The 135,437-nt window shown below is 39.1% G+C and overlaps 10 protein-coding genes across 37 annotated transcripts; 7 read left to right on the forward strand and 3 right to left on the reverse strand.

Moving 5' to 3' along the window:
* The first annotated feature begins 1,464 nt into the window (after positions 1 to 1,464).
* On the forward strand, positions 1,465 to 8,797 carry LOC124864097 (tenascin-like). The gene is made up of 15 exons (XM_047358731.1): positions 1,465 to 1,565; positions 2,666 to 3,957; positions 4,044 to 4,175; positions 4,249 to 5,187; positions 5,304 to 5,426; positions 5,547 to 5,690; positions 5,780 to 5,899; positions 5,988 to 6,143; positions 6,229 to 6,338; positions 6,436 to 6,568; positions 6,658 to 6,809; positions 6,894 to 6,990; positions 7,094 to 7,255; positions 8,118 to 8,278; positions 8,368 to 8,797. The coding sequence occupies exons 2-15, from the start codon at positions 2,787 to 2,789 to the stop codon at positions 8,464 to 8,466; spliced, it is 3,699 nt and encodes a 1,232-aa protein (XP_047214687.1). The 5' UTR covers positions 1,465 to 1,565; positions 2,666 to 2,786; the 3' UTR covers positions 8,467 to 8,797.
* A 339-nt stretch (positions 8,798 to 9,136) lies between these two features.
* On the forward strand, positions 9,137 to 17,585 carry LOC124865981 (steroid 21-hydroxylase). The gene is made up of 12 exons (XM_047361528.1): positions 9,137 to 9,275; positions 9,382 to 9,573; positions 9,652 to 9,741; positions 12,720 to 12,874; positions 12,974 to 13,069; positions 13,302 to 13,412; positions 13,496 to 13,582; positions 15,369 to 15,452; positions 15,588 to 15,701; positions 15,793 to 15,959; positions 16,522 to 16,625; positions 16,707 to 17,585. The coding sequence occupies exons 1-12, from the start codon at positions 9,161 to 9,163 to the stop codon at positions 16,946 to 16,948; spliced, it is 1,557 nt and encodes a 518-aa protein (XP_047217484.1). The 5' UTR covers positions 9,137 to 9,160; the 3' UTR covers positions 16,949 to 17,585.
* Positions 17,586 to 19,716: 2,131 nt separating this feature from the next.
* On the forward strand, positions 19,717 to 26,703 carry LOC124865282. Of its 8 annotated transcripts, XM_047360257.1 has the most exons (13): positions 19,717 to 20,176; positions 20,964 to 21,242; positions 21,336 to 21,617; positions 21,693 to 21,974; positions 22,060 to 22,320; positions 22,403 to 22,510; positions 22,758 to 24,100; positions 24,888 to 25,166; positions 25,260 to 25,541; positions 25,617 to 25,898; positions 25,984 to 26,244; positions 26,327 to 26,434; positions 26,682 to 26,703. In XM_047360257.1, the coding sequence occupies exons 7-13, from the start codon at positions 24,025 to 24,027 to the stop codon at positions 26,687 to 26,689; spliced, it is 1,296 nt and encodes a 431-aa protein (XP_047216213.1). In that variant the 5' UTR covers positions 19,717 to 20,176; positions 20,964 to 21,242; positions 21,336 to 21,617; positions 21,693 to 21,974; positions 22,060 to 22,320; positions 22,403 to 22,510; positions 22,758 to 24,024; the 3' UTR covers positions 26,690 to 26,703. The 8 variants fall into 8 exon arrangements, with proteins under 8 accessions (XP_047216213.1, XP_047216209.1, XP_047216208.1 ...); XM_047360253.1 differs by lacking the exon at positions 26,682 to 26,703 and having other exon boundaries at positions 20,418 to 21,242; positions 26,327 to 26,597; XM_047360252.1 differs by lacking the exon at positions 26,682 to 26,703 and having other exon boundaries at positions 21,320 to 21,617; positions 26,327 to 26,597.
* Positions 26,704 to 27,035: 332 nt separating this feature from the next.
* Positions 27,036 to 30,691, forward strand: LOC124866280. Of its 3 annotated transcripts, none has more exons than XR_007037770.1 (8): positions 27,036 to 28,023; positions 28,811 to 29,089; positions 29,167 to 29,464; positions 29,540 to 29,821; positions 29,907 to 30,167; positions 30,247 to 30,351; positions 30,444 to 30,469; positions 30,550 to 30,691. XR_007037770.1 is itself a non-coding variant. In XM_047361992.1 (8 exons), exons 1-8 carry the CDS (start codon positions 27,948 to 27,950, stop codon positions 30,661 to 30,663), a joined length of 1,398 nt encoding a protein of 465 aa, XP_047217948.1. In that variant the 5' UTR covers positions 27,038 to 27,947; the 3' UTR covers positions 30,664 to 30,691. The 3 variants fall into 3 exon arrangements, 2 of the variants coding, with proteins under 2 accessions (XP_047217948.1, XP_047217947.1); XM_047361992.1 differs by having other exon boundaries at positions 27,038 to 28,023; positions 28,838 to 29,089; positions 29,183 to 29,464; XM_047361991.1 differs by having other exon boundaries at positions 27,042 to 28,023; positions 29,183 to 29,464.
* Positions 30,674 to 34,881, reverse strand: LOC124866281. Its single transcript, XM_047361994.1, has 9 exons — positions 34,778 to 34,881; positions 33,474 to 34,623; positions 32,914 to 33,225; positions 32,557 to 32,832; positions 32,408 to 32,464; positions 32,165 to 32,314; positions 31,999 to 32,055; positions 31,802 to 31,861; positions 30,674 to 31,720 (listed from the first exon to the last, which is right to left on the reverse strand). Exons 2-9 carry the CDS (start codon positions 33,538 to 33,540, stop codon positions 31,707 to 31,709), a joined length of 993 nt encoding a protein of 330 aa, XP_047217950.1. The 5' UTR covers positions 33,541 to 34,623; positions 34,778 to 34,881; the 3' UTR covers positions 30,674 to 31,706.
* Positions 34,882 to 35,082: 201 nt separating this feature from the next.
* On the forward strand, positions 35,083 to 36,850 carry LOC124866283 (allograft inflammatory factor 1-like). Its single transcript, XM_047361996.1, has 6 exons — positions 35,083 to 35,226; positions 35,391 to 35,452; positions 35,550 to 35,616; positions 35,704 to 35,745; positions 35,891 to 36,056; positions 36,432 to 36,850. The coding sequence occupies exons 1-6, from the start codon at positions 35,208 to 35,210 to the stop codon at positions 36,517 to 36,519; spliced, it is 444 nt and encodes a 147-aa protein (XP_047217952.1). The 5' UTR covers positions 35,083 to 35,207; the 3' UTR covers positions 36,520 to 36,850.
* A 33-nt stretch (positions 36,851 to 36,883) lies between these two features.
* On the forward strand, positions 36,884 to 40,450 carry LOC124866282 (casein kinase II subunit beta-like). The gene is made up of 7 exons (XM_047361995.1): positions 36,884 to 37,025; positions 37,321 to 37,396; positions 39,409 to 39,511; positions 39,595 to 39,710; positions 39,796 to 39,871; positions 39,969 to 40,158; positions 40,259 to 40,450. The coding sequence occupies exons 2-7, from the start codon at positions 37,325 to 37,327 to the stop codon at positions 40,347 to 40,349; spliced, it is 648 nt and encodes a 215-aa protein (XP_047217951.1). The 5' UTR covers positions 36,884 to 37,025; positions 37,321 to 37,324; the 3' UTR covers positions 40,350 to 40,450.
* A 2,401-nt stretch (positions 40,451 to 42,851) lies between these two features.
* LOC124865762 (protein 4.1-like) lies at positions 42,852 to 91,412 on the reverse strand. Of its 19 annotated transcripts, none has more exons than XM_047361148.1 (32): positions 91,280 to 91,412; positions 73,762 to 75,080; positions 73,113 to 73,394; positions 72,891 to 72,995; positions 72,671 to 72,789; positions 70,578 to 70,796; positions 70,321 to 70,408; positions 69,822 to 69,974; positions 69,354 to 69,451; positions 68,784 to 68,956; positions 67,758 to 67,979; positions 66,334 to 66,462; positions 65,479 to 66,207; positions 64,997 to 65,170; positions 64,735 to 64,866; positions 64,414 to 64,614; positions 64,125 to 64,322; positions 62,182 to 62,409; positions 61,914 to 62,087; positions 61,341 to 61,508; positions 60,282 to 60,479; positions 59,942 to 60,133; positions 59,222 to 59,427; positions 58,090 to 58,158; positions 57,927 to 57,977; positions 57,278 to 57,340; positions 54,776 to 54,955; positions 49,130 to 49,519; positions 48,530 to 48,652; positions 48,220 to 48,336; positions 48,054 to 48,134; positions 42,852 to 45,805 (listed from the first exon to the last, which is right to left on the reverse strand). In XM_047361148.1, the coding sequence occupies exons 2-32, from the start codon at positions 75,070 to 75,072 to the stop codon at positions 45,776 to 45,778; spliced, it is 6,603 nt and encodes a 2,200-aa protein (XP_047217104.1). In that variant the 5' UTR covers positions 75,073 to 75,080; positions 91,280 to 91,412; the 3' UTR covers positions 42,852 to 45,775. The 19 variants fall into 19 exon arrangements, with proteins under 19 accessions (XP_047217104.1, XP_047217105.1, XP_047217102.1 ...); XM_047361149.1 differs by lacking the exon at positions 91,280 to 91,412 and adding an exon at positions 90,667 to 91,246; XM_047361146.1 differs by lacking the exon at positions 91,280 to 91,412 and adding an exon at positions 85,097 to 85,567.
* A 6,444-nt stretch (positions 91,413 to 97,856) lies between these two features.
* LOC124865789 (potassium channel subfamily K member 5-like) lies at positions 97,857 to 101,593 on the forward strand. The gene is made up of 5 exons (XM_047361211.1): positions 97,857 to 98,157; positions 98,660 to 98,771; positions 99,114 to 99,280; positions 100,366 to 100,534; positions 100,622 to 101,593. Exons 1-5 carry the CDS (start codon positions 97,975 to 97,977, stop codon positions 101,341 to 101,343), a joined length of 1,353 nt encoding a protein of 450 aa, XP_047217167.1. The 5' UTR covers positions 97,857 to 97,974; the 3' UTR covers positions 101,344 to 101,593.
* A 19,277-nt stretch (positions 101,594 to 120,870) lies between these two features.
* On the reverse strand, positions 120,871 to 131,596 carry LOC124865905 (serum paraoxonase/arylesterase 2-like). Its single transcript, XM_047361415.1, has 9 exons — positions 131,491 to 131,596; positions 131,179 to 131,246; positions 130,926 to 130,981; positions 130,501 to 130,669; positions 127,813 to 127,936; positions 127,517 to 127,717; positions 122,944 to 123,025; positions 122,561 to 122,689; positions 120,871 to 122,469 (listed from the first exon to the last, which is right to left on the reverse strand). The coding sequence occupies exons 1-9, from the start codon at positions 131,571 to 131,573 to the stop codon at positions 122,308 to 122,310; spliced, it is 1,074 nt and encodes a 357-aa protein (XP_047217371.1). The 5' UTR covers positions 131,574 to 131,596; the 3' UTR covers positions 120,871 to 122,307.
* Positions 131,597 to 135,437: the final 3,841 nt, after the last annotated feature.

Genomic DNA, 135,437 nt, shown 5'->3' on the forward strand with positions numbered 1-135,437 from the left:
CAAATAGTTTGTGATGCTATCCACTGTCATTAAAATTTCCAGGGCTTTTGGAAGCAAAACAGGCCCACAGCATCACAGATCCTCCACCATCACCAACAGTGGACATGAGGAACATTTTCATGTTTCATTGTCTCATCCCTTACTTGTTTGTTTGCTGTCCAGAAGCTCAGTTTTAGTTTCATTTGGCTAAAGCACAATGGGTGCACTGTCAAAGTTCTAGCAGTGTTTAGCAAATTTCCTGCATTTACATTTGTAATACAACAGAAAAGACTTTTACCTGGTACAAATTCCAAACAACCATTTGGCATTTATGAAAGGCCTAATAGATAGGATCTAATGGTTGCTGCACTTTTGGGTCTTTTTTCACCTCCCTTTCCATCCTGTTTGCAGGTGTGGTGCCAATGGGGGGTCCTCACCCTGTGTTGATCGTCATAGTTCCTGTTTAATTTATCGCTCCGACTGTAGATATGGACATAAAGGAAATGAGTAGCCTTTGTTGAAAAGATAATAATTTCCTAATCTAAGACCACTGACCCCACCCCCACAGAAAAAAGATAAATCTACTTCAATTGAAATTTGGATTTTTGTACATTTTTAAGTGTAAGAAAATGCTACTGGAATAAAAATGTATTTACCAGGGTTACCAAAAAGTGCAATAAGAGGGCTCTTTATATCCTATACAACACACAAATGGAAAATGCTTTGTGTTTACATAGTGATCTTACAGCACAAATAGTACAAAACACATAATTATATGAATGCTGGTAAAAATGCAGCACTTTTTAATATGCAGTTAAAGGTGTAATGATCTCAGCTGCTGTTTCTGGCCTCCTGTTAACGCATAAGAATGTCACATATAGTCCTTGTTTGCTCTGAACTCTTTATATAGGTTAATTCATGTGGTTTACAAAAGGTGGAATAGTGGGTGGCCATTGGGTTAGCGATGCAATACCTGCACAGAGGATCCCTAACATCCTGTAGATAGTCGGTTTCTTGCATAACTCACACGCAGTTACATCTCATTACCTCTAACAAACAGCCGATTCAAATAGCCAGGGGGTTTCTGTATCCTAGAGTCAGCGGTGGATACTCACAGTGTTGGGCTTTGTATTCCAGGTGAATCATGGATTTACAGTGTGTACTGATGGCAACTTCAGCTAAAATAAGTCAAGATACTTGCAGAAAATATTCAAACCAAATAAGCCTAACCGCTTTGCTATGTTCTTTGTCTTTGTGTAATAACTGATATATATTGTACCAGAAATTTAAAAAATCTGTATTGTAAACTGTATAGAAATGGAAACTGTCACATTTGTTGTACAAATCAGGGTAAAAATATCACAAGGCCAAAACAAATATTTTCGTGGTGGTCAGGCAAGAGGGACCAGTAGGCATGGCAGAGGTGTGTGTTTGCAATAAAAACGTGTAGGAGGTGTCAATAGGGCCTGACTTTATATTGGGGTCCTTTTTCAACTCTTTCTTCTCAGGTCAGATCCAGTCTGCAAGGGTTGCTTTTGCTCAGATGGCAGGACAGACATAAAGAAAACAACTCATTCATCAGTCTGGTAGGTTTTCTTTTCTGTAATTATTTCAAAGAGATATCAGGAATCATTTGAAGTAATAATAGCACTTGCTCCAAAGGTAAGCTTAGCAATGCTCACGTACTATGTTGCAATGCAGTACCCATGGGGATTTCTCTTGTTTTGTGCGAATTTCAAATTTTTTGTACATTTAGTTCAATGCGTCTGATGATGGAATGACTACAAAGTAAAATGAATGTACTCTATTGCAACAAGTTTGGATTATAGTACTGACATTTATTAAGGCACATATTAATGTGTCTGCAATTTGCTTCTTCATTTATTTCTAACAGAGACTGGATATATGTGTTTTTTAGAGTTTTGGGTTTTGTGGTTTGTGAAGCTTTCTATACCATGAAAGGTATAGTCTCACAGTTCTGTACAGTGATGCTTTGTTACTGCTCTGTGTAGTCTCACTGGTTGGCTCTCTGGATATTCCACTCAAGTCTTGCCTCTTCCTGCTAATTTAGAAATTTGGTTTGCCAAGCTTCTTACATAAACTGTTTATTTTTTCAGGTTTGTGTTTGTGATATCTGTGTTAGTAATTGTTGTTGGAATTATAGACATATGCATGGTTATTGCATGAAAATGCATAACCTATTTGTTAAGAGGACTTTTCATGTCAAAATTACAGCATTGCATAGGTTTTATTTGGTGCAATTTTAACATAAAATATATAGATCAACATAGGAGTACAAGCTGAAAGATGCATTATTCAACCTCTGTCCAATGATATATTCTATTCTGCTTATTAAACGTGGTCCAACTTGTAGCCCGTTTGAAAAAAAGTAGTAAAGACTTGCAAAGGAAATCTCTAAACTAGTTTTCAAAACAGCTGCAGAATTGCAGTGCAGCATTTCTTGGCAAAATACTACCCTACATATGAACTATTCATAAAAATGACTGATGCAAGAGTAGCTTCTGAGTAGTCACTTTATCTGAAGACTGTGAATGGGAACTCTGTGAGCATGAAGCAGACAAGTACTGAATAAGGCCCTTATGCTCAAGAAAAGCCTGCAAACAATTGAAACACATAAAAAATGTATAAACTTTTGATATTAATGATCTTCCATTTTTGTCTCTAGGAAAGTCCCTTCTAACAGCTTCTCACTGGAAGTAAAGAGGAAGGAGAATATATTTTTCTGGCTGCATAACTAACAGACTTCCAAAAGTTATACAACATTCACACAAAGCAGTCATTGCAATATGTTGTTTACTCTAGGACTTCTTTTCCTTTTAACCCCATTTCCCTCCTTTCAAACCACGCTCAATGAGAAGAGAGATGCCAAAGAAAGTAATGTGACCAAAGCCAATGCTGTTTTCACCCTCTCAAAACCAAAAACCCCTTCCAAACAGAGTGTGCACCCCACCCTAAATCCAAACACAGTAACTGTGACAATTTTGCCCTCTGCAGCCTCCAACCAAAAATCTACAACTGCCAACCCTACAACAACCACCAAAAGCAAGCTTAGTTTTGCAGGACTTCAAACCACTCCACCAACAGCAGGAAAGGCTCCTAAAGCCACTGGCAACAACACCAACAGAGACAAACACAAAGTCAACCAGACTGTTTCAGGTAAGCTGCTATCACTTAGTGAAGAAAAGGCTAGCAAACACAAGCCTGGACCTACTGGAGCTCCAAAAGACCAGTCAACACTCACAAAGCTTTCCTCAGGCAGCACTTTAAAAACCACCAAAAACAAACCTCAACACTTTGACAATCAAACTACATCAGCAATGTCTCCTTCCACCAGTGACGAGAAGAATCCTAACGACAAGCCTCATCAAAATCCTCAGTTTATACCTTCCAGTGCCAGTAAAATCACCAAAGACAAGGTTTCGGCTTCTGGTATCCAGACCGTTCCTGATATTCACCTCACCAGCAGTAATGAGAACTCAAAAGACAAGTCTACTCCAAATGTTCTGTCTTTACCTCCCAGCAGGAGTAAAACTGCCAAAGATAAAGCTACAATATCTACAAATCAGACAGTTTCTGATACCTCCCTTCCTAGTGGTGATGAAATGTCTGAAGACAAGTCTGATCCAAAGAATGTTAACAAACGTGAAAGAGCTGGTGATACCATTACAGATAAAGAAATGGGCACCTCTGCTAAAACTCATACTCCTTCAATCCATGCAACCTGCAAAGACAATGTTGCTCCTTCACAGCCCATTAAACTGATCATTAGGAACGATTGTGAGTCGAGTCACACAAAAGACCTTGAGCTGACATTGAAGCCTGGTGCTCCACTCGTGATGACACATAAGATCAACCTGCTACCTGGTGGGTGTACCGGGGGATGTGAAGCTGAGATGACTGCTCTGAAAGAACGTCTGACCCGACTGGAAACAGACATGTCTTCTCTAAAACAAAAATGTAGCTATGCATTACCTGTATATTACATCTAACATCACACATTGCAGACTGTATTTAATATTCATACTTCTTCTCATGTTACTCAGGTCCATGTTCTGCAAATTGCCCTAATGACTGTAGTGGCAATGGGAAATGTGAGAAGGGAAAATGTATTTGTCATAAAGGATACATTGGTCTTGACTGCAGCAAGTGTGCAAAAGATGCCAAGTGTAGTAAAGGTAAGCATGAATTTGTTGTTACAAACAAATATTTCATTTTACCTCTAACTGACTCTCAAATTCTACTGTTTAGAAGAAGACAAGAAGAGTGGTTCTGAAGAGACGGACTCTACACCAAAAGTAATATTTAATACAACCAAGGGATCTGTGCATCCAAAAGAAGACTATGTACAACTCACTTTTATTCCCCCCACAATCATTTCCCCAACTAAAGCCAATTTTCCTTCAAACACTGACAAAAACAAAGATTTCACAAATATTTCTCCAACACCTGATCCAAAAATTAAAAAGGGAGTAACTACCAGGACATCATCTTTTCCACACCCCCATTTAAAAGATGATCCTCAAGCAAATGTAACACAGAGTGTTGTGCAGAAAACCAACGGCACAAGTAAAAGCGGAGATGGAGGAGTAAAGCAGTCCAATCCAAAAAGCAATATTCCAAAACAAGAAAAGACAGATAAAACTGAAAATGAAAAGAAAAAGGATCTCTCCAATGAAAACAAAACAACTCAAACAACTCCATCAACAAAGGACATCACCAATGTTCTTATGAACAAAACAGGCGTTTATTTCTGTGGGACGAGCAACAAGTTTGGAGGTTTAGGGTCAGTGAAGACTGTGAATATCTCCTCCTCTAGCTTCACCATCACATGGTTAGCTCCACAAAATATGTTCAAGAATTTCACTGTAATCAAAAGACAGTTCCAGACAGACTGTGACAAGGATGAGAATGAGGGGCTCGGAGAGGAAACTATTGAAAGACAATCAATGTCTGGCACTAGGGGCTCAACTGAAGTCCAAAGAAAGAGCACCAACACAGCTGTCTCATCTGGTAAAAGTGTTGAATCAAGATGTAAAACTGAAACCAAGAGGATCTCAAGAGTGGTGCCTGGCAGTGCACGATCGGTTGAATTTAGTCATCTCAAGCCAAACACGCGTTATGTCGTGCACGTTTTTGGCACTAAAGCAGACAGAAGATCCAAGATTCATAGAGTTACAGCAACCACAGGTTATTATTGAAGAAACATATTTACAAATGCTTTCAACACTCTCAAAACAGCAATCACTAAAAAACTGAACAGTAAAATTGTTGTAAATAAAACAACTAATTGTTTCTCTTTCCAGGTCCTGAGCCCCCAACAGGACTGGTTTTCAGTAATGTAACAGAGTCCTCTTTGACTGTTTCCTGGACCAAACCAAGCACCATATTTACAGGCTTCAAAGTAACATACATCAACACAGCAACGGGTTAGTCAAACTAACTTTATTATATGACAATGATATTGATACAAACATAAGAACAAAGTCAGTAAACGTGGATGTGAACAAGATGTAAATGTAACATTATGCTTGTGTTCATATTGTCAGGGAAGAGCCAGTTTGTGACTTTGGACCCTAAGCAGTCAAATGTTGTTCTGTCCACCTTGTCTGCTGGATCATCCTACATCATCAGTGTAGCTACAACCAAAGGAATGGCTCACAGTGATAAACTCACTTCAAATATCACTACAGGTATTGTCAATGAACCACAACCATTTTGATTTATTACTTGGCAACCAAGAAAGGCAATTAATATGTGATGGATGGTATCTTGATTGTAGTACCTGCCCCTCCAACACATCTTCAAGTTATCAATGTAACAGATAACAGAGCAATGCTTCGATGGACACCCAGCCTGGGGAAAGTAGACCGTTTCATTGTTACCTATGAATCCTCCAAGAGTGAGTTTGGAACTGACAGTAATAACAAGAATAAAAATGCAGCTGATTGATTTAAGCATTTGTTTGTTTGTTTGTTTTTTGAGTGCAGCTCCCAATGTGACAGTAACAGTGATGTTGTCGGGAAATTCAGTGCAGTACCAGCTGAAAGGCCTACAGAGAGGTACTCTGTATAAGGTCAAAGTGCGGACCCAAAAGAACAATCTCCAGAGTATGCGAATCTCAGCTACATTTACTACTGCAAATGGTGGGTAGACCGGGAATGACTGAAGGATCCTGAATAGTGCTTACCTTAGTAAACCTAAACTTTGTGGACTTCTCCTGTTTCTCAGTGGTTAAGGCCAGTGAGGTTGGTGCTCGCTCGGCAGTGATTGCTTGGAGAACTTCCACTGTTTATCACAGCTACAGAGTGATCTATCAGGTGGCCAAAGAGGAGGCAAAGGTGGGTGATGATTTTCCTTTACTTGCATCCAATAGTCCAAACAGAGGTCCTACAGTTTTCGGGGTACAACTGGTAACTCTCAGCATTTCTGTGTTAGGAAGTAATCCTGGAGCCAACCATCACTGAGTATAAACTCACCAGCCTGATGCCTTCATCATCTTATTTTGTTGTTGTACAAGGCGAGAAAAATGGAAAGTATACATCACTTGTCACCTCACAGTTCACCACTGGTAATTATTTTTTTTTAACAATTTAGATTATATTACTTAGACTCACCTATTCGTGATACTTTAAGAAACATTTTGTTTTTGTCTTCTAGGAAAATTGCGTTTCCCTTTTCCTACTGAATGCTCACAGGAATTACTAAACGGAGCTCTGGAGTCAGGTGAAGTGAGCATCTACCCTCAAGGAAAACAGGGGCGAGCAGTGAGAGTCTACTGTGACATGGAAACAGATGGAGGCGGATGGACGGTAGAATAAACTGCTGCTATGACTTAGATATTTAACAAGCCAGTTGGTTAAACAGGATGCAAAATTAGTTTCTGTGTTTTGTAGGTTTTCCAGAGAAGGATTAACGGAAAAACAGATTTCTACAGAACCTGGAGTGAATACAAAGCTGGCTTTGGAAACTTAAGTGAAGAGTTCTGGCTGGGTATTGTTGGACAATATTGCTCATATTATCATCCCTATCCAAATCCAAATTGTATCCACCCATGTAACTTAATTACAATTTTGTTTCTCTTTTCTGCGGCCAGGAAATGAGCTCTTACACATCCTGACCAGTATAGGCCCTGTGAGTTTGAGAGTGGATTTGCAATCTGGAAATGACACAGTCTACGCTCGCTACACCAATTTCTCCGTTGCTTCAGAAGAGAGGAACTATACTCTTACTGTATCCGGATACACAGGAACAGCAGGTGCATTTTCAAAAGACAAGAAACAAGCTTTGCAAACAAGTCTATGAAATAAAAGTAGCTAAACTTATCAGTTTTGCTGAATTTAAAATACTTTACAACCATCAAAACTCATGCTAAACATGCTAATGCTAAAAACTTTAAAATGATAAGAACAGGCTTACATGCAAATGCTAAGAAGGAGTCCAAGTTTATAGATTATTTTGAGATTTTCCCTCCTGTGGTGTTGTATATTTTGTTGAAGATTAAGAAATTATTAGGCAAAATAAAAAATGTTGTGATGTCTCCAAAATCCTAATAAAAATAGATGATACAGCTCTTTGGCTAGCCTATCTGGAAACCATTGAAATGTTATTTAGTAGCTAAAACAAATAAAGGTTGATATTTTTCACCTAAAACCTGGTTATTACTCCTCAACAGACTGAGTTGTGACACTTAATAATGTAAACAATGTAGGAATTCATGTGTGTCACCCAACAATGCTGCAGTCGCGTGTTTGTGGGCTTTATCATATATTCCATGTTTGCCTCAAGTTACAGATTAGTATCTAGTGTCATTGTGAGTTATTGCGAATTTCAGAAACCTTACTTTTGATAAACTTTGAGACTTTTAGCCTAATCATATCAAGAAATGTAAATATTTTGAATTTTTTTCCCAGCTGTAGCGTAAAATCCCTAGCTAATCATTTGTTCATCTTACTGTGACCCATTAAAATTTTTATAGGATTCATACTTTCCCATTCATAAAATGTTTCTACCTTTTAAATCTACAGGGATTTCTGAGCACATTATTGATAATAACAATTTGGTGTTTCTTTTTAATTAAACATCCAGCAGATCCTCATTTGGATGCTTTTCTTTGTCAGGTGACGCAATGAGATACCATAATGGACGTCCATTCTCAACCCGAGACAGGGAACCGGACCTTGGACCCCACTGTGCCAAGACTTACTTGGGGGGCTGGTGGTACAAAAACTGCTATAAAGTCAACCTCAATGGCCTTTACGGCATGAACAGCAAAAATCAGGTAGGGACCTATCTCAAAATTTTTCTACTACTCTGGGACTTCAAATGGACCACATTACAATGATTTCTTGTGTTTGTTTTCTGTCTTAGGGAATAGTCTGGATAGACTGGAAAGGCAAAGACTCATCCATTCCCTTCTCTGAGATGAAGTTCAGACCTTCCCAGTTCTCCCCTCCAACTCATGGCTAAAGATGCTTCAAGCTCCAAGATTTGTACATATCTGTCTCTGCTTGCCTTTACCCAGATTAAATTCCATGAGAGGATTTTTTTAAGATACTACTGGCGCGATCAGTGTATTTGGTTAAGTGTGAAAGATGTTTTTCTGAGCTGTTCTCATGGTAAATAAAACAACAAAGTGGATAAATGGTTCATTGTATCTTTTCTATGCTAATCAAACATTTTGCTCAGATGAGACATGATCTGTTTTAACTCTAGACAATGTATATGCACCACACACATTAATCCCACTGTTACTGTATTATTATGCACTGCCAAGTGGAATAAATTTAGCTAAAGTGGGTCTCAGGTGTTTTGTTTTGTTTTGTTTTGTTTTGTTTTGGGTTTTTCTTTGCATTTTTTTCATAGAAACTGAAACAGTTTTGCAGAAAAAGTGTTTGGCATGCAGATAAACACCAGGATGACTAATTGACATGTACAGAGAGGAGTATTTGTATACCCTTCAAGGCGTTCTGAATGAGTTTATCAGGTTATCTCTTGTTACGTGTGCCAGACTCATCACATCATTAGATATGTTGACCTAAAAAATATTTAGCTATCCTTGATGAGTGCAAATGCCGACAGCTTATCAAACTGAGAACTATAAAGGTGTAGAGCAGCATGCTAACATGTTTTTTGAAGTGGAGGATGAGTGAGAGGAGACAAAATGGCAGTAGAGATAGCAATGGTAAGCATTGGAGCAATATTCCTGCTTGTATTGCTCTTGTTGGTGCTGATCACTAGTCAAAGAGACACTCTTATTCAAGGAAAGGATGAAAAAGGTAAGTCTGGAGGTAAATCTCTATTTACTGTGTTGATATTTCCCACATATGTTCATGTTGGTCCAATGTTTCAGCCTCACCTTTATTTTTTTCAAAATCTTTGAAGGAGTTAAATCTGGACTTCTGCAGCATCTATATCAGTATCTTCACAGTTCTTCAAAACTGTCCCTCCCTGGCCCCCCCAGTCACTTCCTTATTGGCAACATGATGGAGCTAACAAACGATCACATACCGATTCACCTGACCAATCTGGCACAACGCTATGGAAGCATTTACCGCCTCAAATGTGGAAAAACAAGTAATCATCCGCAAATGGGTCACACAGTCTTTCTTTGTGTAATCGACATGTATTTTCATCTCTACTCTGTTCTTTAAGCCATGGTGGTGCTTAACAGCTGTGAAGTCATCAAAGAAGCATTGGTGAAGAAATGGTCTGACTTTGCGGGGCGACCGATTTCCTACACAGGTTCGACATCTTTCAGTCTGTTTTGATGCCCTGATTAAAATATCTGAATAAATTAGAAAGTCATTGAAAAGTTTATATATGTCAGTAATTCAGTTCAAAAAGTGAAACTAATGTAGTATGTACAGGTCCTTCTCAAAATATTAGCATATTGTGATAAAGTTCATTATTTTCCATAATGTCATGATGAAAATTTAACATTCATATATTTTAGATTCATTGCACACTAACTGAAATATTTCAGGTCTTTTATTGTCTTAATACGGATGATTTTGGCATACAGCTCATGAAAACCCAAAATTCCTATCTCACAAAATTAGCATATTTCATCCGACCAATAAAAGAAAAGTGTTTTTGATACAAAAAACGTCAACCTTCAAATAATCATGTACAGTTATGCACTCAACACTTGGTCGGGAATCCTTTGGCAGAAATGACTGCTTCAATGCGGCGTGGCATGGAGGCAATCAGCCTGTGGCACTGCTGAGGTCTTATGGAGGCCCAGGATGCTTCGATAGCGGCCTTTAGCTCATCCAGAGTGTCGGGTCTTGAGTCTCTCAACGTTCTCTTCACAATATCCCACAGATTCTCTATGGGGTTCAGGTCAGGAGAGTTGGCAGGCCAATTGAGCACAGTGATACCATGGTCAGTAAACCATTTACCAGTGGTTTTGGCACTGTGAGCAGGTGCCAGGTCGTGCTGAAAAATGAAATCTTCATCTCCATAAAGCTTTTAAGCAGATGGAAGCATGAAGTGCTCCAAAATCTCCTCATAGCTAGCTGCATTGACCCTGCCCTTGATAAAACACAGTGGACCAACACCAGCAGCTGACACGGTACCCCAGACCATCACTGACTGTGGGTACTTGACACTGGACTTCTGGCATTTTGGCATTTTCTTCTCCCCAGTCTTCCTCCAGACTCTAGCACCTTGATTTCCGAATGACATGCAGAATTTGCTTTCATCCGAAAAAACTACTTTGAACCACTGAGCAACAGTCCAGTGCTGCTTCTCTGTAGCCCAGGTCAGGCGCTTCTGCTGCTGTTTCTGGTTCAAAAGTGGCTTGACCTGGGGAATGCGGCACCTGTAGCCCATTTCCTGCACACGCCTGTGCACGGTGGCTCTGGATGTTTCTACTCCAGACTCAGTCCACTGCTTCCGCAGGTCCCCCAAGGTCTGGAATCGGCCCTTCTCCACAATCTTCCTCAGGGTCCGGTCACCTCTTCTCGTTGTGCAGCGTTTTCCGCCCCACTTTTTCCTTCCCACAGACTTCCCACTGAGGTGCCTTGATACAGCACTCTGGGAACAGCCTATTTGTTCAGAAATTTCTTTCTGTGTCTTACCCTCTTGCTTGAGGGTGTCAATAGTGGCCTTCTGGACAGCAGTCAGGTCGGCAGTCTTACCCATGATTGGGGTTTTGAGTGATGAACCAGGCTGGGAGTTTTAAAGGCCTCAGGAATCTTTTGCAGGTGTTTAGAGTTAACTTGTTGATTCAGATGATTAGGTTCATAGCTCGTTTAGAGACCCTTTTAATGATATGCTAATTTTGTGAGATAGGAATTTTGGGTTTTCATGAGCTGTATGCCAAAATCATCCGTATTAAGACAATAAAAGACCTGAAATATTTCAGTTAGTGTGCAATGAATCTAAAATATATAAATGTTAAATTTTCATCATGACATTATGGAAAATAATGAACTTTATCACAATATGCTAATATTTTGAGAAGGACCTGTAGATTTGGCACACATAGGATCACATATTTCAATTCAATTTTGATGATTATGGCTTACAGATGATGAAAAGCCAAAAGAAAAAAAAACATTTCAATATTACATTAGAGCAATGAAAAAGGTATTTTATTAAAGGTTGATCGGCCTCCAGAAAAATATGTAAACTGTACATACTTAACACAGCCTTTAGAACATCTGCATTGTTGGGTCTGTTGTCTCTCATCTTCCTCTTGATAACACTCCATACATTTGTGGGGTATAGGTCAGGCCAGTTAGCTGGAAGATTAAGTACAGGTATTTTTGGCAGTGTGGGCAAAATCAGCAGAGGGAAGTATGAAGAGCGTTAAAATGTCCTGGAAGACGGTTGGGTTGAAGAACACCAGCAAATGACATGTATTTTAAAGCCATCGCTGACTGTGGAAGCTTCCCTCTGGAACTCAAGCAAACTTGAACCGGACTCTCTGCCTCTCCACCCTTCCCCAAAGCACAGAGACCTTGAATTCTAATGATAATTTGATATAAAATGTACTTTCATCTGAAAAGACAAGGTTTAGGCTTTTTACTCTTAGCCCAGTTAAGATGCATCTGATGTTGTCCTGGGTTTAGGAGTGGATTAACTCAAGGAACGCAACAGTTGTAGCCCAAGTCCTGTATACATCTGTGTGTGGTGGCTCTTAAAGCACTGACTCCAGCTGCAGTCCACAACTTGTGAATCTCCAAGCTCTTTATTAAAAAGGCTTTTGTGGTACTAGAGGCCTTTATTCATTAGTAACTAGACAGGAAGATGGATAGAGAGAAGGGGAAGACCTCCAGCAAATGGGCATGGGCTGGAAATCAAACTGCGCTGAGGACTGTATCCTCTGCACATGGTGCGCCAGCTCCACCACAGACCTATGTGCACCCAAAATCTCCAAACTCCTGAATGGGCTTTGCTTCCCAATCCTCTCAATCGTCTCTGTGGTTGTCCTTGTCGCTTGTGCAGGTTTTTGTTTTCCTTAAAATTATATTCTTGGATACAGCACTCTAAATAGCCATCTTCTTCATCTATGACCTTATGTGGCTTACCCCCTTTTATCGTTTATTTATTTGCTTTTTATCTTTATGTAAAACTTTAGTTAGTTGTAAGCCATACTCATCAACATTTTCAAAAATAAATGTTCAAAATTCAACGCTTTGTGTCTCGCATTAAATATCATTTCTCTACGGTTGTTGCTATGTATCATGACAGTGATTCTACACTTGAAACAGGTAATATTGTATCTGGAGGAGGACGCAACATCTCTCTGGGAGATTATACTGAGGAGTGGAGGGCACACCGGCGTCTCGTCCATAGTGCCCTACAGCGCTGCTGCCAGCAGTCTTTACATGGGGTCATTGAGAGACAGGCCCTGCATCTGAGAAAGGTACAGAAAACAAGAACAGTTCCAGTAAGACCAAACCAAATGCTGGGGTATTTCCAATGTCATCACGCAATCTGATAAAATGGTTTGTTTATCTCTCAGGTACTGATGGACTATCAAGAGAGTGCTGTTGACCTCTCAGAAGATTTTACTGTGGCTGCCAGTAACGTCATCACCACTTTAACTTTTGGAAAAGAAGTAGGTCTCTTTTCTCCAGCTGTTTATTTTGAACTCTTGAGTACTTAAGACAGTGTATAAAATGTGCATCAATGAACAGCTGTGATTGTGCCAGACCAGAGGTAGGTTGCTTGTTTGTTTTGGGGAGAGGGCAAAGTCGCTGTTTAAATTGCTGTTTTTAGGAACATGTGTTGCATAAAGATGGTCACATAGTCCATTTAGCTTTGAACAGTGTGTATCATTTTTTTTCTAGTATGATAAGACCACATCAGAGCTGCAGGAGCTGCACAGCTGTCTAAATGACATTGTTGCCCTGTGGGGCTCCTCCTGGATTTCAGCCCTGGATTCCTTTCCACTGCTGAGAGTCAGTAACATCATGACTGACAGTCATTTGGTTGTAAAAGTATATTTCATTCATGATTTCATGTTCTATTTCCTCTGTTAAAGAAAATGCCAAATCCTGTGTTTGCTCGTCTTCTCAAAGAGGTGGCCAGGAGGGATGCAATCATAAAACAGCATCTTAACAATTACAAGGTTGGTTTGTTTTAAACTAGATTAAAAATGTCTCTGTTTCGTAACTGACACCCTTCCACCAGTTCCATTTCATACCATTTTGTCTCAACCTTCTTTCAGTTGCACATCAGTTTATTTTTTTTTGTAGTTCAGTTTTTTGAAAAACAAAATGGACATAAAAAGTCATAGAAGTGCCCGAATCTCACATATATATGTTGAAAATTGTATATTGTACAAAAGGGGTGGTTATTGTGGAGGACCCAAATGCAGGCAAAAGTGAGGCAGAGGTGGAGCAAAATAAAAAATGCAATGTAATAATAGTTATAAAGGAAATGTACAAAAACAAAGTCCAAGGTCAAAAAATCTAAAAATGTGAACTAAAGATAATAAAAAAATGAAATAAATCTAAAAACAAACCAGGAATATGGAGGGAAGCTGGTGAAGGGCAGAATGACATGGGGCAGACTAGAGCAGGATTGGCCAGATGAACCAGCAGTGACTAAACAACCAAAGAAGAATATATAGTGAGGAGAATTGATAATAATAAGAAACAGATGAGACTAATGAGCAGAGTTGAAGCGTGTGCAATCAGAGAACAGAGGCAGAGGAATCAAATAAAACAAAAGGCAGATCAGGAACAAATACAAACCACAAGCTGATAACCAGCTGACAAACAGAATACAATTAGATATAATAAAGACTCAAAACCAACAGGAGACTGGGAAACTGAGAAACAGTAAGGAAACAGGAAGGAAAGAGAGCACAGAACGGAAAGGGTCAGACTAACCACAATAAAACAGGAAGCTACATAAGAAACCAAAGACAGCTGTAAAAGCAAGAAACTTAACTACCTAAACATATAAAAGTTTATACATAACACCATTAAAATATTTTTTGTTGGGGATACATGTGATAAACCATAACAAAGTGCATTGTTTTGAGGTAATAGGAAGAATTATTCAAATGGCTTTAACTGTAGCCTCTGTAATTTTTGCACATCTAGACACTGCATTTGTGTTCCCATTCTTCTTTGCAAAGGAAATCAAGCTATGTCAGACTGACCAGAGTGCATCTGTGAACAATAGTTATCAATTACTGCTAAAACATCTCAATGCAATTTAGGTTTAGGCTATTCTTATACACGTTTATGCTTTGAATTAGGCCATTCTAATATAGCTCTGGCTCTGTGTTTAGGGTTGTTGTCTTGCTGGAAGGTGAACTGCTTCCCCAGTCTCAAGACTTTTTTTATAACTTCTAACAGGATTTCTTTCAGTATTGCCCTGTATTTAGTTCCACCCATTTTCCCTTCAACTGTGACCAGGCTTCCAAAATAAAAGCATCCTCAGCATGGAGGACCAATTTATGTAGTCCACAACTAGTTGTCCTGTCAGTAGATTTCTCCATCTGAGTTGAGTACCTCAGCACCTCCATTCAAGTCCTCTTGGCAGCTTCTCTGATTTAGGCAAGGAAGTTCATTTGTATAACACATTTCAGCAACAAGACAATTTAAAGTGCTTTAATCCTGTCGTTGGCCAGCCTGTCGGCAGCCATGTTTTGGTAGGTTTGCAGTTGTGCCATATCAGCTCTTCACATTTTCAGATGATGGATTGAACAGTACGAAAACATCCTGTAGATGGAAAAAGTTAGTCACAGTAACAACAAAACTGCAAAAGTGTGAAATGACTAGCAACCACAAAAAACACTATAGAGGTCTCATAGGTTAAATTCAATCAATAAGATGCTGTGTCCAAGTCTGTTAAGTACTGTGGTTTTATTATTTTTGTCTTTCTACATGTTTTTTTTACAGTCACAAAACAAAATAAATGAAGACACTATAACAGGATTCCTCCTCCAAGGCCTTGACAAACATCAAAGCACGGAACATGGAGAGGTACATACAAACATACATTAATACAAGTAACAGAATATGTAGCAGATATTTATAACTATTTTATAAAAAATCCCAATTATTTAGGTAGGTAGAACTTAACCTGCAAACAAACTGTAAACATCTTTTTATCTACAGCTCCTGACTGATGTTCATGTCCACATGGCGACTGTAGACCTTCTCATTGGGGGAACAGAGACCACAGCAGCCTGGCTCAACTGGACTGTGGCCTTCCTGCTGCACAGACCAGAGGCACAGGGAACTTTTATTATTCAAAAATTTAAAGCATGACATTTACACATCTTGCAGATTGTGTCTCACCTCTTTTTTTAACATTGGTCAGGTGCAGGCCAACGTATATGAGGAGCTGCGCACAGTTTTAGAGGGACGGTATCCAAGATACAGTGACAGACATAGACTTCCTGTGCTGTCCTCTCTTATCAACGAGATGCTCAGACTCAGGCCGGTTGCTCCTTTAGCCATCCCACACAGGGCCATCAGGGACAGCAGGTCAGCCCAGCTACATTAACTAAATGTGACCCAAGCATTTGTTTATGACTTGGGTTCCTAATTTTCTTTTGGAAGATATTTATAAATAGTTTATTTCAGTATGTATAAGTATAATGATATGGCACTACTTTCTTAAAGTGATTTTATTTATTATTTTACATACTGGGATGATGACAAATTTTTCAAATACTGTGTGTTTAATTCAGATACAGTCTTCCATTTATTAAGTCGCAGATCAACCATGTTTCTTTTGAAATCTTGCAGATTAAAACATATCTGCTTTACTTGAACGACATGTCATTCCCATTTTGAAAAGTAGTCATCAGAACTAGGGCTCAGTGTTATGTCGACTTTACTGATGTTGTAAGAGTTCTCAGTATTGTTGTCTTAAGGTAGGATTGTTTTCCTCCACTGAACAACATAAAGGTTGCATTTGACAGACTGATTTATTTCACGATGTATGTCACGTTTTGGAAACAACACATTTACCTGGTTGTTTTGTATGTGCTACTTTTCTGCAGTTTTTACTTGTATTTGTCAATGATTTTAAACTCATGTGCAGCATTGCAGGTTATTTCATCCCGAAGAACACAGTCATCATTCCTAATCTATTTGGAGCTCATCACGATCCAGCAGTTTGGCCCGAGCCGTACAGCTTCAAACCAGGTATGGCTCTATGTCCCCCAGCTAAAGTGTTCTGCCTCAGCTGACTCAGTTCTAAAAATGAAATTCCTATTCCTTTTTCAGAGCGATTTCTGGAGGGAGGAGGTGGCTCCACTCGCCTCCTGATGCCTTTTGGAGGGGGCGCTCGACTCTGCCTGGGGGAGACTGTCGCCAAAATTGAGCTATTTCTGTTTACTGCTTACTTGCTGAGAGATTTCCAGTTCGTCCTTCCTCAGAGCGAAGGTTCCCTGCCTGACCTCAGGGGGGTTGCCAGTGTTGTGCTTAAGGTCAAGGCCTACAAAGTCATTGCGCGTCCCAGGCCTTAAACTAGTCCTTGGGCAGTATGTGAACAAGTTGTATCGCTGTAAATGTTTTTCTTTGTTGCACTTCAGTTGAAGTTCTTTAACAAATTCAACATGTGGATCCAACTTCTGGAATCAACTGAACGGGCAAAAATGTCCAACCTTAACTTCTGTGTAGCAATGCACAGTGATCCATGTGCATGTAATTATGTACGGGCTACTTTAATTTTGTAACAATGGTAGCACCACCCAGTGGACAAGCACTGCACATGCGTGTTACTAATCTCTGTTATTTGTGGTCCAATGGCTGAAGAGGGATCTATGGGGTAAATCCCATATAGACAAAGAAAATGCTGTCATACTTAAAAAAAAAAATGTTTAATATTTTTCTGGATTTTGTCACTAAAATCACAAGGTTAAAAAAAGAGGAACATTTAAAGGAACATAGAAAAACAAATCCATACAGCCAAATAATCTATCATTAGTTTCCTAAGCATTATAAAGATAGCAGAGAATTATCTTGAGTAATCGGCCGATTTTAGTTTCCTCTGATGATGGGGTACCAATGTAATTTCCTGAATATGTATTTTGAAAAACTGTTTCCTCAGAGTATTTCGAAATGTTTCTAAAGCATACTAGAATAAATTTTCTGAAAGAAGGATGAGCTTGTTGATACTGTTTGGACTTTATCTCATTTTGTCTCTGTCGTGGGCTATAGAGGCAATTCAGTCATGTGGTAATTGTAACACTTTTACTACATTTAAGCAGCTGAGTTAAACTATTTGGTGTTGAGTATTTACTTGTTTGATCCTATAGTAACTTTAGAAACTACGGCAATGTTGTATTTATTTAAACAAATGCTTATTTTGCAAACATGGGATTCCCATCATAAAATTAATATCAGAAAGATGTAAAACAAAAGAAAATTACATAACTGAAAAACAACAATTTAGAACATGGTTACTTATACTTTATTGTACAGTCCAAAACTTGCAAAACATGCAATGGCTTTGAACAAATTTGTGAACTGACATTTTCTAACATTTGAAAAACAGCCTCTCATGTTCAGGGGTTAAATTATTCTTCATGTTGAAGTTTTCGAAATAAGCAGCTAAAAAAGAAGATTCATGTGAATGAAAATTAAATCCTCGTACTCGTACTCGTCGTCTTCCGCTTTATCCGGGACCGGGTTGCGGGGGCAGCAGACTCAACAGAGACGCCCAGACGTCCCTCTCTCCAGACACCTCCTCCAGCTCCTCCAGGGGGAGTCCAAGGCGTTCCCAGGCCAGCCGAGAGACATAGTCCCTCCAGCGTGTCCTGGGCCGTCCCCTGGGCCTCCTCCCGGTGGGACGTGCCTGGAACACCTCCTAAGGAAGGCGTCCAGGAGGCATCCGGTATAGATGCCTGAGCCACCTCAACTGGCTCCTCTCGAGGTGTAGGAGCAGCGGCTCTACTCCGAGCCCCTCCCGGATGGCCGAGCTCCTCACCCTATCTCTAAGGGAGTGCCCGGCCACCCTACGGAGGAAGCTCATTTCAGCCGCTTGTATCCGGGATCTCGTTCTTTCGGTCATGACCCCAAAGTTCATGGCCATAGGTGAGGGTAGGAACGTAGACCGACCGGTAAATTGAGAGCTTTGCTTTTCGGCTCAGCTCTTTCTTCACCACAACGGACCGGCACAGCGCCACTATTACTGTGGCATCCGCACCGATCCGTCTGTCGATCTCCCGCTCCATTCTTCCCTCACTCGTGAACAAGACCCCGAGATACTTAAACTCCTCCACTTGAGGCAGGAACTCCCTTCCAACCTGAAGAGGACAAGCCACCCTTTTCCGGTTGAGAACCATGGCCTCGGACTTGGAGGAGCTGATCCTCATCTCAGCTGCTTCACACTTGGCTGCGAACCGCCACAGCGCATGCTGTAGGTCTTGGCTAGAGGGGGCCAGCAGGACTACGTCCTAATAAAGGGCCCCAGATTCCATACTCCTGGAGCACCCCCCACAGGGCATCACGAGGGACACAGTTGAATGCCTTCTCCAGGTCCATAAAACACATGTGAACCGGTTGGGCAAACTCCCATGAACCCTCGAGCACCCTGTAGAGGGTATAGAGCTGGTCCAGTGTTCCACGGCCGGGACGAAAACCACACTGCTCCTCCTGAAGCCGAGGTTCGACTATCGGCCGGACTCTCCTCTCCAATACCCTGGCGTAGGCCTTACCAGGGAGGCTGAGGAGTGTGATCCCCCTGTAGTTGGAACACACCCTCCGGTCCCCCCTTCTTATGAAGGAGTTCCTGCCTCGTGGTTAAGGTTTATAATAGTGTTAATGCGAATAATGATTGTAAAAAAATAATTTCAGGTATTTTGTATTATTATTCAACACTTGTTGAGAGCCCAACTTGCAGAACAGCTTTTTAGATATTAACAATACTACTTTGACGATTTATCTTTGGTTATGATCTCCAAGTCTTTGGGGTTGGACGGCTTCCTTTCCGTCACCCTAATCTTTAGCTCCTTCCGATAGATTCTTAACAGTTTCAAGCCGCGACTCTGGCTGGGCCACTTTTGTTCAGAAGAAGCATTTTGGATCAAATTTAAAGACAACTTTTAACTCTTAATCTGCCAGGCGTATGATTAATTGTGGGTTTAACTGTGCTGGTTACTTTTTCATTTGAGAATTAGACCAGCTTCAATTGAAAGCTGGCTTCCAGCTGTGTTTTTGCAGCTCATTTAACTCAGATCAGAACCTTTAGAGAAGAACCAAAAACTGAACCACTAATGTATGGTAGCTCACACTGGGTTGGGTTCAGCTTTTCATTTTTCAGAGCACCCAATGAACTTGACTCACACATGTGTCATGTAGAACCAAACACACTGACATTTCCCCTTAATGGAGTAAAGTGTCTAAAATAAACTCTACAAACATTTTTTTAGCATATCTGGCATCCATGTGAGAAATAGAAGAGATGACGTTAAAAGTAAAAGTTACTTTTACTCAAATATCTTAAACGCAGGAGAACATTAGAGAGAAAAAATCAGGTCAGATGAAGGATTTTTTTAGTGAACAACATCTTGTCATGATGCGTCACAATGTGGTTTCCTGGACATGTATTTTAAGAAACTGGTGCACTTAGAGAGTTTGGTCATATTTACTCAAGAATAGAGCTACTGAAAGAAGGATGAACCATCAGCCTTTGTATGGACTATATCTCATTATATTTACTTCATGGACATCAGATGCACTTTATTCATCAGGTAATTACAACACTTTTATTATATCTAATCAGCTTAGTTAGGCTGTATTCAGTATTCCAGTATTTATTAGTGTGATGGGTTGCTTCATCCTACGAACTGAAGAATTCACAGCACTCTGTTGTACTTAAGCTTGATGCTTATTCTGCTAACATTTTGTATTCAGTCATAAATTCTGAATGTTGTTGCTTTGCTGTTTTTCCTATCATGACAAATAAATATAAGAATTGTCATTTTCTCATAGAGGGCCATGTTTCACAATGACTACTGCTTTGGATCTGAGATTTTCTTCAAAAAAGCACAAGCTAGTTTACACCTTAGTCCTTGATGCAGTTGTCAAGGGTTCTGGTCCTGGCCCGTTGACGTTTGCTGCATGTCTTCCCCCTCTCTCACCTCATTTCATATCAACTCACTTTCGAAAAATACTGACAAAAATTAAGGCCAATAGTGCCTAAAAAAAGCAAGCACTAGGTTTCTTAAACAGGGCTTTAGATTTTAGTACTGGCTCAAAATGTAACATATAGCTCAAATGTCTTTGAGTTGAACAGGAAACTAACGATAGAAAGCCTGTTAAAAGTTATTCAGTGTAGTTTAAGTTTCAGTTATTTGTCTAATCATAATTTGCTTCCTAATTGTACATCTCAGAAACAGGAAATAACCAGGAATTGTTGTAGAAGTGAAACTAAGCTAGATTACAAACTATACTTAAATAGCTGCTTTAAAATGACTGGGTTCAAGCTTTACTTATATTTCTCATTAAAAACCTAAATGTATTTGTTGTTACAAAAAGATCCTGTGCAGATGTTTGCTCAACCAGGAGACAGAGTTACTTTGCCATGTGGTTTACCTTCTGTTGGATCCTGCTCTTCAATAAACTGGACAGAGAAGTTTTATGTATGGGATTCTGAGGTGGTGACGGCTGGAAAAGTCACATATTTTAAAGAAAACAAGTATAATCTGCTAAAGGATTGCTCCCTGGAGATCCCTAAAATGGAGCGTCATGATGCCAAGTTGTACACTTGTGAAAGTGGAGCTCTGAATTCAAGTGTTTCCCTTCGGTTTCTTGATAGTAAGTATGATTGTGGTTCATTAAAGTCTCAATGTGACTGACAGTGACTCAAAGTGATGAATGAGAGAGAAATTTAGTTTTTTTGTTTTACAGTTAATGAGTCCCAAACAGAGGACACAGTAGAACTTCACTGCTTCCTCAGTACATTTCTAGGATATGTCCCCTGTAAAAATGACACAGGCATTAATATCATATGGACAACTGAGAATGATGTTCCAATCACCGGTAAAAGATTTAGATTTGAGAATCCATCTGTTTGCTTCTCAAAACTGATCATCACCAAGAAAGTGACCGACCATCACAGGGCATGGAAATGCCAAGTAACCCAGAATGATGTGGTTAAAGCCATCGCCAGTTATAAGACAACAATAACAGGTACTAAGCTGCACAAACAAATTAAAACTGTAGTTTAATATGTACAAAGGGTAAACTCTGTTTTCTTCCTTGTAGATGGGCTGGAGGAAGTGTTTGCTGCAGTTGGTGAGTCAGTGTCACTCCTTTGCAGAAACACTTTCTCTCTCAGACTTGAAGACAGCATAGAGTGGACTCTGAATAAAAAACCACTGGCTGGCATGTTACCTGAAAATGGCCAAACAAATGTATTTAATGTGAGCACAGACTCATCATTAGTAATCAATACACTGATTCCTCTGTATGCTGGAGACTACCAGTGTATGGGTTCCTCTGATGAGCAAAGAGTGTTTCACAAATTCAGGCTGCACACCCTCGATGGTAGGTGACAAATATACATCCCAACAACATTCAGAGAGTGTGAGAGTTATGAAATGTTAAATTTACATATTTTTTTATCTTACAGTTACTGCAAAGACAGACCCAGAAGGCGAAAATCTCCCTTTGACCTGTTTGCTTACTTGTGCAAAAGAATGTGAAGAAAACTTCAACTTAACTTGGTCTGGAAGTAGCCGAGAGGGCTGGCAGGGCAGATTATTGAATGTTAATAACACCTTGATCAATGAGCTTCTTCTCCCAGTTTGGCCAGTTAGCTCTGATGAAATAACCTGCTCTGTGTACAGAGAAGGTTCACTGATGGCATCAAAAAGTTGGCACTCTGTTAAATGTATGTATGCATGGTTACACCTGAAATAAAACATACAGAAAATAAGACTACTATAAAAATGAAGAAACTTTAATCTCTTCAGCTCTGCAGACACGTTCCTGGGTTTTAGCCCTACGTCTTGGCATCCTAATAGGTGCAGCTGCAGTAGGATTTTGCACATTCATGATGTGGAAACATAACAATAATGCAGGTATTGCCTCAGTTTTGGAAAATAGTTTTAGAGCAGCATTCTGAAAAACAATACAAAATTGATTTCATATTTATATGCAGCTAATAAATTGTAAAGAATCTATTGTGCAGCATTTTGGCCAGTTGAAGTTGTTTTAAATGTGCTGGATAAATATAATCAGAATACCTTCAGACTGTTAAGATAAACATTTGCATTTAAATCAAGCAGGTATGTTGAAATGTGCTCACTTCAGTTTTCTTCTTCTCAGAACCATGATCTGAATGAGGCAGAAAAAACACAAGAGACAGGAGACAACTTATAGGAGGCACACTCCTCTGATGATGTTTCTACAATTTACAGAAGGCTGCATGCCAAAGTGAAATAAACTGTTTTATGTTTGTTTTTATTCATATACCATTATTACTCTTGAATCTGTTTTATAGAGAAAAAATGTTTAGGGTTACCCGACTGAAATTAATTTGTTTTTCAAATTAAAACTTGAAATTCTTCATAGCTCTGGCAGATTTAAAATAAATTTAATTCAACCAATAAGCTTGTTTCTAATAGGAAATGAGACAGACTTCTCTCAAAACCCATCACAACAAAATAAGAGGAGCATCAATTATGAAGGAAACTAGTTTACCTCTTTTTAATTAATCTGAATAAAATGTCTATATATGAAATTATTTATGCCCTTCTCAATAATGACTGGACAAATCCTTATAGGCATTACAGCAATCAGACCCTCTTTACATTTGCAGAACAGCTTTTTAGATATTAACAATACTACTTTGACGATTTATCTTTGGTTATGATCTCCAAGTCTTTGGGGTTGGACGGCTTCCTTTTCGTCACCCTAATCTTTAGCTCCTTCCGATAGATTCTTATCAGTTTCAAGCCGCGACTCTGGCTGGGCCACTTTTGTTCAGAAGAAGCATTTTGGATCAAATTTAAAGACAACTTTTAACTCTTAATCTGCCAGGCGTATGACTAATTGTGGGTTTAACTGTGCTGGTTACTTTTTCATTTGAGAATTAGACCAGCTTCAATTGAAAGCTGGCTTCCAGCTGTGTTTTTGCAGCTCATTTAACTCAGATCAGAACCTTTAGAGAAGAACCAAAAACTGAACCACTAATGTATGGCAGCTCACACTGGGTTGGGTTCAGCTTTTCATTTTTCAGAGCACCCAATGAACTTGACTCACACATGTGTCATGTAGAACCAAACACACTGACATTTCCCCTTAATGGAGTAAAGTGTCTAAAATAAACTCTACAAACATTTTTTTAGCATATCTGGCATCCATGTGAGAAATAGAAGAGATGACGTTAAAAGTAAAAGTTACTTTTACTCAAATATCTTAAACGCAGGAGAACATTAGAGAGAAAAAATCAGGTCAGATGAAGGATTTTTTTAGTGAACAACATCTTGTCATGATGCGTCACAATGTGGTTTCCTGGACATGTATTTTAAGAAACTGGTGCACTTAGAGAGTTTGGTCATATTTACTCAAGAATAGAGCTACTGAAAGAAGGATGAACCATCAGCCTTTGTATGGACTATATCTCATTATATTTACTTCATGGACATCAGATGCACTTTATTCATCAGGTAATTACAACACTTTTATTATATCTAATCAGCTTAGTTAGGCTGTATTCAGTATTCCAGTATTTATTAGTGTGATGGGTTGCTTCATCCTACAAACTGAAGAATTCACAGCACTCTGTTGTACTTAAGCTTGATGCTTATTCTGCTAACATTTTGTATTCAGTCATAAATTCTGAATGTTGTTGCTTTGCTGTTTTTCCTATCATGACAAATAAATATAAGAATTGTCATTTTCTCACAGAGGGCCATGTTTCACAATGACTACTGCTTTGGATCTGAGATTTTCTTCAAAAAAGCACAAGCTAGTTTACTCCTTAGTCCTTGATGCAGTTGTCAAGGGTTCTGGTCCTGGCCCGTTGACGTTTGCTGCATGTCTTCCCCCTCTCTCACCTCATTTCATATCAACTCACTTTCGAAAAATACTGACAAAAATAAAGGCCAATAGTGCCTAAAAAAAGCAAGCACTAGGTTTCTTAAACAGGGCTTTAGATTTTAGTAATGGCTCAAAATGTAACATATAGCTCAAATGTCTTTGAGTTGAACAGGAAACTAACGATAGAAAGCCTGTTAAAAGTTATTCAGTGTAGTTTAAGTTTCAGTTATTTGTCTAATCATAATTTGCTTCCTAATTGTACATCTCAGAAACCGGAAATAACCAGGAATTGTTGTAGAAGTGAAACTAAGCTAGATTACAAACTATACTTAAATAGCTGCTTTAAAATGACTGGGTTCAAGCTTTACTTATATTTCTCATTAAAAACCTAAATGTATTTGTTGTTACAAACAGATCCTGTGCAGATGTTTGCTCAACCAGGAGACAGAGTTACTTTGCCATGTGGTTTACCTTCTGTTGGATCCTGCTCTTCAATAAACTGGACAGAGAAGTTTTATGTATGGGATTCTGAGGTGGTGACGGCTGGAAAAGTCACATATTTTAAAGAAAACAAGTATAATCTGCTAAAGGATTGCTCCCTGGAGATCCCTAAAATGGAGCGTCATGATGCCAAGTTGTACACGTGTGAAAGTGGAGCTCTGAATTCAAGTGTTTCCCTTCGGTTTCTTGATAGTAAGTATGATTGTGGTTCATTAAAGTCTCAATGTGACTGACAGTGACTCAAAGTGATGAATGAGAGAGAAATTTAGTTTTTTTGTTTTACAGTTAATGAGTCCCAAACAGAGGACACAGTAGAACTTCACTGCTCCCTCAGTACATTTCTAGGATATGTCCCCTGTAAAAATGACACAGGCATTAATATCATATGGACAACTGAGAATGATGTTCCAATCACCGGTAAAAGATTTAGATTTGAGAATCCATCTGTTTGCTTCTCAAAACTGATCATCACCAAGAAAGTGACCGACCATCACAGGGCATGGAAATGCCAAGTAACCCAGAATGATGTGGTTAAAGCCATCGCCAGTTATAAGACAACAATAACAGGTACTAAGCTGCACAAACAAATTAAAACTGTAGTTTAATATGTACAAAGGGTAAACTCTGTTTTCTTCCTTGTAGATGGGCTGGAGGAAGTGTTTGCTGCAGTTGGTGAGTCAGTGTCACTCCTTTGCAGAAACACTTTCTCTCTCAGACTTGAAGACAGCATAGAGTGGACTCTGAATAAAAAACCACTGGCTGACATGTTACCTGAAAATGGCCAAACAAATGTATTTAATGTGAGCACAGACTCATCATTAGTAATCAATACACTGATTCCTCTGTATGCTGGAGACTACCAGTGTATGGGTTCCTCTGATGAGCAAAGAGTGTTTCACAAATTCAGGCTGCACACCCTCGATGGTAGGTGACAAATATACATCCCAACAACATTCAGAGAGTGTGAGAGTTATGAAATGTTAAATTTACATATTTTTTTATCTTACAGTTACTGCAAAGACAGACCCAGAAGGCGAAAATCTCACTTTGACCTGTTTGCTTACTTGTGCAAAAGAATGTGAAGAAAACTTCAACTTAACTTGGTCTGGAAGTAGCCGAGAGGGCTGGCAGGGCAGATTATTGAATGTTAATAACACCTTGATCAATGAGCTTCTTCTCCCAGTTTGGCCAGTTAGCTCTGATGAAATAACCTGCTCTGTGTACAGAGAAGGTTCACTGATGGCATCAAAAAGTTGGCACTCTGTTAAATGTATGTATGCATGGTTACACCTGAAATAAAACATACAGAAAATAAGACTACTATAAAAATGAAGAAACTTTAATCTCTTCAGCTCTGCAGACACGTTCCTGGGTTTTAGCCCTACGTCTTGGCATCCTAATAGGTGCAGCTGCAGTAGGATTTTGCACATTCATGATGTGGAAACATAACAATAATGCAGGTATTGCCTCAGTTTTGGAAAATAGTTTTAGAGCAGCATTCTGAAAAACAATACAAAATTGATTTCATATTTATATGCAGCTAATAAATTGTAAAGAATCTATTGTGCAGCATTTTGGCCAGTTGAAGTTGTTTTAAATGTGCTGGATAAATATAATCAGAATACCTTCAGACTGTTAAGATAAACATTTGCATTTAAATCAAGCAGGTATGTTGAAATGTGCTCACTTCAGTTTTCTTCTTCTCAGAACCATGATCTGAATGAGGCAGAAAAACACAAGAGACAGGAGACAACTTATAGGAGGCACACTCCTCTGATGATGTTTCTACAATTTACAGAAGGCTGCATGCCAAAGTGAAATAAACTGTTTTATGTTTGTTTTTATTCATATACCATTATTACTCTTGAATCTGTTTTATAGAGAAAAAATGTTTAGGGTTACCCAACTGAAATTAATTTGTTTTTCAAATTAAAACTTGAAATTCTTCATAGCTCTGGCAGATTTAAAATAAATTTAATTCAACCAATAAGCTTGTTTCTAATAGGAAATGAGACAGACTTCTCTCAAAACCCATCACAACAAAATAAGAGGAGCATCAATTATGAAGGAAACTAGTTTACCTCTTTTTAATTAATCTGAATAAAATGTCTATATATGAAATTATTTATGCCCTTCTCAATAATGACTGGACAAATCCTTATAGGCATTACAGCAATCAGACCCTCTTTACATTTGCAGAACAGCTTTTTAGATATTAACAATACTACTTTGACGATTTATCTTTGGTTATGATCTCCAAGTCTTTGGGGTTGGACGGCTTCCTTTTCGTCACCCTAATCTTTAGCTCCTTCCGATAGATTCTTATCAGTTTCAAGCCGCGACTCTGGCTGGGCCACTTTTGTTCAGAAGAAGCATTTTGGATCAAATTTAAAGACAACTTTTAACTCTTAATCTGCCAGGCGTATGACTAATTGTGGGTTTAACTGTGCTGGTTACTTTTTCATTTGAGAATTAGACCAGCTTCAATTGAAAGCTGGCTTCCAGCTGTGTTTTTGCAGCTCATTTAACTCAGATCAGAACCTTTAGAGAAGAACCAAAAACTGAACCACTAATGTATGGCAGCTCACACTGGGTTGGGTTCAGCTTTTCATTTTTCAGAGCACCCAATGAACTTGACTCACACATGTGTCATGTAGAACCAAACACACTGACATTTCCCCTTAATGGAGTAAAGTGTCTAAAATAAACTCTACAAACATTTTTTTAGCATATCTGGCATCCATGTGAGAAATAGAAGAGATGACGTTAAAAGTAAAAGTTACTTTTACTCAAATATCTTAAACGCAGGAGAACATTAGAGAGAAAAAATCAGGTCAGATGAAGGATTTTTTTAGTGAACAACATCTTGTCATGATGCGTCACAATGTGGTTTCCTGGACATGTATTTTAAGAAACTGGTGCACTTAGAGAGTTTGGTCATATTTACTCAAGAATAGAGCTACTGAAAGAAGGATGAACCATCAGCCTTTGTATGGACTATATCTCATTATATTTACTTCATGGACATCAGATGCACTTTATTCATCAGGTAATTACAACACTTTTATTATATCTAATCAGCTTAGTTAGGCTGTATTCAGTATTCCAGTATTTATTAGTGTGATGGGTTGCTTCATCCTACGAACTGAAGAATTCACAGCACTCTGTTGTACTTAAGCTTGATGCTTATTCTGCTAACATTTTGTATTCAGTCATAAATTCTGAATGTTGTTGCTTTGCTGTTTTTCCTATCATGACAAATAAATATAAGAATTGTCATTTTCTCACAGAGGGCCATGTTTCACAATGACTACTGCTTTGGATTTGAGATTTTCTTCAAAAAAGCACAAGCTAGTTTACACCTTAGTCCTTGATGCAGTTGTCAAGGGTTCTGGTCCTGGCCCGTTGACGTTTGCTGCATGTCTTCCCCCTCTCTCACCTCATTTCATATCAACTCACTTTCGAAAAATACTGACAAAAATAAAGGCCAATAGTGCCTAAAAAAAGCAAGCACTAGGTTTCTTAAACAGGGCTTTAGATTTTAGTAATGGCTCAAAATGTAACATATAGCTCAAATGTCTTTGAGTTGAACAGGAAACGAACGATAGAAAGCCTGTTAAAAGTTATTCAGTGTAGTTTAAGTTTCAGTTATTTGTCTAATCATAATTTGCTTCCTAATTGTACATCTCAGAAACAGGAAATAACCAGGAATTGTTGTAGAAGTGAAACTAAGCTAGATTACAAACTATACTTAAATAGCTGCTTTAAAATGACTGGGTTCAAGCTTTACTTATATTTCTCATTAAAAACCTAAATGTATTTGTTGTTACAAAAAGATCCTGTGCAGATGTTTGCTCAACCAGGAGACAGAGTTACTTTGCCATGTGGTTTACCTTCTGTTGGATCCTGCTCTTCAATAAACTGGACAGAGAAGTTTTATGTATGGGATTCTGAGGTGGTGACGGCTGGAAAAGTCACATATTTTAAAGAAAACAAGTATAATCTGCTAAAGGATTGCTCCCTGGAGATCCCTAAAATGGAGCGTCATGATGCCAAGTTGTACACTTGTGAAAGTGGAGCTCTGAATTCAAGTGTTTCCCTTCGGTTTCTTGATAGTAAGTATGATTGTGGTTCATTAAAGTCTCAAAGTGACTGAAAGTGACTCAAAGTGATGAATGAGAGAGAAATTTAGTTTTTTTGTTTTACAGTTAATGAGTCCCAAACAGAGGACACAGTAGAACTTCACTGCTCCCTCAGTACATTTCTAGGATATGTCCCCTGTAAAAATGACACAGGCATTAATATCATATGGACAACTGAGAATGATGTTCCAATCACCGGTAAAAGATTTAGATTTGAGAATCCATCTGTTTGCTTCTCAAAACTGATCATCACCAAGAAAGTGACCGACCATCACAGGGCATGGAAATGCCAAGTAACCCAGAATGATGTGGTTAAAGCCATCGCCAGTTATAAGACAACAATAACAGGTACTAAGCTGCACAAACAAATTAAAACTGTAGTTTAATATGTACAAAGGGTAAACTCTGTTTTCTTCCTTGTAGATGGGCTGGAGGAAGTGTTTGCTGCAGTTGGTGAGTCAGTGTCACTCCTTTGCAGAAACACTTTCTCTCTCAGACTTGAAGACAGCATAGAGTGGACTCTGAATAAAAAACCACTGGCTGACATGTTACCTGAAAATGGCCAAACAAATGTATTTAATGTGAGCACAGACTCATCATTAGTAATCAATACACTGATTCCTCTGTATGCTGGAGACTACCAGTGTATGGGTTCCTCTGATGAGCAAAGAGTGTTTCACAAATTCAGGCTGCACACCCTCGATGGTAGGTGACAAATATACATCCCAACAACATTCAGAGAGTGTGAGAGTTATGAAATGTTAAATTTACATATTTTTTTATCTTACAGTTACTGCAAAGACAGACCCAGAAGGCGAAAATCTCACTTTGACCTGTTTGCTTACTTGTGCAAAAGAATGTGAAGAAAACTTCAACTTAACTTGGTCTGGAAGTAGCCGAGAGGGCTGGCAGGGCAGATTATTGAATGTTAATAACACCTTGATCAATGAGCTTCTTCTCCCAGTTTGGCCAGTTAGCTCTGATGAAATAACCTGCTCTGTGTACAGAGAAGGTTCACTGATGGCATCAAAAAGATGGCACTCTGTTAAATGTATGTATGCATGGTTACCTTAATGTTAAATATGATGTTTCAGCACAAACAAAAGAAAATAAGGCTTCAATCTCTTCAGTTCTGCAGACCCTTGCATGGATAGGTCTTCCTCTGGGCCTTTTAATATGTGCAGCAACAGCAGGAGTTTTTATTCACTGGAAGAGGAAGCGCAACCAGGATTTGGGTAGTGAATCTGATAGAGGAACCCCTCATCTAAACTTTCACTTTTGGATAATGTACTATATGCCGTAACTTCTGTTTTCTGTTTTGTTGCAGTTGCCAAATTGTCAAACATCTCAATGGTAAAAAATATGGAAAAAGCATCCTATTTGTGTCAAGATGATATATCAATATTTGCTAACATCTGTATTGTTTTTCACAGACGCATATTTATGATGCCATTCAGGATGAGGAAGTAGAGCAACAGAGACAACTAAATAGAGAAGTGGCCACCACTGATGACGGTCTCTACAATTTATTACAAACTGTAAACTAAAGGAAATAAATATTGCTCTTTGTCTTTATTTAAATGCTGGAATGTTTTTTTTGCCAACTGAACATAATTTGCAAAAATACTTGTTCAAGAGAATATTACATTCATACTTTTGATGAAATAGAACCTATTGAAAGACAGTAATGTAAGACTCCTTTCACTCAAAAGATACAGATAAAATAAAAATGTACTCACTGGCAACTTTATTAGCCACACGTCTAGTAGTTGTTAACACAATTAAACCAGCCAAATCACACTGTAGCAGCTCAATGTATTTAGCATCTAGACATGGTGAGGATAGTTTGATGTAAATCAAACCAAGCTTCAGAACGGGGATGAAAGACGATTTAGGTGATGTTCAATGTAGCCTGATTTTTGATGACAGGGGGGCTGATCTAAGTGTTTTGGAAACCGTTTATCTACTGGGGATTTCACACACAAACATGTCTCCGGTTTACAGAAGCTAATCCGAAAAAGTATCCAGTCAGCAGCCCTGGAAATTCCTTGTTGTTGGCAGGGGTCAGAAGAGAATGGGCAGACTGGTTTGAGATAATAGAAAGGCGACAGTAGCGCACATGTTGCAACCAAAAAATGAAATACAATCTGAATGCACAACACTGAAGCAGATGGACCATAGAAGCGGAACATCACACCAGGTGTCACTGCCAGCTAAGAACAGGAAAACCGAGGCTACAATTCAAACATTCAGGTTCAACAAAAGTAGACAATAAGAGATTGGACAAATGTCACCTGAACTGATGTGTCAGAATTTGGTGTAAACAACATAAAAGGATCTATCTCGCCTTGTATTATCAAAATGGTGGTGGTGGTGTAATGATGTGTTTCTGGCACACTTTGGGCGCCTTAATACCAACAGAGCCATTTTAAATGCCATAGCCTAGCTAGCAAGGTGTACCTAATAAAGTGGCCAGCAAGTGTATTGATTACACGTTCACATAGATGCAACGATTAAACTTATTGGAAAAGAAAGGAGTCAAATCTTCAGTGTTTTCCACGAATAGCCAGAAGATTTCTAGATTTCAGATTCACGATTCTATAACTACAAAAAAGAGGAGAATGTTGGAATTTGTGTGTGAATATAATCAATATTGAAGCATTGTATTTACTTTAATATACTTACAAGTATGCATTTGAACCTCCTCTGGAAATGCATACAAGCTGTTGATTTGGTCTGTAGCATCTGTGGGTTGGATAAACAATTCTCAATTAAAACATGTAAAATGACATTTTAGGTGATATGGAAGATAATCAGAATAATAAATGGTATAGTTCAAATATTTGCTAAAAAAGGCAGCAAGAACATAAGTTTACTCTAACCTGGTGAACATGGAAGAGTCACATTCTCATAGAAATCCTCAGACCTTTGAAAGCAGCCTGATTGACAAGTATAGAAAAGGCAAAGACTATGTGATGTACATTTAAAGCTTATAAGTCACTCGCAAAGTCAGTGTAGCAAAATGAGGAGCGTTTAGACAGAGCCCACCTGCAGAATTCCTCTGGGATTTCAATCTCTTATAAATAAACAGTCCTGTCAGTGCTGCAAGTGTGATTATCAAGGTAAGGACCAGGACTACAACCAGAATCGAGGTTTCATTTTCATCTTTCTCATTAGCCTTAAAATCCTGAAAAAAGGCTGGACAAAACATGAAGAGGAAGCGATTTAACCATCTCGCAAATAAGGACCACTGTTATACTGCATGCAGAAAACTAAAAAAGCAAAACACACCTGGCTGAGTTTTTGTAAATGTAGGACTTGGAACCATTGTGATCTCAGACACATCTTCTGTTTAATCAAACAGAGAAAGAAAAATAATAGTAAGAATTATATACAACAATATCGAAGGTAATGCTAAAAAGATCTGTTTATGATCAGACCTTGACGACTTTTGACATGGAGATTGATCTTTGAGCAGCGCTGACTTTGTCTGACTATATAATCACATCTGTACCAACCGCTGTCACTGGCAGACACAGACGGGATTGTCAGGAATACTTCCTTCATTTCAGCCCTTGTCAAATCAACAGGAACAGAGTTGCTCCCTTTCAGCTTTGCCCATGTCACATTTGAAGGGGCTGTTTCTGCATCCTCTGAGCAGTTAAGCGTCACAGGCATGCCAGGATTTGCCGTCTCCACTTTAAGGGTTCTGCAATCTGAAAGATCATAAAGTAGCATGTGATCTACCCTGCATGTTCTTTAAATTTATCTGTAAAATTATAAAATAAAGAATCTACCTTTCACTTTTAAAAATATTTCTGTGACGTTAATTTTGTCCCATCCTTTCCAAATTTCAAAGTTGTACATTCCTTCATCTGATTTCTGCAGGGTTCTCAAAAAAACACATGTTTGTCCTTTTCTGTTTGCTTCCAAATTCACACGTTTGGCATCTTGGGATTTTTTTGGATACTGAAATACGACTGTGGGGGAACTGGCATCTGTGTACTTTGTCAGTCTGATTCTGTAGCAGGTCAGTGGATCGGTGACGTTGAAGTTTAGACACAACAAAGCCACATCTTCTACTTTAAAAGCTGACACAGTCTCACTCCCTGCAGAGTCAGATTTTGATAGAGTCAAAAACAGACAATAAATATAATCACTGTGGATGGTAAATCCTGCATGATTAAAAATTCTGTGTCAGAATAGCAACGCCTACAGATTTATTCAATTTTTTGGCATACCACTATCTCATCTGGTAACTACTGCAATTTAAATATACAAAACCAACATTAAAATATACTAATATGGAATACTGACTGATGTAATCTAATAAAAACAAGCCCAAAAAGAAACTTACCTCTGCATTCGGGTGCAATATTTAATAAAAATGCAAAAAGAAAAACCTGAAAATGCAAGCCAGCCATTATGTTACTAATGCAGCAAAGTATGTAGAGTTTTCCCTTTTGTACCTTTAGGTAAAGTTCCAGACATTCTCAGTTCCTTTGTATAAACTAAAGTGTCAACTTGAAACTACAAGGACAAAGAACATAGTTTTATTCTCTTTTTCATTTAGCAACAGTGCCATCGAGTGGCCAAAAAACATTAACTTCCTGATTGACTTGAGCATTTGTGAAACTACAGGTGCATCTGAATAAATTATGACATCATTGGAAAATTATCTTAATATAGAAATTTGAAATCAAATGGGATTTAATTCAAAATTATTGTGTAAGGCTAATTAAAACACAATTTTCTTTTCACATAATTTTTACTACAGCATCGTTATGTTACAGCCTACACAGCTAAGGAGAAGATTGTTTACTGCTTAGGCAACTGTACACCAGACAGTCTCCTAACCCTCCAATAGGTGTGTAAACCACAAAAGGCCATTTTTAAAACAGCTGGATGTTCAAAGAATTCTGTGTTCAAGCATATTAATGGAAAATTAAGTGGAAGGAAAAAGTGTGATAGCGAAATAGGAAAAAGCAATAGGGATACCAGAGGCTTGAGAGGATTGTGAAGCAAAGCCCATTCAAAGGTTTTAAGAAGATGCACACAGTGTAGATCACTGCAGGACACAGAGCCTTAAGGCTAACCACACACAGACCCAGAACGTGGGCTCCAGTTGTCTGGGGAGTCTTGTCTGGGCCTAGATGGAAAACAGCTGGACTGTTGCCCAGTCAAAAGTCCTATTTTGTGATGAAAGAAAATGTTGCATTTCATTTGAAAATCAAGGTACCAGAGTCAGGAGGAAGAATGGAAAATTGTTTGAGGTCCAGTGTGTAGTTTCCACAGCCAGTGAATAAATGGGAACCCATCTCATCTGCTGGAGTTGGTTCACTGTGTTTTAGTAGAGCACTTCACGCTCCTCTCTGCTAACAACCATTGAGGAGATGCTGATTAATTTCTTTTTATTTTTCATAAGTATTTCCCTACTGCTGGAGGGTTGCTGAGGAGAAGGGGTTCCCTCCCGAACTTGTTGCGCCCGTGACCTGATCAGGGGCAACCTGAAGGCAATGGATAAATTAATGTATGCAACAAATCTGTATAATTTATGAGTTTCAGTTTTGAATTAAATTTCAAATGACTGAACTCTTCAGGGATATTCTAATTATTCTAATTGACTGAAGTGTACCTGTATTAAGAAAGTTTTTAACTTACCTGCATAACCTTGAAATTCTTTTTCTATTTGTATCTTCTTTGTTTTACTTTCAGGTATCTTGTTTATCTCTTCATCAACTGATAACAACCTCCCATGTTTCAACAGTACTGCTTCCTTAAAACAGTGAAGATACGTAAGCCTGCTCATACACTGTACAGAGGTGAAACATATCAGTAAGCACATCCTAGGAAGTATGCTGCAGGTGCCCAACATGCAAAATTACTGAATGACACAAATTTTCAGAACCAGCATGTTGAAAAGTGTGGATTTTTGTTTTTGCAACACATATTTGACCTCAGTTCTCTGCAGCCTTAAATGTAAGGCAGGAACCTCACCCAGACCTCACTTCCTCTTCAGATACAATTTACAGCCACAGTGATTAAAAACAGTCGCTGTTAGTTTAACAGTTTCCCAGCACAGCTCACACAAATGGATAACAATGCTCAAGGTATGCTTGCATTTCTCTGCTATAGTTTGAATTTTAAAGCTATACTAACACCAATCCAATATGAAAAATCATGCAATTTTCACTTTTTATGAATTTTATTTTTGTTGTTGTTGTAAGAATTGATTGAATAACTTGTTCAACTTGTTCTGTGTTGTTTTTAATAGGAGGTAAAGCGTATGGCCTTCTCAAGTCTCAACAGGAGGAAAGACTTAACTCTATAAATGAGGTGAGCTAGAATAAATGGCACATTTAGGCAATATTGTTTGGATACATGGAGACACAAAACACAAGAACTGACCCCATCCTGGTGATCCCATCCTCAGGCGTTCCTCTCAGATTCAAAGTACGCAGACGAGGAAGATCTGGCAACCAATCTTGAAATGTTTAAAAGTCAGTTTTTTACAGTTACAAATATCTTCTCTGTTCACATTTGAAATTCTGGTGTAATATTCTGTAAAACATATCTTTGTGTTTTAGAGAAATACATGGAGTTTGATCTCAACGACAAAGGTGATATAGGTAAGGTCCAGGCTTCTACAAACTGTATCAAAAGTATTTTTAGCTACAGAGACAAATGTTTACTTGCTCGCTCAGTCATGACAGTATTTTCACAGGCCACGTATAACTTGTTGAATTTACTTCTTATATGTGCACAATGTTCCAGATATGATGGGGTTAAAACATATGCTGGAAAAACTCGGATTGGCCAAAACTCACTTAGAACTGAAAAAGATGATGTCAGAGGTGGTTGGAAGTCCATCGAAGGACACAATCAGCTACCACGACTTCCTGAACATGATGCTGGGGAAACGAAATGCAATTCTGAAGCTGTAAGTACAATTGGGTTTATAAATGTATAGATATTAAATCTTACATCTTACATCTGAGGCTTTTGGATGTGTTCATTATTGTGTCTTTGTGATAACAAGAAATGGATTTATCTCTTGCTGTATACTTAGACTAGGCATGGACTGCTGTGAGACTGTCATGATAGCTTTGAGTAAAGTAGAAGAGATTCATTGTGCTGACAGTAATTTAAAACAAGAATGTATAACATGAGCTAATAGGTTTTATTTTTAACAGAGGGGGTAGTGAAAAACACTAGAAAAACACTACCACTTAGGCCATTTATCTGGCATCTTATAAGAAACTGTGTGATCGAAATTTTTAAATAACAAACACAATGTTTGTTTTCTTCTGTGAAGGATCCTAATGTTCGAAGGAATGGGAAAGGAGCATGAGGAGAAGGATGTTGGTCCACCTTCACGCAAAACCTTCTCAGACCTTCCCTGAAGTCTCAATCACATTTGGAAAGGATGTTTTTTGCTATTTCTGCCACATTTAAGAGTCCTTCTGATGGAGTCTGGGTGTAAAACAGCAACAAATGTCATTAAAAACATACTTTTAAAAGTAAGGTGCATTACTGCAATAGTTTTCCATTAAAGTGAAAAATCATAACAGAGTAATGGCTTAGTTGTAGGCAGAATAGACATAATGGTGGCTTGAAACTTTTATGCATAAAAAAATGTTTTCTTTTATGCGAGCTAAGATCACAATGTCAAATTTTCTGTTACATCCGGTGTGATGGAATTATTATTTGATTAAAAAGGTTTATAAAAACAAACTGTGACATTCTTATTAAAACGAGTTATAATTTGTTCAATGTTACCATTTCCTGTTAGCACATTAGCATGTTTAGACCATTATTTTGAAAACCTGCGCCACCGGAAGTTGGTCACCGTGAAAGAGAAGAAACGCAAAGCCTGCATATTTATATATTATTAGACACATTTAAAGGGGTAAGTAAATGTAATCATGTGTTGTAATTTAGATACTCGCATGTGAGAGTACTTTTTCCAACAAATAATTTCCAAACTACCCTACAAGCTACATAGCAACTCGACAGCTACCAAGCTAGCGTGTACAAGAAGAGCTAACGTAAATTGCGGTAAATCTAAACCACATCTGAGCTCGTATCCAATATATGGCGGATTATCTTGTTAGAATGGCTTGCTTTCAGTTTTTTTTTTTTTTACGAAAGTAGCTTTTGGTTAGCCGGGGATTGTTGCTATAAAGCGCTCTGCTGTTTGTCAGGAGGATGAGCAGTTCGGAGGAGGTGTCTTGGATCTCCTGGTTCTGTGGACTCAGAGGAAACGAGCTGTTCTGTGAGGCAAGTTCCACTTTTACTTTGAAAATTCGATACATGAGTAAAAATAAGAGCTCCTTTATAAAGAAATCTGTGACCATACATGTGTCCCTTAACTCAACGGTTCTCAAAGTTGGGTTCTGAAACTCAGTTTGGTTCCTGAAAAACAATCTGGGGGCCCTAAAATATGTAGATTTGACAAATTTCTTAGAGCCTTATGTCAACATAAACAAATCAGTTGAACTGAGCATTAAATAAAATTTTAAATGATACAAATTCCGTGTATGTGGGTTACAAACAGAGGATTAACGGCATTTTAAATGCTGAAATTCTGGGGTAAACCTTGTACTGTAAAATACCACGATGGTTAAAACACATTATCATTATCTCCAGAAAATCAGTCAGCATTGTTTTTAGGTAGATACCAGAGATAACGTTTAAGGAAGTTTTTATTTCAACCATTGTAACTTCTCCTGGTTGTAGTTCTGTTTTTCTGTTTCCAGGTTATAATAGTTTTAGCAGTTGGTCTGTATGTTTTATGCAATATCAGAATAAAATGTCTACAACAGAAGGGGACCAATGGTAGAAGGCTTTTCAAAGTAATTTGATGTGTTTTTAGCTTCAAACCATGTACTTTATATTTTTAAGTGGGCTACCTATCTATCTTCAGTTTCCATAGTATTGGAAAGGGCTCACTCAGCTTGACCACATTGTACAAAAAATGTTTTTTTTTCTTTGTGATAGTAAGATGATTCATTTTGTTCTAAAATCTGAGAAATAGAAATTCATTTTAATTTCCTTAGTCTAGAAAATCAGACAATTCATTTATAAAAATCCATGTTTTTTTGCAGCTCTAGACAAATTTTATTTGGAAGCATTGACGGCGAAAGTGGCTTTTTGAATTAAAAAGTGTGCAGACCCTTTTCATAGACTGAGCTAATAACTAACAGTTTATTTTTTGCACTGATTCAGTTTTAGCGTGCATATTTTTCACAGGATTTTATTTTCATTTTTGTTGATTTAGCCATGGACATTATGGTCATATTGGTCATGGTCAAAGTCTTTAACCTCTGCTGGTACCTACAAATAAAGTGGAAAAGTATTCATACCCCTTTTTCACAAATTCAGATATTAAAATCCAAAACAATGATGCTCAAAAAATGAAAGGAATGCTTTTTAATCTGAGTATAAAATCAAAACCTCTGGAATATTGATCTGGTCAGTCAATTAGTAGTGGGGGTTGTTAATCAGTGTCAGCTGTTTGAGGTTAATGAAATTAACAACAGGTGCACTTAAGGGGCAACAATGAGATGACCCCCAACAACAGGAATGGTTTTGCAGGTGGGGGCCACAGACAATTGTTCCCTTCTCATTTTTGTACTACTTTTCAGTGGTTTTGCATTGATCAGGGTCAGTATCACTACCGGTAGCATGAGGCGAACATTATGCTGCCTGCAACGTTGTTCAGCATGATCGGCTGTGTGGTGGGTCGGTGTTGGTCTGGGGCAGGCATATCCATGGGGGGACGCACAGACCTGTACCTGGAGGATAAACAAGCCTACTGTCATTAGGTATTGGGATTAAATCCTTTGACCCATTGTTAGCCCCTTCATTGTGGCAGTGGGTCTGGGGTTCCTCCTGGGGCATCATAAAGGCCAGCCTCATGTGACAAGAGTTTACAGGCAGTTCCTGGAGGATGAAGGAATTAAAAGTGTTAAAGTGTTGCTTACATTTTTTGAGCAGGTGGTTGTATGAGGTATTGGATATTCAGTTTAATACAACAAAACGAATGAATGAACAATTAATTTGGCAAACATAAAAATAAAAACACTCACCAGGAATTGTTTGTCTATACTGAGCATCCATACAGTTACCCGCTGGTTAGCCTGGCACAATTTTAATCTCTTACTTTCTGCCCTGGCAGCATCTACATAATCCCATTAGGCTCTCCTGTAATGCTTTAACCTCAGTGTGTGGTAGCAACGGTACCTACTGCTGTCAACAGCCTTTAATCATCCTCTGTTGCTGTATTTTAGGTTGATGAAGATTACATTCAGGACAAGTTCAACCTGACGGGCCTGAACGAGCAGGTGCCTCATTACCGTCAGGCTTTGGATCTGATTCTCGACCTGGAGCCAGGTGAGGTTATAAAGAAGTCTTAGTTTTGGTTCAAAAGGGGGAAAAAACTGATTTTAATTTCCTAAATGACTTTTCTGTGACAGATGAGGAAACTGAAGATAACCAGAATCAGAGCGATTTGATTGAGCAGGCAGCTGAGATGCTCTATGGTCTTATACATGCACGATACATTCTCACAAACAGAGGCATTGCACAAATGGTAGGCCAGTGCATAATGGCTTAGTGTCACAGTCTCTCCAAATCAATCATCAGCGGTAATCTTTCATATTTGTTTCTCTCTTCAGCTGGAAAAATATCAACAAGGAGACTTTGGCTATTGTCCCAGGGTGTACTGCGAGAATCAGCCAATGCTTCCTATCGGTGAGGCCGACTCTTTCCCAACATCACATTAAAATATTTCTTCCTCACTTCATCATCATAAAACATTTTCTTACTGTTTGCTTTCTGACTAATCTAGGCTTATCAGACATCCCAGGGGAAGCAATGGTGAAGCTTTATTGTCCAAAGTGCACGGATGTGTACACTCCAAAGTCCTCCAAACACCGCCATACAGATGGAGCCTACTTCGGCACGGGATTTCCTCACATGTTGTTCATGGTGAACCCGGAGTATCGACCAAAGCGACCAGCCAACCAGTTTGTACCAAGGTTTGTTGCTGTTTGGAAAGATTTTTTGGTGTGTTTTAAACAGGGGGAGGATCTGGCTTCATTGTGTGAACCAGGAATCAACTTTTCTTTTCTTTTTCAGGCTATATGGTTTCAAAATTCACCCAATGGCTTATCAACTCCAGCTTCAGGCTGCGTCAAGTTTCAAAAGCCCGGCAAAGACAATTCGCTAGAAACCAACTTCGCTATGACAATGGACTCAAACATTATTTCTTTGACTTGTTTGAAGCAGTGAACTATATATTCCGAATAAAAAGCTTTACAGTTACCTAAAGCCAGCTTTGTTTGTACTTTTATACTCAGATATTTAGTTGTAAATGTCGGGAAAATTACAATAAATGCACTTTTGCAAAGTTAATTTTATGTAGATGCCAGTGGATCGGTTCATATTATCCTCATAAAGGGAAAATCCTGACCGTTCCTCTGATGGTTCTCCATTGAATCATGCTAAATGACACATGAAATAATTTGTAGCACAATTATTGGCACCCTGCAACCCCTACTTGCCAATAGGACAACACGTCTGTAAAATGTCATGAGGTTGTAGCCCTCGCAGAGAACAATCCAAGCATTCCGCTCAGCAACCTTTCTAGATTGTCAGAGTTCTGGTGCTCTTGTATCCTCTCTTCAGTTCACCCTACATGTTTTCTAGAGTCCCCAGGGCCTTTGCAAGAGAAACGGGCCCACAGCATCACAGATCCTCTACTTTGCACAATAGTGGGTATAAGATGGTTTTCCAGGTATTCCTTCTTTTACAGGTCCTTCTCAAAATATTAGCATATTGTGATAAAGTTCATTATTTTCAATAATGTCATGATGAAAATTTAACATTCATATATTTTAGATTCATTGCACACTAACAGAAATATTTCAGGTCTTTTATTGTCTTAATACGGATGATTTTGGCATACAGCTCATGAAAACCCAAAATTCCTATCTCACAAAATTAGCATATCATTAAAAGGGTCTCTAAACGAGCTATGAACCTAATCATCTGAATCAACGAGTTAACTCTAAACACCTGCAAAAGATTCCTGAGGCCTTTAAAACTCCCAGCCTGGTTCATCACTCAAAACCCCAATCATGGGTAAGACTGCCGACCTGACTGCTGTCCAGAAGGCCACTATTGACACCCTCAAGCAAGAGGGTAAGACACAGAAAGAAATTTCTGAACGAATAGGCTGTTCCCAGAGTGCTGTATCAAGGCACCTCAGTGGGAAGTCTGTGGGAAGGAAAAAGTGTGGCAGAAAACGCTGCACAACGAGAAGAGGTGACCGGACCCTGAGGAAGATTGTGGAGAAGGGCCGATTCCAGACCTTGGGGGACCTGCGGAAGCAGTGGACTGAGTCTGGAGTAGAAACATCCAGAGCCACCGTGCACAGGCGTGTGCAGGAAATGGGCTACAGGTGCCGCAATCCCCAGATCAAGCCACTTTTGAACCAGAAACAGCGGCAGAAGCGCCTGACCTGGGCTACAGAGAAGCAGCACTGGACTGTTGCTCAGTGGTCCAAAGTACTTTTTTTGGATGAAAGCAAATTCTGCATGTCATTCAGAAATCAAGGTGCCAGAGCCTGGAGGAAGACTGGGGAGAAGGAAATGCCAAAATGCCAGAAGTCCAGTGTCAAGTACCCATAGTCAGTGATGGTCTGGGGTGCCTTGTCAGCTGCTGGTGTTGGTCCACTGTGTTTTATCAAGGGCAGGGTCAATGCAGCTAGCTATCAGGAGATTTTGGAGCACTTCATGCTTCCATCTGCTGAAAAGCTTTATGGAGATGAAGATTTCATTTTTCAGCACGACCTGGCACCTGCTCACAGTGCCAAAACCACTGGTAAATGGTTTACTGACCATGGTATCACTGTGCTCAATTGGCCTGCCAACTCTCCTGACCTGAACCCCATAGAGAATCTGTGGGATATTGTGAAGAGAACGTTGAGAGACTCAAGACCCAACACTCTGGATGAGCTAAAGGCCGCTATCGAAGCATCCTGGGCCTCCATAAGACCTCAGCAGTGCCACAGGCTGATTGCCTCCATGCCACGCCACATTGAAGCAGTCATTTCTGCAAAAGGATTCCCGACCAAGTATTGAGTGCATAACTGTACATGATTATTTGAAGGTTGACGTTTTTTGTATAAAAACACTTTTCTTTTATTGGTCGGATGAAATATGCTAATTTTGTGAGATAGGAATTTTGGGTTTTCATGAGCTGTATGCCAAAATCATCCATATTAAGACAATAAAAGACCTGAAATATTTCAGTTAGTGTGCAATGAATCTAACATATATGAATGTTAAATTTTCATCATGACATTATGGAAAATAATGAACTTTATCACAATATGCTAATATTTTGAGAAGGACCTGTATATGGCCCAACCACATCTTGTGTTTGGTAACAGAAAACTCCATGTATGTCTCATCTGACCACGACAGACAATTCGTTAGAAGTAGAAGGTAGCAATTGCTGGTAGATGGGGTCTAAAGGTGGTTTTGGAGCCTCCTTTACCATCAGCTCTTCTTACACGAGCAGCAACTGTCTTGTAGACTTTTCCTGACTAAAGATAAACACTCCTACCATTCTCTCGTCTTTCCCACAATGAAACCCGATCTAAGTAACATGTAGTATTTATTCTTTATATAGTAGGCTACAGTTCACACAGACAACTCAACAAAAATGCAAGTGAATGCATATTTTATTTTCTTCATAAAAAGACAGAATTCACAAAGCAACAATAGTTTCTTTGTCTAAAACCTACTTTTGCTTAATATGAAATACTACTTTCCATCCTGGACACAATTGTGTTTTTTTCTTTTTGTTTTAAATGAATGGAGCTATAATAACAGATTCTGTTTGGAATTTAGGACAAAAAAAGGAAATATTAGTAAGCAGGTTCTCTAAACGTTAGTCAAAACGTTCCTCTCTATAGAAAAAGCACAAGAAAACAGCGAGTGCAAATCTACTCAAAACTATGTGGTTAGAAAGGCGTTACAAACTTGTCTGATAATGAATGCAACAACGACATCTACCTGAAGCCTCAAAGCTTGTTAAAACACCACAATACATCAAAAATTACATGAAACGGTTCCGACTTTACAAATAAATTACTGTATAGCAGAACATAAAAAAGACAATCTGTGCTCCTGTGAGAGGAAAAAAAAAGCCACATGAACTCTGGCAGCTGCCTTCATCTTTTACATGTGTGGTAATAATGACAGACAAGTTTTCATTTTCATTGACCTCACTTGACTCAACATGAATGTACATTTACAACAGACATGGATATATACTGATGGCAATAACTCATACAATAAGGAGGTCTGTGGTCATACGTAGAACATCAAAACCTGAGATAAGTCGACCAAAGTGAGAAAAATGTATTGAACAAATAAAGTGCCTCTCAATAATGTACACACCCCTATTAAATTGCCAGGTTTTTGTGAGAAACCTGTATCCACACATAATGTCACATATATCCTTCATAATTTGTAAAAATGTAAAAAAATAAAACAGCTGCAATGGTTGGATAAATGTGCACACTGGTGCTCTGTTAAAGCACCTTTTGATTCAGTTTAAGCATAAGCAGTCAGTCTTAAGTTTATACCTGCCATCAATTTGAGTAAATCTGACTTACAGCTGCCTTAGCAGGATCTTACTGATTTTTGCTTTGTTTAGCTTGAGCTAAACTTTGCAGATTTAGCAAAGGATCTAAAGGCAAAAATAAAAGATCCCCATTTCATATATACACCATGGCACTGTAAAGAAAATATGGGACAACAGCGGCTTGACAAAAACTGGACATTTTGCTAAAACTGACGAAAGGATGTGGAAGAAATTGGTTAGGGAGGCTGACAGCAACCTGAAGGAGCTGTAGGGAGTTTTGTTAATGGATATTTGATTTGATCCTAATATGTCCAGACTAATGGGGAAAACACCTCGGGAGCTTCGCAGTGCGTCTCGTCCATCAATGGGCGTGCGGTGCAGAAGTGAGCTGACACAGGACTGGTTATACATCTACAACCTTGGATAGTTTTTTCCGAACAGAACAGGTTCAGAAAGGATGGTTGGGATCTGAACCTTGGGCGCCACCTACCGACCAGATGCTGCAGGTTTGTTTGATCGACAATAAACAGGGCTTGTTTTTGTCTCAAGTTGGATAAAAACATGAACGGTTCTATATACCAGTCAGTACTGACCCAAAACCTTTAGATGAACCTTTTTTTTTTCAGCATCGCTGTGATTCAAAGCATACGTCAAAATCAACAAAACAATGGCTTCATTCAAAGTAACGAGTTCAAAACTAAATCTGACAGAAGATCTATGGGGTCACCTAAGGATGCCAGTGGACAAGAGATGTCCTCCCAATCTGATACATATTAAGACGTTTGCAAGGTGAAGTGTGCACATATTACTGAGTAATAACAGAGTAGAAAATCGAGACAGAAATTGAATCAACAGGTAAGTTTGTGCACACTTACTCAAAGAGCTTGTTGCAGCCTTTTTATTTTTCATATTGTTTCCCTTTTTAAAAATGTGCCTTTCAGTTGAATTTTGCAGAATCAATTTCACATCATGTGTGGAAAAACGTTTTGAAAGTCCAAGTTTTTTATAGCATGACAAAAACCTGGCATTTCAGGGATGTGTTTACATATTACAGAAGCCACTGCATGTAAAAAGTAATTCTGACTTTTATGATAATGAGTGAAACATGGCTTATGGGGAGCGCTTCTTTGTAAATGGATGAAAAGTTTGGTAAACTCGGTGGACTACAAGAGGAAACCAATAAGAATGATTCAGGTTGATTCAGCTGGTCACCTAGAAATCGAATGAGCAGATGGATATGAACAACTTAAAACGTTTTTACAAATACTATAAAAAGCATATTTTTATAAAATAGAGAAATATTAGAAAATAGATCAATTTTTAGTTCAAACTTTACAAGAACATGTAGGCTACTGGTTCCATGCTGGTTCGGGGAAGCAAAGATTTAGGACCTTGCTTTTTGTACCTGAGCAGCGAATAATGCCGAAATTTGAGCACAGAATATATCTTTGTTGACGTTTTAAATGTGAGGTATGTCATTTTAATAATAGTAATAATAATAATAAAAACATCTCTCCTGAATTTAATAAGACAAGTAAACAACAACAAAAATAAGAGTTCACTTGAATGTCGTCTTAACGTTTTCCCCGAGTAGCACCAAGGGCATTACTGTTAATCATCACTAATTATCGCTGGTTTTTTTTACCTGAAGCTCTACATCTGTAGAAAACCACTATGAGACAACAAAAGCATTTCAGAGCAAACATAACTGAGATCACTCAACTGAAAAAAGGCTGGTTTTTAACCAATCAAAAGTGTTCACTAAACACCAGGATGATATTTGAAGCATGCGATCAGCAGCCCCTACCTACAGTGAAGAGCTCAACTACAAAAACAGGATCTACAAGAAACAGTCTACTCAGTTGTCAGTCCTTTCAGATGCAGATTTCTGGGGTCTTTCTTTTGTGCGCAAACAGACTTGGTCACTGTGTATATGATGAGTGTCGCAGTCTAAAGGATGTTGGAGGTGGTGAGTCAAAGGGTCGAGGGAGGACTCTGTTACAATGCTGATGCTCCGCCATGTTTCTCCTGAAAGACAAACAGATGTTTGTTTCATTGGGTTTAAAGAAAAAGTGGAATTTTCCCTTCAAAAATCTGAACCACTGGCCAAATTAAATATTTACACAACCTGGGAACCCAAAGTGAAGGGATTATATGTATTTTCTGACTTTTTAAAGCCTTTAAACACTCAAATATGTTTTATTAAGCACTGAATGTCTAATTTTTCATATATCCTCTTTATTAAAGACTATTTTATGAATGTAGCCTCTTATAGACAGGGCTGTAATGGGACAACTATCCATCCAGATACAGACCAGGTAAAAGTGAAGCAATGTGTTCAGTGCCACAACAGAAGAGGATTAGATGGAGGTACTTTCCACAGCTGTCCAAAATAACTGATGAGAGATTTTATGTTACAGACCAAGAAAACGTAATGCATAATTGGAAAAAAGTAGAAAAATAATATATGGTTTTCACAATATTTTACAAATAATCTGAAAAGTGTGGCACTGGCATGTACCCACAGTGGGATTGGTGTTCGCAGGTAAATGTGCACTGCTAGTCCCCACTCTGCACACAGACCTAGACCCACCCATATCGCACTAAAGCACATTTTTTCCATGCTTGCTGTGCTCCCTACATGATCTGTAGCAAACTGCAAACTGGACATTTTATGGCTTGCTTTTTGGCCAATCTTCCATAAAGACCTGATTCAAGGTTGCAACATGATAAAATGTAAAAAACTTTTGCAAGGTACTGTATGGCAACCCATTTTGCCACATATTGTGTTTTTCAACATCGGAGAAATTCTATTAATCCACTTGCATACCCTACCAGGGCATTATTAACCCCACTAGACAGTAAAGAAACAAACAAACCCCATAAGGGACAGTATATAGCTGAAGACTCCAAACACCATTGTAAGGCCCAACACCACTTCTAAGGCCCCAGTGTGACTCAAGTTTGGGATTCGAACTCAAGTCACACTTAAGTAGCACATACAGGGACTTCACACTCGACTTAGACTTGCACTCAAAAGACTTTAGACTCTACTCAGACTCGCGATTTGAGATTTGTGAAAATGTTTAAAATTTTTTAATAGTTTTTTGTGTTTTGTGTGACAATATCTTATGTGTCTGATCGTCTGCCTGCTGTGTGTTATTATTTCCCTTATGCGGACGCATGTGCAAACCATCACAATCATATCTGCGCCGGTAAGCCTATGTGTTTTCTGTCCCACCATTCGTAATAACTTTTGGCTACAAAAAATAAAAATACATGTTGCTGGGTCCACCACATGCAATTTTATAATCCACCTGAAAACCCACCCGGAAAGGTTAGATGTTTGCATTTATGCTACAAACAAGCTTAGTGCCACAGCTGTGCAAACATTAGCTCATTATTAGTTTATGCCAGTATCATTATTGTTCATTTAAATTCTGTTTTAAATTAAATTTTTAAATTATTTGGTTTTTATTTATATTTAGATTGTTAGAACAAGGCAGGATTCTGATTTTTCTTTTCAAATAAAAGTTGTTCACTGCTAAAACAAAAGAATATTGTATCCACAAACAAGTTTTGTAAGAAAATAATATCTTTGGAGAAAAATACAGCTAACAAATTTATCCGTAAAACATTTGTGTGTGTGCTTTTTCAAAATTGTATTTTTTTTATTTACCAGTTTAAGCTAATGACCTTACCTTAGATATCACAAAGCAACTTTCTATGTAAACCTTACAGTAGAAGTGTCATAACAGACCATTACAACTATAAAATAATTTGCGTTTTGACTGCTGTGTCACTTAAATACTTGAGACTTGACTTGGAATTAAGTATAAGATTTGAGACTGAGCTTGGACTTGCAAAAATGACTTTTGAACATCTCTGGCAGTTAGTGCTCATGCAGAGGAAAACCTGTCCCAAATTATCTTCCGGTTCACAACTGCACATAGTAGGTTAATTAAAGAATAGATAATTTGATGCATTATTCGTGGTTTGTAATTAAAGCTAGTTAGGGTAATTGGTCACATAACGTCACACGACTGCTCTGTTAGATCCTGATCTGTGATTCCTGCTTTTGCATTCCTCATCTGCATCTTAAAAAAACTTACAATTACTGTACCTTTTATCATCTTTTCTCTCCAAAAGAAAACAGCTGAATAATCATCCTCCCACTGAATTGATTTTACATTTTATTTGATTTTAACTTCATATTCCAAAGACAAACCCCATTTATGACAGAGAGAGAGAGAAAATGGTGTTTCATGTCATTTACCTTTTCTTGACCAACGTCAGAGTCTGCTGTTATGACAATTCTTTTCTCCACACGGGTCTCTGAGGATCCACTTTTTACCACCTGAATAGAGGAGAAATGTGTTTAAGAGGTCCAGAATATGCGATGAAACTGAGAAGATGAGTGTAATACGGTTTGGAGAGCTAACCTTTGAGATGTGGGTGGTAGTGGTAGTGATAGTGGTGCCGGTGGACGTCTCGGAGGTAATGGTCTTGGAAGTGGATAAAGAGCTCTCTTTTTCCTCATCTGTACCTTCATCGGTCATCTGAGGAAAACACCAAAGGAAGAAAGAAATCACAGTGAAAAATCATTTTAAATAATTTCACTCCGACCATCTTTTTAGGAAGGTGCAGTGCAGCTTCTACACCTCAATTTTAGTCCCCCCCCCCCGACCAGCGTATGGTTAGATCGTCAAGTTCTGCAGGGGGACTAGATCTGGACCGAGCTGCTGCCCCTACCTTTGAAGACTCATAGGTGAAGGTCTTGGTCTGGAGGATGGGGACCTCTGTGGTGGAGATGTCACCTGGGAGGGAGTTGGAAACGGCTGTGATGGTGACAGTCTGGGTCTGCACCAGAGGGGGCTGTGGATGGGAGCATAGCCCCGTGAGTGGCTGTTTAACCAGACACTTCGCACCTCACAGCAATCAGACCTTCTTTCACACCATGCAATCCCTCAGTGTAAATCATTTCCACCACCAGGCCAAACAAGGTTTGATTATTTCTAAAACAAAACAGTCACACCTCTAACTTCCACCCTAATACTTATAATCTTGCCTCTTATAGAGTTATTTTAATCATTGTGTGTCAAAGTAGAAAATGTAATCATTAAGGCAACCCGTCACCATAATCAAGATCCTGCAGCATCACTGTGCAACACCTCTGCAGCACACTCAGTTTACTTTCAACACAACCGCCACTCCCACAGTATTTACTTCCTTTCTAGATTGGTGTGTTTTCTTGTGTCCTGGTGCTGCAAAGGAGTCAGCAAGTGTGGAAGCTGAAGGTCAAGAAAGAAAAGAAACAGCATCCCCCACCCTTTGAAGGACTCAGGAGACTACCTGGAAGCAGCGTATGATCTGCGGACCATCGCTCCAGAAATGGTAAGCTGGGGAAGGTCCAACTATTCCACCAGAGGACTCAGATGCTACGGGACATGTTCCTTCTTCCTCCTGGATCTCATCTAAAGCTCTACAGGAGGATTCAACTGGAGGAGCCAGCTGTGCCATTTCCACATCTACGAGTGGCACCAAGAGAGTCTCAAAAACCACAACCTCCTCATGATTGCACGACTCCTCTTCAACGGGAGCGCTGAGGGCTTCGACACCATCAGGCTCACTCTGATGGCTCTCAGAGGGTCCAGATACCTCTGACTCCCCGAAATTACTGCTGGTTTCCACATGAAGAGGTTTTTTTTCAGAACCTTTGCAACGGGGACTAATGCACACACTCTAAAAAAGACAAACAAAGTGACTGTGATCATGAGCAAGCAAAACGTGAATAACAAATGACATTTATATGAATCATAAGCATGTATGCATGCCACTTCCTTCAGACAACAGAGATATCAGAATGCAGGATGTCAACCACAATGATTCAATGGTTTTTCTCAAATAAAAATGACCAGTTTCACCGGCAAAGACTAACTGTGCAAATCACTCTCTTCCCACTTCTATTCACAAAACAGAAAGTTTCCAATCTACATGACCGCTTAACCCAGATTTGGGTAGATTTCCGCTGTGAAGATAAATTTGGTCCATTTAGTCCTTCCAGATTTACCCCCACAGACCACATCACGAGGTGTTTTACAAAACAAAGGTTTTTACTTTCTTGTGAGAAAATTTACAACTTTAAAACATTGAAAATGCCAGATATTTGGTTCAGATGTTTTGTTCCAATGTTGTGATTGTTGTTGCTTTTTTCCTATTCAACTAATATAAAATATGAAACTGATGTGTTTATCATTTAGGATTAGGGATGTTGGGGTCACGATCACTACCGTCTGATTTTATTTCACATGCATCCTCAGGAACCTGCGCATTTGCATGTACAATAGGCCGTGCACATTATTTTGTTTCTGGGTTTTCCCCAACAATCTGTTTTTAAGCTTTTACAATGACATTCGCAGGGAAAGAGACAGTATTGGCTGTCGCCGCTTCCTGCCTGTGTGTGAAGTGACCTGCTTATATGACATTTAACAATGTTTAAAGTACAGCACTAAGTTTATGAAACAGGGAAACATGATTAACTGGAACTGCACAAAAATATTTGAAGCCATGAAATATCAAAAAGTCGGAGAATGCTAACGTTCGCCTAGTTTTTCAGCAAATTGCTTGCACAACATGATCTGTAGGAGCCGGGTTTTCATTTATCGAAAATAGTTGCTACTTGTGTTGAGTCACATAAAGTAGTTCATTTAAGTGATGTCAGGAAATTATAGTCATTTTTAACCTAGCAGCAGTATATTAAGGCTGCCTGGCAGAACATCCTCTTGGTTCAGAAAAATGGATACTGCAGCGCCCAGAATGCCATTGTGACCGACTCAAGTGAGACGCAAATCACAATACTGATGATGTTTTCTTAATAATTACAAATGATTCTGATCAGTACTGGGGACAAAATATCCTGAGTAGCACTTTCCTATTTAAGATTTGGGGGGGAAATAGCATATTTTTCTGCCCCTTGTAAGATCATATCACGTGGTTTTACCACAGGTAGATTCCTGTACCATGGCCACTTTATTAGGTAAACAACAGATATAGTCAACTATGCATTTCAGTTTCTTTTTGGTCAATATACACAAGCATGGCAGAGGTTTACAAAATGTATTTTTTTTACTTTAGCAGTTGATTTTAAATGACATTATTTTGAATTCAGCATTTAAAACTAAAAACATTTAAACATTAATTTTTTAAGATCAACTGGATAATTATTATTATTTGGACTGAATGTGTAAAAACCACATACATTTTCTAAAATAAATTTTAGTCAAAAGATACAACCATATCTCTATTAAAGAATAAAGCTATCCTGTCATGTCCAAACAAGACATGATACTGCTTGCCTGTTCATATCTTGATTGTTAATAACCCTTTCGTGATCACCTTTAAAGTTTTGAACATTGTGCCTAACTGACCTTCATAGCATTCAAGCATCAGTAAGAGCTGACCTAAATGAATATATAAAAGGTGAATGGGCTTTTGCAGGGACCGGAAATGGTTAACCTCTCAGTATTGCATAGCTTTTCTTTAGCTTTTGATTTAAGTAAAGCAGGAAACAGATCTTTGCCATTTTGCTATATTTAAATTTGTTGTTTTTTATATTTTTATATTGTATCATGTTATCATCTTGTTTAGCTTGACTGTGCAGCACTTTGGTCAACCCATAGTCATTTCTTTTTGTTTTGCTAAATATTCCTAACATAACTGACAAAGGCATTGATTACAAAGACAACACAGAATGCTAGAACCATAATTTCATCTATGATTGAATCCAATTCAATGAAAGGAAAAAGACAGAATTGTTTATGGAATGTCTTTTTATTTCTTGGTCTAAGCTGATTGTCAAAATATCATGCAACAAGAACTCTCTTGTGGAGAAGGACAAAAATGTATTACAACTGAGCTGCCTCAAGGTTTCCTACCACAGGAAATATTATGCTGTGAGAAAAAAAAACATAGATTAATTCCCAGAAACATGTTGTTTCGTGTTTGTGTGTGTGTTCAGACAAAAGTCACAGTGATCCGTTTATCCAAAGACAAAATTCTAAGACCTACTGACAATATAAACGCACCCCAACGTGTATAAAACAAGCTCAAAGTGATCCGGTCAGACAATAAAATCCTAAAGATGAATATCAATTGTAGTTATCTTTAAATTCCATCAAAAAAAATGTTAACAGTCAGTTGCAGTTCTGATCAGTCTTTGGAGATGAGGTCTGATACTGGCTGGAAAAACCAGGAGATTGATACTTTGTTTCCCGATGCTGCACAAAGTCTTTTCAGATGTCTGAGCAAAGGTCAGCTTCTCAGGTGGAGCAGCAGATGAGAGATGAAGAAAGCTGGAGTGGTGTTTGCAGAAGAGGTGAAAGGAGGAGAAGAATAGAGAAGAAAGCTAGAGAATGATGGGTAGATGGGCAAGGCGCGGCCTCCGTAGGTCACATTCACACCTGTGTGCAGGGAGTCCACAGCACCGAGAAGACCCCTACCCCCCCCCTCAGCTGCGTTTGGAGTAGAAGTCTAGCAGAGGGCCGCGTGGGAGGCGGATGACAAACTGAGAGGGGAAGGAGGAGGAGCAGAAGGAGGAGGGAGGAAGAGAGATGAGAGGAAGGAATTCTGAAGACTCTGCACTGATATAGAACTGCTAGCATTTTGCAATGTCTTATTATTTAAGTGATAAATTCCATCATTTGAACTAAATGTTGAATTTCATTGTTGTTACTCAGAGCATGGAAATATTACCACTCCATGCATTTTAACATGCACTCCATGCATTTCCATGTCCAAGGATTTGATTTTGGTTTCGAGAAGACAAAGTCATCCACACTTGCTGCATCTTTTTACACAATTAGAATGAAAATAAATTTGAGTGATAAAGTCACTGGATTCAATCAGTACTGTGGGTTGATGAACTTAAATCATATACTCCGTTTACCACAGTGCTTTGCTTAATAAATAAGATTCAGTCTGCTTAGAGGTTTTTTTTCCCCTCTCACAGAAAACTGCAGTTGGTCTGTCAACATTTTTAATTCTTTTTGAGGGATAACACAGAATGATAAACTAGTGTGTAAAATCAGCAGCAATCTGTGTTAGGTCATCTGATCTGCTGACATTAAACATTTCATGCAAGGGCACTGTTTCATTTCCTTAATGGGATTTCTGTACGACTAAACTGCATGTTGATGAGAATCTAACCCTTCAAGCCACACTCTTCCATGTATTTTATCAGGATTTTATTTGACAGACCACTATAAAGTAGTGCATAATTGTGAAGTGGAATGAAGGGTCCTGCAGCAGAAAATGTTTTTTGTTATGTTTTTGCAAGCTTTCTGCTTAAGAAATTCTTCCACATTTTTCTTTGCAAAATAGCTCAAACTAAGTCGGATTTGATGAAGAGCGTCATTCAACTGATTCTTAATTTGGATTTATGGACACATAAATACATATACTATTCCATTAGAGTCTGTCCATTCCTGGTCCTTAGGGCCCCCTGTCCTGCATGTTTTAAATGTGTCTCTGTTCCAGCACACCTGATTCAAATGATTGCATGACCTTCTTTGCATGCCATCAAGTGCTGCTGCAGCCTGGTAATCACCCAGGTATTTAGGTCAGGTGTGTGGCAGTAGGGAGTCACCTAAAACATGCAGGGCAGGGGACCTTGAGGACCAGGGTTGGGAACCACTGCATTAGAGCACTGTATGTTTAGGGTCACTGTCCTGGTGCAGGGTCAACCTCCTCTCTAATCTTTTGGAGTTTCTAACATATATTCTTCCAGGAATGCTTTTTATTTAACTCCTCATTTTCTGTCCCTGCTGAAGAGAGGCACCTTTATAGCATGATGGTGCCAACACCATGTTTTACCATCAGAGGTAATGTTAGTTTTATGTTAGTTTGTGTTAGTTTTCCGCAACAAAACGTTTTGCATATAGGCTACAAATTTTAATCTGATCTCATCTGCACAAACGTTTGCCTATTCTCCAACATGAGACGGGACATCTTCAACGATGGCTTCCTGCCACCCTCCCAGAAAGAACATACTTGTGAAGTGCACACCTAATAGTTGTCAACAGATTTTCCCACTGAGCTGTGGATCTCTGCAGCTCCTCCAGAGTTACCATATGCCAATTTGAGTGGATGGCCACACTCTTTTTGTCTTTTTTTTTATTGCAAACTTTCTAAACTTTCATTTCATTTCAATTCACTGTTGGTCTACCACATAAAATCCCAATAAAAAACAATGAAGTTTGCATTCTTCTGTGAAAACGTTTGCAAGGCACTTTAAGCTCAGATGCAGTAGTGGACGAAACTTTGTTTGTGAATCAAAAACATCAGCCGAACAAAATTGGAAGCAAAGAAAGTGGATTAGAAGCAGAAAGAAAGCAATGAAGGAGGAACACAAGAGAGGGGAATAAAGGAAACACTGCTCTGTTGTCAGAACGTGCAAGCCTTGTAAAAAACTGTTCATCCTTTAGTCATGCAGTATTTTTCTTTTCTCAGTCAAGTCTGTCAGTCATGCAACACAAATATGTCAGGATTTCAGACACATTCAGTGCAGATACGACTGAGGCCAGGTTCACAAACAGTGGACAACCTGTCCAACAAAAGCCTTTGTCTGTCCTTAACAGTGAAAGAACAAAAGCACAGACCTTGGTCCACCAGTCCACCTGCATTCTTCATACGCATGCATGTGCTGCATAACACGTGCCACCAGTTTCATCGGAAAAGTACATGCACACACTATGCCACATAAAAATTATCTAGAGCAGCAGCTTGAAAAGACCAATTCCTCCTCCATCACTTTTACTCTGTCAATAGATTTCTCCAAGAAAAGAGAAATCTTTTGCAACATTTACAGCAAAATAAAGATATATAGATATTATGACTGTACAGCAATCACAGCAGAACTGAGCATCAAGAATCCCTCTAATTTGTGAACCTGTAGATTTGTTTTGAATTAAAAAGGAATTAGATGATTTCCCCAGGACTTACCCCATCTGCACTGTGCAGAGGCTCGCCATTGATGCCCAGGGTGCGGAACGGAGAGTGCGTGGACAGACGCTTGTCCCATTCACTCTGCCTTGTCTCCGGCACGGCCTCCATGAAGTTCCTCTTCAGCTCACTGATGCTGGCGTGGTGCCTGAGCAGCTCCTCCTGAGGCTTATCGAACTCCTATGTAAATGAGAAAAAGTCGAAGGGAGGAAGACGGGGTTTTGTAGGGGAAACGGTACCGAATGGGAAAAATGGGAGGGGCGATGGTAGATGCATGGGCAGAGAGAAAATAGGGAATGGACGAAAAAAAAAAAAAAAGCATCAGATTATTAAGTTGCTTTACTGATCTATCTGTGAATATTTTCTAGCTGATTGCACAAATAAGCAGAAGCAGTTCTGCAAGGAAAAACATTTGACAACAAGAGACATAAATCCAGATGTTTGTACTTCTTTACAGAAGTACAAATGCTTGACTTTTTTAAAACAGATAATCAGCAGTGCTTTTCAGACTTCAAATGAAGTCTGGCAGCTCACTGATTTAAGGCTTTAAACAAGCAGAAATTGTTTAATTCTGCAACTTGAGAATTGCAATAAAAAACATGAAGAAAACAGGCAGCAAATCAAAGGGCAGGAGGAGTGATGCCAACAGAGACGGTCGAGACTGCTGAAGACAAAGCCTCGGTAGAGGAGGAGACACGTTCATTTGGAAGAAATGAACAGATGCGACAGAAGAAGCACTGATTTGGCAACATTTGGCAGCAAGTTGGGATTAATGGACAAGAAGATGGTGGTAGCCATATTGCAAAACCAACAGCAGAATGTTTATTAGAACCAGTTGTGCTTAAAATTTATGTTTCTTCAAACGTTATTATGGCCACACATCACACAGAGGAAACACCATTAATTATAGATTTTATTTCAATATCCAAAGACTCATTACTTATAACTGCTGCAAAGGTGAAGAGCAGTTGTGGTAATTAAGAACGATGATGAGCAACAGCAGAAGCAGGAGAATACCGATGACCAAAAATGAGTCTTTATCTAAGAAAAAATAAGCAGTTTGACCAACTATACACTAAAGATGCACCAATCACAGATTTTGTGGCCAGTCAGTGATTTTCCAATGGAAAAACCACTGTTAGCCGATTCCTATTTCTTTATCAGAACTAAAAATAACAAACTATTTTGATTATACTTAATGGATAAACTGAAAATGAAAATATTTTAATAAAATAAAACAACTTTTGAGCTCAAAGTTACAAATTATGGGAGTGATTTTTACAGATAAAATTCAGATCTTTACAAACATTTACTTAGTATTTGGTTGAATTTGATTTTAAGCTATATGACTTGGGTTTGAGTTAGTGTTTAGGGTGTCCATCCACAAGCATCTTACAATAGTTTACAGGAAATCCGGCTCGTTCTTCCTGAAACAACTGGTGTAACTGGGTCAGGTTTGTAGACCACCTTGCTCATACACATCTTTTCTGCTCTGCCCACATAATTTCTATGTGACTGAAAACAGAGTTTTGCGAGGGCCACTCCGAAACTTAATTTTATTGTTCTTAAGCCACTTCGTAACTAATCTGATCGTATGATTCCGGTTATTTACCATTTGGAAGACTTGTTTGGCCCAACCTTTAAATTCCAGGATGAGATGATTTCCAGGTCTTATTTTCTCCTCACGATGGCTTCTATTTTGTGAAGTTCACAGTTCTTCCAATTGCAAAAATGGTCATTATGACTAATAATTTTTTTGTTTAATTTGACCACATTATATGTGTCAAAATCTTTGAATTTTATGTTGCTTTTGGAGTGTTTCTCCACCTCTGAGTGACATTTCAGCCTGTGTTGGACATGTTTCACTGTAGATAATGATACTAAACCAGAATGCTCACAGGGTCTTTTGCTTCAGCTCTGGAGCTGATGTGACTGGATATTCTGATGGTGTTTAAACTTATATTTGTTTGAAGAGATGAATGTGGCACCTTCAGGCATCTGATATCTTAAGGATGGGGGTTCACAGCTCACTTCCTCCTATTTCGGCTGATTTCTCCACTTTCTGTCACTCAAGGCAGCAATGTAAATGTAAATCTCTGGTTTCAACTTCATGAATGGTGTTTTCACTGATCACAAAGTAGTTTTCAAACAGAAAACACTCATCAGGGTCAGTCAAGAGTTAAATCGGCTGGTCAGCATCTCCACTAAAAATAGTCCAAGAAGTTCTTGTGTTTTCCTGATTGCTTTAAAGTTGTGTCTAATCATAATTAGAGATAGTAAAGGAATCACAAACTGAAGAATGTTTGTGTATACCAGCGTATATTTTAGAGTTCAGCAGCAATCTCCTGAATCAAACAAGTTAATTTGACACACACGCACAGTTTTCTATTGCAGATGCAAGAGTGTGAATTATGCCACATGCAAGCGTGAGATTAATCAGCAGCAGCCAGTGTGCCAAAGAGCGAGAAAATGCAGCTTTAGAGCTCTGAAACAGATACAAACCTCCAGCATTAACACGCTATGTCTGATATAAATTGAGTCACCCTCAATTTTCTTAGCTCTTTTCTGTGAAGAATGAAAAGAACAAAAAACAACAAAACGTGGGTTTGTTTCAGTTTCCCTGTACGCTGGCATCGCACTGCCACACAATGGACATGCATAGTATGAAGTTCACTAATGTGTTAAATACAACAGACTGGAAAGAGTGGCGAGGCTTTCATGCAAATTTTGGTGCAAAGTGACCAAAACTATACTATACTAGCAAAGAAGTAGGAATTGTATGGTAAAAAAACTGAACAAAAACACCAGTTAGTCTAAGATCATGCATGTGTGCAATCCAGTGTTTATGGCAGCAAGCAAAACATTTAAACAGTTAACTTACACTGAGCTGTGGAAAGCCTACTTACCAAATCAGACTGGATTTAGAGTAGTTTTTAGGACCATATTCTTATTGGTTACACATTCTATCCACAGCTGCATTTCTTTTGCATATCAAAATTAAACTGAAAGTGCCTTGAACCTGCTGTATGTTTAATTTTACACCTAGCTGAATTGAAGCCCAACATGAAAAGATTGTCATAAGTCCTTCCAGATGCAAAGATCGGAAGTGGAGAAATGTCTATGGCAGCATGTGCGGCGCAGAGAGTCTGACCTTTCGCATTTGCAACCCCTCCACGTTTGTCTTCTCAGTCTCAGACTCGTGCTACCCCGGGGGGAGGAGAGAGGAAGACGTGTTAGCACCCTCTGCTGGCTGCGCACATGAAAACCATGTCCTGTGAAGGACGGCATGCTAGAGGCCTGAGCCTGCCACTAACCTGAATGTCCCCATTGATGGTGGATATCAGTGAAGAGTCTACTTCTCTCTGCTCCCTCCGCACTGCTGGCTACAGCAGCAAGAGAGACACAATTTACGCTCAGACACAGAGAAAAATCTCTGATCACAGTACGCACCCAGCAGACCAAGTTCCCTTTCTATATCCGTAGCAATATTCAAGCAATCACGACTAAGACAGATCATAATTAAATGTTCACCTTAACTGCGAAAGCTACTATACAGCTGACGTACATATATACAGACACAGGCAAACTCATTGGGGTTTCCTGATTAAGGATGTGTAAAAAGCCTTAAAACAGATTCACATTTTATTGCAGCAGCATCATTTCACGCTGAAAAATCTGGAAATTAGAACATTCAATTGATTGTTTACCGACATCAGGGGAACAATTGTTATTACCCTTTTTAAAAATGTATATATTTTTACATCAATATTTTCCTAATAGGGAGGACTTAGTGTTTCATATCAACAATAAAGAATACAGAGAGAAGGACCATCTCTCTGAAAAATTATCAGCAGTCCTAGGTCATCTCTTCTTTTATTTTTTCCATTCAAATCTCTCCACAGGTCAAACAGGATGTAAGTCTAAGGGACTGAGATGACCATGGAGAAAAGTTGATTCGCATCTGGGGAACCATTTCTGAGTTGATTTGGCCAAATGTCCACCAGATTTTATTCAAAATGTTGGAGATTTCAAAAGGTACACTTGAGATGTTAACATTTGTGATGGAAAAACAGTGGTTGGCGTGCAGATAAGGACTAATGGTTGCTATGGACACTTGGTGACCCAAATATGCTAGTCTTTTCTGCAGTCCACCAACAGAGTTTAAGTATGTAAAAAGAAAATACTTCAGTTACATTTATTTTAAAGCAATTCTTAGGAATACCAACAACTACCAACAATATCTCGACATGGGATTTTTTTCCACTGAATAAATGTAATCAAATTAATTATTCTAAAATGTTTGGTGTGAGATAATGCGACTGCTTTTAAAAATGCATCCATTTTAAGATTTTTTGCTCATCTTTACCACAGGTGGCAACAGATTTGTCCAAGTTATTTAATGTTATTCATTTTACATCCCAGAGTAAAAAAAAAAAAGCTAAATACCTTGACCTCAGACAATGCCTCGATTTTTGAGGGCTCTGTTGCTTCCACTGTGACCTCCAGCTTCCTCTCTTCCAGGCGGCTGGTCTTTATGGGAGTGGAGGTCTGGGGCTGGTCGAAGGGGGCCATGGGGATCCCTGCCTCTGCTAGAGCAGCCTGGGAGAATACTGGAGCACTGACAGGACGTGTCCCCCTCTGTGTGCTCACAACTGCAGAGAAGTAAAGGAAATCTGAAATTAATAAAAATAAATATTATGTTTGGAGTACCAAAGCTAACATGCTTAAAAACAAGGTTATTTGGTCATATTCACACACACCATTAGGCATTCAAATGCATCAGCAACCATACTTACTGCACTCAGTCACCCTGCAATGAATGCAAATACTGCAAGCGTATACTGTACCTCGTGTGTTTTAGTGCTTTTGTTTTAAAAAAAAAAAAAAGCACATATGAGAATGAAACGTGGGCAAAAGCAGTCAAGTCAAATATTAGGCAAAATGATAATGTGGCATTTATATGTTGAGACAGAAACAGCGTTATTTCTTCAGTTGGCAAAAACTGTCACGGAGTAAATGTGAGCAGACACCTGTGCATCAGCAGGTGCATCCAGGCGGCAAATGTTAGTACATGTTTTATGAAGCAAAAAAAAAAAACACAAGTGAGCGCTTTATCAGTTAAAAAATATAACAAAAACACTCCATACACAGAAAAATAAACGGTACCTGACTCCTTCCTGTCAAAATCCAGCAGGACAAACCAATCATCAGTGACATGTGTATGCAAGACTGGGCGCCTTTCTTCCTGGATCCGCAGCGCAAACTGTGGCTTCTTCTCAGGAATTTCAATCCTTGTTGCGGCCACAACAGCTGGAGCTCTGACCTCTGATGGTAACCTGGGACGTTCAGGGGCAGCGACTGATATAGATATAAAGCTAGGTGTTATGGTGACGAAGAAGTACAAAGCATTGACCGCCGTCACGGCCGTTATATCAGCTTCACGTTGCAGAAGAATTGACTTAAGCAATATGCACGATGCTCGTTAAAGCTCTCGTTCATAATATACCTGATGTCTTTGGAGCCAAATCCAGAAGAACAAACCAATCATCGTCTGCTTCTATTTGCAGTGGACGTTCCTTCCCCACTTCCTTCTGCTGCCAAGTCTCATCCACTATAGTAACCCTCTGCTGTGTTCTCTGCTCTGTGAGTATAACCTTTTTAGCCTTTCTCACTTCGGGAACAAGATCACATTGCTCCACAGCCACTGGCACAGAATCAAAAGGAAAAATTAAGATGATTGGTATGCAAACTAATATGCTTTCATTCGTCATGAATTTTCCAGGGTTTTTCTTCCTAATTTTAAAAGTATATCACAAAAATCTCCAACAAAAAGTACCTTGGGTATTTTACACCATCATGCTATGTTGCCCTCTAAGCAGAGATGCACCAATTGCTTGGCATTTGATGGGAACTGAAGGATTTTCCCCTTGGCCGGTTAACACACAACAATATGCTAACTTGTGCAAATCATGTCTTGTGAAGGCTTTTTGTGAGTGAGGAAAAAAATAAACTTAGTCATTCATAATATCAGTATGCATTAGCAATGCAAGCTGGAGGCTGCTGGAACTGCACCGTTAAACCCCATAAAGTTGGGGTTTAAAGGATGTACTTACTTAACTCAGCAGAATTTTACAGTTAAAAAGAATAAAACCGTTGCAATGAATATATTTTTTTAGATATGGTAAACAAATAAATCACTTGCTCCTGTTTACATACCAATGCAAGCCATGGGTGTCCCTGTGGATTTTATGTCTGCTGCCCATGTTGGACTAAGGCTTTCCTTGTTACTTGAACATGTAATATATTACCAGCTAACTTTATGTGATCGATTTAACAATCTTTACTATTAACACAACCACAATTTAAATTTACCTAGAAATAATAAAAATACATTTTACTTCATCAGTTATATCTGTTGGGAGAAAAATGGGCATCAGCTGAAATCAAAATTAGGAGGTCAAATACTGACCATAACAAATGAGCAATCAGTGCATCTCTAGCTCTGGGCATCAGCTTACTTCTTGACCAACATATCCCACTCAGGCAAATAGCAACAGCACAGTACCTGATACTTTCACTGCCACATCTAGCAGCTCAAACCAATCATCATCCACATGTCTTGGTTGTGGCAGGTTAGCCAAAGTCACAGCAGGTGCCCTCAAACCCTCCACGATGGATTTTGGTTTCGGTTCAATGGGTATGGGTGTTTCAACAACCCTCTGAACCTCAGCAACTGACGCAGAAAAATTAGGATTCAAAAAACTTTAAGCAAATAGCATAAAGTGCACACTTCCTTTAGCCAATAAAAAGTAACTGGTGAAGTACGTATGGGTTTTTCTTGAGTAATGTCAAACAAGACAAGCCAGTCATCTTCTTCTGTGATTGATAGAGGTGGAGGTTGGCTTGGCCTTATTTTAGGAAATCGAGTACTGTCTTGCCTGCTGGCCACACCAATTATCACCTCCTCATATATTCTAATCTCCATGGTTCTCACTTCCTTGTATGTAGTGTTCTCTGTGGTTTTCACCTCAACTTCAAATATATTTGTCATCTCTTCAATCTCAGCCAGGGTAACTGGCACACACAAAATGTCCAAATGTTGGGTTACACAATGGGACTAGAACATGAACTCATTTACCTGCAGGCATGATAACTGGCTTATCACCAACAGTGTCAAACAGAATGCACCAGTCATCATCTCTCTCTGGCAGAGGCTGGAAAAGCTGTGGACTAATTGGATACAACCTCTGCTCTACACATTTTGTTTCAGCTGGAACACTTGGACTGACTTCAGTGGGGTTTGGCACAAAAACTGAAAAAAAAATCAAATAAAATGCAACTTTGACTCCTGTCAAACATATTGTAGTAATTTAATCAAAATAAAGACATCTGAAGGATTATGATACCTGGAGGTACATAAGACTCCACTTTGGGAAGTATGTCCAGCAGCAGATACCAATCATCATCTTGGTTGCTCACTGGATGCAATATTTTCTGCTCTGGAAGCTTCTCGTCCTGTTTCTGAATCACAATCTCCTTAACTATGACCTCCCTCCTCTTCTCTACTGGCTCAGGCACAGTCACAGTTGGCATGCTTTCTTTGTGAAGAAACTGAACATACTCGGCCTTCGAAGCTATGGATTAAAAAAGTAAACAGTGTACTGTCAGAGACTTGGAATGGGCCGAAAAATCTGCGATCGATTGGTGTTCGCCTGGTCAGAAACCAAAAAATATATATATATATCGTTTCTCAATCTGTGAAAGCACTGTACAGTATGCAAACATTGCCAGGATGTGCTGATACCAACATTCCCTAGTGTGGAAGTTATTAAATGAAAAACAATCAGATATTCCAATACAGTATATTGTGTCTGTATACAATATAGTCTTTAGCTTCTTTTATTATTAGACACGTTTTTTCTGTCCTTAAGGACATACCTGGCATGTTTCGACGGAGGCTTCCGTCTTCATCAGAGGTGTCACTAGATGGAACGTGACAACAATGCCTCTGGGAAAAACAGCTGATTTTGACATGCCTCCATTGAAACATGCCAGGTATGTCCTTAGGGACAAGAAAACCGTGTGTCTAATAACAAAAGAACCTAAAGACTACAATCAGTCAGCTATTTTCACTACTGTAGCTTTTAAAAATAAACTGAGGGGGCATAGACGTACAGTGCCTTGAGAAAGGAGACACTGGGAGACACACCAAACATGTGGAAGAAGGTGCTCTGGTCAGATGAAACCAAAATCAAACTGTTTACCACAATGCAAAACGATATGTTTGGCATGAAAGCAACACAGCTCATCACCCTGAACAAACCATCCCCACTGTCAAACATGGTGGTGGCAGCATCATGGTTTGGGCCTGCTTTGCATCAGCAGAGACAGGGAAGATGGTCAAAACTGATGGGAAGATGGATGGGGCCAAATACCGGACCATTCTGGAAGAAAACCTGTTGGAGTCTGCAAGAGACCTGAGACTGGGACGGAGATTTATCTTCCAACGAGACAATGATCCAAAATATAAAGCCAAATCTACAATGGAATGGTTCACAAATAAACGTATCCAGGTGTTGGAATGGCCTAGTCAAAGTCCAGACCTGAATCCAATCGAGAATCTGTGGAAAGAGCTGAAGATTGCTGTTCACGAACGCTCTCCATCCAACCTCACTGAGCTCCAGCTGTTTTGCAAGGAAGAATGGGCAAGAATTTCAGTCTCTCGATGTGCAAAACTGATAGAGACATACCCCAAGTGACTTGCAGCTATAATTGCAGCAAAGGGTGGAGCTACAAAGTATTAACGCAAGGGGGCCGAATAATATTGCACGCCCCACTTTTCAGTTTTTTATTTGTTAAAAAAGTTTGACACATCCAATAAATTTCATTCCACTTCACAATTGTGTCCCACTGTTGTTGATTCTTCACAAAAATTTTGAATTTTATATCTTTATGTTTGAAGCCTGAAATGTGGCAAAAGGTTGAAAAGTTCAAGGGGCCGAAAACTTTCTCAAGGCACTGTAAGCGGTTACTTTATTTTCTACATGTCAACATACTGTACGTCTGCGGTTTATTCAGGCAGGAACATGTTGGATTTTTGGGCTGCACAATATCAGGAAAATATTTACTTGCTATGATATTGCTGAAAACTGCAATGATGATATTGATCACAATCAATCCAGATTTTTCTTGCACTTCTTTTTTTTACCGTTACACTATCTCCTAACGACTCTCATTAAGGGCAGTGAGTGAAACTACAAGTTGGAAATTCTGACCGGTGCATTTCTAAATACAAAAGCAAAAAAAAGAAAAATAGATAAATACGTAAAAGGCAAGGGTATATTACTACCTGGTTGCATAAAGGATGTTCCCCTATCTGGAAGATCAAGCAACACAGACCAGTCATCTCCCCCCTGTCTTGGCATTTGTTTTATTTCTGTATCCTCGACAAAAATCTCCACTCTTTTTTTTCCCAGATCAACAGCTGAGATAGCTGGGACAACTTCCATCTGGGACTTGGAGACACCTCCTGCTAGACTCACTTCAACTTAAACAACACCAAAACCAAAAGAAAAGAGTGAAAGGCTATTCCAACAAAACCTACAGGGCAGCTTGGGATAGGGTGTGTTTGTCAGTACCTGGTTTTACATGTGTAGTTTGTCTAGAAGGAGCATCCAGTGACACAAACCAGTCATCATCCCTCTCAGTTACTGGCTGGATTTCTTCAAGATGTCTTGGAGCCTCTTGTAACATCAGTCTCTCTTCAACTACTACCTTGTAATCTTCTGAAACTTCAGCTACAAGCCTTCCTTCATCCATCTGGGCTTCCTTTAATGTTACTGATAAATGGAACCAGAAGAGGACTCTCTCAATCCGCAGCAGTATGCACACGTTTCATCAGTAAGCAAGTAGAATGCAATGCAGAAGAGCAACAACAGCACAATCTGTTTCAGCAGTACCTGGTTCTATATAAGCTTCTCCTGGAGTCTCTTGCGCCATCTGTCTCTCTTCAACTTCTACCTTGTAAACCTCTGAAACGTCAACCTCAGAGACAAACCTGTCTTCATCCAATTGGAATCCATTCATTGTTACTGATAAATGGAACCAGGAGAAGACTTCCTCAATCATCAGTAGTAGGCCAATGTTTTATCAGCAAGCAGCACTACAGTGCATAGGAGCATGGGTAATTTGCAAAAACAGCACACAACGTTTTAGCAGTACCTGCTTCTATATAAGAGGTTTCTCTTGGAGTCCCAACCAGTAACACAAACCAGTCATCCACCCTTTCCATGAGTGACTGTTGTTGCAGGATCTCTGGTAGGTCCCGAATCTCCTCTTCTCCTACCTGTCTCTTCTTCACTGAGCTGAAATACTTGCTCTCATCCTCAGCCGCCACTAACCAGGAGGGTAAAGATGCAAAGAAATTGAACATGGGTGGTAATGTGTGCCGCAGGTCAAAAACGTTATTTGCAAAAGCAGCAAAAGTCCGCGTGTGAGGTTGTTCTTGCAAAATACTTATCAGGGAAATCTTCTAATCCACAAAGAAGCATGGTAGCAGCGAGAACAAATGAACTTTAAAGAACCGAACTAGTTGGTGAGTGTGTTATTAATATTTGCCTCATTACTGTTATGTCTTGTAAACCGGATGGAGCATCAGAAGATTAGTAGAAGGCCAAAGCGGTTCTTAGAGGAGCATACTATACCTGATGGAATGAAAACTGCTTGGTGCGGAGGGCGGTAAAGAAGTGTGTACCACTCATCCTCATATTCCACCTGAGCTGGAGTCCCGTAATGAAGCCTCTCTGTAAACTCTCTCTGAGTCTGTTTTTCTAACATCTGACCTGACTCTCCCGTCTCGTCCACAATCATCGTCCTCTTCCCACCCCAGTGCTCAACTTTCTGCAGAGTCACAACAGAAGTGGTCCCAGATAGACCCGCAGAGACGAACTTTTCCCGTATTTCTTCCTGCCATTCCTTTTCTATCTCCCGTAGCTTTGCCCTCAAACTATTATCTAACTGATTCAGCTTGTTTTCCTCTTCGGGCACCAGACCTTTTAAAAACACCTGCTTTATTTCTTCTTCCAGTTCATCCACATCATCCTTGTCTGTCTCCATCCTCTTTAAAAATGTCTGTAAAACCACCTGCTCTAAATCACCCTCCTCTGCTCTTAACCTTTCGACCTCTTCCTGCCCCAATTCCTCTTCAATCACCCTCTGAATCCTCTCTGTCACCTCACCCGCTTCTTGCAGCCTTTCCTCCAAGTCCCTCACTTTCCTCAGTTTCTCTTCCAGATCTTCAATCTCTGCCAATGCATCTATCAAGGTCACAGATTTGTGCAGACTTTCAATGACTTGCTCAGTAGTCTCTTCCTGTTCGGCCACTGACGAGACAAGCTCCTCCACAAGGATCTGGGACTGGGTTTTACTAGAGGCTGAGGAGAGCAAATTGACAAATCAAACACCTAACTATGAATAGGAGCGATAATCTAGAACATATAGCAGGCTGTTGGTGAGTTCTTTTAAGTAGGTTGAAAAGGTTATTCCCTAAAATAACTCACACAGAATCTTTTCTTCAGACTCGGATAAACTGAAGAATCGGTCAAAGTACAGGAACCAGTCATCCTGCCTTGATGGTGCGGGTTGATATTGAACGTCCGCAGAGGAGGAATATTCCAAGCTGGGTTTGGCTGAATTCAGATAAATGTTAAGCAACATCTTTGAACCAGAAGACCAAAATCCACAAACCTCAAACTGAAAATGTATGTTGTGTTGGATAAATACATATTATCTCGTCTAGGCATGGGCCGGTCATAACATAACTTTAAAAAGTAATTTTCAGAAATATTATATATTTTGTTTTTACCCCATTGACAAATTTTTTGAAACATCGAGAAATCGAAACGGCCAATTTTCCTGAATACATACCATCAAATACTGCCTGAGCAAACATTTGACATTCATCCTTTAAAGTTCAAACAGGATGAGACTAAACTGGAAATAAACCATAACAGACCAGAGTTCAGTCATGAGCACAACTCCTAAATAAAAAAGAAGACATGTTTTTATCACACCCTTTACTTGAAAAGTAATAAGGCTTTGACATGACTTGCATCTATCAGTTGCATGTATTATGTAGAAGTTTTTATGGTTTAAATTTGATTCCCTTAGATTTAAACTAGGGATGCACGATATATCTGCATTAACATCGATATCGGCCGATTTTAGCCCAATTTTGTAAAATATCAGTCTGATAAGTAAAACTGGACCAATATTAAAAACTAATATTTATTACCATCTTGTTGCTTTTTGTGTATGTTTCTGGAGAGGACGGGGTGGCGCGGTTGGCTATGTAGCATTTGTGTACACATGTAACAGTTATAGTGATGCAGTGCAGGACTGTAGGGTGTAAGCAGAGAAGCAATGACCACGGTGAGGTCGTTTGTTCAAGGGGTCGAAAGGGTAGTGAGATATATATAATATATAATATCTGTAACTATTGGTTATTGGCTGTAACAACGATATTAATATCGGATGACGATATCGGCCTGAATTTTCATTTTGGTGCATTCCAGATTTTGACATAAAATCTACAAACTTAAATGCCGTTACAAAGTGGTGGAGTGAAACTAATTGGGTCAGCTGCGTAAAGTCTGCGCAGCTAAATTGTTAATTATTAATTATTGTTGTTAATTATAATTTTAAAGAAATATTCATGTCCAAATATTTATAATTGAACGACATCAACATAATTTATTCAAAATTCCCAAAATTATAAAAATACTAATAAATATTTGGCATCGATATCATTGCAACTGCAATAATAATGAGGTATTTTATCTTTTGAATTGTTGCAAAACAGTAGTATGTTCAGTTGAGCTTATCACACCAACCCATGCCTAATCTCGATACATTTATATACTTATACAGCTACATGATGATTAAAGTGCACACGAGCACATGTAAATGTTATTAGTGCAGATACCTTGTTGTTTCACAAAATCAAAAGTCTGGACAGCAGCTACAGAAGGTTGACGATACAGAAGGTCAGACCACTCGCCTTCCTTTATCCTCTCCTGCTGCTGTTCACTGATAATTTGAGAGCCGCCGTCTGCTGTATGAGTGCTCTTCCAGTTTATTGTGAGTGTTTGAACAGACTGTCCTTCCTCCCAGGACTGGGTGAAAATCTGCTCAGACTTCCTTCTGGCTGTGAAAAGATGTTGAGGTGATTGAGGTTATGTAATAAATCTGCAGAACAGAGGACGGTGTTGAGCAAGCTTCAGGGTTAGCTTGAGCTAATTTATAACCCAGTTGGATGCAAGCATTTTTTTTTTCTCTTTGGGCAATCTGGACTACTGTAAGTCCAAAAAGATGAGGTTATTGGCAGCAAGATAAAATATGTCTCATCTTTTAGAACGAGAGCAAAACTGCACATTATATTTCTCTGCAGAACCTCTGTTAATAAGAGCTGCTGGAGAAGTGATGAGTGAGCTATTCAATTAGGAGGTAATATGAGTTGCAAACCATAGGTGAGATCCAGCTCCTCACTTTTAAAATGGGGAAGAGCAACTTCAGCACTGGAAATGACTGAGAACAGAGAAATAATAAAAGGAAGCTGGAATATTTTGTTCCAAAAATTGCCAGTAGTCATGTTAGTGAAAGTCCAAAATCTGGCAGTTAGCAAGCTGCATTTTTAAAGTATTAAAGCAATAAAAATAACTGAAAATGTGTACGCATATTGATAAACATGATGATGCCAAGAGCAATTAGCAAGAAACCAGCGACTTGTGCGTTTCCCGGCACCTGGAAATTGAGCAGAATGCCAGGACTTGTCTGCTCCCACAAACAACGACCAATCGTCAACCTCAGACCTGCATGATGCTGAGAGTAGCTGCAGAAACTGGGGAGTCTCATCTCCAGTTGCACGAGCCAAACAAGTCAGAAAGCTGCAGATCAACACTTTGGTTTATTAGCAACACACGAGCTATTTCAGACACACGCTTTCACCTACCTCCTTCTAAGTTACGTGACAGCCTCTTGCTCGCAGAGCGTGTGAAGCGAGGGGCAGGGCGGTCGATCATGGAGCTTGCCTGCCGGGTTTGGGCTTGAGTACGGCCGCTGTACCGGAACTTGGAACCCAAGACAAGGAAACGACGGGACGATGGAGGCTCCACTGATGAAACCCTGAGCAGAAGAGGATTTTTCTTTTTCAGTTCTACTTTTGTTTCCTGAACTAATCAGAATATGAAATGTGTACAATAAACAGTGTAAACTGTAAATGACGCAAAACGTTTATCCTTGAAATATATCATTATGTGTGTAATGAATCTTTAAATGAGTTAAAAGTTTTAACTAAAACTACTACTACTTTATAAAGTAGTATAAAGTAGTATAAAGTGTAAATGCTTAGACTGGGACAATGAGTGTGTAGCTTCTCCTCTGTAGAGACAACATGTGGCTTAACCTGCAGTGCCCATTTAGCCAATTATCTTTCTAGACGATAGAGAAAAGCTGAGAAAGATCCTTTGTTGCCAGGCAGAAAGCCTTCACCCAGAGTGAGTAAAGAGAAACTTTTCTTTACCTGAAGAAAGTGTGATGCTCAACGCAAACTTTCCAAAGCTTCTTTGAGGCCTTGTAGTTGGGTAGCTTGAAGCCGATGGTGCTCTCATACTGCTCTTGCTGCATGGGAAGAAATAAAATCAAGTGACATTGTGTGCAACCCACAGCAAAAATATTTATGTTAATTTAAATGATCAAGTTTACATTTATGTGTGCATCCTAAAATTATAAGGCTCTGTGGCATCAATTCCAATAAAACAAATAAATACATGTTAGTGAAACCATAGGATTATAGGTCAACAGTAAGATTACCAGTCTAATTGTGTACTTGTGAAAAAAAGAGTGAAAACAAAGAATATAGGGTCAACTACAGTTAATCACAGACATATATATTAAGCTTCTCACTCAAAGATTTACAAGATTTTTCTTTCAAGAATTAGTTATAAAGCTGAGGTTGGACCTAAAATCTGAACCATTGCGTGAGGCGTACCTCTGACGCTCTGATTTTGATAAAGAAGCTGCTCCGCTTGTAGGAGATTTTGAGCACTTTGGCCCAAGGGAAACGATTGATCCTCAGTTTGTCCTTATAGACCATCAGACCGCTGGAGCAAACACCCAGTGTGATGTCAACGCCATCGAGATCCTGCATGCAAGAAAGGAAACGCAATTAAATATCTCTGTCATCGTCTCCTGGCACTTACAGCAAACAATCACCAGGGGGCAGTCTTTCTTTCCTCATCAATGCAGTTTGAGGTCATGGGGTTTGAAACGTTATAATCCCTCCATTTTTATCTCAAAGGCACATAAGATAAATTGTTTGATTAAATCTTGATGATGCAAAGCATGACTGCAGCTGCAAAATATTACCAAGTGTTTTAAAAAGGAAAAAGGATACAAAAGTCTATTTTATTTGAAAAACATCACAACAAAATAGAAAAACTATGAAAACTACGAACTAAAAAAATGAAGAAATCAAGAAAATGATCTACCTTGGCTTGATGCAGGTCAACTCCATACATTGCAAGTTTCTTGGCATTTTCCAGAAACAGCAGATCTGCTTGGGCTGGATTCATTGACCTTCATATGCAGGGAAAGAGAAATCTTTTCAAGGATGATTCGTTTGAAGGTTACACAAAAATATTTACGGTTAGGGCGAGCTATAATATGCTTATTAATAACTGCAATGAAAATTATCTGTTGACAAATTTCTATTCCGTCAAATTATTGTCCCCATCCCTTTAATGACCTGTAGGTGCGGTGCAGCTCCATCACTTTTTCCTCCAGTTCCTTGCTTTGTCCGGGTGCCAGGCTCAGATCTTTTACGTAATCTGTCCCATGAAGCTCTGGGTCATATTCTCCCAGCTCTGACTGGGCTGTGTAGGAGCCCAGCAGGGACAGCGTGACAAAGGAACAAGGAAGAACACCATGCATAATGTCGTTCCTGAGCTGGAGACACAGGAAGTACCTGCGACCGAAAGAAAACATGAGGTCAAGATATGAACACGAGAAATCAGTTTGCAGAACAAGGTGATAAAAGGCAAATGTAAGGACAGATTTAGTTTTATCCATGGAAGGGCGTGAAAACCGATGCATCTGGATTTAATTCCCAAAACTGGACCTTTTCCCAGCTGCTCTGCTGATGAACTCCACATACCGATGTGAATTGGTTAACCTTAAAATCCCTAGTTAGTTTGCAGGGGAAATTAAAGTTGGAGGCAGTGCAGCACCAATAAGTCAACTGTCAAAAATATACTGCTAATGGAACATTCAAACCCAAATAACCCATATTTACAAACAACTTACTTTTCAATCAGGCAGTTACTATAACTTCTTTACATGCTTTGTACCCAGTACGTTTAACACACCAAGATCACTGGTGACACAACTCTTCCTACCTCATTATTCTCTAGAAATAATCACTGACCACACACAGTTTAAAGGTTCCTAAACTACTCAATATTGCCAAAAGTATTTCCTTACCTGCCACCTATGAACTTAAGTGACATCCCATTCCTAATCTATAGGGTTCACTATGATGTTGATCTACCCTTTGCAGCTATAACAGCCTCAACTCTACTGGGAAGGCTGGAAAGGTTTAGGAGCGTGTTCATTCAAAGTTTTGACCATTCCTCCAGAAGCACATTTGTGAGGTCATAGACTGGTGTGGGATGAGAAGGCCTGGCTCTCAGTCACTGCTCTAATTCATCTCAAAGGTGTTCCATCAGGTTGAGGTCAGGACTTGGTGCAGGCCAGTCAAACTCTTCCCACAAAGTTGGGAGCATGGGATCTCATGGTATGCTGAGACATTGAGACTTTCTTTTACTAGAACTAAGGGGCCACACCAGCTCCTGAAAAACAACCCATACCATAATCCCCCCTCCACCAAATTTCATAGGTGGCACAATAGACAAGTACCGTCCTCCTGGCAACTACCAAACTCAGACTCGTCTATCAGACTGCCAGATGAAGCGCAATTCGTCACTCAAGAAAACGTGCCTCAACTGCTCTAGAATCCAGTGGCAGCAATGCATCCGACGCTTTGCATTGCACTTGGTGATGTATGGCTTGAAAGCAGCAGCTCGGCCATGGAAACCCATTCCATGAAGCTTTCTATGTACTGTTCTTGAGGTAATCTGAAGGTGACCTTCAACTGAATCTACAGGAACTCAACGACCTCTGCACACTATGCGCATCACCATACCTTGCCACAGCTCCGTCAATTTACGTGGCCTACCACTTCATGGCTGACTTGCTGTCCTTCCCAACCGTTTCCACTGACAGTTGGAGTTGGAATATTTAGGAGCGAGGAAATGTCACCACTGCTACTAGCACTATCACAGTACCAAGCTGGTACTGTGATAGGATGTCACCTGAGCTCCTGAGAGCGACCCATTCTTTCACAAATATTTGTAGAAACAGTCTGCAACCATAGGTGCTTGATTGGAAACACTTGTGGCCATGGAAGTGATTGGAACACCTGATTTCAATTAATTAAGTAGGTAAGCAAATACTTTGGCAATATAGTGTAGCATTTGCATAAACAAGTAAGATGTTTTTGAGACTGCAGTTGTTTAAGATGGCAGAAGTTCCACTTTGGTCTTGACCTCTGTCATACCAACTTTAACTAGCTTCCTACTAAATGTCTGGAAAGTTATCCACTGCAGGTGGATAACTTTCTGTAACCTCAGTTTATCTATAACCTTTTAACAGAACCTCACTTCAAAAGTCCTGAACTACCCCTTCAAAAAAATCATTATCAGGTCAACTTGTAAAAGATGACTTTTTAGTTGAAGTAGTGTTTGAGCTACCTGCTTGCCAACGTTATAGAAACATATATACCTAGTGAGGTCTTCCATAAGCTGTGCTGGATCAGGAGGGTAGAACTTCACATTAAATGTAAACTCATAGATGCCACCCGAAACCTGTTTCCGGATCTCTTTAAAAGGTTCCAACCAGGTCTATAGGTGAGAAAAAACAATCACAAGTTTCAGGTCAGTATCTTGTTTCGGTTTCGTTTTTCTAATTAAAACTAAATTAAAATTTTAAAAACCCCACCTACCTTGCTGACTGAGTTTTCCCAGATGGCCAGCCCGAAGTAATCCTTCTCCAGCAGGTTGGCATGGTCACACACTTTAGTTAAAAGCTCCTGACCTTTAGCATGTTTCTATTGGTAAAGACATAAAAGAGATAATTGAGTCTGTATAACCATATTTTAATCATTTAGAGGGTACAGCATTATATAAGCATTAGTGGACAAAGTATAATTTGGTGTTTCTCTCACATCAAGTTCACACTCAAACAGAGTGTCATCCAGTAAGGTGACTTTGCACTGCATGGTTTTTGGACGTTTGGAGCCTTTAGTTTCCTCTATCTTCTTTTCTGTCTTTTTTTCTGTCTTCTTTTCTTTACGTTTCTCCTTCTTTATCTGCTTCGCTGTTTTTTCTTCTCCTTTGGTCACCTCCTGTTGTGCTGGATGCTCCTTTTTTTCTGTGCCCTCCTTTTGCACTTCTTCTTCAGGCTCTTTCTGTATCTCTGATTCTTCCTTTTGCACCTCTGGAGCAGGCTGATGAAATTAAAAAGAAAAATATGAAAAAGCATACCAAGGACTGTTGAGCAGACTACAAAACATGCTATGTAAATGATGGCGGCAGTCGTTTATATAACAGATATCTGGCTGTATAGCGGCTACTCTGCTACAAACCAAGTGTTTAGCTGAAGTTTTGCCTCCGCTCAGTGTCCTCATCCCGTTTGTTACTTGTGTTTATGCTCTGTACCACATTTAAGGAAATTTGAGGTTTCCAGTGAGACTGGTATTTTTCACTGGTTGTACGGTATGTGAGTGAGTATCTGTAATAAGTTAGGTAGCAGAAACGCCTGCTTGTCCCACAGCAACTCAGTGTGATAATAATCGGGCTCTCAGTTTGTCTCACCTGAGTCTCAGTGCTGCTTACTGACTGTTGATCTGCAGCCGGTTCAGGTTCAGTGTCCGGCTCAATTTTTAGTTCTGGCTCTGGAGCGGCAATAGGTGCTTTCACTTGTTCCACACTTGGTTTGTTCTCCTCCTTGTCTTCCTTCTTTCCTATGCTCTTCCCCTTCTCCTTTTTCTTTCCCTTTTCCTCTTCCTGGTGCTTGTCTTCAGTCTTTTTCTCCTCTATATCTGTCTTTTCCAGTCGTTTTATCTTTTCCTCTTGTTTCTCCTCTTTAGCTTTCTCCTCCTTTTTTGTCTTGTCTTCTTTAGTTTTTTCCTCTTCCTTCTTTTTTGTTTTTTCCTCCTTAGCCTTTTCCTCCTCCCTCTTTTTAACCTTTTCCTCCTCTTTCTTTTTTAGTTTTTCGGCTTCTCTGGCTTTTTCTTCTTCTCGTTTCTTTGCTTTCTCCTCTTCTCTCTTTTTTATCCTCTCTTCTTCCTCTGCTTTTCTTTTTGCTTTTTCCTCTTCCCTTTTCTTCAGCTTGTTCTCCTTTTCTTTTTTCTTTGCGTCCTTCTTGTCTACCTTTCCTTCTTCTTTCTTTCCAGCCTCTACCCCTTCTTCTTTACCCTCAGTGGTCTGCTTCTTTTCTTCTTCTTTTTTCTCTGGTTTTGCCTCCTCCTTTTCTACAGTTGTCTTCACCTTTTCCTCCTTTTGCTCCTCTTTATTTTCTGACTTTACGTCTTCTTTTTTTGTCTCGTCCTTTTTCACTTTGCCTTCATTCTTTTCCTCTGCTTTCTTCTTCGCTTCTTTCTTTTTCTTTTTACTCCCCTTTTTCTCAACTTTTTCTTCTATTTTCTTCTTCTCTTCTTTTTCTTCTATTTTCTCTTCATCTTTCTTTTTAATTTCTTTGGCTTCTGGTTTTTCCTCCACTGCTTTAGACTCCTTGTCCTCACTCTTCACCTCTTCTACTTTTTCCTCTTCTGGATTGTCGACTTTCTCTTGGTCCGCCTTTTCGTCGCTGGCTTTCTCAGCCTCAAAGCCCTCGCCCTCCGAACCCTGAGAGCGCCGTTTTAGGAAGGAGGAGAAGAGGCGTGAGAGGCCCTTGCCAGCAGAGGTCCTGGTACGAGGTTTCAACTGCTCCTCCTCAGGGGAGGTAGCTACCTCCGCAGGCCCAGGCTCACCAGCCTGCTCCTGGGCCTTGTTGCTCGACTGCTCCCCCTCCTGCTCAGATGTGGTCGCCTCTTGCTGCACAGGTTCGGGTTCTGGCGGAGCGCGGCTGCTCTTCTGCTTGCCTTCAGTGTCGGCCTCGTTCACAGCACTCGCCTCTGTTGTCATGGTAGCCACTGGGAAGGAGAACAGAGGGGAGTCATACAGGTCCTTCTCAAAATATTAGCATATTGTGATAAAGTTCATTATTTTCTATAATGTCATGATGAAAATTTAACATTCATATATTTTAGATTCATTGCACACTAACTGAAATATTTCAGGTCTTTTATTGTCTTAATACGGATGATTTTGGCATACAGCTCATGAAAACCCAAAATTCCTATCTCACAAAATTAGCATATCATTAAAAGGGTCTCTAAACGAGCTATGAACCTAATCATCTGAATCAACGAGTTAACTCTAAACACCTGCAAAAGATTCCTGAGGCCTTTAAAACTCCCAGCCTGGTTCATCACTCAAAACCCCAATCATGGGTAAGACTGCCGACCTGACTGCTGTCCAGAAGGCCACTATTGACACCCTCAAGCAAGAGGGTAAGACACAGAAAGAAATTTCTGAACGAATAGGCTGTTCCCAGAGTGCTGTATCAAGGCACCTCAGTGGGAAGTCTGTGGGAAGGAAAAAGTGTGGCAGAAAACGCTGCACAACGAGAAGAGGTGACCGGACCCTGAGGAAGATTGTGGAGAAGGGCCGATTCCAGACCTTGGGGGACCTGTGGAAGCAGTGGACTGAGTCTGGAGTAGAAACATCCAGAGCCACCGTGCACAGGCGTGTGCAGGAAATGGGCTACAGGTGCCGCATTCCCCAGGTCAAGCCACTTTTGAACCAGAAACAGCGGCAGAAGCGCCTGACCTGGGCTACAGAGAAGCAGCACTGGACTGTTGCTCAGTGGTCCAAAGTACTTTTTTTGGATGAAAGCAAATTCTGCATGTCATTCGGAAATCAAGGTGCCAGAGTCTGGAGGAAGACTGGGGAGAAGGAAATGCCAAAATGCCAGAAGTCCAGTGTCAAGTACCCACAGTCAGTGATGGTCTGGGTTGCCGTGTCAGCTGCTGGTGTTGGTCCACTGTGTTTTATCAAGGGCAGGGTCAATGCAGCTAGCTATCAGGAGATTTTGGAGCACTTCATGCTTCCATCTGCTGAAAAGCTTTATGGAGATGAAGATTTCATTTTTCAGCACGACCTGGCACCTGCTCACAGTGCCAAAACCACTGGTAAATGGTTTACTGACCATGGTATCACTGTGCTCAATTGGCCTGCCAACTCTCCTGACCTGAACCCCATAGAGAATCTGTGGGATATTGTGAAGAGAACGTTGAGAGACTCAAGACCCAACACTCTGGATGAGCTAATGGCCGCTATCGAAGCATCCTGGGCCTCCATAAGACCTCAGCAGTGCCACAGGCTGATTGCCTCCATGCCACGCCGCATTGAAGCAGTCATTTCTGCCAAAGGATTCCCGACCAAGTATTGAGTGCATAACTGTACATGATTATTTGAAGGTTGACGTTTTTTGTATTAAAAACACTTTTCTTTTATTGGTCGGATGAAATATGCTAATTTTGTGAGATAGGAATTTTGGGTTTTCGTGAGCTGTATGCCACAATCATCCGTATTAAGACAATAAAAGACCTGAAATATTTCAGTTAGTGTGCAATGAATCTAAAATATATGAATGTTAAATTTTCATCATGACATTATGGAAAATAATGAACTTTATCACAATATGCTAATATTTTGAGAAGGACCAGTATACGGAGGGTGCTTTATGTAGATTTTTTTTTTCCACATTTTTAATCTCAGTATGCCATTTTTAATAACTGCACATTATTTATTTTTCTTATGTTGTAACTTTTTCCCTTACTGTACAGTCTAGTTACATTTTGATTTTTACATTTTGACACACCTGAATATACCCACTATGGGACAATAAAGGATATATATATTCTATTCTATTCCACACCAGATATGTTGACAGCTACAAAAACATTTACCCAGAAGCTCCAATCTAATTGATAATAATTTACATTATATAAAACAAAACATAGCTGTTCAAATGAATCACTGACTGACTTCTCCCAAACCTCATTACAGACAAACATGAAGCGAACTGCGATTCATAGTTTACAATATAGCACTGACACATACACAACCATCAGCTCACCACACAATAGGCCTCCTTGTTGGAGACGGAGCCAACATGGAGTTCTGATGGCCTATCTCAGACTCATTAAATCGCTCCAACACAAAGGAGGCATTCTACTCAGGATCTGCCTGTTAACGCTGCCATGGGTCATCCTCAGCAGGCATGCCCGGCTCGTCGTAACGCACACGCCCATTCTGATCAGGTCAACAAACAGTCAGGGACAAAGTAACCAGATGATATATATGCACAGAACAATGATATATAGTGCTGTGAACAAGTCCCTAGCCCATTACAGTTCTTGATTTTTGGCACATTTAAATGTTTCGAACTAATTTTAATGTAAGAGAGATAATAAATAAAGTTAATTAAAAAAAAATGTATTTCAAATTTATTGAGGGAAAAAAAGCAAAAAGGTAATCATCCCCTGAACATAACTGGTTTTGCCACCCTTTGCAGCAACAGATAACACAAATTATCTGTGATAACTGGAAATTAATTTTTACCATCGCTTTCAAAGAATTTTGACCGACTCTTCTTTGCAGTACTTTTTTTTTTATTCAGCTCCACTGAATGATTTAAGAGCATGAACAGCCTGTTTCAGGTCTTGCCACAATATCTCAATTGGATTTAAGTCTAGACTTTGACTAGGCCAATCCTTAATATCTTGCTTTTTTTGAGCCAGTAAGAGGTAGACTTCCTGGTAGGCTTTGGATCTTTGTTCTGCTGCATAAAACAAGTGTGCCCGAGCTTAATGTCACAAAGTAGGACATTCTATTTTAGGATTTTTTGAGTGATAACCAGAATTTATTGTTCTATCAATTACAGGAAGTCCTCTAGGTCCTGAAGCAGCAAAGCAGCCCCAGACCATCACAGAACCACCACCATGTTCCACTGTCAGTATGATACTGAAAATAATGTGTGACACCAGATTAAACACACCTTCTAAAAAGTTCTACTTGTTCACATTCAGTCCACATAATATCTTCCTAAACGTCTTGATAATTATCTAGATGTTGTTTTGATGTTGCTGAATCAGGAACACTTAACTGAGGCAAGTGAGGCCTGCAGAGCTTTAGATGTTGTTCTGGGTTCTTTTGCGCTTTTTCCCCTAATTTGTGGGTAGTGTTGAGTCCCAAAGCTTTAGAAATGGGTTGGTACCCTTTCTGGACTGATTGATGTCAGAACCGGTCCTGTCATACAGGTTCTATTTAAGTGATTCAATTTATTGAACAGATGTGGCAGTAATCAGGTTATTTTTGCTTATTTTAAAATTTATTTGAGGAACTGAAAAATCAAATTTTGACAAAGAAAAAACAGGAAAATCTGTAAAGGAGGTGAATACTTTTTTCACAGCACTGTTAATGATCAGGCTCATTGATCCTATGAGTAAACCACCGTTTATTCAGCAATGAGCTTCAGAGGGTTGATGAGTTTTTTCAGATTCAGATGAAAATGAGTCAGACTTGATATTTTTAGAAACTTGCTGAATAAATTACCCAGCAGGCCAAAATGCATTGGAGATATTACACAAACGCCCAATGTTTCTGTGAAGTGATATATATCAGTTACAGGGCCTCACTGTAAAATCAATGGGCTTTGATATGACAGACATCATCACGTCTGGCCAATGTCTAACTGGTAACTAAGGTTTTTGTCTCTTGGATATGTAGTCCCAACCTCTTCTTTTGAAGTGGGAGGGGTGGTAACCGACAAGGCCGATCCTCCAGATGTACAGGGCCGCCCAAAAGGGTGCATCCCGGATCTCTATACCATACACTTCCCACTGGCACTCCAGGACAGGAGGAGGGGGCACGCAGCCAGACCAAATCCTCTTTAGCCCTCTCATTGTTTGCGTCCAGTGACCAATAACTATGCTGCACTCTATTACTAATCCTCCCTGCCCTTCCCCCAACAGGACCCCCCCCCCACCGCTCCATAGGTCTAAACCCTAGGTCACCACGAACATACAGACGCGCACACCTTTATGCATCGATGCCCACGGCCTCCTGCGGGCGTCTTAATGCTCCGTCATCTCAATTCCGATTGTCAGGAAACAGACACGCTCCTAATGGACCACCTGAGCTTGTGTCTGCTGCCTCCTCCATTTTGTGTTAGACCATCTAACATCTCTGCCATCAGCCAGCTGAGCAGGACCGACCTGCTTTAGGAGCAAAGTTAGATGGCGGTGGCGCAGGGTCTCCCGATACACCATTAATCTCTTAAAATGTGACAAATAATTTCTGTGCTTTAACGGGAAGGAGTGGGATGGGCAATGTAATGTCATATTTTTAAAGAAAAAAGACTGACCTCAATAACACACAATTAGAGCCTGTAACAAGATGAATTATAGATAAAGTAGGACCCCCTCTAAACAACAGTGATCTCACAGAGAGCTGCCTGATCAGGTGCAAGAACAAAGACTGGACTTCCACTGTGATTTGATTTGATTTTAATTTAATACTAATTTTAACTGGATGCTTTTTCTATGATTAAAATCTAAGCATCTACATTTTCAATCAAAGTTCAGTCGTAGAGCATTTTTAAAGAAACGAGTGTACCGCAAAGGGCTCAGCACGGGTTAAAAACAGATTAATATAAAAAACAAAAGAACTTAACAAACTAAGTTTAATTTTTTTATCAATGAAATCATGACAGAAATGGAATCGGGAAAATGCACTTGTGCAGTGAGATAATATACGACATATGTATAAAATATGTAGATTAGAATATAAAAGTAGCTACATTTGGTTAATAATAATAATAATAACCCACCAACCCACTTCCCAAATAACCTAATAAGCAATTTTTTTAAATCAACCAGAGAAACATTTGCATATATAAAGAAACCAAAACCATCAATAGCAGACATGAAAAGAAAAAATAAATCAAAATATTTGTATTTAGATTAAAGAATGGCAAGCACAATTACAAAAGTAGTTAATGTTGTAAAAAATAATATCAATACTGAAGTTATTAAATCCACCCTAAAGCCAGGCGGAACAGATACATTCCTAATCCACTTACCAAATAAACAACCTGCACTGTTTTTAATGCACTTTGGAAAAACTGGCTTGATCTCATTTACACCCTGTGCATCAAAACCAGGCGGGGGCAGGAAGAGGAGCTTGCAAAGGAGATGGAGGAGGTTTATAAATAGCTACATGTGCACAAGATGTGGGGACTCATTAGTTGGCCCAGCTCATATCTATTTTTGTTCACGCTTTGCTTCACACAACACATATATGCACATGTGCAAACATGTGTGCACAGAGGCAAGCGTTCACACAGCATTCATATTCTCGTCTTTCAGAAAGCTGTAACTGATTTATTTAGTTTTCTTTTGAACATTTATCCTACTTTTTCCTTAAAAACCTGGCTCCATATTAAAAGGAGTTCTCAATAAAATAATACATGCTAGTGAACATAAAGAAAGCATGTTTCCTGGACACTGGTTGCAGGCTTAAGGAATTAGAAAGAGTTTAGAGTTAATCAGCCCACAAGTGACCATGTGAGATTATCTTCTTCTACCTGCCTGCAATATCCATCTCAATGTCTGTCTCAACTCGTTTGCCCCACCTACCTGGCTGACACAAAAACCCAAAAATCCACAGAAATGTAACTAAAGACCAAGGCCCTGTTTACATGACAACAATAAGCTTCTGTTAACATGTCTACACGAAAACGTTTTAATTGTAATCTTCACATGGCAACAGTAGAGTTGTAAAGATGGTGGAATTCCCCCGCCACGCCACTAGTGGGCAGTACATTCTTTGAAACTCAACAATATGTACCTTTATCCTATTGATTGTGGTTCTGATCCACATTTAGAAACAAGAGACCCCTGATAAAATGAAAATAAATCTGAGTGACTTCCAACTGGTAAAAATGTTTAACTGGAGTAACATAACTATATTTTGTTACAGTCGACTATGAGTAGATATAAGAAAATTACTTTAAACCATTGACTAACCTCGAGTAGAAATACCATGAAGATTTCAAAGAAAACAGTATACCATGATCCAATTCATTTTATTTGAAACAGGAAAGTAAAACAAATGTCAGTAGCCAATTGTATTTCTAGTACAGTGTTACCTTAATAGGAGTGATGCTTGGCACACCTTTAGTTTGTACACCTTGACTGTATTTTATGTGAATGGAAATATTTGCAAACATCCAATTATACCTATCCATCTTGTAAGGTTGAGAAAATAGTAGCTTTCTTTCAACCAGATGATAGGCAGCAACAGGTAAGGGAGGGGCAGTCAACTGCAAAATGTACCTCTTTATCGAGGTCCTCCTTTAAAATTGTAATGTTTTTGAAACCTTGGTATGGCTTGTCCCCAAGACAGCTATAAATTGAAACATGGTTCATGCTAAACATACAGTGTAGAAGGGATCCTTTTTGCACCCAAATCAACCAAAACTGCAAAAATACAAAATATCAAAGAGGCAGAGTGACCAGAACCCTTCAAAAAACTGTAACATTTATTTTCCCTAAGTAGAAAACAGAAATCTTAGCTCATGTCTTTGTCTGTCTCAAAATGATCAATACATACAGATAGTCTGTGAGCCGGATGCTGTAACATGAAACGCCATGGGAAAAGAATAATGCAGCATGATTGATTTAGTTTGGCTTTGCTGAAAGCAATTTTAAAGCCATTCTGAGCATCAAACTCAACCCAAAGAGCAATCAGGTAATGGCACAGAAGAAAGTTGCAACACTTTAAAAAGATTTTAAAACCAGAGCTGAAAGGATACATGGACATGGTGCCCCACTTAAATCTATATTTTTCATTCAAAAAGTAGAACAATACTAAAGGGTGTGTGGTTTGTTTTCCTGTGTGGATCTCCTCTTAGAACAGAATACTATGCCTAACTGTACGAATGCATCATAACTCCTAAAAGAGGATTACACCAGCAAGCCCTTCTGGGACCTTCATGACCTCACTCTGGCACAGCAGAGCTGAAAACATTGTTGAATATCACCTCAGGTGCTTCCTGATTCAGCCAAACAGGAGATCCTACCAGCGTGTCATCACTATCATTTGTTTACTTCAGTTGTTTGTAAAAAAAAAAAAAAAAATTTTTAAAACTTCCTAGTCGTGCTGCATTAACTCTACCTCATCCCCCCTGCGTCACATCTGCAGCTCCTCACGAAAGATTATGTGACTATATATATTCAGCAGTATCATCAATGGAGATGAGGCTTATTGGATGAGATGCTGTTGAGCACGTTAAAAAGGAGGGAGGGCTGCACAGAAACCAACACAGCCTTCGCAAACTGACGCCCTTTTTATTCAGCTGAAGTGGGTATTTTTAACCCATGCATTCCTCAGGGAGCCAAAAGCAACGCAGGTCAAGCAGAAAGAAAGTAAATGCAAAGCAAAAGACCCAATAGCATCAGCACATTTGTCAGCTGCGCGAACATCCCTGACAAAAGCGAGTCAATTTATTGTAGTGTATTTCATGAGCGCCAGTTCACATTGTCATCTTAAGGCATTTTACAAGACAAACAGATCCAATTCATGTCCAGAAACATCCTATATATTAAACCCAATCCAGTAATGTAAGAGATGCAAACACAACATAAATTCCAACTCAGTTTATAATTCCATCATCATGAATCATTACAAATCTCAACTATTATTGTTTTAAAAAGGCAAAGACATCAGTTTCCAGCTATATATTTACAATGTACTTGAAAATAGCTCTAGTTCATGTTGCAGTTACACTGGAGGAGCAAAGGCATCAGTAGAAAATGCCCTAAAATATGATTAACTATGTAAAAAAATATATATATATATATATCTATATAGTGAGTCTCTGTGTGTAATATATATATATATATATAAACTAAATTTCATACACCCAACTTACACATGCAAACAACACCGCTGCCTCCGCTTGGAGGGACTACTTTTAATTAAAGATGCTGCAAAAAGACTGCTGCTGTTACCGGACGAAATAGGTTATGTAAGTTTAAATGCAGTAATTATGTTTTATTTTAAGTATGATTGTGGCGTGACAAAGCCAAAAAAGCATTGCTTTTATCTCCAACTTCATTTTGTTTTTATGAATTAAAGTGCAACACAGTAGAGGCGGCTGCGTCGGACGAACGTGAGCCGGGGGTATTTAAAAAAATCTGTGTACTAAAAAATGGCGCCGAACCTACAACAAAACAAACACCCATTCAAACGCAAACGCACACCTTAAATCGGGCTTACCTACTCTGAGTTTAGCATCAATGGTGACGAAAAGACACCAAAAAATATCGGATAATTTCCGTGATATATTCCGCACGTTCAGGGGAGTAACAATGTTTCGCAGCGACACATGCTTTGTTGTGCTGAAGGTGTCCTGATGCTCGTAAAGGGGCGGAGTCTCTGGCTCAGCCCGAGCAGCTCCTCAGAGATGGCCACAACTTTCATGCAATCCTTTATAGGCCGCTGAATGTTCGTCAGTGCTGCAGGAATCCAGATAAAATAGGAAAATGCTTTTTTTTTTTTTTTTTTTTAAGTTGGATATGCAACTGATTCTCTCAAGGGCTACTGGAAATAGTTATGTTTCCATTCACTGACTGTGACGGTGTTGCAGTAGCTGTAAAGTAGCTAAAGAGAGCAATTATTAACAGAGTTCAATGTTTAGAAACAGGAGGGAAACTGCAGGACTACTTCATTGCTGCAGTTTTTACATTTTTATTTATCTGGCTACTAGTCCTAACCAAACTACACTGTTAAAATGAACTGTCAGAATAGGTTTATATTTTAGCAAATCTGTTTGCTTAGACGAGTTGCATGTCAAAGCAAAGGGTTTTCTCTTAAAAATCATGTGATTAGGTAAAGAATTTGAATTTTTGAATGTAAAGTTCAGTGATCAGTAATAATTATCTTACCAATAACAGACATTAATACATACACAACATTAATAAACCCTCAGAGTGGTAGAAGGCTACCAGTTAGTTGAGGATCCTTGTTTCAGCTGGTTGTCCCAATTTAAAACAACTCAAATTAACAAACAAAAACTAAGAAAAACAAGAATTGGTTTGTGATTAATGCATAAAATGTTACTTAAATAGTAATAAACCATTTAAATCTATTCTAACATTTTCATGACAGCCAGAGTTAAGATGTGCCATTCATGGGCAACAGCTGCCTCACAGTTAAGATGTGCAGCTTTCTAGCAAGCTTGACTTTAGCATTAGCACTGTCATTAAACAGTAATCAATGCAAAAACATGTCACTAAAATGTAAATACACTTTTCCTTGATAACCAAAACTAAGATGAGTCTTTTTTTATTTTTTGTGCCAAGTATGACATTAGAATTAGCAATAAATTAGTTAAAGTTGGATACAACCTTAAATTCTTGCTCCATCACTAACTTTTCAACCACAACTCAACTGTTCTTAACTATAGTGTTATACATTAATTCAGAGTGTAACCCAGGTAAACATGGCGTTCTCTACTGGACTCTGCTGCATAGTAAATAGGACTAGCAGTAAACAAAACCAACATCCTCTTAAATTCGAATTAAAATGTTAACATTAGCATATGTTAGAATTAACTATAAGTGGATTTTACAGAATAGGTTTGAATAAAATTCGTATACTTTTAATAGCTAAAACTGAATACTGAATATCCCTTTTTGCAGTGCAGTGAGGTACAGAAAGTGAAATATTTTGGAAAATATGAGAAAATAAGAAATGTATTATCTAAAAATGATACGCCAACACACCATAATTTAAAAGCAAGCATATGCGCCTGAAAAAACACACACACTAGCTGTCTTCATGAAACCCGCCATGGTCCCCACCCATCTGCCTGACCCCATTAGGGACATACGGCTTATAGGCAGAGTGTGGGAGGGGGGGGGGGGTTATTATTCTCTTAAACACACAGGGTACAACACCATCTTTTTTCTGTCTCACACAACCAAACGTATGTCATGTCTACTCACTAAAAATTGATTGAAAATATTTATCTTACCAGTTTAAATGTTATTCAATAAATCCAATAACTCTGTTTGCTGTAAACTTGACTGCAGGCGTCAGGAGATAGTAGGAAAACTGAACCAAGAGAAAGTCTGTTGAATAGTATCCGTTAGACTTTGATCACAGAGCAAACCCACTACATACACAGAACACCAAACAGTGCTGTTAAACATTTACAAAAACACGAAGGGTGCCAGCAAACAGGAAGGCGTTTACTGTAGTTGTTTTTGGTTGAATCTGCTTCCTGATACTTTAGCTTTTAAATCTAAAGAGCAACCTGGTAAAACTCTACAAAGAGGAAGCCTTCCGTTGCTTGGAAACCCCTGCCCATCCCTGTGCCTATACTGCAAGGAGCAGGTGTTTAGCTGGACCCAGGAGAGGGAGGAGAGACAGAAAGCAGAGGGGAGGAGAGCAGCAGCAGCACTTTACAGACCCACAGTCCCCTGAGACAGTGACAGCCTGGAACTACAGACAGTGAGACGACCCACTCCACAAAATGAACTCACACTGTGGACACACCCAAAAAACACTGTCACAAACAACTCTGCCTCCTCTTCCTCTGCTGTAAAAAAGGCAAACACATGATGTGCATTACTCCAGCTGAGTGCTTGGGGGTTATGTTTGTTTCGAACATCTTTATCCCTCTCCTGGCACGGCCACTCAGTGATTACATAACGACCCCATCACACCACTTCCGCCCAGTTCGTCTCTCTCCCTATGACTATCAGAACTGCATCTAGGTACAGATCCCCTCACACACGACGGCATCGCCTTGTCTCCAGGTCTTATGTAAAACATGTGCAGCTTTCAAACAAGCTTCAAATATAAAATCAGATTGCATGTATGGGAGGCAGGGTTGCAGGGGTTTTATTTGTGCTGAACTATCTGGGACACTAATGGGATGGAGGGGTAACCGTGCATTAATATTCATAGTGCACCATTATGTAATAAAAAATGTATGAATCGGGAATGGTTCATGCACTTTTTCTGCCAGCAGACATGGCTCTTTTCATGTTTTGTTTTACTACAAGTTGGAATTCTCCCACTCCTTAAAGATTTTAACCACAGGAAATATTAAGGAAATTTCCAATCATTACATCCAACTCCTGAACACAAGAAAAGATTCTGATTTCTGCAGCTAAAAAATGCTATTTGCATGCATTAAAAACATTAACTTGAGTCATTTGGATATTATCTGGGATTTAAAGTGTTGTTTAAAAACACTTTACCGAGCCCCGAGGCTCGCAGTGCAGAACACAAATTATTCTAGGAGACATTGCAGGCCAACTAAGTGCTTGCTGCATTGTGTTCAGTCGGATTATTGCGCTCCTGGCCAAACTGGTTAATACTGCCACCTGGTGGAAAAAGTAGATACAGCGTGTAGGCAGACTTAAAAACCTTGTGTGTGGTAATAGGAACACATTTTGGTATTAGTCATTTGCAAGGCAAATATGAACAAATACCAACAGCTGTGATGAACTACAGAACAGCGAATGAGAAACATGTATGCTGGGTTTAATTTACCACTGAGGTCAGAACTGGATATGAAATCAAAGCTAACTATACTGTGTTCCAGTTGTACACTTGAAAAGCGGTTGGATTTGCTAACTGATATGCACACTTATCATGCAAACAGTTATCGGTGGTAGAAACTAATAATGTATTTTTCTGCATTTGTTCTTTAAAAGTGACAGGCTGCTGCATCCTAAATGTACAAAGGAGCCACATCGTAGATGATTCCTCCCAGCAGCTGTTAGCCTGTATAGCATCACTGCTCCCAACGAACACAATATGCTGTTTTCGATGCTCCTATTCTTTGTATGTGTTTTTGCACATACAAAGTCTCTATTTTTCTATTATTATTACCAGTTTTTAGGTGTATATTTGTGCCTCCCATTTGCCTTTCCCTTACCTGATATGCTAGATTTTCCCATTGAGAGCCAAATAAAGAATTATTTTATTTTATTCTAATCTACGATGTTCACAAAGAATGTTGTACATTACTCTGTGAGTGTTTTAATGAGATACAATCAGAAGTAAAACTTAACTTTTTTTTTTAAAGCCGCTTTCATCAATTTTAACATGCAAGGCGGCCATATTGGATTTTGTTGAGTTTCTACTCCGAATTCTGAATTCTAATGACCTTTCTGTTCATCTGGGTTTCTGCAAATTTCAGGAGGGTAAATTTCAGACTTTCAACTTCAATTTTCAGACCCTTTAAATTTAAATTTTAAACGAATTTTTTATTTTTTTTCTCCTCAAAGCGTCAACACTTTAATCAAAAATAGTGCTAAGAAGCTCATTTTTGCTGTTGTTTTGGATAATAACAATTACATTTACAGTGGCGCAGTTGGTAGCAGTGTTGCCTTGCAGCAAGAAGGTCCTGGGTTCAATTCCCAACCTGGGGTCTTTCTGCATGGAGTTTGCATGTTCTCCCCGTGCATGTGTGGGTTCTCACCGGGTACTCCGGCTTCCTCCCACAGTCCAAAAACATTCCTGTTAGGTTAATTTGTGACTCTAAATTGCCCTCAAGTGTATGAATGAGTGTTTGTGTGTTGCCCTGTGATGGACAGGCGACCTATCCAGGGTGAACCCTGCCTCTTGCCCATAGACTGCTGGAGATAGGCACCAGCTTCCCCGTGACCCACTATGGAATAAGCGGTAGAAAATGACTGACAATTACATTTAATAGAGGCATTTTTTCCTTTACATGCCCCCTACATTTTTTACCCTTCCTGGACATTGAAAGCCTTTAGCCAATAAAACCCCCTGTTTTCGTGCCTAACCTGATCAAACACACAGTTTCCCATAATAAATGAGCAGGTGGTGGAAAACATAAGAACATTTTAGTTTTAGTTCCCTAAATAAACCACAACAAGACAGTTTCAGAACAGAACCGCCAGGCTCATAGAAAATGGTAAATATACATGTTATGTTGTTTCATCACAGTGTAAGAACACATAAACATCTAGAACAGCAAAAAAAAAAAACAGGCTGAATGAATGCCAGAGGTCTACTTTTCAAAACAAAGAAATAAAAACTGAGGAAGAAGCAAATAAACATACATGCAATTTTATGACCCAATGCACTGTACAACATCGATAAAATTTAATTCAAAACAGTATGAACAAACAAGGACGTCACAGTAAAATCACGGCACATGAGCTTGATACGATGAAAAGATTTGCAAGTGCCTAAAGAATCAGAAAAAAGTCTCGGAGGCAAACTGTTCACAGATTTGGAGCCACACACTGAAAGGCCCCGCCCCCCTCAGTTTTTAGCCTCGAACATTCAGCACATTCTGAGCCTGAGATCAAATGTCAAAGCCTTCATGCACTGCTAATAGATACAAATGTTTTGTTTTGGTAACACAACAATATGAACTTACCCTACAATTCCATGTTGTACTACAGTTTTAAATCTAGTCAAATATGGCATCTGGAAAACATGCAATATGCAATAATGTTGCTAAATGTTGTAAATGTTTAAATGTTTGTTGTCGATTAATGTAACAGGTCTCTCTGTTAGAACTTTTTGTTTTAGCTGCAGATGCATCCTTTGCTACAAATGTCCAGGTGTACACTTAAGGCGCGTTATGTTATTGCAATTTAAGCAGTAAAATGTTGCTTTTTTTTAAAAAAGGAATGAAATTAATAGTTTAAATTTTTTATTTTTTTTCATGTACTTCTGTTACTTAAGCTTAAGTAGTTAAATGGGAAATCTGCAGAATGTACCAATTTATGTCAGCAGCATAGGCTATCATTAGCGGAAGTGTGAGCATTGTGCAACACAAATAATCACCCGGCCAAAACACAGTGCACTGAATAGTTAAACAGAATTTAATGAAGCATCGAAGCAGATCATTGGCTTCGAGGACTTTTAGTAATCGAGGTAATGGAGGGACTCCTCTGGAACCTCTGGAGATCATTGTGGAAAGATGGATTCTTCATAAAATGAAGAACATTATAGAGAACCCTGAGCATCCTCTTCATGAGACTGTCCTACAACAACAGAGTGTCTTCAGTCAGAGGCTTCTTCAGATCTGCTGTAAGATGAAGCGCTACAGGAGATCCTTCCTGCCCACAGCCATCAGCATCTACAACGGCTCTTTGAAGAAACCTTCATAATGAGCTAAAAAACATTTAATTTCCCTTTGGGATTAATAAAGTATTTTTGAATTGAATTGAATTGAAAATCATTTGAGCAACCGTTTCAGCCCTAGTTAACGCATTCTTACACCGATACACAGATCGGTAGGAATCTTGGGGTTCAGTGTCCTGCCTCGACATATGGCAGGAGAGGAAGCTGGGATTGAATCCACAACTTTCCAACTGCAAGATGACCAATCTTCCCATTGAGCCGCGGTTGCTCTAAAGAACGCGTTGGCTGGCCTAAAGATACAAGGTGCAAAATTTTTTGGAACTAATGAAAGCAAGTTTGTTCTTTTCGGGACTAGGGGACACAGATAGTTTGTCAAATGAGCCGTACACAGTGTATGCCACAGTACAGTGTGAAGCATGTGCTGTGGCGTACATTTATCTCATACCAGGTATCATGGGTCAGTTTGAATACATCAAAATACTTGAAGAGGTTGTGCTGCCTTCTACTGAGGAGAAAATCTGAGAAGCATCATAATTCCAAACCAACAGGATAACGTTATGGACTACCCAGCACAATCCCCAGACCTTACTCTACCTGAAAACATGTAGAGTGGTGTCAAATGTGTCGTTTTTTTAGGCAAAACCAAGAAATGCTGAGAAAACTGTGGAATGTATACCAATCATCCTGAGCTGGAATTCATTTCACAGGTGAAGTTGGTAGACTCCATGCAACACAGATGTGAAGCAGTTCGCACAAACAAGTTTTATACAAATAAATCTTATTTCAGTGGAAACATCACTTGCTTTAAAACAAATCTGATCCCTTTTCTTCATGTTTGGCTTAGGAATAGTATGTGAGGTGTTCCCAATGCATTTGTATGTATGAAAATAAAAGCTATAATAAGATTTATGGACTCAACTCAACTTTGTTTTCTAAAAAACATACTGCTGTTATTTTTGAACAACTGTAATGGTATACTTCAGTAACATCACTTAAGTGAGAGGGATTCCACATAAGGTTAACTGTGCTTTATCGGTGATGTGTAATGCGCTCTAAGAGTATGTGTTCCTGATAGATAAAGACGTGTTTGCGCTCAGAGGCCTTGGGGAGACACTGCCTAAGTACCCCTCCCAAAGTTGGTTCAGCTGACGGCTGAATTTACAGCTGGTAAAAATAAAAATGTTAAAATATTTTACCGCCAAGCTATCTTGGTCAGGTAAATCATGAAAATTGTAAAAAAGAAAGTGCCACAAGGTAGAAATAGTAGTGTTTGCTTTTACACAGGAAAATATGCAGCATGATTTAATACTGAGAAGGTATGACTTTAAAGAAATGCTTTGAAATTCAAATTAAATGCTTAACAGATGGCCTAATTTACTGATTCCAAAGTTATATGTCTGAATTGTAAATGCTACAACAGCTCAAAAGCTTTTCATTTACATTTACATTATATTATGTACTCACATATTTCGTGTGTGGCAGGTCATTACACATTGTGTTGGCAGCCCCAGTTGGTGCAAGAAGGTCACAAACAGGCAAAAACAGAAAAACAGTGGATCAGATCATGAAAAATCTGGATTTATTTGAGTGGCAAGTCATACTGATTAATTAAAGCATGAATTTATTTTTTTAGGAATATTTGTTATAAAAGAAAGCTTAAGGAGCACAGAAAAAAAGATAGCTAAAACTGTTTCATTAGCAAGATCAAATTAAATGTTCTGCTTTATTAATCAGATTAATAATGGATTTTAGTTCATTCCCTCAGGTTTGCAGCTTCATCTCTGGATTCCTGTGTATTTATGACTCAGAGTATCAGAGCCCAACAAGCTTTTACATGTATTTCTAGTCAGTAATATTATTATGCCTTTGAAACACTGCGTTAATTTAGGCCCTGTGCGTCTTTCTTTTTTCCACAGCCTGGCGACAAATACCCATGACCTGGCCGTGTTTGACATAATCCCACAGAACAGGCTACACTGACTCAACTCGAACTGCTGAAACCAGAAAACAGCGCCTTGGTACACACAATGTGTGCAAAACAAACACAAGCGGCGACGTCCCAGAAGACAAGTCCTACCTGGGCTGATAGGTGGCTCCTCTGTGGGCTCTCCCCACCTTTACTCCATGTCATAATCCTGCCCTTTGGGCCAACTCAGAAACTAATCGATCAGGTTTCCACAGAGAGAGAGAGACACAAACGGAGAAAGAGGCGGTGACGCAGCTACAATGACGAAGCACTGACTCGGGTTGGGTGGAGATCGGATCAGAAGGTGGGAGGTTTGCCTAAAAACAGCTTCACATGTTCTGCTGTGTGGTCTTTACAGTAGCCATAATGTTCCTTCTAAAAACCGGCCTTAATCATACTTGCACGTTAAGATATTGTATTAAACACCCCAGGCGAGTCTTCATTTATTCAAATATGTGATTCACGAGACATCACAGTAATGCAATTAAATAATAAACTTTAGGTAAAGCCATTCTTGCAGAGACCACTGGTACATAACGCTCATATCAGTAAGTAAAAACACATTTACGGCTCCGAACTTTACCCTTTCTTCCAGATGAGGGCGCTGTTTAGCTCTTTAACGTCGGTTTTTGCATCTAAATGTGAGACTTGAAATGATATTTTCTACGCACTTTTTTTAATGTTGTAAAAATGTGCTTCTTGCAACTATGTCATTTAATGTGTTAGGCTGTGCTTTGTTAGTCTTGCCTGAGGCTCTATAAGGCCCTAAGCAGAATTCTCTTTGGTGGTCCCTCTACAATTATAGAACCTTCCAAAAGTATTCATAGTTGTTTTTCATGTTTTCACAAGTAACAGCCACAATGTCAATGCATGTTAGTGGGATGTAATGTGATTGACATAGACAGAGCACTGCATAATTATGAAGCATAATAATAATAATACATGGTTATATCTATCTATTTATTTTCAAATAATATTCTAAAAACTGTGGACTGCTTTTATACACAGAGTCAAAACCGCCAATTACTGCTGGGAGTCTTTTAGGTCTCTACCACCTTGGTGTGAGTAGAGACATTATCAGTACCTGTGAACATCCATTTTTAACCTTTACCACAAACTCGCAAATGGATTTAGATCCGTTCTTCAGTCACTGTACGTTACAGAGGAAACTGAATTTTTACCAAATAACTTCAATTCTTTCCAGAATGTGAAATAATAATAATTAGCAACATGTTATCTCAGAGACATCTCTTTTTTCAGAGAGGAGAGGCCAAGCTTAAACAACCAAGGAAAAGAGAGCATCTCATTCATACACATTCATTTATTTACAGAAAGTTAAAATATGCTTGACATTTGTTCCTAGCTCAGACACAAGCAGCAGAAACTATCAAATGCTTTAAATTATAACTCTGTTTATAAATTTGAATGTTTTCCTTAATATGTGTGCAGCTGGTGCATTTATCCTCTTGTCTGGTGTCAGTTTATATTCTCATGTGGCCCTCTGGCCACCAGGAGGACCTGGGCAGCTACAAATGCTGCCTGTACCTTGGGCACAACAATTTAACCAGTTTTACTCCACTTCCGTCTATAATATTCAAATATTTTAAATCTAGCCAATTACACCCTAGTTCAATGCATTTATATGTATTTGTCTATTCATAAAAGGGGAATATATTGAAACAAAATGTGAGAAAAATATCAGATTGCATAAAATTATTATTTTTTCCCTATTCCATCCATTCACAGAGCAGAAGACAACAATAGAGAGGAAGAACTCTGCATTAAAAGGAAGAAACTTTTCACCTGATTTATTGCTGACTGGAACTGTGGTGTTCTTGTCATGATCTGCATGAGTTTGAGTTCCTAGTCTGTTTTCCCCACGTTCTTCAGTTGCTGTTGTTTGAGTTTGTTTAGATACTTCATTTTATCGTTGTGTTTCTTCCCTGTTTATGTTTAAAAGTTAGTTTCATTGTTTATCTATTGTGTGCATTTAGATGTTTTGTTTTCCTGGATCCCTGCTCTTCTGTGTTAATAAGCCACTCTCCTTCTGTTGCCTACGTTCCCTCTTCCACCAGCGGCTTCTGATTCCCTCCTGATTAGCTCCCAGCATTCATTGGTCCATTATCCACCCTACCTCAGTACTTATACTGTCTGGCTTTCGCTGTTCTCCACTGTTCCCTCCTGCTTGCTACCTGTCTGGTTCCTCATGTGGTTTCTTCCCAAGTTTATGTTTTCTGCCTGTGTTCCATCATCCTGACCCTTGTAAGTTATTGATTTAAAATCATCATTAAAACCATTTTCAGCTTACCATGAGGCTGCTTGGCTCTGCTATGGATGTGGGTCCAACCAAAATCCAGCATTCTCTGACAGTTGTTCTCGTTGTAATAATAGGCTTTCTCTTGAAAGTTCACTCTATATTTATGAGTTGATTAAAAATCTCGGAAATCTCCTTTAAAAGTAAAAAAAAAAAAAAAAAAAAACAATATTAAAAATCCTTTATATTCAAAAGTATATGTTTAATAATTATTACAGAAAAAATATTATTTTTAATATTAATCCTAAAAACAACCTTTTCTCAGTGAAATACTCGATAAAGTCCTGACAACCAGTCTTGCTAGCATTCTCCAGTAAGTATAAAAACAATATCTACGCACTTATCACAATGGGTTAAAGTGAGGTTCTTTGCATAGCTTAAAAACACTTTGCCATCCAGAGTCTAACGTCTGCACACTGCCCCTAAGGTTTTAAATTGTAATTAAAAATGTAAATGTTATTTACACTTGTTTGTGTCCTCTCAGATAAATTTAGACGTTGAAAGAATGTGGCAAAGCCATATTTGTTTTATAAAAGGCAGTGTGAAATCCCAAAAGGGAAAAGCAGACCTCAGTTTAGCAGCTGATGCACATCTGTGTCAACCTTACATACCCCCAGTGGCTTTGTCCCAGTGGCTCAGTTAAACACATCTGACCCTAAACCTTACCTTGGTGACTTATTTTTGAACATTTATAATGATAGAGGGCTCACCAGGTAGTGAGAAAAATATTTTCTCTACTTGAGCGGTTTAAGTCTATTTTTATGTTAGTTGTTAATGAATCTGAGACAGTATATGCACTTCAACAACAAAAACCATTTATTTAGCTTCGCAGTACAGTAGATTGTATGTTTTTACTGGAGACAACGCCTCCCTTCATTATCACACACAGCAGCCAGGATCCACCCAGTGTGATTAACTCAGCACGCTTCTCACTCCTGAATGGCTGAACACAAAGATATGAAAAACTCTTTCTTCAAACCAGTGAAACTGGGGCCCAAAGCAAGTCCTGAACTTCCAATACTAGTTGTGTCTGTGTTTAAATACTGGCCTAAGAATAAAAATAGACAAAGATATAGGGATAAAGTTAAAGAAGTACATATAAATGTAGGTCTGACTCAATAACATGTTTTAACAATTTATGTATCTCTGTTAAAAGTTTGTTGTTGCTCATTCTCTTGTTTTGCCAAAAGGCCAATAGATTTTTCACCTTAGTTTTAAAATATCTTGCTGTTTTATTCTTTTAAGTCACTACCTTAACAAATGTTATTTCCTTCAGCACAAGAAAGAAGGAAGACGTCTTACAACATAAAACGACCTTTGCAATATCTATTTCTTTGTTTGATTTGCTGTGTCTGTAAAAATACAACTTCCTGCCATTCAAGAGCTTTTTCCCCAATCTCCATAATATGTAAATAAAATGGCCTGGCCATCGTCACATGGAAACCTGATGATTGTCCCATTTAGTTCAGTAAACAGTTCCTTCAAAATTTTACAGTTGATCTATTGACTCTTAATATTTTGTCTTTACTTGTGTAGTGATCATAACCCCCACGATCTGCCCTTTTACTTACTTTAACTGCCCTCCTCTGAGGCCCTTTAAAATGTCCTTGCTGGATTCTTGCATTTAGGCAAAATAACCTCTTATCCCACACAGATGGTGTCCTGGGTCTCATATGCATGAATTGTTATGACCCTGAAGTGCTGTACTCAAAACAAGTCTTTTCTAAATGTCTTAAGTAACCCTTATTTGATATATCCAATTTTTCTAAAATAAAAAAAGTAGAAAAAACATCTTTTTAGATAACTCTTGATTTATAATCTATAGTTACCGTCAAACAAAGTTTAATGTGTAAAAATCTATATTTTTTTATACAATAGAATGATTACATGTTGAAAACCTTGCATATGAAAGCAGCTCCAGGCATTAGATGGTAGTTTATCTACAATGAAAGATTGTTTACAGTCGTGTTCTAGTTTAAAGAATGTGGTGGAAGACAATACATCATTCCAGTTGTTCTTACTGGCTGGCTAGCGCAACATTTCCCTAAGGCCATTTCTCATTGGATGGTCTGGCTTGTGACGGTTCCTTCAATAAGTTGCCAGCTGCTTTTAATAAATATACAGAACATCATGCTTCATTAAATGTATAGTAACAATCATAGATAAGGGGTACATTGTTCAGACAATTTTTGAAAGCTTATAGGACTGACTTAATTTATGTGGATCAACATAATTAAAAATACCATATCCATTCTATACTTGTATAGCATTATCTGAGCTCTGTTGCACAGTACAAGCACCCCACCTTTTAAGTGCTAATTTGCACATTATATTGACCACATGCACACAAGATGCCTTAATTATTTATTTAGAAATTTTGATTATTGGCTGATGGCCTTGTATGCCTGCAAAGCTGCTCTTAGCTGATAAGTAGATGAGTGTGAAAAGCAAAGTAGTGTTACACTGAGCAAACAAAGTCTAATGTTGGGTTTAAAAAAAGTTATTTGTGGGTAATCTACCGTTGCAAGTTTAAGTGTGATTTGGTAAAAGTGACCACTTACCTCAGTTCCCTCTGTCCTAATCAGGGTGTGTAGGCAAATGCTTCCCGAGAGGTCTTAACACCATATCAATGTTTTACAATGGCACTTAGGTGTAAGGTTAAAAGCAGAGGTTTACCTTCTTTGAAGTTTGTGTTTTCAGTGTGACAGAATGTGAAAACATACTTTTTTCATGCTCAGTGACACGGTAATGAAATGGAAACATTCCTGCTGTGTTTTTTTCTTTCCTAAATTTGTTACTGAACTTCCTTCTCTTTCCATTAAAAGGAAAAGATTATGAAAATAAATAATAATTTGCCCCACTGTGTGTCCTTCATGGCTAAACCACATCCTGTCTGTCACTTATCACCCCTCAAGGAGGCTTCCTTCTCAGTACGTAGGTCTGCTAGTTCCCAGAATGTCCAAAACGAGAAGTTTTAATTTTAAAGGCTCATCCCTCTGGAATCAGCTTCCCGTCTGTGTGGAACACTAACACCCGCTGTTCTTCTGAAACAAAACTTAAAACCTCTCTTTTTTTATGGGCTTATACTTAAGACTTCTCATGTGATACATGAATTTGGTTTTGGTTTGGTTTGGTTTTGTTCTATAGTCAGCCCCGTTTATTTGTATGTCTGTTCTGCTATTTGCAGCTGTTTGGATTTGCAAAGTGTTGTGCAATAAAGCTCAGTGGAGCCCCGCCCTTGTTTTCAGTAAAATCGTTTACAGCTTGGCAGCATTTAACCCTTTTCTGGCTTCCTTTTAGTAATGGTTTCCTTCTGCACCTCCAGTAGAGCCAAGCTAAATGCATCACATTATGGAGGCTGAAACTATAGCAGACCAGTCTAGCAGGTCAGAACTAATGTCCTGCTAGTTCTTCTCGAGAACAATACAAAACACACCATCGGGATTTATTCTCGAGCTAATGGCCATAAAACGTATTTCATGGTTTTTGGCAACTGCTTTAGCCTTTGTGAATATTATGGTTCTCTTTTATTATCCAGGCTGCTCTCAGGAAGCTCTCTTGTCTTCACTGCTGAATTATAAATAAATAACATTCAGTTTCGTTTAATAAGGAGATACGCTATCTAATTCATCTTTGTCCCATGGGAAAAAGTAATCACTCCCCATCACAAATTAATTGGCAAAGCTGTAGAAGAAAGAAATCACTTCAATAGAATCTGTTTGAAAACATGAAGTAGGCTGAAACATCTGAAAAGGCAACACATCATGCCATGCTAACAAGAATTTCAAGAACAGGTGAGAACTGAAGAAGACTTTTGGATGAGAAGCTAAACTTTTTCAAGAAACACAAGAAGAAGTACAGAACTTTTAGGGAAGGCAGTTGAATCAATAAATCTGCCATAATATTAACACAGATTTTCAGAACAACATCATAGGACCTGCAAAAACATGCTGTTTTGATGCTGAATCATCATGCTGTAATAGATGGAACCATGAAATCCCCTACCTAATAGAAAATTCTGATAGAAAATGTCCAGCTTTCAGGTCATCATATTAAACTCAAGTACAGCAGTTATGCAGCATGCAAAGGGACTTCTAAATGGCAAAAACAGTAAAAATAAGCTTTTGAATCGGCCTAGACAAAGTCTGGACCTAAATTCCCCCCACCCCCCCCCCCCCCCTCCACTGTTGCGAAATAAAAACTATTCTGCAATTGCTTTTTTCTTTAATGACGTGAAACATTTAAAGGTGACAAAAAGAAAAGCGAATGTGTAAAGATGTAAATACTTTTTCATAGCTCTGTCAACTGTTGGGACTTGGCTTTTTTAAGTACATGCCTTAGAGGACATGTGCTCTGCCCCGCTCTGAGGGCAGTTTTCCCAACCCCTGATGGAAAAACCAGGAAGAAAAGAGAGAGGACCAAACAACAGCCCTCTGTTGGAATGTGCCGCCGCTCGCCGCTCGGAGGAAGAGTATGAAGTTATGGCTTTAATATGGCTGACAAAGGTCCCTTTTTAACTTCGTGTATCATCTTCTACCTCTCGATCGGGGCTGCGATTTTTCAGATTCTCGAGGAGCCAAACTGGAAAGCGGCTAGAGACAAATATATCCAACAGAAGGAAGACATTCTGAGGAGTAACCACGTCACAAAGGAAACCCTAGATGAGATCTTGAAGGTTTGGAACTCACTTTCAGTGTTACACACAGGAATAAAGCTCCGCTATAACTTCAAATGTTCTGAAACGTACTTAAAAGTTCCTCTAGATGTGGTGCATTAAAAATAAAGCGCTGCGGTTCATTCAGTTACATTTGTGTCGGAATTTTGTTTTTTTAATTATGACTTTAAACAGACACAACATAGTTAACTTAAATACAAACATAATATAGGTTAAAATTCCCTTTTAAAATCCCGTAGTTGTACTATTAGTTGGTAGCAGTGAAAGGCTTGCATACATTGCGAAAGAGGCAGGCTTGACAAGCACGCTGCTACATGTCTAAAGGTTTCCAGAAGGTGTGTTTACCTGTAGGAAAAACATTTGAGATGTGTTATAGCCTGATTAAATAAAAAGTTAAATATCAGCAATAGTAATGTTTATTGTTATTTTCTGTTGTTGTTGTTTTTTTTTTTTTGTTTTTTTTTTGTATGTTGGTGATTACATGTCTTTGTTTACCCCGCAGATTGCGTCTGAGGCTGCAGGCCAAGGTGTGGCTATCACTGGAGACAATCACCGCAACACATGGGACTGGGGCAATTCTGTCATCTTTGCTGCCACCATCGTGACCACTATAGGTATTACAACCATCCTACTGTTCTGTCACTAAACTGCTTTTATCGTTCTGCAGAATAAACACACATCCTTCGTTGTATTTGTTGTAGGTGTTATTCGAAGTACAAGATTTGCTATGAGCGCGTTGCATTCTAGTTATAACGCATTTTACTTCATATCATACATTTCTAGAATTTCAGCCTAATCCTTGGTGATTAAACTTGACAACACAAGCTGAAAATTTCAATTAATAAGACACTACTCTTAACCTTGTTTCTATTTACTTATCAGTAGGTTAATACATCGTTTGTAAACTCTACTAAAGTCTTCCCTCTGCTCTTTTTCTTTTTTTTTTTAACTCTAAGGTTATGGTAATGTTGCTCCCAAGACAAAAGGTGGGCGTGTGTTCTGCATCCTGTATGGCTTGTGTGGGATCCCTGTGTGTCTGGTCTGGATAAGTACGCTGGGGTCCTTCTTTGGAGACCGAGCTAAACGACTGTCAGGGATTCTTATACAAAAGGGCGTTTCAGTGGTAAGACCCGCCACAGATTCTTGATTGGATTTAAATCTGGACCAAACCATGTCATTGTAGCTCTGGGTGTATGTTGCTGAATTCAACCATGTATTTCTCTTTTGTAAAAACGCTGTATGTATACATATTTACCAACAAAAAGAAAAATCCTTTTTGTACATATTTAAAGTGTTTTAATTGAGAGCAAAGAGGAATGAAGTTTTGTGTGCACAAACTTGGAGAATAAAGCTGATTCTGATTCTGAAAGGTGAACCTTCTCCTCCCAAACTCAGGTCATTTACAGCCTTTCACTGGGCATTGTGTTTTATTGTATTTATCTCCTTCCATCTTGCTTGTACTTGCTGAAGAAAAGCATCCCTACATCATGTTTCACTGTGGGGATGTTGCACTCAAGTTAATCTGCCACATATTTGCATTAAGGCATAAGAGTTGCATTTTGGTCTCATCTGACCACAGCACATTTACACACATATGCTGTGCCTACATGGCTTGAGGCAAAATAGTAAAAGAGAATTCTAATGACATTATTTGAATAACAGCTTTCTTCTTGCCACTCTTCCAAGAAGACCAGATTTGTGGCATTCACAACTAATAGTTGTCTTTTTGACATATTCCCCTTATCAGAACTATGGGTCTCTGCAGTACTCCTCCAGAGTTACCATGGACCTCTTTGCTACTTCTGTGATTAATGCTCTCTTTGTCCGGCCAGTCAGTCTTGTCGCTTCGCAGTTGTGCTATTCTCTATCTATTTTAGTGTGTTGGATTAAACAAGACTCTGGGACATATTGCAAGGCTTAGGATGTAGTTTTAAAATCTTACTCTGATTTAAACATCACGACACGATCTTTCTATTGTGTTTCTCTGTCTTTATGAGGCAGTTTGTTACCCAATGTTGTTTAACAATCCTCTAAAGCCTTCCACCCAGGTGGAATTACTAGTTGACTTCTGAAGGCAAGTATTTGCACTGGATTTTATTTGGGGTTAACAGAATAAAGTGCAAATTCACACCACACCTTAAAAAAATTTTAACTGTATGTGGAAACCATACAAAATGATTCATACATTTCTTCTTTTGTCTTTGACAGAAAAAAGTCCAGTTCACATGTACGGCCTTATTCCTTCTATGGGGTTTGCTGGTGCACTTGGTGATCCCTCCCTTTGTTTTCATGTCTGTGGAAGGATGGAGCTACCTGGAAGGGATCTACTTCTCCTTCATCACCCTCACAACAGTTGGCTTTGGAGATTACGTGGCAGGTGAGACTTTTCTTTCAGTAAGGATGGCGGTATAAATGTGAAATTTAGAAAGAAATGGACGTCTGATAATCACATCACTCATTTCAGGTGTAAATCCTGATATCCAATACCCAAAACTCTACAGGGTATTGGCAGAGTTATGGATTTACATGGGACTGGCCTGGCTTTCTCTGTTCTTCAGCTGGAACGTCCACATGGTTGTAGAAGCTCACAAAGTGCTAAAGAAGAAACGGCACCACAAGCACAGACGCAGACCCCTGTATAACCTGGAACCAGACTCTGAAGAGGAGAAGCAAAAACAAGACATGAAGCCGACTGTTGTTGACATCTTCAACTTCCTTTCTGAGAAGGACGAAGACTACAGCACGGTCATCAAAGAGATTGGAATTAATGCAAGAAGAAGAAGACCACCAGAAATCGTCAACATTAACCGCTCCAAGAGCTGCAGTGACATCTTGGCCAGCTACATTCAGACCTTGGAACATTCACCGCGGCACACGCAGCACATCAGTTTAAGTGACGTGTTTGCAAATGCAAAGGTGGATGAAAGCGAACAAGAGGAAGACAATGTTCTCAAGCAGGAAAACATCAAAGAACCCACATTAGAAGCATGTGAAAAAACAGGCCACAAGGAGGACAAAAATGAGGGTTCCTCTGAACCAGTAAATGATGGGATCATCTTCCCGGCACCTGACAGAGAGGCTGCAGAAGAAGAGAAAGTGCAGCATCCTGGTGATGGGGGGGCTCAATTTACAATATCTAAGGTAGCAGAAAATGATTTGACATCAGATTTAGATGAAAAGGGATGAACGATACTTGCTCCTTGGCTAAAGCACAAACAGAGAAGATGTTTTCTGTTGTATTTGTCTGCATGGTCAAAAAGCCCAAGCAAAAACTCTAACACTAATTTCATGAGACTTTCAAGGGGATGTTAAGCAAATCATCTTCAAACTTTAGAGTTGATTTTAATTATATTGCTATTTGTTATAGCAAGTAATATGTGCATTGTTTGTTTATTCTGGTAGATATCAAGACAATAAACGACTATAAAAATCTAAAGAGTCCTTTGAATGGTTTTTCTTAAATTATTAACATTTAATTAGGCCTAATAAATATTAGACTAAAAGATAAAATATAAATATGTTAAAGAACCAGGGAATCAATGAACAGCTCAGATCTAATTTATGAATTTATTCAGTATAGAAAAACTTTTCTTGGATTCTGATCTCAGTTTTTACAAAATATGGCAGTTCATGAACCCTGATCAAACCAAAATAACTTCAAGTGACTTTCTGCTGGTAGATTTCTATTTACTGAAATCATAAAATGACATTCCTTTAGCACACTATGAATAGGAATGTAGCAAATTATTAAAAGTTGTTGATTGTCATCACGGGAACAAAACAACCTCCTGGTGGGTATGAATGTATGCCATGAATTGATTGACAATTTTCAGATTGTGGTAAAAGGCCTTTTGGCATCTGGACTTAATAAAATTAGCTCTATTTTACAACTAGGACTCTTGAACCTCACAAATGAGGACTGCAGTAACCTAATCTACATGCAGATTTTTGAAAGCACGGCATGTGAACAATGGTGACTTTATTCCATTTGTTAAACAAAAAAACCCAAACCAAAGCAGTTTTAAGGCCTTTCTAAGGCTTTAATTTGTAGTCTCAGGTGAAAAACCATAGGTCCAGTTTAAGCTGAATCTAAAGTTGTCTAAACAGAATGAACGGGCAGTTTTTGGATTTTGAATGACTGAAAATTAAGTCATTCAAAAACAAATACTGTTGAGTAAATTATTGAAATCAAGTTATGACATTTTTTATTGAAGATAAAGCTTGTCATTTAAAAATAATTATTTTATTTTCTCATTTAAGCATAATTAGAGTTTTGTCCTTTATTTAATCACCAGACCTGGAAACGGAAAAAAAACGTATTCCATAGTTTTTATACTGCATATGTTAGAGCCATATTTGGTTTTTTTTTTGTGTGTTTATTTTCTTGTTTGCTGTAATACCTGGGTGGGTGGCTTCATTATGTTTAAATGGAATCACTGGTAGCTGAGCAGCAGCTGTGCTGATTACAGCGGAAACATACAGTTTTTGACCGTCGTCGTCGTTTATTGTTGATCACTGCGTTGCGGCAAAATGTAAAATCTTTTGGTTATAGGTTGACGTGTGCAACATTACAATTCGCATCTTGTTTGAGAGCGCCTGATCAATAAATGCTCTACAATCATAGAGCCTCAAGTGTTCATTCATTGGATCCAGGAGGAAGACGCGTCAACTAAGTGCCAGTCAGCAGCCTCTCAGTGGCTGGGGTTCGTTTTGTTTTTTGATTAAGAACAAGTCACTATTTAAATCAAAAACTTCGTTTCAATTTGGAGCCTTAGTCAGTTGGATTGGATGTGCGGAGAGGACACAGCACTGAGGCGGATACAAGGCTGGAGTTGAGCCGCTGAGCCGCATGGACGATCACAAAGGCGGTGTTCCTGGAGGAAATGATCAGCTGATTCATCTGACGGAGATAGCATTATTTATGGCACCCATCGCTAGCATCAAGGTATGAACAGTAGCGCTACCAACTTTATGGCCATATTAATGATAGTAAAATATATATATATATACTGCTCCAAAAAATAAAGGGAACACTCAAATAACATCCTAGATCTGAATGAATGAAATATTCTCATTGAATACTTTGTTCTGTACAAAGTTGAATGTGCGGACAACAAAATCACACAAAAATCATCAATGGTAATAAAATTTATTAACCAATGGAGGCCTGGTTTTGGAGTCACACACAAAATTAAGGCTGATCCAGCTTTGATGTAACGTCCTTAAAACAAGTCAAAATGAGGCTCAGTATTGTGTGTGACCTCCACGTGCCTGTATGACCTCCCTACAACGCCTGGACATGCTTCTGATGAGACGGCGGATGGTCTCCTGAGGGATCTCCTCCCAGACCTGGACTAAAGCATCCACCAACTCCTGGACAGTCCGTGGTGCAACGTGATGTTGGAGGATGGAGCGAGACATGATGTCCCAGATGTGCTAAATCGGATTCAGGTCTGGGGAACGGGCGGGCCAGTCCATAGCTTCAATGTCTTCATCTTGCAGGAACTGCTGACACACTCCAGCCACATGAGGTCTAACATTGTCCTCCATTAGGAGGAACCCAGGGCCAACCGGACCAGCAAATGGTCTCACAAGGGGTCTGAGGATCTCATCTCGGTACCTAATGGCAGTCAGGCTACCTCTAGCGAGCACATGGAAAAAATGCCACCCCACACCATTACTGACCCACTGCCAAACCTGTCATGCTGAAGGATGTTGCAGGCAGCAGATCGCTCTCCACGGTGTCTCCAGACTCTGTCACATGTGCTCAGTGTGAACCTGCTTTCATCTCTGAAAGGCACAGGGCGCCAGTGCAGAACACCAGGATTTGCCAATCCTGGTGTTCTCTGGCAAATGCCAAGCGTCCTGCACGGTGTTGGGCTGTGAGCACAACCCCCATTTGTGGACGTTGGGCCCTCATACCATCCTCATGGAGTCGGTTTCTAACCGTTTGTGCAGACACATGCACATTTGTGGCCTGCTGGAGGTTATTTTGCAGGATTTGGCAGTGCTCCTCCTGTTCCTCCTTGCACAAAGGCGGAGGTAGCGGTCCTGCTGCTGGGTTGTTGCCCTCCTACTTCCTCCTCCAGGTGTCCTGGTGTACTGGCCTGTCTCCTGGTAGCGCCTCCAGGCTCTGGACACTACGCTGACAGACACAGCAAACCTTCTTGCCACAGCTCGCATTGATGTGCCATCCTGGATGAGCTGCACTACCTGAGCCACTTGTGTGGGTTGTAGAGTCCGTCTCATGCTACCACGAGTGTGAAATCACCACCAACATTCAAAAGTGACCAAAACATCAGCCAGAAAGCATAGGTACTGAGAAGTGGTCTGTGGTCCCCACCTGCAGAACCACTCCTTTATTGAGTGTGTCTTGCTAATCGCTAAAGATTTCCCCCTGTTGTTTATTCCATTTGCACAACAGCATGTGAAATTGATTGTCAATCAGTGTTGCTTCCGTAGTGGACCGTTTGATTTCACAGAAGTTTGAATTTTGGAGTTATATTGTGTTGTTTAAGTGTTCCCTTTATTTTTTTGAGCAGTGTATATACCGGTGTGTAGGCCTACTTTGCGGGCGTAATTCTAATGCATTGGTTGCTATATAAAAACAGTTTCGATCGCATCCTAAGACTGAGCATTATTAAAGGGTGACTGTTGGATTTCATTGCGGAACGTATAAGGAGGACATTATGGACAGTAAATCTGAAGAAAAGGCCACTGTCGCTTATTCCAGTGAGGTTGGACATTCAGAAGAAACTCAAGTGGTCAAAGTTAAAAGAACAGTTAAATTGACACCAAAAGCTTTTGTTGAGAAAATAGATAACTTGCAAAATGTAAGAAAGGGTAAATTAAACAAGATTAAAGATCTAAGAAAAGTAATTCGAGAATCCCTCATGATGACTACAGAATCGAGGCACGTGACGTCGCCCGGTACGGCAGAGCCAGGGTCCCACCTTGGAGCCAGGCCTGGGGTCGGGACTCGTCGGAGAGCGACTGGTGGCCGGGTTGCTCCTCGCGGGACCCGGCCGGGCCAAGCCCGAACGAGAGACGCGAGACCATCCCCCAGTGGGCCCACCACCTGCAGGGGGAACCGTGAGGGACCGGTGCAAAGAGGATTGGGCGGCGGACGAAGGTGGAGACCTCGGCGGCCCGATCCCCGGATGCTTAGGCTGGCTCTAGGGACGTGGAATGTCACCTCGCTGGGGGGGAAGGAGCCTGAGCTTGTGCGGGAGGTCGAGAGATATCGACTAGAAATAGTCGGGCTCGCCTCCACACACAGCGTGGGCTCTGGAACCCATTTCCTTGAGAGGGGTTGGACTCTGTTCTACTCTGGAGTGGCCCACGGGGAGAGGCGGTGGGCTGGTGTGGGTTTGCTTGTTGCCCCCCACCTCAGCTGTCTCGTGTTGGGGTTTACCCCAGTGGATGAGAGGGTCGCATCTCTGCGCCTTCGGGTTGGGGAGAAGTCTCTGACTATCATTTCGGCCTACGGGCCGAGTGGTAGTGCGGAGTACCAGGCCTTCTTGGCGTCCCTGTCGGGGGTGCTGGAGAGTGCCCCTCCCGGGGACTCCATTATTCTGCTGGGGGACTTCAACGCCCACGTGGGAAACGACAGTGACACCTGGAGAGGCGTGATTGGGAGGAGTGGCCTCCCCGATCTGAATCCAAGCAGTGTTTTGTTATTGGACTTCTGTCCTAGTCACAGATTGTCCATAATGAACACCATGTTCAAACATAAGGGTGTCCATCAGTGCACTTGGCACCAGGATACCCTAGGCAGGAGGTCAATGATCGACTTTGTTGTCGTATCATCAGACCTTCGGCTGCATGTTTTGGACACTCGGGTGAAGAGAGGGGCTGAGCTGTCCACTGATCACCACCTGGTGGTGAGTTGGATCCGCTGGAGGAGGAGAAAGCCGGACAGACTTGGCAGGCCCAAATAGTGATTGGGGACATTATCAGCCGGTGGAAGGAGTACTTCGAGGATCTCCTCAATCCTGCCATCACGCATTCCCTGGTGGAAACAGAGGCTGGGGACTCAGGGTTGGACTCTTTCATCACCCAGGCTGAAGTCACCGAGGTGGTTAAAAAGCTCCGCGGTGGCAAGGCTTCGGGGTTGGATGAGATCCGCCCTGAGTACCTCAAGTCTTTGGATGTTGTAGGGCTGTCATGGTTGACACGCCTCTTCAACATTGCGTGGCGGACGGGGACAGTGCCTTTGGATTGGCAGACTGGGGTGGTGGTCCCCCTTCATAAGAAGGGTGACCGGAGGGTGTGCTCCAACTACAGGGGGATCACACTCCTCAGCCTCCCTGGTAAGGCCTACGCCAGGGTATTGGAGAGGAGAGTCTGGCCGATAGTCGAACCCCGGTTTCAGGAGGAGCAGTGTGGTTTTCGTCCCGGCCGTGGGACACTGGACCAGCTCTATACCCTCTACAGGGTCCTCGAGGGTTCATGGGAGTTTGCCCAACCGGTCCACATGTGTTTTGTGGACCTGGAGAAAGCATTCGACTGTGTCCCTCGTGATGCCCTGTGGGGGGTGCTCCGGGAGTATGGAATCAGTGGCTCTTTACTAGGGGCCATCCGGTCTCTGTACAAGCGGAGCAGGAGTTTGGTTCGCAATGTCGGCACTAAGTCGGACCTGTTCCCGGTGCATGTTGGACTCCGGCAGGGCTGCCCTTTGTCACTGGTCCTGTTCATAACTTTTATGGACAGGATTTCTAGGCGCAGCCAAGGGCCGGAGGGGGTCTGGTTTAGGGACCAGAGGATTTCGTCTCTTCTTTTTGCAGATCACGTGGTCCTGCTGGCCCCATCTAGCCAAGACCTACAGCATGCACTGGGGCGGTTCGCAGCCGAGTGTGAAGCAGCTGGGATGAAGATCAGCTCCTCCAAGTCCGAGGCCATGGTTCTCGACCGGAAAAGGGTGGCTTGTCCTCTTCAGGTTGGAGGGGAGTTCCTGCCTCAAGTGGAGGAGTTTAAGTATCTCGGGGTCTTGTTCACGAGTGAGGGAAGAATGGAGCGGGAGATCGACAGACGGATCGGTGCGGCTGCCACAGTAATGGGGGCGCTGTGCCGGTCCGTTGTGGTGAAGAAAGAGCTGAGCTGAAAAGCGAAGCTCTCGATTTACCGGTCGGTCTATGTTCCTACCCTCACCTATGGCCATGAACTTAGAGTCATGACCGAAAGAGGGTGAGGAGCTCGGCCATCCGGGAGGGACTCGGAGTAGAGACGCTGCTCCTCCACATCGAGAGGAACCAGTTGAGGTGGCTCGGGCATCTATACCGGATGCCTCCTGGACGCCTTCCTCGGGAGGTGTTCCAGGCACGTCCCACCGGGAGGAGGCCCAAGGGACGGCCCAGGACACGCTGGAGGGACTATGTCTCTTGGCTGGCCTGGGAACGCCTTGGGCTCCCCCCGGAGGAGCTGGAAGAGGTGTCTGGGGAGAGGGACGTATTGGCATCTCTGCTGAGTCTGCTGCCCCCGCGACCCGGTCCCGGATAAAACGGAAGACGACGAGTACGAGTACGAAAAGTAATTAAAGAACATATGCATGAAAAAAAGGGTTGATGAGGTAAAGGATTCATTGGAAAAATGTATTTATTTGTTTGAAGAAGCAAAAAGTGCTCATGATACTTTGATACCTCTTTTGCCTGTTGAAGGTGAAATACAGAATACATGGTTTGTTGCAAAAATGTTGAGTGAAAACGGTTTTACTGATTATGTTAAAAAATTGTTAAGAAACACTGAAAAAGAGGGTGGTATTTCTGATGATGTACGTCCTGATGACAGCATATCAAAAGTACATCCGGTGTTAAAAGCAGGCAAAGTGGTCAGTCAACAGCATCCGCCCGTATTAAAGCTAAGGGAGAAAGGACTGCACTTGCTCGAGCTGCAATGTTAAAGGAAAAACATGCTCTGGAGAAAGAAGCAGAGTTTAGAAGGAAAAAAGAGCAACTGGAGCTTGATGTTGAAATTGCTGCATCAACAGCTAAACTATGTGTATTACAAAATGCTGCAGAATGTTTAAGTGAAGTCCAAGAACCAGGAGATGGAAATAATTTATATCTGCAAAGGAAAAAAGAACAAGAAATGGTTTCCAAAGAACTCAACTCTGCACCCTTGGACCTTGGAACCTTAGACTCAGAATCAGAATCAGAATCAGAATCAGAAAAGCTTTATTGCCAAGTACGTTTTTGGACATACAAGGAATTTGTTTTGGCGTAGTCGGTGCAATACAGTACAAATTAAACAGTACAAACATATCTACAATATAATATAAATATATGTGCACAGTTTTAAGTGAGTGAGAGTAAATATAGAGCAGTATAAGATGCAAGAGCAATACAACAGTGCAGGTGATCATTGTGCAAGTAAAGCAGTGCAAGTAAGCAGGAGACTCAAAGTTCAATGCCACAAAGCCATCTCCCAGTACAACATAAAGATTCAAGTAAAGTGAATGCATGCACTGAGGAGCAATGGAAAATGCGCACTGTTGGATCAAGACAGGAGATACACAAGAAAACAAAATTTGTAAACACAAACTGATCATGTCTCAGTAAAAGACGAGCAGCCTGCCTCAACTGTCCAATCACATCTAGTACCTGTGCAAATGCAAGGAGATTTAAGCACCATAATGCATAAACAAAATGAAATGACATCAACCCTTTTACAACAACAACGCTTATTGTCTTTACCTACTCGTGACATTCCAGTATTTGATGGGGATCCTCTCCAGTACAGAAACTTCAGAGCCTTTGAACATGGAGTGGAATCCAAAACTAATAAAGCAGATGCTCTGTATTTTTTGGAACAATTCACAAAGTGTCAGCCCAGAGAATTGGTGAGGAGTTGCCAGCATATGACTCCTGATAGAGGTTATCAACTGGCTAAAGAGCTTTTACATGAACACTTTGTAAATGAATACAGGATTGCTGCAGCCTATTTAGAGAAGGCTCTGGATTGGCATACAGTGAAATCAGAGGATGTGAAGTCACCTAAAGCCTTTTCTCTGTTTTTATGTGGTTGCTTCAATGTCATGGAGGATCCTCATTACATGCAAGAGCTGGACATACCAACCAACATGAGAGCAATTATGACCAAGTTGCCATTTAAATACAGAGAAAAGTGGAGGACAACAACACACGAAATTTTGGAAAAATATAATCGCAGAGCTTGCTTTAAAGATCTTGTTTCATTTAATGAACATCAAGTCAAGATCATCTCTGATCCACTTTTTGGGGATATTCAGGACAGAACAAATGGTGGTCCCATATTAAAGAATGTCAAGTCCAAGTCTCAGTCCAAGTTCAGCAGAGTTACAGGTAACAGCTTTGCTACTGCTGTAATTATGAATATGAATATATTATTTAATATTAATACTTTATTTTATTAAATAATATTTCTGCCTGTTAAGGGTTGTCCTGTGAATACCAGCCCAATAAGGAGGTGGTAGAAGGACAAAATCGAAAGGGATGAGCCAAGTTCTGACATTACTGAACAGCAAAACTTTGCACACACAATTTCTTAAAATACAAGAATTTATTAACAAAAATAAGTCAACTCAAAGTCAAACATATTTCAATCAACAAACTCTTCACCAGGCTAAAACAATCCAACTAACTACCAAGCAGAATTAAAGAATAAGGAAGACTAATGGGTTAGTTACAATATAATCAAGTTGATCAAAGATGGTTGAAAACCATGACCAAAAGAGTGATGCAACATTACCATGCAATGTTTATGTTTGAGAACCAAGGATTATCTTGAAGAATGTGGAAGTGAAGTTAAGTTAGCCTTGGAACTAACTTAGGCAATAATTGGCATACCTTTAAACAACGATTCACAATGCAAGATCAGATAAAATATTATTTTAATAAAATAAGATTTTAAGAATGATTTGCTGAATAAAACCAACCTTCTGGATGACCAATTCTCAATGGTGTTTAATTAGCTGCATTTATTTATGAAAATAATATTTAAAGAAATATTATTTTGAATAAGAACCAAATATTTCTGGAGAAATGGGCTTAATGGTGTTTACTCAGTTTTCAAGTTTGGTAAAATAATAGTTAGGGAAATATTTTACTGGATTGAAAACCAACAACCTTTTTGGGTTAATGATCTTTAGCAGACAAGCACGTGTTCTTAGCTGTTAGCAGTTGAAGCTAACAAAAGAAGCTTATAGCTCATCATCAGAATCAAACACATACCTGTAAAATACCATTAATAAAAGGGGTTAAAATGCATAAGCGCGGACAGCAAGTTATGGCCGATCTTCTGTGTTTAAAATCACCCTTTAAACACAGAACACTTTAAAAAAAAAAACACAAACACAGAACACACAAACTGAGCACATGTGCTGAGCAGATAATCTGCTAGCACTGAGATAGCTGAGTTTCAACGCAAACACCAAACTTCATAAAACAATAAAATGCTTAGATTATTTCATTCTAAACTACTTCTCTCTCTCTGCCCAAACCTAACCTCTCAGGTGAACCGTGCAGAGGAAACAGTATAACCATGACTTCAATGAAAGGAGCACAGAGGAGGAAGGGATGTCAAGAGAAGACATCAAATTTTTAAAGATTATGGACGAGTCTATCGTGAATTGCTTAGATAGTCAAATTAGAACAAAACCAGAGGATGAAACAGACTCAGCACACAGGATAAGACGGTAAATGAGGTTTATTTCTACTGTAGACTTTGTTTAAGGAATCTTGAGTTGGAGTTTTCCAGAAGCCAGAGGAGGAGGAGGTAAACCCAGGAATCCAAGGAGAGAGAGAGAGAGAGAGAGAGTACTGGTGATGAGAATATTTACAGTGCAGTCCTTAGGAGGGAGTATTACCAGATGTTGGCAGGCAGGTAGGCAGATAGGCAGGTCGACAGGCAGGCAGACAGGCAGGCAGGCAGGCAGGCAGGCAGGCAGGCAGGCAGATGGATAGGCAGACAGACAGGAGTCCACATAACTGAGGTTATGTTCCAGCAAAGGTGTGTATCAGCAGCTACCTTAAGAAGCCCATGAGCTCATTAGGAGAATGCGTTGCAGCTGCAGACAATGAGCTGCCAGAACCAACTAGAAGGGGAGGAGCAGAGATTCTACAGTACCCTCCCCTCAATGATTGCCTCCAGGCAATCCAGAACGCTTTTCAGGATGGCGTTTGTAAAAGGACGTGATGAGAGCAGGGTCCAGGATGTGAGAACGGGGAACCCAGGTTCTCTCTTCAGGTCCATATCCTGCCCAATCCACAAGATATTGAAAACCACGCCCCCTACGCCGAACATCCAGGATACTATTGACCGTATATGCAGGGTGGTCATCAATGAGTCGAGCAGGAGGAGGGGGCTTGGTGGGAGGACTCAGGGGGCTTTCCGAGACTGGCTTGATCTGGGAAACATGGAAAGTAGGGTGAATGTGCATGGAAGATGGTAGTTTGAGTCTCACCGCAGATGGGTTGATGATCCTCTCAATGAGAAAAAGGCCAATGAAATGGGGGGCCAACTTTCTAGAAGAATCTTTTAATTTAATATTCCTGGTGGAAAGCCAGACTCTCTGATTGATGCAGTAGACAGGTGCAGCAGAACGGTGACGGTTAGCGAACCTCTTATTTTGTTCCAGGGTGCGTAGGAGGGTCCTCCTGGTCTGTTGCCAGATCCTACGACACCTGGAAACATAATGCTGAACAGAGGGGACCAGGATGTCAGATTCAACACTGGGAAACAGCGGGGGTAGATAGCCCAGTGAAGCCTCAAAGGGGGACAAACCAGTAGCAGAGGAAGTATGTGTGTTGTGAGCATATTCGATCCATGTGAGATGTTTGCACCAAGAAGAGGGGTTGTCATTTATTACGCACCTCAAGGCGACTTCAAGTTCCTGGTTGCATCTTTCTGTCTGTTAGATTGGGGGTGGTATCCAGACGAAAGACTTACGGAGGCACCAAGAGCTTTGTAAAACTCCTTCCAAACTTGCGAGATGAACTGCGGGCCTCGGTCAGAAACAATGTCCAAAGGTATGCCATGGATGCGGAAAACGTGGAGAACCAGGAGTTGGGCAGTCTCCAATGCAGACGGAAGCTTGGGTAAAGGAACAAAATGGGCTGTTTTAGAGAATCTGTCAACAACAGTAAGGATGACTGTGTTACCGTCAGAAGGCGGGAGACAGGCAGACAGGCAGGCAGACGGATAGGCAGACAGACAGGAGTCCACACAACTGAGGTTATGTTCCAGCAAAGGTCTTCTTCTTCTTCTGGTTGGTTTTATTGGCAGTTGGCAACAAACTTTTAGTAGCATTACCGCCACTTACTGGTATAGAGTGTGGTTCGTGTCGGTCTATCTATTTATATATATATATTTAATTCTACAAATTAAATAAATAAATATATCTTACCTATATGTATATATACAAATAGACATACTTACACATTGTATTCTACCCATCTATATCCTCCATACTTTCACAATTTTATCTACTATAATCAAATTCTATGAAATAATTTTGTTTTCTTTAAAAAACGAATCACTATTTGTATATGTTTACTCCCTAAATTCTTCCTCAAAATATCTAATAAATTAACCTTTTCCTTAATACCTTCAAACTCTCTTCTCATATATCTTCTTTCTCTTTCATATTTATGACATTCTAATATAACATGTTCTATTGTTTCATATTTTCCACAGTAATCACATTTACCAGTATCATGCTTTTGAATTTTAAAAAGTGTATAATTAAGTCCTGTATGCCCAAATCTTAACCTTGTTATCACTCTTTCCTCCTTTCCATTTCGTCTTCCATTTCTTCTTTCTCCTACTATCTTCTGAATTTTATAAAACCATCTTCCTGTTTTTCCTTCATCCCACCTTTTTTGCCATTTTTCCATCAGCTTTTCTTTAACAATACTCTTTCCCTCAGATTTACTTGTTTTAACTATAAAACTAATAGGATTTTGAATTATCCTCTTTGCTATTTTATCTGCCCTCTCGTTTCCTTCTACTCCAATATGTGCTGGAACCCACACAAATATAACTATCAAGCCCATTTTTTGTATTCTGTATAATGTATTAAATATTTCTAATAAAATGTCCATCCTACTATCTGATTGATTATATTTTAAACTTAATAATGCAGAGCTTGAATCTGAGCAAATGACTGTTTTTAATGGTTTTATGTCTTCTACCCATTGTAAAGCTAATAATATAGCCAACATTTCTCCTGTGTATACCGATAAGCCGTCTGTAATTCGTTTTCCTATTTTTAGATTGAATTCTGGTACTACAAAAGCTATTCCTACTTTTCCATTTATTTTTGATGCATCTGTATATATTTGAATATATCTATAATAATTATTTAAATGTATCTGTACTGAATAACTATCTATTATGGAAGATTTATCTTGCTTCTTTTCCATTATTGACATATCTACTGTTGCTTCTGGTAGAATCCATGGTGGTATAATTGATATTGGTGATGTTTGACTAATTTCTAAATCAATCATTTTAAATTCTTTTACTTTATTTTCAATTGTCCATCCAAAACTCTTCATTTCTTTCTTTTCTTTTTCCCAACATGGATTTAAAATTTCCCAAATTGGATGATCCAAGTTATTACCTTGTAAATTTAACCAATAATTTATTTCTAGTTTTATTCTTCTTAACTCTAACGGCATTTCTCCCATTTCTATTTCTATTGCTGCTGTTGGTGTAGTTTTAAATGTTCCAGTACATAATCTTAATGCCTGATGTTGGATAATATCTAATTTAACCAGATGTGTTTTAGCTGCTGAACCGTAAACTATACAACCAAAGTCTATGTTAGATCTTATCATTCCTGTGTAAATCTGTTTTAGTGATTTCCTATCTGCTCCCCAGCCACTGCCAGCCAAGCATCTCATAATATTTAAAATTTTCTTACATTTATCAACAACTTTTTGAATATGTATATTCCATTTTAGTTTTTCATCAAACCATAATCCTAAAAATTTTATATACTTTACTTGCTCTAATTCTTGGTTATATAATTTTAACTTTATTTCCTTGTTTATTTTTTTCTGATTAAATATCATTACTTTGGTTTTTTCAACTGAAAACTTAAATTCCCATTGTAACGCCCATTTCTCTATTTCAATAATAACCTCTTGTAATTTCTTTACAATGAAATCTACATTTTTTCCTCTTTTCCAAACAGCTCCATCGTCTGCAAAAAGTGAACATCCCATTACTTTTCCAATATCTTTAAATACATCATTTATCATAATTGAAAACAATAACGGACTTATAATACTCCCCTGTGGAGTTCCATTTTCTACTATATATTTTCCTGAGATCACTTCCCCAATTCTAACTTGTATTTTCCTATTTGTTAAAAAGTCTTTGATCCATTTAAATATTTTCCCTTTAATGCCCAGTATTTGTAATTTAATTAATAATCCTTCCACCCACATCATATTATATGCTTTTTCTATATCAAAAAATACTGCCACTACACTTTCTTTATTTACCTGTGCTCTTCTAATTTCATGCTCTAAGCATAGCATTGGATCATTAGTACTCCTCCCTTTTCTAAAACCACTTTGATACTTTGACATATATCCTTTATTATTTAAATAATATACTAGTCTACTATTAATCATTTTTTCCATTATTTTACATAGATTTGATGTTAAGGCTATTGGTCTATAATTTCCTGGATTTGATTTATCTTTTCCTGGTTTAGCTATTGGTACTATAATTGATTCCTTCCAGCTCAGTGGTAATTTTCCCTCCTCCCATATTTTATTATATAATTGTAATATTATATCTTTCGATTTTCCACCAAGTTGCCTTATCATTCTGTACCAAATTTGATCTTTACCTGGTGCTGTATTTTTTGTCTTCCTAAGTGCATAATTTAATTCAGCTTTTGTAAATTCAACATTTAACAGATTATTTGTTTCTTCAACACTCTGTAATACATCTTTATATATAAGTTTTGTATTTTCTCTTCCTTTTCTTCCCTCTTCACTAATATTATTTGAACTGTTAATTTTACTAAACATTCTTGCCAATATTTCAACTTTATCTTCATCTTTTACTATATTTATATTATTTATTTTTAATATAGGATATTCAAACTCTCTCTTTATGCCATTCATTCTTTTAATTATTTTCCAAATTCTTTCTATTTTTGTTTCTTTCCTTATTGTGCTACAGAAATTTCTCCAATATTCTCTTTTTACCTTCTTAATAGTTCTCCTTACTATTGCTTGCTTTCTTTTATAATCAATTAAATTCTTATAAATTGGATTTCCTTTTAGTACCTTAAATGCTTTATTTCTTAACTTTATTGCTTCTTTACATTCATTTGTCCACCATGGTACCATTTTCTTATTACTTTTACACCCTGCTTTCTTTATAGAATTATCTGCTGCTTCCATGATTACCTTACAAATTTGTAAATTTACATCATTTATATCCATTCTCATATCTACTTTCTCTAAGTTTATTTGACTCAAGTATCTAAATTTAGTCCAGTCTGCCTTATTAAAATGTAGTTTTTTATTGACATTTATATTCTTATTATTTAATTGTAATGGGATAATGATCACTACCTATTGTTGATTTTTTATCAATGCCCCACTCACAACTACCAGCTAAACCATTTGAAACCATTGTTAAATCAATAACTGATTCCATCCCTGTTCTTACATTGATTCTTGTTCCCCTCCCATCATTCATACTAGATTTTTTATTTCCATTAATTCTTCTATAACCTGTCCATTTTTATCATTACAATTACCCCACAATGTACTATTTGCATTAAAATCTCCACACCAAATTACTTTCCCTTCCAAATATTCATTTAACTCCTCCATTATTTCAATTGACAATGTTTTACATGGATTATAAAAATGTATTATTTTAAATTTACCTTCTTGTTCCCATATCTCAATTACTATATATTCAAGTTCTTTCCCTTTCCCTAATACTTGATATTGTATCCCTTGCTTAATAAATATTCCACATCCTCCTCCACTTCTCTCCTGTCGATCTCTTCTTACACCATCATATCCTTTTATCACAAAATCCAATGTTGTTTTTAACCATGTTTCCTGAACACAAATAATTTCTGGTTGTTCTTCAAGACTATCAATATATAATAATCAATAACCTTTAAATTCTTGTCCGTTAGCAATTAAACTTCTTGCATTCCATTGCAATATTAACATGTACTTTCACCAGATGTTCCTTGTCTCCCATCTACCTCCAACTTTTTATTTATGTTCTCCCATGATACCTCCTTAAACCCCAAAAACTTTTCAGCTCCTCTCACTATTATTTTAATCTTCTCAGTTTTATGCTTGGCTTGGTCAGTACAGTTGATAACATATGCTACGAATAATATTAGTTTTTCTACTGATATTGTAACATTTTCTTCTGACTGTACTTTGCTGTGGAATTTGATTCGCTATTTGTTCAATCTTTCTTGTTTTCTGTTCCTTCACATTTTTAACTGCTTCTGCATAGCTTATGTTTTTAGTCATTTTAATCTTTATGATTTCTTTTGCCTTCTTCCTTACTTCACATCCTCCATACGTAACTCTATGTTGCCCTCCACAGTTACAACATTTTTCTTGTACTTCTTTACATTCTTCAAACTTGTGATCTTCACCACATTTAGGACATCTCTGCTTCCCTTTACAAACTGCTGCTATGTGTCCATACCTTTGACATTTGAAACAACGAAGTGGCGGAGGGATATAAGGTCTAACCTGAAAGCTAAGATAACCTATTTTGATGTTTTGTGGCAACTCTTTTTCGTCAAATTCAATGACGATTGACATACTTCCTACTTTTTCTCCATTTATTGTTTTTGACAATCTTTTCAAGTTATTCACTTTTGCACCAATAATACTTCTCTTAATTTTTATCAAGATCTTCATCTAGAGGGATCCCATAAATCACTCCTCTAATTTTTTTATTTTCTCCCATGATATTTTTCTCCAACACCGTTTTCTTGCAGATATTATCCACCTTTAAAGCCTTGTTCTTTTGTTCTTCATTTTTACAAACTACCAATAAGTTTCCATCTCTCAAAATCTTTACCATTTCAACATCTCCAATTTTCTTTTTTATCTCTCTTGACACCACAATGGGGCTGATGTTATCCTGTTCTTCCTCGTTCTTAAGTTTCAATATTATTTTAAATTCCTCCCACATAACTTTCCTCCTAACTATCCTTTCTTCTTCTGAACTGCTTCCTTCCAATTCTCGCTTGCTACCTTGGATATCACCAATTCCCTTTCCTTCATCTATTTTATTTCTTCCACGTCCTTTCCCTCTTCCTCTCCCAGCTGGCGTCCACCCTTCGAAATCCATGTCTTCCTCATTTCCTGTCTCCATTTCCAACCGAACCATTCACATACCAGTTTATGCCCAAATCCACCTTTTCCGAATCCGATATATTTCTATTTTTGTTTTTCCCGCGCCGCACCAAAACTGTTCTTCTTCGACGTAGTCTCACCACCGACCTCTGGCCAGCGTCTCGTCAAAGTAGGCTCTCCTGTTCAGCAAAGGTCTGTATCAGCAGCTACCTTAAGAAGCCCATGAGCTCATTAGGAGAATGCGTAGCAGCTGCAGACAATGAGCTGCCAGAACCAACCAGAAGGGGAGGAGCAGAGATCCTACAGGGTCAGTATTTTTTCAGAATGGTCATTATAATCTAAAAATGCCCTTCAGAAAGGAACAGTTCAGTCTTCCTAATAACATTTCCATGATCAAGCAAAGGCTGTTGGGATTAAAGAGGACGTTCAAAAAGGATGAACTGTTTCATACAGAATATACCAGCTTCTTCAGTGATGCAAAAGGTAAAGGATATGCAGAGAAAGTGCCTCAACATCAACTGAATGGAGAAAAAGGAAAGATTTGGTATATTCCCTATCATGATGTGCGTCATCACAGAAACGGTTCTTTGAGGGTTGTGTTTGACTGCTCAGCTGAATTTAAAGGAGCCTCATTCAACAGCCAGCTTCTTCGAGGCCCAAACCTCACAAGTTCACTATTGGGAGTCCTTGTCAGATTCAGACAGGAGACAGTAGGCTTCATGGGAAATATTAAGGCCATGTTTTATCAGGTGAAAGTGGCTGAAGAGGATAGAGACCATCTCCGATTTTTGTGGTGGCCTGATGGTAAAGTGGACCAAGAGCCAGTGTAGCATAGAATGACAGCACATTTGTTTGGTGCTGTCTCATCCCCCAGTTATGCCAGTTATGATCTTCAGAAGACAGCAGAAGACAACCATGCTCACTTTTTACCAGATGTGGTGAACACAATTGGACAAAATCTTTACGTTGATGACTGTTTGAAGAGCTTGCCAGCAGTTCTAATGATTAAAGCTCTCAGTGACCTTTGCTTAAAGGGAGGCTTTACTTTGACAAAATGGATCTGTAACAGCCGGACAGTGCTGCAAACTGTTGAAGAGGAAGAGAGCTAAAGACTGGAAATAACTGGATGTGGACCGAGCTTCCAGTGGACAGAGCCTTTGGATTACAATGGTGTGTGGAGTCAGACACATTTAAATTCAAAATAACAATAAAAGAGCAAGCACACACCAGAAGAGGCTTGTGGTCTGTAATCTCTTCAGTCTATGATTCTTTGGGGTTTCTTTCACCAGTGACACTGCCAGCAAAGGTTATGCTGCAAGAACTCTGTGGAAGACATTGTGGATGGGACGACAGCATACCTGCAGACATTAGCCACCGCTGGACAGGTTGGCTGGAGGATCTCAAGGATTTGGCTTCTTTTAAAGTTGCAAGATGCATTAAGCCCAGACATTTTGGACAGCTTATTAAGGCTCAGATGCACAATTTTTCTGATGCCAGTGAAACTGGATTTGGCACTGTTACCTACCTCAGAATTGCAAATGATGAAGGCATAGTCCATGTTTCCTTCTTGTTGGGAAAGGCAAGAGTTACTCCGCTGAAATGGATAACTATTGCTCGGTTGGAACTTACTGCTGCTGTTCTTGCGGTTTGAGTAGATCAGATGCTGAGAACAGAATTGGAGCTGCAATTGGATCAATCAGCTTTTTGGACAGACAGCACTTCAGTCCTCAAATACATAAAAAAAAATGAGAACAAGCATTTCCGCACATTTGTGGCAAATCGGGTGTCAACCATCAGAGATGCAACTCATGTATCGCAGTGGAAGTACATTAATACTAAAGAAAATCTTGCTGCATTTGCCTCCAGAGGAATGAAGGTGAGAGATCTGTTTAAAAGGAGGAAGTTGGATTGAAGGGCCAAAGTTTCTGCTTGAACCAGAATGCGATTGGCCTTACACATGTAGGAGTGGATTATTTTAGTCCTTTGGAGGTGAAAAGAGGACGAAGCTTCTGCAAGCGTTATTGTGTCATTTTTACCTGTGTTGCAAGCAGAGCTGTTCACTTGGAAGTTGCTTCATCTTTGGACACTAATGCATGCATTAATGCTTTGAGAAGGTTCATCAGTCAAAGAGGACAAGTGTCTTCAATTCGCTTAGATAATGGCAAACATTTTGTGGGAGCAGAGAAAGAACTGAGGGAATCTTTAAACCATAACCGGATACAGAAAGCATTATTGCAAGATGGCATCAAATGGAACTTTAATCCACCTGCAGCATCACACTTTGGTGGAGTCTGGGAACGTGTTATCCAAATGGTGAGAAAGATTCTAACCTCTGTGTTACATCTTCAAACATTGGGTGATGACGGACTGCAGACAGTTTTGTGCGAGGTTGAGGCTATATTGAATAGTCGACCCCTCACTAAGCTCTCAGATGATCCCACTAATCTGGAACCACTCACTCCTAACCACATTCTCCCGATGAAAGGGAAGCCAGTTTTATCATCTGGATTATTTAACAAGGATGATGTGTATGTGAAGAGGAGATGGCGACAAATCCAATATCTTGCAGATTTGTTTTGGAAAAGATGGGTACAAGAGTACCTCCCATTACTGCAAGAGCGGCAAAAATGGAACCAAAAGAAGATAAATTTTGTTCCTGGAGACATAGTTATTGTAATGGATCCGGTGGCTCCACGAGGGTCATGGCTTCTAGGCAGAGTCTTGGAAACCTTTGCAGACAAGGAAGGTCTGGTACGCTCTGTGAGTCTTCAGACAAAAATCCTAGAAAGACCTGTCTATAAGCTATGCCTGCTTACAGAAGCTGAAAATAATTAGTCATTTGTGGTGGCCTACGCAAATTTTGGGTATTACTGGGTATAATTTGTTTAAATTTTTTTGTTATGGCTCTGTAATGTTATTAAAAGATAATTGTAATGTCAATTGCCATTTACAATTAAGGGGCCAGTGTGCTAGAGCCATATTTGGTTTTTTTTGTGTGTTTATTTTCTTGTTTGCTGTAATATCTGAAAATCACAGTGGGTGGCTTCATTATGTTTAAATGGAATCACTGGTAGCCGAGCAGCAGCTGTGCTGATTACAGCGGAAACATACAGTTCTTGACCGTCGTCGTCATTTATTGTTGATCACTGCGTTGCAGCAAAATGTAAAATCTTTTGGTTGTGCAACATTACAATTCGCATCTTGTTTGAGAGCGCCTGATCAATAAATGCTCTACAATCATAGAGCCTCAAGTGTTCATTCATTGGATCCAGGAGGAAGACACGTCAACTAAGTGCCAGTCAGCAGCCTCTCAGTGGCTGGGGTTCGTTTTGTTTTTTGATTACGAACAAGTCACTACAGCATAAAAACTTGATATGTATATATTTGAGCCTGGCTTCAACATGCAAACCAATTCTTGCTTTTGAAATTCATCAACATTGCTTGTTGTGTGATCATTTCACCTGAAAAAAGTCCAAAGTTATTATTCATTCATTAGTCTTTTATGTCCATGTTGGGTGCATGTAAACATATAAACAGAACTGTATTAATCATTGACTTCAATCTATTTTAAATCAAACTATTCCTATATTTTTGGCTACCAAAATAAAGTGGCACCAAACACCAAATCTTTCAGCAGTATAAGACATCTAGGTGTAAACACCAGGAAAAACAAGCTGTGATCATGTTTTTCTATTTTCTCATACTCCTCTTCTATGTCAGACCCAAATGGTTTCATTGTACAAGAGAAATAAGGAATTCGATTTTTTGTTTAGCTACTGGACAGTGTGATTGTTACGGCGGCCAGGAGGTGCAAACTAACATTACAATATCTGAAATACTTTTACTAAGCCTGAGACAAATATACATTTCAGAAAACAAATTTACATTTGAGAAAACACTTTAACAACACACAAAACACTTTTACAAATGACAAAATCTTATGGAAGGGGAATATACCAATTCTGACGCTGACCAGGAAGTGGTAACGGGAGCAAGATGGACAGCAATTGAGTGCCGTTTGCCCTGTTTTTGGAACGACTCCGACTAGTGTGGCAGTTGCACATAGTCATCCTTAAAACATATTTCAAGTGCTAAGAGATCACAAATGATCGGACAATAAAACATATCATGAATATATTCGACAACGTGGTAAAAGATAGATGGAAATGTCTAAAATTGACGGGCTTTAATTTTGAAATTCCACATCAGATGTGGGTGAAATTTGATGAGTGACATCTGGATGTGTTCCGTCAACGTGAAGTAAGACTGGTCACTGGAAACAATTTTGTTTTAATAAGCGTGGGAGCTTAGGGAATATAAATGAGCATTCACAAATAACCACACAAATTACCACATAAAACATTGACAAAAACTAAAATGTCATATCTACATATTCGCGTGCGGACTTTTAAATATCTAATATAAATAACAGCAACAATGACATCAACCACCACGAGTCAGTTCATTTCAAAAATATTAATTTTACTAAGATCTCAGCAAGCGCCATTTTTCATGATTCATGTTTTTGCGTACAAAAAAACAGAGGGCTGATTTGATCATCATTTTTGAAGTGGAGTGAGCTGGCTTGACGGCAGTATAACGGAGGCAGCCGCTGTGGCAGCATCCTGGAGGCTTTTACAGCTGGTGTTTTCCGAAATGTAAATGTATTTCCTGAAATGTAAATGTGTTTTCTGAAATGTAAATTTGTTTTCTGAAATGTAAATTTGTTTTCTCAAAAGTAAATTTGGGTCAGACTTTGTAGAAGTGTTTCAGATTTTGTAATGTTGGTTTGCACTTCAGTTTATTTCAAAGAACAGTAGAGGGCTTTGTGAAAAAGTGTGCCAATGAGCAGCTTTCCCTCGTAGGGCACTGCAACAGTGGAGCCCATCAGCTCATGGCCGTCGTCTCCGTATTCCAGGGTCACCACTGGCTGATCTGAGATGATGCTCTTGATCTTGATGATCTGCAGGAAAGGGTATTACCAGTTATTTTACAACAATGGGTATAAGTTTGAATTAAAAAAAGAATAGCAATAGTAAATAAAAAAGATAGACCTCAGAGCCAGGTGGCTCTTCAGGATCAAACTTGGACAATTTAGTGGCATCTGGATGACAGCCCAGCCAAACGTCACCTGTCACATGGTCCACCTCGATGTTCTGACAAAGTCTTCCAACTGCAACAGACTGTCCAAAAACCATACACCGTGCACCATCAGCATCAGTATGTCCTGTTCGCCATAAACACTAAGATCAGAACATGTGAAACTATTGTTTTCAGTCTGAAAATCAAAGAATAGGAAACATAAAAAAATTGTCTGGTACAAGCTCTTTGGAGGACACATAAAGCTACAAGACAAGGAGCACTTCATACTGCTGACAATGCATTGAAAGGCAAAACTATCCGTGTCTCCAAGGTTAGGAAACAAGAAAACATGTACCTTAACGTACACCAACTGTTCTCCGTCTAATCGCTCAAAGACATCTACCTCGTGGTCCAGAACATCAGATACATAAATATACCTGTAGGAAAAAAACACATTTCTGTCTGACCCTTACAGGACTTTTAGAAGCTTAAACTGCCATGAAATTGTTTACAGATGCATCTTAATAAATGTAAATATAATTGAAAAGTTAGTTTATTTTAGTGACTCAATTCATAAGCTTATACAATATATTACATATAATTATTACACACAGGGTGACATTCCCTGTATTTCTGACTTTTGATGAATACAGCTTACATCCAATGAAAGAGGTTGAAAACTACATTAGACCAATAACAAAATTAAAGGTAGATTTGTGTAATAAAATATTTTGTTATGCTTATTTTATGACCAACAATTTTGAAAGTTGTCCAGCAGACACCCTCAACAAGAAGGGTTAACCACAAATGTATTAATGAAGAAACTGGCTTTTCCCTGCTGGCTCTTCAAACATATCAATGGAAAGTTGAGTGGAAGAAAATTCTTTAGGATGAAATACCTGTACAAGCAGGCGGAACTCTTGAGAAACTGTCAAGCATAGCAAACATAAAAATGTAAAGGACTCAAAGGGTGTGGACAGCAGCTAGAATGTTTCAAGAACCATCACAAACAGACGTATCAAGGACATGGTGTACAACTTTTGCATTACTTAAGCCGCTCCTGAACCACAGATATCAGAAGCATCTTAAGTTGACTAAGAGGGAAAAAAAACTGAGTATTAAAAAAAATATCTGAGTATTATTCAGATATTCAATGTCTTCTTTTTAAATTAAAGTTGTTGTTTTTTTTTTTATCCAGAATGAAGTTTTCAGTCAGTGATTAGGGGAGTTATGTCATTTTCTGGTGTTAGTCCACAGTGTTTTCTGAAGTCCAAAGATAGAACAGCCATCAACTGGGATATTTTAGGTCATTTCATGCTTCCCTTTGCTGAAAAGCTTAATGAAAAGATGCTGGTTTGGTTTGCCAGGTACCAATACTAGGTGCTTGTACATTGTGCATAATTGGCCAGCAAACTAACCTGACCTAAACCCCATGGAGTATCTATGTGCTATTGTGAAGAAGAAGAAGAAGAAAAAGAAGAAGAAGGAGAAGAATTTTTGGGGGATTTTTAACAAAAATGTATTTACATTAATCTCAGCTATACAAACCAATTAAATTAAGTCAATCGTCACATCAGTACAGGATTTGGATGAAAATTAAATCAGCAGCTGGTCGTATTGTATCTCTCCTTGGTCTGACACTGTACATAAAATGCCATTATGGCCCCACAACTACATAAAATCCCCCATGTTCGCTGTTGCCCTCCGGAAGCAAAAGTCCAGCCTGATCCTGGCCTTGAAGTTACATTTCCACAGAGCAACAACATCCAGGCGAGGTCCCTCCTGCATTCTGTCTTAGCAAGAAAGATATATGTCTATCTTTGCCTTACTGATCAAAAAAATTTAAATTTCAGAAAAAGGAGGAGACGAAGAAGAAGAGAGACACCAGTCAATAATCCAGATGGCCTGAAGGCCTCTATTAAAGCAACCTGAACTTCCTTAACACCTCAGCAGAGGCACAGGCTGATCACTGTAATGCCACGCTGCATTGATTTAGTATTTCATGCAAAAGGAGCCCTGACCAGGTACTGAGTGTACAGGTCCTTCTCAAAATATTAGCATATTGTGATAAAGTTCATTATTTTCCATAATGTCATGATGAAAATTTAACATTCATATATTTTAGATTCATTGCACACTAACTGAAATATTTCAGGTCTTTTATTGTCTTAATACGGATGATTTTGGCATACAGCTCATGAAAACCCAAAATTCCTATCTCACAAAATTAGCATATTTCATCCGACCAATAAAAGAAAAGTGTTTTTAATACAAAAAACGTCAACCTTCAAATAATCATGTACAGTTATGCACTCAATACTTGGTCGGGAATCCTTTTGCAGAAATGACTGCTTCAATGCGGCGTGGCATGGAGGCAATCAGCCTGTGGCACTGCTGAGGTCTTATGGAGGCCCAGGATGCTTCGATAGCGGCCTTTAGCTCATCCAGAGTGTTGGGTCTTGAGTCTCTCAACGTTCTCTTCACAATATCCCACAGATTCTCTATGGGGTTCAGGTCAGGAGAGTTGGCAGGCCAATTGAGCACAGTGATACCATGGTCAGTAAACCATTTACCAGTGGTTTTGGCACTGTGAGCAGGTGCCAGGTCGTGCTGAAAAATGAAATCTTCATCTCCATAAAGCTTTTCAGCAGATGGAAGCATGAAGTGCTCCAAAATCTCCTGATAGCAGGCTGCATTGACCCTGCCCTTGATAAAACACAGTGGACCAACACCAGCAGCTGACACGGCACCCCAGACCATCACTGACTGTGGGTACTTGACACTGGACTTCTGGCATTTTGGCATTTCCTTCTCCCCAGTCTTCCTCCAGACTCTGGCACCTTGATTTCCGAATGACATGCAGAATTTGCTTTCATCCAAAAAAAGTACTTTGAACCACTGAGCAACAGTCCAGTGCTGCTTCTCTGTAGCCCAGGTCAGGCGCTTCTGCCGCTGTTTCTGGTTCAATAGTGGCCTTCTGGACAGCAGTCAGGTCGGCAGTCTTACCCATGATTGGGGTTTTGAGTGATGAACCAGGCTGGGAGTTTTAAAGGCCTCAGGAATCTTTTGCAGGTGTTTAGAGTTAACTCGTTGATTCAGATGATTAGGTTCATAGCTCGTTTAGAGACCCTTTTAATGATATGCTAATTTTGTGAGATAGGAATTTTGGGTTTTCATGAGCTGTATGCCAAAATCATCCATATTAAGACAATAAAAGACCTGAAATATTTCAGTTAGTGTGCAACGAATCTAAAATATATGAATGTTAAATTTTCATCATGATATTATGGAAAATAATGGACTTTATCACAATATGCTAATATTTTGAGAAGGACCTGTATTCTTTAGATTACATAGACAAACCTTTCAGTAGGATGGTATTTCTGTAATAAAATAACTTTTGTGTAATATCTGAATTTTCTGAGAAACTGAAGTTTGGATTTTTACTTACCGTAAGCCATAATCATCAATTTAACCAAAATTAATGAATAAAATATATCTGTATCTTACAATATATGCATGTCATGAATGTATATCATATAGGAGTTTTACTTTCTTTAAAATAAATGAACCTTTCAATTATGACAATTATGAAATACAGGGTTTGGACAATGAAACTGAAACGCTTGTCATTTTAGTGTGGGAGGTTTCATGGCTAAATTGGACCAGCCTGGTAGCCAGTCTTCATTGATTGCACATTGCACCAGTAAGAGCAGAGTGTGAAGGTTCAATTAGCAGGGTAAGAGCACAGTTTTGCTCAAAATATTGAAATGCACACAACATTATGGGTGACATACCAGAGTTCAAAAGAGGACAAATTGTTGGTGCACGTCTTGCTGGTGCATCTGTGACCAAGACAGCAAGTCTTTGTGATGTATCAAGAGCCACGGTATCCAGGGTAATGTCAGCATACCACCAAGAAGGATGAACCACATCCAACAGGATTAACTGTGGACGCAAGAGGAAGCTGTCTGAAAGGGATGTTCGGGTGCTAACCCGGATTGTATCCAAAAAACATAAAACCACGGCTGCCCAAATCCCGGCAGAATTAAATGTGCACCTCAACTCTTCTGTTTCCACCAGAACTGTCCGTCGGGAGCTCCACAGGGTCAATATACACGGCCAGGCTGCTATAGCCAAACCTTTGGTCACTCATGCCAATGCCAAATGTCGGTTTCAATGGTGCAAGGAGCGCAATTCTTGGGCTGTGGACAATGTGAAACATGTATTGTTCTCTGATGAGTCCACCTTTACTGTTTTCCCCACATCCGGGAGAGTTACGGTGTGGAGAAGCCCTAAAGAAGCGTACCACCCAGACTGTTGCATGCCCAGAGTGAAGCATGGGGGTGGATCAGTGATGGTTCGGGCTGCCATATCATGGCATTACCTTGGCCCAATACTTGTGCTAGATGGGCGCGTCACTGTCAAGGACTACCGAACCATTCTTGAGGACCATGTGCATCCAATGGTTCAAACATTGTATCCTGAAGGAGGTGCCGTGTATCAGGATGACAATGCACCAATACACACAGCAAGACTGGTGAAAGATTGGTTTGATGAACATGAAAGTGAAGTTGAACATCTCCCATGGCCTGCACAGTCACCAGATCTAAATATTATTGAGCCACTTTGGGGTGTTTTGGAGGAGCGAGTCAGGAAACATTTTCCTCCACCAGTATTACGTAGTGACCTGGCCACTATCCTGCAAGAAGAATGGCTTAAAATCCCTTGTATATGTCATTCCCAAGACGAATTGACGCTGTATTGGCCGCAAAAAGAGGCCCTACACCATACTAATAAATTATTGGGGTCTAAAACCAGGTGTTTCAGTTTCAATGTCCAACCTCTGTATATTGAGATGCACCTTTAAGTTAAAGCATCCATTGTGAACACAGGCATTGTTCATTGTGAGATGAGCGGAAAATAACCGTTTGTCTGGAGATATATTTATCCCATTTGCAGACTGAATGCCACCAGCTGCCTCCCTCACTTCCTCCGGGCTGTAGTACACAACGTTACACCAGGGCAGACTCAGGACCACAGTTAGCACTTGAGGTGCAGCATTGTGAAAATAACGATCATTTGTGGCGTAGAAGTGCTCTGGTCCAACGGCGACAATGTCATTCACACTGAAACAAAGGACAAGCAGGGAGAAGATGGATATTTCAAACTGTAAAACATATAGCTGAAGATAAATCAGGAGGATCTATTGAACAGTAAATACCTGTGCAGTAAAGGATGTGCAACAGTCTTTAAGTGCACAAGTGTGTCATCCCAAACAAAACGAAAGATCTCTACCTGGCTTTTGCGCTGAGGGTGATTGACAACGAACAGATATATAGAGTCATCTGTGAAGAAACAGTTTTCTTTCATTATTCTCAGTTTGATGAAGCTAACATTTTTGCTATGAGTTTGATATGTTTTCCACTTATCGTAAAGCTATTAGAAGTTTATTTTCTACGGTAATATAGTTCTAGCCAGTTTACACACACCTTGTCAATCATTTTTGGCCCATGCCTTAAAGTTCCTGGATACCAACCTATTTAAATGAACTCTGCCAGCTCTGTCATGGTAAAAATGTTTGTGGTAGAGGTGCATCAGGGCTGATACCTTAAACGCAGGAACTTACCTACAGAAAATACCTTTATTTTCCTTTGCAGTTGGGTATTTTTCATCAATTATGCAAATAAATAATCATAAAAATGCTAAAATCTTGCCTATACTATGTAAATGTTCTCAAGCAATCACACTATTAAGATCTTTCAGCTTGTAAGACTTTCTCTGAATGCTCTGTGGACTGTACTTCTGCAAGCTTTGCTCTAATTCAGCTGTTCAAATTTCAAACATTCAGCGCTTTCAGGACATGACGGGTCTGAGTTCTGCTATTCATAACTTTTTTACTATTTAAAATATTTTACTTATTTGAAACACATTTTTGCATTAAATTCAAAAGAATACGCTTTCAAATTATTTAAACACATTGGGCTCTTTGAAGGCCAATTGTATCCAATAACTTTCAGATAGAAACACCATTCAACCAGGTGACAAGACATTGGACAAATGCCAAACACTTAAGCCTTTTAATATTGTTTACCATTATTATAAAAAACTGATTTTTCCTGCCTAAAGCTGATGACATCACCCATTCCAGGGCTATGTTGCTTAATTTTTGCAACAAATTCTTCCTGCTCACACACACTTGACAAAACATCAATGGTTTGTGCCTCAAAGTGTCCTCTTTCACATAGTGTTGCTTTCAGTTCAAAGTGTCTTAAGAAAGTTGACCTACATTTATCAGAATTAAGAAAATCCAATCAACTAGAAAATAATATACAATTAAAATAAACCAGAAAATGTGCATTTCCTGGGAAAATTCCTGTCGTATCTTAAATGAGTCAGCTGATGAACTAAAGCAGAAACACTTATTGAGGCACAACAATTAGAAAGTAAATAAATTAAAAGAGCCATAGTGATTAAAAAAATGTGTTAAAGAAATACAGTTCAAGCTGTGTTAGCTGCACGGACAAAGCAGCAAGGTCAAGGCAGATCAGATGAGGTTTTTAGTGGCCAACCCCCCTCTGCTGTCGCAACAAGAAATAAAACAAAGCAAACAACTGTAGAAAGCTACTGATTTATGAGGAGTATAATTTTACACCTTATTTGTTCTGAGTTAATTACATGTTGGCCAATGATTTAATCATTATGTTAACTATGCAGCTACAGAACAAGGAAACAGCAAATAAACAGAAAGTTTGTCTCGTAATCTTTAATCAGAAACTGAAAAGATCGATTTTTTTGACGTAAGCTTTGAAAAACTATTTTAAGTGTTAGGAATGAATTATCTAATGTAAATAGAACAAAATCAACTGTTAATCTCCAGAATTAGGGGACATTTACATGAACTTTGCTGATCTTTAATTCTGTTGCAAAAGGTTTTATCAACAGTGAATCTTTGCAGTTTGTCAGGTAACAGTTGTTTAAAAATGCTTCAGTTTATTTAAGTTTTTATCTCCTCAAGCTTTTAAATTGCTATCATAGTGAAAGGCATTTTCAAACACCGGTACAGCAGGTCAGGGACTACATTCAGCTTGCTATGTTATGTCATAAATAGAAACAAAAAAACCTCAACAGTGGCGTCAAAATCCAACATGGCTGCCTTGCATCTGATTATTTGTATCCTGGGGCTCCTTGTAAATTTGACAGTTCCTCTTAGTGCCATTGTAGCAAGTAATATTGTAATAAGTAAGAATGTAATAATTTTGGTCAATTTTGTAAATGTAATAAAGCAAATACCATAATAATTTGCCAGAAATGTAATGTATGTGAGCAAATAAAAGATATTACCAATAGTATATTACTGTAGACCTAAGTTACATTTTGGCCGGTTATTATGTCATTGGCATAACATTTGAAAAGTCCTTTTAAAATCTGAAAACTGTGTCAAGCATGTAGGTCACATGAGTATTGTGCCCTTCCTGAAATCAAACGCAATCCGCTCAAAAATCCTACCTCCAAATGCACTTCACAGTAATACTTTATATTACATTCATACTTGAAATTATGAATTTACAGATCTAACCTAAAAAAACAGTATCATTAATAAAGATTTAGTACAGCACCCATAATAAAAAGAAGAGGCCGTGCTGCATAGCACATATCATCCTCAAACAAATAAATATAAATATTGTTGAGCAAACAGGTTAAAAAAACTGTATTACATTTTTTAACAAAGGTTTATGTAATTGGCTTGATTACATTTAAAAGGACCTATTACATTATTGGAAGGTATTGTATTTGCGGCAATTATTACATTATTGATTGCTTCAACCATTAAATGCAACCGCCAGTTGTTTTTGAGAATGAAATGACAAAATGATTTCATATTATGCTTTAAAGCCGTGATGTTTTTCACCTGCTTCATCCGTGTATACACTTATGCCGTGCGGGTTAAAAGAGTTGAGGTCTAGTTCTCCTTTGATTTGCAGCTCCACTGGGGTTGGCTTTGGGTGCAGCAGGTCCAAAACGTACATTTTTCCTGGTTCATTGGAGAACGAAGGCATGTCAAGGTAATCGTGCAGTCCCTATGTAGAAAACAGTGACTGTGAGAGGTTATTCTAGACAGTCAATGAACTATTTTTACAGAAGGTCATTACACGGAAATTTTTTCTTTTTTAATTCTTTTTCTTATCTATTGTGCAACATGAAAGACATTCCCAGCCAGATTAAAACTGTGTTACACATTTAAGCAATAAATATGATTCTACTTACAGATTCTAAAGAAATCAAGCCAAATAAATTAGTAGTTAGCTTGATGTTTAAAGAAAAAAAACAACATACTGTGCTTAAGAAGGCCAGTCCATCTTTAAGTACAGTGATATCCTCTGCCCCATACTCTGAAAATGGATTTAAAGTGAAACTTATTACGTTTTGGTATTTAAATCTGTTGTCTTGCTGACTCTTGCCCCACTATCAATACTTGGACTTCAGACTTTCTTGTTGCTCTCACAAGTTACAACAAGAGATTAATTAGGTCGGTGCAAAGCAAAGATGAACCCACAAAAGAAGAGGCTTCTTAATGAAGAATGCATACCTATATTAGGTAAATAATGACACTTGAGGTGCTTGACAGGCATTTCTCTGGAGGCAAGGCTCAGCCTGCTGCAAAGACACACGACTAGAGTCAATAAATTCAGCTTGAAAGTTTACGTTTTAAGCTTTGATTGATCTCTTATCTTTTTTTAATGATATATATATATTTTAAAGAAAAAGATATACATTTAAAAATATATACATACTTTAAATGTTAGATTGTTTGAGCAACAACTATAATCGTTAACAATATTATAATGCCAGCCATAGGTGTGCACTTCGACATGTGTCGACAAAATCTGAAGTTACTTACTTTATTTTAAGAAATGCGTGTCCGAAAAAAGCCGCTATAGCGGCAACAGTGGCTGCGATCAGGACTTTCTTCAGAGCAGCCATGTCCGACTGAACTTTCTGGGTGCTTTTACACACCTCCACCGAAGATGGCGCTAGAGTGCGTGAACGACAGAAACAATAGTGGTTTTCCTTTTTGATTCTTTTGAAAACCAAAATCACATTGGTCAAACAAAAACTAAACGAACGAGCAAAATATATGCGTGCTTTTGAACGACGTAAGTATTTTTCACTTTTTAAATCATCTTAAAGTATTTATACTTCAAACTAGCATTTAAAAAGTTCTATTGGAATAATATTACTGTTTTGTATTTGCAGTAGTTTTTTTTTAAATGGAGACAAAACGCTTCCAACATTTGTTTTTTTAATTGTAACTATATTTTTTATGAATATGTATTAGAGTTCATTGTGTTTTTTTTTTTTTTTTCCTTGTGTTGGTAAGAATGTGGAACTTTTTTACATAGAGTAGAACCCACCCGAATATAAGGTGAGAAAAACAGAAAAATAAAACTATTACATGCTAGTACGTGTAAGCTGATGAGAATATTATTGAAAAGTAATTTCTTTTCAATAACTCAATTTAAAAAGTGAAATTCATATATTAATTTGATATATAATGATATATAAATTGGGTAACTATATATTGTTATGGGTTTACAGCTATGGAAAACTGAAATTTCAGTCTTTCAGAATATGAAAATATTAGCTATCCCCAATACAAATGTTTTTAATATAGAAATGACAGCCTGCTAACAGTATGTCAAGACACTGTTCAGTATATGAACTCAACACTTCCTCAGGGCTCCTTTTGCATGAATTACTGCACGTGTGCAGCTTAGCTTGGAGGCAATCAGCCAGAAGCTTTGGCAAGTTGTGAGAAGAGCTGGTTGCTTTGATAGCAGACTTCGGCTCATCTTCGTTGTTGGGTCTGCTGTCTGTCATGTTCTTTTCCACAGTACCTTATAAATTCTCTGTGGGGACTTCAGAAAACACAGTTGACCAACACCAGCAGATGATATGGATCCCAAAATCATACCTGACTGTGGATTTTCACCTGACCTCAAGCATTTTGGATTCTGTGCCTCTCTGGGTAATGGAAAACACATCTGTCATTCTCTCTGGTTCAAGAGATGCTTCACATAAGGAATTTGACTTTTGTCCTGGAACGGATGTGTGTGGTGGCTCTTGAACGACCGACTCCAGCCGTTGTCCACCCCTTGTGAGTTGCCAACAAACTTTGTAATGGGCTTTGCTTCAGAATCATCTCAAGACTGTGGTTATCCTTGTTGCTTGTGCACAGTATTTCATAACGGTGAGTACATCCCTCAGATTGTTGTAAATATTTTATATATCTTTTCATGGGGCAACACTGAAGATATGACAAATTGATATGGTGTAAAGTAGTCAGTGTACAGCTTGTATATTAGTGTAAATTTGCTGTTCCCTCAAAATAGCTCATTAATGTCTAAACTGCTGGCAACAAAAGTGATACACTTTTGTGTATAAATAAAAATGTCCAAATTGTGTCCAGTAAGTCATTTTCACTCCCTGGTGTCATGTAACTCGTATAAGAAGGTCTCACGTGTAAATGGGGAGAAGGTGTGTTAAATTAGATGCCATCACTCTCACACAGGTCAATGAAAGTTCAACATGACACCTCCTTGAAAATAACTTTCTGAACTTTGCAAGTCAGTGACCCGATGCAATTTGCTAGGTTTTCTTCGATGGAAAACTTTTTAACCAATTGCAAAAATAAGCTGAATTTGACAGCACTGTTTGATAATTAAAATCAGTTGGAATGTATGAATTTAAGTTAGAATCTATATGATTCGATTGAATCGACTTTGTAAAGTGTCTTCAGATGTGTTGTGAATTGGTACTATATAAACTGAATTGAATATTTGATGGTATTCTAATATACTGAGATGTGCTTGTAATTATGCAAGTCTCAAGACCCTGAAGGCTTTACACCATGGTTTTGCACAAATAATACTATTGAGGAGCTGAAGCTTTATCTGTAGAAATAGAAACCTAAAGGTCTAAGGGAGCTCTCGAACCTTGATACTCTGGAAATCCTCCGAAAAAAAGATCCTAGGTCAGTTGTAATTATATCAGTGCCATTTTTAGGAAACATTCCCTAAGGTTAATGGCAGCATTTTCCCTTACCTGAAAATTCCTTTAAGTTTGCAAAATTTGTAAGATCATTCAGGCAACATTGTCTTAATTGGTATAGTTTGCCAAGTTCATTTAATAATAAACCGTTGATTTTGTTTTCTAAGTCTGCAAGATAGAAAAACAAAAAACAAAACTGTCATCTGATGTTTTTATTCACGTTATGTTGTGTAGTAGTTTATTGAAGTAACAACTAAAAATGGACTTTCAAAATGTTTTTATTTTATTGAAAAAAATTTCAATTCCATTCAGTTTATTTATCTAGCGCCAATTCACAACACATGTTGTCTCAAGGCACTTCACAACAGTCAGGTAAATACATTCCAATTAATCCTAACCATTGAACAGTGCAGTCAGAGTTAGTTATTTATTCAAATTGGATAAAAAGTTTTTCTATCTAAGGAAACCCAGCAGATTGCATCGAATCAGTGACTTGCAGCATTCACTCCTCCTGGATGAGCATGTAGAGAAGTGGACAGTCACTGGCGTTGACTTTGCAGCAATCCCTCATACTGAGCATGCATGTAGTTACAGTGGAGAGGAAAAACTCCCTTTTAACAGGAAGAAACCTCCAGCAGAACCAGGCTCAGTATGAGCGGCCATCTGCCACGACCGGCTGGGGGTTTGAGAGAACAGAGACAGAAAAAGAACACAGAAAGTGTGAAAGTGGTCATTATGTCCTCCAGCAGTCTAAGCCTATAGCAGCATAACTACAGAGATAGCTCAGGATAACCTAAGCCACTCTAACTACAAGCTTTATCAAAAAGGAAAGTTTTAACCCTAGCCTTAAAAGTAGACAGGGTGTCTGCCTCACAGACTAAAACTGGGAGTTGGTTCCACAGGAGAGGAGCCTGATAACTAAAGGATCTGCCTCCCATTCTACTTCTAGAGACTCTAGGAACCACCAGTAAACCTGCAGTCTGAGAACAAAGTGCTCTGTTAGGAACATATGGACCAATCAGATCTCTGATGTATGATGGAGCTAGATCATTAAGGGCTTTATAAGTGAGGAGGAGAATTTTAATTTCTATTCTGGATTTAACAGGGAGCCAATGAAGGGAAGCTAGAATAGGAGAAATATGATCTCTCTTTTTAATTTTCATCAGAACTCTTGCTGCAGCATTTTGAATCAGCTGAAGGCTTTTAACTGCATTTTGTGGACATCCTGATAGTAAAGAATTACAATAGTCCAGCCTTGAAGTAACAAATGCATGGACTAGTTTTTCAGCGTCACTCCTGGATAGGATATTTCTAATTTTGGCAATGTTCCTGAGATGAAAGAAGGAAATCCTAGAAACCTGTTTAATATGGGATTTAAATGACATGTCCTGGTCAAAAATAACACCAAGGTTTTTTAACTTTATTATTATAAATGGGGCTGGTAATCAGAGGGAACACTTCCTTAAATAATTTGGTTGGGATTGGGTCTAACATACGAGTTGAAGGTTTAGATGAAGCTAATATTTCTGATAACTCAGGAAGCTCCACGGGATCAAAACAGTCCAAACACAGATCAGGTTCTGCAGTTATTTCCAATGTTGTCTCACTTGCTGAGGATGAAGTAATCATCTTCGGGAGTATGTCAAAGATTTTATTTTTAATAGAATAAATTTTATTTAAGAAGAATCCCATAAAGTCATGACTGCTAAGAGCTAAGGGAATGGATGGCTCAACAGAGCTATGACTCTGTGGAAGTTTAGCAACTGTACTAAAGAGAAACCTGGGATTATTCTTGTT

This window comes from Girardinichthys multiradiatus, chromosome 3 (assembly GCF_021462225.1).
Source record: "Girardinichthys multiradiatus isolate DD_20200921_A chromosome 3, DD_fGirMul_XY1, whole genome shotgun sequence".
Lineage (NCBI taxonomy): Eukaryota > Metazoa > Chordata > Actinopteri > Cyprinodontiformes > Goodeidae > Girardinichthys > Girardinichthys multiradiatus.

Coding starts and splice junctions, on each gene's coding strand:
- LOC124864097 (XM_047358731.1), top strand. CDS start 2,787: ATGTTGTTTACTCTAGGACTTCTTTTCCTTTTAACCCCATTTCCCTCC. Junction 6,144..6,228: donor TACATTTACTACTGCAAATG/GTGGGTAGACCG, acceptor CCTGTTTCTCAG/TGGTTAAGGCCAGTGAGGTT. Junction 6,810..6,893: donor CAGATGGAGGCGGATGGACG/GTAGAATAAACT, acceptor TGTGTTTTGTAG/GTTTTCCAGAGAAGGATTAA.
- LOC124865981 (XM_047361528.1), top strand. CDS start 9,161: ATGGCAGTAGAGATAGCAATGGTAAGCATTGGAGCAATATTCCTGCTT. Junction 15,453..15,587: donor AAAGCACGGAACATGGAGAG/GTACATACAAAC, acceptor TTTTATCTACAG/CTCCTGACTGATGTTCATGT. Junction 16,626..16,706: donor GCCGTACAGCTTCAAACCAG/GTATGGCTCTAT, acceptor TTCCTTTTTCAG/AGCGATTTCTGGAGGGAGGA.
- LOC124865282 (XM_047360253.1), top strand. CDS start 24,025: ATGAACCATCAGCCTTTGTATGGACTATATCTCATTATATTTACTTCA. Junction 25,167..25,259: donor TTCCCTTCGGTTTCTTGATA/GTAAGTATGATT, acceptor TTTGTTTTACAG/TTAATGAGTCCCAAACAGAG. Junction 25,542..25,616: donor TTATAAGACAACAATAACAG/GTACTAAGCTGC, acceptor TCTTCCTTGTAG/ATGGGCTGGAGGAAGTGTTT.
- LOC124866280 (XM_047361991.1), top strand. CDS start 27,948: ATGAACCATCAGCCTTTGTATGGACTATATCTCATTATATTTACTTCA. Junction 30,352..30,443: donor GAAGCGCAACCAGGATTTGG/GTAGTGAATCTG, acceptor GTTTTGTTGCAG/TTGCCAAATTGTCAAACATC. Junction 30,470..30,549: donor AATTGTCAAACATCTCAATG/GTAAAAAATATG, acceptor TGTTTTTCACAG/ACGCATATTTATGATGCCAT.
- LOC124866281 (XM_047361994.1), bottom strand. CDS start 33,540: ATGGCTGGCTTGCATTTTCAGGTTTTTCTTTTTGCATTTTTATTAAAT. Junction 32,833..32,913: donor AATATTTTTAAAAGTGAAAG/GTAGATTCTTTA, acceptor ATGATCTTTCAG/ATTGCAGAACCCTTAAAGTG. Junction 32,056..32,164: donor ATCCCAGAGGAATTCTGCAG/GTGGGCTCTGTC, acceptor CTTGTCAATCAG/GCTGCTTTCAAAGGTCTGAG.
- LOC124866283 (XM_047361996.1), top strand. Junction 35,617..35,703: donor CAATCTTGAAATGTTTAAAA/GTCAGTTTTTTA, acceptor TTTGTGTTTTAG/AGAAATACATGGAGTTTGAT. Junction 36,057..36,431: donor CGAAATGCAATTCTGAAGCT/GTAAGTACAATT, acceptor TCTTCTGTGAAG/GATCCTAATGTTCGAAGGAA.
- LOC124866282 (XM_047361995.1), top strand. CDS start 37,325: ATGAGCAGTTCGGAGGAGGTGTCTTGGATCTCCTGGTTCTGTGGACTC. Junction 39,711..39,795: donor ACAGAGGCATTGCACAAATG/GTAGGCCAGTGC, acceptor TTCTCTCTTCAG/CTGGAAAAATATCAACAAGG. Junction 40,159..40,258: donor GCCAACCAGTTTGTACCAAG/GTTTGTTGCTGT, acceptor TTTCTTTTTCAG/GCTATATGGTTTCAAAATTC.
- LOC124865762 (XM_047361143.1), bottom strand. Junction 57,978..58,089: donor CCATCAATGGGGACATTCAG/GTTAGTGGCAGG, acceptor CCCCCGGGGTAG/CACGAGTCTGAGACTGAGAA. Junction 48,653..49,129: donor AGATCATACGCTGCTTCCAG/GTAGTCTCCTGA, acceptor TCCCATCCACAG/CCCCCTCTGGTGCAGACCCA.
- LOC124865789 (XM_047361211.1), top strand. CDS start 97,975: ATGGCTGACAAAGGTCCCTTTTTAACTTCGTGTATCATCTTCTACCTC. Junction 98,158..98,659: donor CCCTAGATGAGATCTTGAAG/GTTTGGAACTCA, acceptor TTTACCCCGCAG/ATTGCGTCTGAGGCTGCAGG. Junction 98,772..99,113: donor CACCATCGTGACCACTATAG/GTATTACAACCA, acceptor TTTAACTCTAAG/GTTATGGTAATGTTGCTCCC.
- LOC124865905 (XM_047361415.1), bottom strand. CDS start 131,573: ATGGCTGCTCTGAAGAAAGTCCTGATCGCAGCCACTGTTGCCGCTATA. Junction 127,937..130,500: donor TGTATACACGGATGAAGCAG/GTGAAAAACATC, acceptor GTTTCTTCACAG/ATGACTCTATATATCTGTTC. Junction 123,026..127,516: donor AATATATCTCCAGACAAACG/GTTATTTTCCGC, acceptor TTTTTCCTACAG/GTATATTTATGTATCTGATG.